Source organism: Canis lupus, chromosome 25, assembly GCF_011100685.1.
Source record: "Canis lupus familiaris isolate Mischka breed German Shepherd chromosome 25, alternate assembly UU_Cfam_GSD_1.0, whole genome shotgun sequence".
In the NCBI taxonomy this organism is placed as follows: Eukaryota; Metazoa; Chordata; class Mammalia; order Carnivora; family Canidae; genus Canis; species Canis lupus.
In genome coordinates this window covers 11,618,954-11,763,132 of record NC_049246.1, presented here as the reverse complement: position 1 = coordinate 11,763,132, position 144,179 = coordinate 11,618,954, and the positions used below count along the sequence as shown (strand labels likewise).

General features: G+C 41.6%; 3 protein-coding genes and 1 pseudogene across 4 annotated transcripts in view; all 4 read right to left on the bottom strand.

Moving 5' to 3' along the window:
• The window catches only part of CDX2 (caudal type homeobox 2), a 7,532-nt gene extending 5,409 nt beyond the window's left edge, over positions 1-2,123 (bottom strand). The window contains exon 1 of one of the 2 annotated variants that reach the window (XM_038573394.1): positions 1,442-2,123. In XM_038573394.1, coding sequence (XP_038429322.1) covers positions 1,442-1,982 — 541 coding nt within the window. In that variant the 5' untranslated portion in view covers positions 1,983-2,123. The remainder of the gene's footprint in view (positions 1-1,441) is intronic. The other variant, XM_038573393.1, reaches the window with a different exon arrangement.
• Positions 2,124-10,078: 7,955 nt separating this feature from the next.
• On the bottom strand, positions 10,079-20,870 carry URAD (ureidoimidazoline (2-oxo-4-hydroxy-4-carboxy-5-) decarboxylase). The gene is made up of 2 exons (XM_038573392.1): positions 20,608-20,870; positions 10,079-11,293 (listed from the first exon to the last, which is right to left on the bottom strand). The coding sequence occupies exons 1-2, from the start codon at positions 20,789-20,791 to the stop codon at positions 10,947-10,949; spliced, it is 531 nt and encodes a 176-aa protein (XP_038429320.1). The 5' UTR covers positions 20,792-20,870; the 3' UTR covers positions 10,079-10,946.
• LOC486026 (dynein light chain roadblock-type 1 pseudogene) lies at positions 29,588-29,878 on the bottom strand (annotated as a pseudogene).
• FLT3 (fms related receptor tyrosine kinase 3) lies at positions 32,910-109,527 on the bottom strand. Its single transcript, NM_001020811.1, is given in 25 exon segments — positions 32,910-33,032; positions 41,245-41,350; positions 41,831-41,930; positions 42,233-42,344; positions 45,421-45,543; positions 49,188-49,315; positions 50,295-50,377; positions 52,255-52,408; positions 53,271-53,381; positions 57,176-57,280; positions 57,370-57,502; positions 57,589-57,695; positions 58,538-58,716; positions 58,995-59,103; positions 59,814-59,917; positions 68,903-69,071; positions 70,079-70,232; positions 70,330-70,469; positions 70,792-70,919; positions 72,464-72,593; positions 77,422-77,537; positions 80,218-80,420; positions 86,296-86,405; positions 86,407-86,418; positions 109,485-109,527. Coding segments are annotated over 25 exon segments (2,982 nt in total).
• Positions 109,528-144,179: the final 34,652 nt, after the last annotated feature.

Below are 144,179 nucleotides of genomic sequence, written 5' to 3'. Positions count from 1 at the left end.
CCGCCCGGCCCGGCCCCGGGGCCACTCTCCCAGGACACACCAAAGGTCTCCCTTAGGGCCCCCGATCGCTGCCAGTTGTACCCCCAGGCAGGCTCCCTACGAGGGAGCCTTTTCTGAGAAAGCGCTCTGCTCAGACGGGAGCGCCTCCTCTTGGGGAAGGGACCTAGAAGAGGTTCGAGGCTGGCCCCGTGGCCTTCTCCCTGGGCTGCGGCATTTCCCACCCGGCCTGTGCCCAGTGACGCAAATACCGATGCCCAGAGACAGCCCCCAATGGCTTCTCTGATTTATATGGTTGTAATTGGCTATAAAAGTCTGAAAAGTGGCCATAACCTGCATGCGGGTCGGGTCGGGCAGGGCCAGAAAGAAGGGAAGAGAAAAAAGCGGAAGTGCAGAGGGCTAGGAAGACTTCAAGGAGTGCAAAAGGGACGCCAGCAGGACTCTCCCACCACACCTATTCGCATTCGCACTTCCTTCCCACTTTGACACACACAACCCCATACCAGGAGGGGCAGACCCGGAACTAAGGAGCCCCCACAATCCGGCAAACCTAGGATGTCTGCAGCAGGGACATCTCCTGAGCAAGCTTCTTGAACGCAGCCGCGCGTGTACACACACACACACACACACACACACACACCCCTGAGACCTGGGAAGGAGGGGTGGGAGAATGGGAGAAATGATCCCTGTCTGGAGCCCAAGCTGAATCCCCTTCCCCCTCCGCGGGGGACTCTCAGGACATCTTGCCCGCGGCCCTCCAGCTTTTGACTCAACTAACTCCTTTGCAAATCCAAGGTTCAATGACGGGGCGCGCTCCCTTCTCCTTGGTTCCTGGGGCCTCTGTTGCAACTTGCAACTCTGTTGCAGCTTGGCCCGGTCTCCCTGCTTGCCAGAGCTCTTGAGATCCCTTGAATTGGCCCGAATGGCCGAACCTGGCCCCACGCACAGCCACCCAGTCCTCCGGGCCACCACTCTTCTTGAGCGCCTTGATGGCGTGGAGGGAAACGCTCTAAAGCCCGGCCCGGTGCAGGGCGAGGCTCCCTTTCGCCCGGGGCTCGAAGCTACGCACCGAGCGCTGGCTGCAGCGAGAGCGGAGGACGCGATCCCGCTCCTGCACCGCGGTGCTCGCCGACGACCCTGGGAGCGTCCCGAGAGTGCTGGGACCGTACGAACGGAGGACCGCTGGAAAGAGGAAGGCTCCCCTCTGCCCTACACTGAACACGGGTTGGGAGCCCAGAGTCCTCGCTCCCGCCCGGCGCCGACCCAGGCGCCGCAGAGAAGCTCCGCAGGCGAGGCCGGCCGAGTGCGTCTCCGCCCGGCGGGGCTCCCTGCCAGCTCCGGACGCCTGCGTCCGCCCCGACGCGCGGCGGGCCCCGCATCCCCCGAGCCCCCGAGCCCCCGAGCCCCCGAGCCCCGCAGCCCCGCAGCCCCCGCCGCCGCCTACCTTGGCTCCCGAGGGACGGCTGCGCGGGCTTCCGCATCCACTCGCACAGGTTCCGCCGCTGGCCGCCGGGGGACAGCTGCTCTGCGGCGGCCGTGGCTGCGGGCCCCGGAGGGCCGGGGTTCAGTGTCTGCAGCAAGCCGGTGGCGCAGGAGGGCGCGGCGGCCGGGTGGTGCGGGTGGTGGTGCGGGTGGTGGTGCGGGTGGTAGTCGGCGGGGCTGCTGTAGCCCATGGCCGAGGCCGGCGAGCCCCCGTTGAGGCCGTGCGCCACGGCGTTGGCTGCGGCCGCGGCGCCCCCCGGCGCGTAGCCGTTCCAGTCCTCTCGCAGCGGGGCCCCGTAGGCGGCGGGCCAGGAGGGCCCCGGGGACTGCGCGCTGTCCAGGTTCGCGGCCGCCGCGGCCGCCGCCGCCACATGGTAGCCGCCGTAGTCCGGGTACTGCGGGGGGCTGACGAAGTTCTGCGGGGCCAGGTTGAGGCCGCCGGAGTGGCGCACGGAGCTGGGGTACATGCTCACGTCCTTGTCCAGGAGGTAGCTCACGTACATGGTGGCGAGGGCCCCCCAGCGAACCTCACCATGCTGCCTGGGGGCCGACGCTGGGGGCTGCCGGGAGGCCGCAGAGGGGAAGGGGCGACGGGGCGACGGGGCGACGGGGCGACGGGGCGACGGGGCGACGGGGCGCGGCGAGCGGCGGCAGCGGGCGCCCCGGCCGGCGGAGTCCCGCGGGCTCCTCGGGCGCCTCTGCCTCTGAGGCGGTCCCTCCCTCGGGCCGGCCTCCTCCCTCCTCCCTTTCTTCCTCCTGTCCTCCCACCTCCTTCCCACTGGGCTGCAGAGGCGGGGAAGACCCGCCACAGGCTGGAGTGCGGAGCCCCGGGCCGGCGGCCTTTCGTGATTAACGAGTGTTTACAAGACTCTATTAGTAATGACACAGACACCAATGGCTGGAGACGTCGAGGCGCAGCGCGCACCCTGCGCACAACCCCCCGAAACACGATTTGCATTTTAAAAGATAAGGAGAGGGGGGAGCACGCGGGACCCGATCACAGCTAAATATTCAAACCTTTATTGTTAAGAGCTTCCTCCTTCCAACCTGGTGCACTTTAACCTCCAATCACAGGTTCAAAGAATGAAATCAAGAGACTTGCAAAAGAGGGGGTGGGGGGGGGGAAGAACTGTCTTGATGGGAACCTGGGCTTGGAGACTAAATAACAGTGTTTATGCACTTGCGGGGTCGGGTGGTGGGCATCAAGAAGCTCCTTCTATACCAAAGAGAAAAGAAAAGGGAAGCCATTACTTTGATGACAACGTTTTGACCAACGGGGGAGATGACGACCGGCGGAACCCTAAGAGATGGGCCCGGTTCCTGCCCTGTTTGAGCTCTCGGCCAGAACGACTGTGACTGCGGGGCCCCAAACAACTGTCACTGCTAACCGGATTTTTTCTTCCCCCAAGGAAACCTCTTGCCTCTCCCACGAGATAAATTATGACCCTAGCTTCAGGTTGCATCTCGGAGTTCATCTCACATTTGGGGTTTCAGTTAAATTAAAGCAATTAATGTTTTAAAGAGCATTTGCATTCAAGAGCCAGCACGGTCAAACCAAGGTGCTGGCAAAGTTCTCATTTTTTGAGCAGGGTGCAGGTGACACAGTATGTTGTCTGCAAAAATTCAGCGAGCCTACACGTAGAGGTTTACTTAAATGAGTGGTTAAAAATTAAGGAAAAGAGAGCCAGAGTTTCTGATAATATGTACGTAGGTACATGTCATAACTTTGTCTTAAAAACACGTTCTGCTTTACAAAGCAAAGCTTTATCCGAAGACAATTGTCTTTCATCTCCAGGAGAGGGGAAGGGAACCTAGGCCATTACCGATTGCTTCTTGAGAGCTCCGAATGGGGAAGAGTTGGGAAAGGATCTTCCTTGGTTTTGATGCACTGTGTCGGGGGCACGGGGCTTGGTGGCGGCTGCTGGGACCTGTGTGGCAGGGCCTGGCTTGTGAACTGCCGCAACTGGAGCGCAAGGCGCCGTGAGCTTCGTCTTAGGCACGCGCCTCTGTTTTAGCCACTGCAGGCAGCAGACCCGCGGGAGCCTTCCAGCCCTTCTCTACTTACGAGCCCGGACTGTGCTGACGGACCAGGATTTGAGAATCGCAGCGGCCCGATCCACGGACTGGGCAAGATGCCTGCGTGTTTTTGAAGGCGCTCTTGGAACCAGCGGGACGCTAGCCACTCATCTCCAGATCTGCACTTGTCGGTTCTCATTGTCAAGCGCTCTCTGGTATTTGTCACTTCACCTTCTCATCTCTGGAGAGCTCCTTCCAGTGCCCTTTATCTGCCTTGATCCTCACATCTCCCTAGATGGGGAACAAAGCTGGTGTTGTCATCTCCGTTTTACAGATGACACCCACCAAAGCTGCATAGTAGAAAGAGGCCAGGCCCAAGTAAGATCTGAACTAACCCAGGGGTGTGGGATCTCCTGCTTGCTGGTCTCCCAAGAAAGAGGGTTAAAAATCAGGGGTGGGGAGGGATGTCAGAGAGCTGAGCACTCAAGAGGTGGGAGACAGGAGCAGGTCCTCCATTGATCTACTGGCCTGGCCCAGGCAGCTGAGTGTCATTGGACCTCTCAGGAAATAAAATAGGAAATAAATTGCAAGCCCCATTACAGAACCCAAATCACTGAGTTGGGGGAGAGGGAGAGAAAGTGGGAGTCTGCAGTCCTGATGGGGTGGGAATGTGGGAGGTTAAGTGGTGGGCACTGCAGACTTTTGATCTACCAAACATCTTCCTCCTCTTCCTGGAGACACAATTCCTCTTTCTGTCCCCCCATTCCCAGCCCCCTCCCAAGCCTTGAGCTCTGGAAGCCGAGGCCCAGGCTCAAGCCTGTGTCTTCGGAATGTGGGCATTCTTTGGAACAATCACTTTATTGGGGACAGCCATTCCCTCCGCCCTGCAGTGGCCGCTTCCTGCGTTTTTATGGCTCGGCCGCGGGCCGCTGACTAATTGTCCCGGTTTTCCAGCTGTGTCTCTGTGCTCTGCCCCTGAGAAAGGGCTCTGGTCTGCCCGCCCAAATGCTTTGGGAGCGACCAGGGTTGCTCTGGCCCCAGGGGCCATGCCAGACCTCAGAGCTGGCTGGACCACAGGTAAACCTGAGGCTCAATTGGGGTGCAAGAGCTGGAAAAAAAGGAAATCGTGGTGAAAAAACAATTGGTTTTCTTCATGGAAAATGGGCCTACATGGCAGTAACAAGCACACCATCCCCTCCTAGGTCCTGGGTCTGGCTATTTGGTGAGAGGAAGGGAGCCTATACTGATTTCTTTGAACAAGCTCCTCAGATTGGGAGTGTCCCTTCATATCCAGTTGCCCTTCATCCAAGAGGCCCATCTGGGTCCCCAAAGGGCAGGGTGCCAGGAGCAGAGAGTAGTAGAAGGTGGCTGATGAGAAAGAAGCTTGGGTGTCTTTTCATCGTGATGATGGCTTAGCCTCTGGCAGGTCTTTATGAGGTGCCTATCCTCTGGAGGCCTGCTCTGGATGGGACCCCATCAGCCTTTGGGTGCAAATGTGTGGCCTGTTGAAGGCAGGTGCCACCTGCATCAGAGCCTCAGGGGTGAGTTTTCTCAGTACCAGACCCAAGGTACTTGGTGGCTTTCTTAGAACTTTTGGCCTGAGCTGAGAACCACCTGGGATGGTCATCCCCAACCTCTCTGCTCAAGGCTCCTTTCCAGCCAGTACCTCTGGTCTCCAACCAGCTGCCCCACCAGAGAAGCCTTCAGCAAATCGCTCTGGAGGAGGCACAGTGGTGGAAAGCTTGGGGCTGGGGTTGAGCTGAGGCTGAATGTGACCCCGTGGAGTCAGAGCTAAAGCAAGCTTTTAAGGGTAGGAGAGGGTGGGAAGAAAGAGAGCCAGGTAAATAAAGCATCAGGAAGACTACAGGGCAGCCACAACTCAGTTATCAAAGGGACGTCTCTTTGTTGCTAACATTGTAAAGGCCATTCAACATTCCTCGGAGAGGGTCAGGGCTTCCAGAATTCCGGCTGGTGGCTAGGGCTGGGGCGCGGTGGGCAGGGCAGGGGGAGCAGCTTGAGGTGCAGGAAGGGGCGGATTGCTCCTCTAGGCAGATGGACACTCCTTGAATCTACAGATCATTGACAGGGCTCTCTCCCTGCTCAAAGGTCCCCAGTGTTTGCTCCAGCTTGGGGAACCCTCCTTTCCCCCATATTTGTGGCTCCTGAAAACTGGGGTGTCTGTGACTCTTATAACCCAGATAGGGCAGGCCATCTCTCTCCATCTTAGCTCGAAAGTCTACTTTCTGAATCCTGTTCAGATCAATGAAATTATCCAAATAGTGAAACACTTCTGTTCTCCCTCTCCTGTTCACAGGAAACCTCACCCTGCATTGACCTGGATTCCCGGGATAATTAAGGAAGAGTGAAAAAAAAAGGGAATGTAGTTTGATAGTTGTTCAGCTTAGCAGTCTACCTCACCGTGGAGAAATGACTCGATCTCTACCTAATTTGGTGTTTGGGGAATTGTTCAGGTATTGCACACAATCAGCAACAGCCATGCACAAAGAAAAAGGTTCAATAACGGGTGGTTTGACCGCAATACCCCTGCACTGCCATGCCACACGGCCCACTCAGCTAACATCTCTGGGAAGTAAATGGATGGCAGTGTCCTTTCTGTGGGGTCTCCCCAGAGTCCATCGCCTGCTCAGCCCCATCAGGCCACAATGGATCCCAACATGTTCATTCTGAACAGCGAGAGGGCCGAAGCTGTCCACAGCTGCCCTGGCTTCACTTACGGGAGCAGATGTGTCCATACCCACATTGGACTCAAGAATATTTCCCTGGCAGCCAACTGAGTGTCTGGTCTTCTCTATCTGAGGCAAAGTTCCCGAATTTGTGGGAAGTCATTATTGGACTACAGTTTTAGCACTCAAGGGGAGAGGGTGCAGGAGAGTGGGGAAATCCATTGCTTTATTCCTCTCATGTTGGCATCACCATGCTTTCTTATCCAAGGCAAGGAATTTACATTTTATACTATGCTTTTCTCTCCAAAATATATTCCTTTTTTTAAAGATTTTTTAAATTTTTTATTTATTTATGATAGTCACAGAGAGAGAGAGAGAGAGAGAGAGGCAGAGACACAGGCAGAGGGAGAAGCAGGCTCCATGCACCGGGAGCCCGATGTGGGATTCGATCCCGGGTCTCCAGGATCACGCCCTGGGCCAAAGGCAGGCGCCAAACCGCTGCGCCACCCAGGGATCCCTCCAAAATATATTCCTAAAGCCAGGAGATTTAGGAAAAGAAAGGGCCTCAAGAGAGGGGGTGATATTTGGGTACAGAAATCTGGTTTTACTCCTTGGGTGAATGTTACGCAAGTAAGTGACAGTGGCCTGTTTTCTTTCTTCTGAAATTAGTCTGAGGTCAACTGTGTAGGTATTGTATAACCCACTCTAATTCCTCGAGATGGATGAGCACTGAGCCCCTTGAGAGAAGGCCTTGGGGTCTCACCCCGGAGGAGAACTCTTGATGCTGAGGAGAATCGGGCTCTGAGGCCAGCAACAGCTAAATGTTATCACTTGCTCTTGAGGTGGAAGGGCCTTCAGTTACCATTTGTTCACTCACCAACGTCTGTGCCTGAAGTGACCTTTGCTTATCATATGAAAATATGTTCCAAGGAAGCCCTACACAGTAGGCTTTATGAGGCTGAGGGAAGGGGCTCAGATAAAGTTCAGTTCTCCTTGAATCACTGGGCCCACTGGGAAGCTTCTCTCCCTGGAGGGGAGTCAGGGGACTTACTGTCTATGTAGCACTTCCACTTTATAGTGGAGAAATCCGAGGTTCAGAGAGGTCAGGTGACTTTCCCAAGGTCACACAGCTAGCTGTTCCAGTCACTAAAACTAAATGAGCTACTATAGGTGCATTCTTTGCAACCTGTAGGACTCTGTACAGATGTTAATTATTACTGAGGCTGCTGGTGCCACCCTGGAAACACAAAACCAACTAGTTGATTCCCGGAATCCAAACTCCCCATTCCCCTCCTCCTCACCCCCCTAAATAGTACCAGAACAATCAGGTTCTGTTATTGCCACAGTTCTGACTACTTTCTGCATCCTATTTATTTCTCTTTTTCGCAGACACCTGCTAACTGCTGTTTATTAGTTTATTGAATGGCGAATTTTCCATAAATTCCATCCCATATTTTTTGCCAGTTACCAAAGAAGGTATCCATCCACTCCTGTCCAACAGTAAATACTTTTTGAAAAGAGCTATTTTTTAAAATTTTTATTTATTTATGATAGTCACACACAGAGAGAGAGAGAGGCAGAGACACAGGCAGAGGGAGAAGCAGGCTCCATGCACCGGGAGCCCGATGTGGGATTCGATCCCGGGTCTCCAGGATCGCGCCCTGGGCCAAAGGCAGGTGCCAAACCGCTGCGCCACCCAGGGATCCCGAAAAGAGCTATTTTTGAATTGGAACTGATATCCTAAGGCTGATCCCTGGAAATGTGTGAAATTTAAGATGAGTAAAGAAATTTATATAAAGAAATTGTGTTGTCTTTGCCCCCCCCTTCCCTTACTTCCCAGGACAGTGTCCGTGTACATCTTTTGGACACCTAGACCAAAAAGCTGGCTTCTTTGGGCAAATAAAAGGAGGCCCCCCATTCAGCTTCTTGATTACACACGTGAATACCAAGCTCGAATTGGGCTCGTGAATTCCTAGCGGGAGCGCTCTCGGGTCTTTTTTGCTCCTTTTTGCTCCGAGCACCAGCTGGGTTGGGCTTGGCCGTTTTAAGAGGGAAGTGAAATGTGGCGAGAGAGTCCCCCCCACCTGGGAAACAGGTGTGCTTGGAAGGCCTGAAGGGCTAGGGAAACTGAATTCAGCTCCCGTCTTTCCACTATTTTTAGTATTGCTATTGTGGGCTGTGTGTGTGTGTGTGTGTGTGTGTGTTTTAACGAATTAGTATGTAAAGTATTAAATTATCCACCTTAGAATCCGTGCCAACCACTTCTGGGACCCCAGATACTTGCTGGGCGCTCGGGCCACCACATTGCCTTGGCCGGTGCACACAGAGGACCCAGACTGTCGCCGCCCGTCTCCGCGGTCCAGGTTTGTCTCCCGCATGCGGCGCACCGGAGCGCGGAAAGGAGAAACATCTCTGCCAGGCCATGGCCAGCAGGAGCCCAGGGCGCGTTGCTGTGTGAGCCAAGATGTGGCCACAGAAAACTGCCCTCCCAGTCCTTGGCAGCCACAGGTGACCCTCCTGCGAAAGAACTGCCTCCGCCTCTTTGCTCCTACTGGAGAAAAAAGCAGGAGCTGCCAGTGGTTTTTGCCAGGGCCTCTAGCCAGCCCGGCGCCCAGGACCCGCGTCCTGCGCCTGCCCGTGAGGCTACAAGAACTCAGGAGCCTTGGGAAGAGGCAGTGCTCGGCCAGTTCTTCCTCCCCTTCCACGTCCCAGCTCCTGTGAGGGGGCGGATCCAGCGCCTTCCCCCACCTTACCTCCTCCTGCAGAAATAAACAATTTTGGACAAGCTTTGAAATGTAACTGTGACTGAGGACACCCAGGTCGTGCCTGAGAGGTCCAGATCTCCTGTACGCTCAGTCTAAAATTACAGCTGGAAGTCTTCCCTGGGAAAGCCTGGCTATCTTAGGTTGAGCACATTTACACGGAGGGTCCAGACTCTGCAATGGGGGCTCATTTAGCTCAGCTGGACTCATCCTAGGGTTGGACAGGGTCGCTTGAATATAGTAGATCAATGTGAGTCTCAGGCCCAGCCTGTGGCACTTGTATCCCAGGCCGGAAAACTGAGTCAAGCAGCGGATTTCTCGTGTGTGTCAGTAAAAGCCCCAAGTTACCCGGGCTAAAGTGAATGGGGGAGTGTCTAGCCCCAGGCCTGATGAGGCCCACCCTGGCCTTGGGGTCTTAGAGCACAGGAACCGAGTCTTCAATGTGCCTTTGTAGTGTGCACCTGGTCTTCTTGCATCCCGAGGAAGCATCTGGCACAGGCCCAGGCAGAGGAGGCCCTGGCATTAGTCTACAGGGATGTTGGTAGCCACAGCTCACTTCCCTGGCACTCCACCTGGCCCTTCACCCGCTTCTGGCCTTCTCCCTTACCACTAGCACAGAATGCCTGTGAGGTGGGAATGGGATGGAGATTCCTTGATTAAAATACCTGGTGTGGCCAGAGTGTGAATCCAGCCTCCAACCCAAGGCATGCTTTTTAGGAAAACAAGGTTTTCTTGCTGCTTGTTGCTGCTGCTACTCTGGATCTGGGTTGGTCACTAATAGAGATTCCAATCTTCAAAATGGCCAGATTCTGCCTTCACCTCTTCCCGTTTTGTATCGAGGAGGATGAATGTGGCTTGTTTCTCCTCTGCCACCAGAAACTTAAGGAGGACCCTTTAGGACCTGAACGATAGACCTTCCAGTGTGGGGGGATGACAGAGAGCGTGTGTGATGAGCTCCTTCTGCATGAGTGGGCATTCTGGCCCTCAGTGCAGACAGCTCTGGAACCCCAGAATGGCCTTAGGCCAGAAGGATTTCAATGTGCGCCATTTCCCCCTATTACCTGCTTTATCAGCGAGGTGGAAGGTGGTTCTCATCTTCACCTGGGGAGGCCAGGATACCCAGCAGTACTCAGTGAGTATTATTAAATTATTATTTATTTCATTTTTAACTTTTTAATGATCTAATGCCCCCCCGGGGGGGGGGGACGACAGCCTGGAGTTCTGACAATCCAACTCTAAAGGCCCGATCTCTGGGAGAGTCCCAAGGTGAGGGGCGACCTGTTGGAGGGTCCCAGAGGCCGCCGGCTCCCGACTTTCAGGCTCGTCCACCTTGGAGACACCCCCACTCCCTACCCTCTCTCAAGAGCGACTAAGGCAGCTACTCCGCCTGCCCCCACGACGCCTCCCCAATGTTGGCCCACCTCGAGGCTCCCTCCCGCCCAGCGACCCCCACCCGCGGCTTCCCCGCCTGGGGAGGATCCAAACCAGTACTTTGCTTTTCTCGCTCGGGCTCCGGCTCCCGTAGGCGCCCCAGAATGAGAAAACTACGTCTTCTCACATGTAAAGGTCGGGCACAGCAAATGAGGTGGGAGAAGAAAAAACAGACAAACCGCAGTGGCATAAAAAGATTCCTTTTCTGAAAAGAAAAAAAAAAAAAGGATTCCTTTTCTGGCCTTTTTTTTTTTTTTTTTTTTTTTTTTTGCTTTGCAGCCGGGCTTAGCAGGAGAGGATGCGGAGCCAGAGAGGCGAGCTGGATGCGGGCTTTGGAATCCACAACGGCTGGTGGCGTCAACGGGCCGCAAAAGGAGTGAAGAATTGAAGCTGGATAAACCGGGGGCAGACACGAACCTGTGTATTTGGCAAAGCGTGTGCATGTGGGTGGATGGACAAAAGGGCACGATGGCCCCAGTCCTCCCCTCCCTTTGTGCGCGTGGGGACGCCGTTCCGGGCCTGCGCCCCTCGCTCCCAGCGCGTGCGACCGGCGCGGGGGCCGGGCCCGCGGCCGCTACAGTCGGGCCGGGTGGGCGCCCAGGAGGTCGGCGAGTCGCAGGTGGCCGATCTTCTTCACCTCGGCCAGGGCGGTGCGCAGCTCCTGCGCGGGCGGACAGCGCAGCCGGCGCGCCAGCTCGCGGGGCACGGCCGCCCGGTGGCTCCGACGCGCGGCGAGCACGAAGGGGAAGCCGAAGCGCGCGCGGTACTGCGCGTTGAGCTCCGCCAGCCGGAGCCGCTCGTCCGCGTCCAGGCTCGTCAGGCCCGCGCCGCTCTGCTCCCGCCGAGACTCGGCGCTGAGCGTGCCCTGCTGCAGCTCGCGGCCCGCCAGGTCCGGGTGGCAGCGCAGGATGCCCTCTCGGCCTGCGGGGAAGCACAGACGGCGGCGGGACTCGTCAGCGCGCCCGGGGAGGGCGCAGGGCCGCGCGCCCTCCCGCCCCGCCCGGGGAGGCCTCCAGGGGGCGGCGGGGGTGCCCACTGCCCTCGCCCTCCGGCCCAGCTTCGGCGGCCTCGGCCTGGACCCAGGGGCGGGGCGGGAAGTGACAAGTTTGTCCTTTGAGACCTTGGGGCAAGAAGAGCGGAGGGGAGAGGCCGCTGGGCCTCGGAATTTACGACTTGCTCGGGAGGGAGCAGGGACGCGATAAGGAGACCGAGCGTTTCGTATCTTTTCAAAGTCCTTTGCTCTCAAGGGGGCTTTGATGTCGGAGAGGGCCGGACGCGAGGGCCTGAAGACTTCCTGCAAAAGCCACGGAATGGGTTTCGTTCTGTTCCGTAGGAGAGGGGCGGGGAGGGGAGGGGAGGGCCGGGGGGCGGGGGGCGGGGGAGAACATCCACGGGGCTTGCCAAATAAATGTCCAGGATTTTGTGATCCTAAGTGTGAGTTTTGCGCTTCTGGAATCAAGCATCCGAAGAGCCGTCCAGATGATTAACTGCAAAGAAACCCATTTCCAGCAGGAATTCCACAGCCCTTTAAAGGAAAGTGGCTTTCCTCCTTTTAGGAAAGAAGCACCCACTCACCACCCACCCTGTCTGAGATTCATTCCCCTGCTCCAACAAGTAGGTTCCAAAGACATCACGGAGAATAACTTGGAGTTTTCCTGGAAGGTAACCTCTCAATCTCCCAGGCCTAAAATTGGAACCCCCTGGTGTGATACCTGAGATTTTAAATCCTAACCCAAGGAGTTTCCCTGAGCCCTGGCCAACCATTTTGCTTAGCTCTCTAAAGAGAGAATTCAAATCCTCAAGACTGGGCAAGATTTCAGATATGGTAAGCAGACTGCCGTAATCTGTACAATGAGGGTAATGACACCTGACTTGCTGAGTAGCTGTGAGGATTAGAGACAATTCATTTCCCTAAAACACAGTGCCTAATGTCAGCAAACATCCAATAAACAGCCATTATTATTAGTCGTTGTAAACATTGTAACTGGACTGTGGTGCAGCTGGGAGCATCCGACTGTGGCCCTGGGAATAGTCAGGAGCTCTGCTGGAAAGGGACATCATTTAAATCTGCTTTAGTTATAACATAAACCTCCCAGCATTCAAACCTTGTAGTTTCTGCCCAATTAAAGGATGTTGGGGATGGTACCATCTAATGCATAGACCGTGGCTGGGGGAGGGGGGTGAACAAGGGGGTAGGGTGGGTGAACATCTAAATTTAAGAGAGTTGGGGAGCCCCCGTGGCTCAGTGGTTTAGCACCACCTTCAGCCGGGGGGTGCATCCTGGAGGTCCGGGATCGAGTCTCATATCGGGCTCCCTGCTTGGAGCCTGCTTCTCCCTCTGCCTGTGTCTCTGCCTCTCTCTCCTTCCATGTGTCTCATGAATAAATAAATAAAATCTTAAAAAAAATAAATTTAAGAGAGCATTCAAGTGGGGCTCCTGGCTGGCTCAGTGATTGAGCGCCTGCGGTTCGGCTCAGGTCTGGATCCCAGGGTCCTGTGTAGAGTCCCACATCAGGCTCCCTACAGGGAGCCTGCTTCTCCCTCTGCCTGTGTCTCTGCCTCTTTCTTTCGGTGTCTCTCATGAATAAATAAATAAGTAAAATCTTTTAAAAAAGAGAGAGTATTCAGTGAAGGTTCGGTTTAGATTAGGTGACCTGCCCAAAGTCACTTAGCTTGTAGCTCAAATGACAGGCAACTTGGGGGAACTGGCTGCTCTTCGAGGGTTAAGGAGTGCTTAGTTAAACGAAACTCGTGTCACCAATTCTTCCACCTGTGTAACACATTATTTTAGATCCCCTCTCATGTGCATGTCCCTGGGGCGTTGGAAACACTAGGTGATTCTTTTCCTGCGGCTGGTCAGGGTGGGTGAAAATGAAGGTGCTGAATTCCCTACCTGCACTCCCCTCCAACCCCTGGCCCTGGAGGCTGGCGGTGCCCCTGGAGCCCCTACCACACCAAATCTATTCCGCACCCACGCGCGCAAGCCCTGGGCCCTCAAACAGCTGGCTGGGGAATGGGGAAACCGAGTCCTGGGCGACTCTACAGGTCTGGACAGAGGGCTCACCTTGGCGCCTCCTCCTTGCATATTCAGGTTTTCAAAGCGATCTGTAGGCAAGGGGGGCTGAGACCGGTCTTCTCAAAGACTCCCTCTCTCTCAGCTTCCCTTCCCCCCTTGTTTCTTATTCTCTAGAGGCCCAGCTTGAGCTTAGGGGAAGTAGTAAGCTATTGGTGGGTGGCGCTGGGGGGGAGGGTTGGGGGGGGTGTCCATCCCCCTAGGGCCCCCAGCAGACTCCTCTAGTTGACTGCAGAGCAGGAAGGCCATGGTGCCCAGCGCTGGTCCCAGGTGTGCCAGACCTGCCTTGTTCCTCCTCGCTTTTGCACCTCACTTCCCACTCCCCTGGGTTCATCTCCCCTCTTGAAAACACCGCCTGGGGTTAATGTTTGCCCAGGATTGAGCCCTCGTTTTACTCTGTTTGTGGGGAGGAGAGAAGGAAGAGGAGAGAAGGGAGGCCCAGAGAAGGGCAGAGCAAAGAAAAGAAGAAAACACACACACACACACACACACACAGCTACAAATAAAAAGAAAAGTGCAGGGAGCCTGTTACAGGATGGTGGCTCAGAAAAAATAGAACCTGATCCCACCTGTCTGGCCAAAAACGCCCTCTTTATTGCCCCACACCACTGACCCCATGAGTATTACCAGGGGTGGCACTGAACCAGCCCCACTCGGGTGCAGCGCTAGCTAGGTCAGTGGAGGGACCTGCGGTTCACAAGACCACTTCAATGCTGTCTATTCTTCAGTCTTTCCTAAAATCCTACTGCCTGTGCCATTGGTATGACACATGTAGGGATGTAGGTGTAGATGCGTATTATTTGCTCTGACGACAAGTCATGAATCTTTGCATCCAGGAGAGTTCCTGGCACAGAGCTGACACTCTATCTCAACAGGAGAACAGGACAGACAACAGTGGCCACTGCAGAGTGGGCGATTGGCAAGAACCCTATTACAGCCCACCAGCCTCTTCTTTTCTTTGCTCAGTAGGAACTAGTGCGTTCTCCCGCATGGCACAATGGATCATCTGTCCCTTCTGTTGTGCTCTTGAAGCCAGCCCCTCTTTTCATCTCAAGACTACAGTTTCAAGCAGCCATTTCTCCCCCTACTCCCTGCACTCCTTTATCCTCATCAACACACAAACATGTCTTAGAATCACTCATCCCGTTGGCAAAATTAACACCCACTTTGATTCCCTCTTTTCTCTACTTTCTCCCTATATCTCTGCTCCTGCTTACAGCAAACTCCTCAAAGGAGTTGTCTACTTGGTGTTGCCTCCTTCCTCACCTCTATTTCAGGTTTGCTCTATCAAGATTTCAGCCCCACCTACCACACCTGTGTGCACTCATCAAAGTCATGGATGATGTTCATCAGATGTCTTGCCCAAGCCCAATGACCAGTGCTCTGTCGTCTTCTTCTTCAACCTCTTGAGAGAATGTCACATGGTTGTTCCTCTCCCCCTCTTAAAAGATGACCATCACTTGCATCCTTTCTCCACTGTTTCTTGCTTTGCCAGATCACTAACACTGAAGTACCCGGGGACTCAGTACTTACAACTCTTCCCTTCTCTATTTACACTGATGCCCAGATGTTCTCATTGGGTCCCATGTCTTTAAATGCCATCAGTTTTTTTTTTGGGGGGGGGGGGTTGCTGGTTTTTAAAGATTTTATCTATTTATTTGATAGAGAGGGACAGAATGAGGGGGGAGGGGCAAACAGAGAGAGAGAGAGAGAGAGAGAGAGAGAGAAGCAGACTCCCCGCTGAGCAGGGAGCCCTGATGCAGGAATGCCGTCAGTTTTTTGTGGACACCAAGATCCAGTTCAGCCTACAGTTTTCCACTGAGTTCCTTTGTTATGGTCCATATGGACACCAATATTTTCTTTTTTTTCTTTTTTCTTTTTTTTAAATTTTTATTTATTTATGATAGTCACAGAGAGAGAGAGAGAGAGAGAGAGGCAGAGACACAGGCAGAGGGAGAAGCAGGCTCCATGCACCGGGAGCCCGACGTGGGACTCGATCCCGGGTCTCCAGGATCGTGCCCTGGGCCAAAGGCAGGCGCTAAACCGCTGCGCCACCCAGGGATCCCATGGACACCAATATTTTCATTGGGTGATTACTAGGCACCTCAGACTTAACAAACTCCCATCTTGTCCTCTCAATTCTAAAGTTTTCCTCATCGTAGAAAATAGCACCACTACCCATCTAGTTACTCAGACTAAAAATTTAGGAGTTACCCTTAATTTTTCTTTGTTTTTGACCTTCCTTCCCCCCAAATCCATCCAAAAAACCTGTTGAGGGGCTCCTAGGCAGTAGACTCTGTTAAGCCTCCAACTCTCCGGGTCATGAGATCCAGCCAGAAGTTAGGCTCTACACTCATCCAGGAGTGTGCTTGAGACTCTTTGCCTCTCTCTTTGCCCTTCCCCCACCTCTCTCTCAAAAATAAATAAATAAATCTCTTTTTTGAAATAAATAAATCTTTTAAAAAAAATCTGTTGAATCTAACTCTAACATGTATTCTGAGAATCCAGTCGCATCTCTCCATCTCTCCTGCTCCAACCTTAGTCCAAATGAGCATCTGCCCTCACTATTACCACTACCACAGTCCCTCTACCTGACCTCTCTTTCCTTATATCTTTATATTTCACTATTCTCTGTGTACCAGGGCTTCCTGGTACAATTCCCAAATGCCAAAAATCTCAGGTTCCTTTTCTTAGATGGCTTTCTTCTAGATCTTAGACTGCTTTCTTCTCATCTTTTGGTTTTAAACGCAAATGTCACTTCCTAAGAAAGACCTCTTTGATTACATATTTTCTTCCAATAGTTTCTAGGACCTGAGATTATCCCATTTATTTATGTTAATCCTGTCTCTTTTGACTAGAATGTAAACTCATTGAAGGTAGGCATTTGTCTTGCTCTTTGCTCTATCCTCAATGCCTGCTACAATTCCTGGGGCATAGTGGACACTTGACCAACACGTCACTCTTAGAAAGGAGTGCTACATGTTTTTTGATTGAACACATTTTAATAGCCTCTTCTAAATACCTTATAGTCTCCAGTTCAGGGAATTATTAGTATTTTTTAAATTTATTCAACAACTATGTTCTGAAACAAGTAGTAAATAGTAAATTATGGCACTATCCAATTCTGAAATGTCACAAGGAGATGCGTGGGGGTTTTTTTTGCTCTTTGATTTTTATTTTATTATTTTTTTAAAAAATATTTTATTTATTTATTCTTGAGAGACACACAGAGAGAGGCAGAGACATAGGCAGAGGGAGAAGCAGGCTCCCTGAGGGGAGACCTATGCGGGACTCCATCCCAGGACCTTGGGATCATGGCATGAGCCCAAGGCAGACGCTCAACCACTGAGCCACCCACGTGCTCCTGCTCTTTGATTTTTAACACAAATCGGTACTGAATTGGTTGATTATTGGCTGTGTGTGTGTGTGTTTGTGTGTGTGTGTCTTCCCTTTACTTTTGCTGAGTTCCTTGCCCGGAAGTCAGAAACCGATTGGGTCAAAAGGGTATTTTGCTAATTAGTGCTGGAGTTGAATATTAATCCTAGACTGCCACCTACTGACCAATAGTCATCATAGCGCAACAGAACTGGATTGTCACCCTTGGTTTACTCTAGAAACAAGATTTTGTTTTTTGCTAATGGTAGAGGGTTTTCTTAGATCATGTATAAAACAAATCCTTGATCAGGTAGGTCACTATCCTGAACTTTTCTTTAAGGTGTCTTTTAGTCTTAGAAATCAGAGACTTCATGACACCCAGTTTGTTACCAACCATGCAAAGATTAAAGCTAGACTATTCAGTGAATCCCATTTTATTTGCTCATTTAAACAACCAAACAGGGATCCCTGGGTGGCGCAGCGGTTTAGCGCCTGCCTTTGGCCCAGGGCGCGATCCTGGAGACCGGGATCGAGTCCCACATCGGGCTCCCGGTGCATGGAGCCTGCTTCTCCTTCTGCCTGTGTCTCTGCCTCTCTCTCTCTCTCTCTCTCTCTCTCTGTGACTATCATAAATAAATTAAAAAATTAAAAAAAATGTTTAAACAACCAAACAAGGCAGCCCCGTGGCTCAGCGGTTTAGCGCCACCTTCAGCCCAGGGCCTGATCCTGGAGACCTGGGATCAAGTCCCACATCCGGCTCCCTGCATGGAGCCTGCTTCTCCCTCTGCCCGTGTCTCTGCCTCTCTCTCTCTCTCATGAATAAATAAATAAAATCTTTCAAAATAAATAAACAAGCAAACATAGGATCTGGGACACCAGGCACTACACTAATTGAGTAAATTAGTGAATGAATAGATGAAACCCCCTAGAAACTGTTTCTAGACTGTTCTGATTCTCTAAAAATGTTTCAAAAGCTGTTGGGTTGACTACCAGGGTTTTGAATCCCAGTTCTGCCACTTTCAAGCTGTGTGCTCTTAATCAAGTCATTTAATCTTTCTGTGCCTCAGTTTTTCATTTGTAAAATAGGTATAATATTTGTTTTATAAGATTATTATAAGGATTAAATGATTTGTCAAATGTAAATTGCTGAAAAAAGTGCCTGAAACACACCAGTAGTAACAGTTAAATACATGTTAGCTATTGCTATTATTAGTGGCATGTGTAACATCATCTTCATCATAGTTGTTGTGTTAGTTTGAAGGGATTAGATATAGTGTAACCACCCATACAGCACTGAAGCTTTGCTCCCAGCTGCCTAAGAGACTGTGGACAGAAAAGTAGGTTCCACCCACAGGGAGGTTCCTGTACGGAACAGTGTCTAGTGCAGAAGCAAACAACCCCTCAACTTTTTGTCCCACTAACCTGCCATTAAAGATACTCCAGGGGGGATCCCTGGGTGGCACAGCGGTTTAGCGCGCCTGCCTTCGGCCCAGGGCGTGATCCTGGAGACCCGGGATCGAATCCCACGTCGGGCTCCCGGTGCATGGAGCCTGCTCCTCCCTCTGCCTGTGTCTCTGCCTCTCTCTCTCTCTCTCTCTGTGACTATCATAAATAAAAAAAATAATAAAGATACTCCAGGTAAAACGTGTGGGGAATAGATACTAGAATCCATCATTTTTCAAAATCATTTTATGATCTCATCTTCTAAATCATTCAATTCTTATTAAGTCCTAGTATCCTATCTACCGAGTGATGTGGGGTTCTGACATGGGCCAGAATACTGAGTTAGGAGAGTTCCCTAACTGAGTTAGGAGAAGGATCAAGCACAAGCCTCAGGATGGAGGTATTGAATGCCAATCCCCAAATCCCACTTTGCTCAGGGTTGTGATGGATTTAACCTTCTTTTAAGATTTATTTATTTATTATGAGAATAAACATGTGAGAGAGGGAGAGACATAGGTAGAAGGGGAAGCAGGATACTTGTGGGGAGCCCAATGTGGAACTCAATCCAGGACCCCAGGATCACACCCTGACCTGAAGGCAGACGCTCAACCACTGAACCACCCAGGCATCCCTGATTAGATTTAACCTCAACTAGACCTTAACTAACCTTCACTAGAACCTCTGCTCAAGCTAATTGGAGTGCCTACTGGTGGGAAAGAAGACAGAAATAGGGAAGTTTTAATTTTGTGATCTAAGTTCCTGGCACAGTGAACCCTAAATAAATGTTGAATAACTGGATAAACCAGTGATGACTAGATTTAAACTATCCATGCAATACCTTCCTTTCCCAGCCCCACCACCCCTCAGCTATTGAGATAGACGACGGGATTCTCCCTTTTTTTTTTAAACTTGATATAGAAAATATGCCATTCATAAGGCATTCATACCCTTTAAAGATCCTTTCCCCTTTGGCCTAGAAAGCTTTCATCTGACCTGCATTTTCCTGGCAGACATTTTGAACATGGGCTCTGGTGGCTCCTTGCTCTTTCCAGCTCACTCTGCAGGCTGAGGCCTACAAGGGGAGCCCCTTTGCTCATCAAGCGGGGCTGACCATTCCTGGGAGTCATCAGTCACAAGGCTGTGCAGCCCCACTATTCCCTAAGCCCAGTGGCAGAGCTCAGAAAGGCCCCAGAAGTAGGCGACTGCCAACACGGTCCCGACATTTCTGTCACTTTGATTTTATAACACTCTGCTCCCTTCTTGCCTAAAATAATTAAAATGAATTCCTTATTTGGGAGACATTCATCTGACAATCAGAAAGAATTCCAAATGTCAAACTCTGGACAGATAAGCAAGAGTCTGTTTGTTGGCCTCGTAATGGAGAAAAGAGTGGCACTTCTTCCCCCCGCAACACACACACCAGATCTCTGTGGAAAGCCCCTCTCTGAAGGCAGCCCTGGCCCCTCACCTCCCTTCAGGCTTTTCTGAAGATATCAGGACAGCCCAGGAAGCAGCTCTGACTCTAACCTTCAGTGTCTGAATCCTTGTGAGGCTGTGAGTCACTTGGGGTTAGACTAAACCTCCAACTCCACCTCTCATCACCCCACACCCACAAGTGTCTCTTTTTCTCTCTCTACCCAGAGGAAATCAGCAATTTCTTTCCCTTTCTCCAGGGGAATTCCTTCAGATTTTTGTCTTTTCCCCTTCACTCCCTCAGGGAGTTGCTGATCTGAAAGTTTACTTTCCTCAGCAGTCCAGTCCTGACTGGCCCTTTCTGGTAAAAATGTCAGCCATTTGCTCTTTCCCTTGGGCTCCTGAGATATTCTGATACCGTGATGTCTCCTCTCTTGCATACGGGACATTCCCAAAGTGAACATACTTGGCTAAGAGAAGGTGGGCCCTTAGCCTGATCCTTGGCTTCTGAGTGGCTGTGAGGCCTGAGGAGACGAGTGCCTGTTTCTCTTTCTTCCTGACTTCATAGCTTTACTATTTAACAGTCACTTTACCTGAGCCACCATATGTCTCTTTAAAAATATATATATATTTTTTTTTAGGTAGGCTCCATACCCAGTGTAGAGCCCAATAAGGAGCTTGAACTCACGACTCTGAGATCAAAGCCTGAGCTGAGACCAACATACGTCTTGAATTCTACTTTTGGCCTAACACCCTGCAAGTGTCTGACTCCCATTAATTACATCTGAGGAAATTAAACCTTACAATAAAAATTTCCAGTTGGTATATCAATGATAAGCAGCTAGGCTAAAATCTTTAAAAGCATTTTGATGAGCATATTTGAAATCCCTTTGGAGAGACTCTCAGCGTCTCATGCTGAAGCCTTCCTTACCTGACTGGGGAAGGGCATCAATGAAGTCAAAAAAATGCTTCTCTAAATCTTCCAAGTTGGAGAATGGACGCTGGGACCAAACAGCAGCCGCGATCAGAGGACATCTCTCAATGACGTTCCCAAACACATCCACAAATTCTCCAAAGTCCATGGAGTTGACCTTCTCAATGTCCATTGCTTGCATTCACCCGGAGGCAGCGGAATGTCAGCTCCCCTCTCGAAAGTGAGCGAAGCTGACTCTACTCACCAGCTTATATTTGCTGAAGGCACAATCTGTTTTCTTTTTTTTTATGCAACATCAGCTTGGCATGTTTTGAATGCCTCTGGCAGAAGTAGGTCCACAATACTTGTGTAATGAGCAAACACAGGCTTAAAGTTCTAATCCAGGGAGTGGAGATGTCTACGTGGGAAATGTTTCCCAACAAACCGTTCCTGCAAAATCGGGACGGACCCTATTTCTCTGTGGGCATTGAAGCCAGAGAGACTTCTGGTGTCATTAACATTTTATGTCAGTGGTATCCCAGGAAGTTTTCTCTGGTAGCTCCAAGACAGGTCACAAGTCCACCCACATGGAATTTGATTTCTCATCTGCTGTTGCTGGAGAGGTGGTCAGGTGGTGTGTTTTGCCCTTTCTCTGTATTGCAGATGCTTAACACAATAGGTACTTCATAAATGCTCATTACACAGGATATGGTGTCTAAGAAATAATTCTACCCTGTTCTCAATTGTCTCCCAAATACCATTATGTGTAATTTTCTTCCTGAATCTATATACACCTATCTGAAGTCACCTTGCTTATTATATTTACGTCTTTGCATATCATCTATCAGCCCTAATTCCATGAGCCTGGAGACCTGTGTCTTGTTTGCTTCTGCGTCCTGGGTGTCTAGAACCGTGCCCACGGTAGGCACCCAATAAACACCATGCAGTGAATTAGTTGACCGAATGACCACATAGATTAAATCTATCACCCTAATACCTTTCATGTACACTCAAAACAAAAAGTATTGTGGAAGATAAAGTCAAAGAAAAGGAAAGGTTAAAATTTTAAAATAAAGAAATCACTGCTGTTTCCCTTTAGAAAAAAAATGCAAACTTATTTCTAAACGCCACACTAGCTACGTGTTTGCCTCCATCTGAGTCAAAACTCAAAGGTAGCACAACCACATTAGCGTTAGTAAGTCAGTTACATTTGTCACTGTGGTTTATGAGAGGCGGGTGACAGCAATGCCCTTGACAATCTATCAGCAAGCACAGATTTTGTCCTACCTCTGTTTGTAGACATTTGCCAGTCAAGGTCCCTTATGACTACCTGGCCCAAAAGGTCATGGTTGACAGAGTGGCCAAGACTTCATCTCTCGAAAAGAAGCTGATAAAACTTGCTTTTCAAGGAAGTCAATCCAATGCCAGAAGTACCACCGTTACTGGATTGTCTTTGCATGTGAAGGAAAATATGTAAGATTAACACGTATATATCATGTACCTATGTAAATGTGAAAGCACATTGAATCTTGTAGTGTGTACACAGTTTGGGACAGTAGAACACAGTGTGAAGAGCACGAACCCTGGTTAGTTCTGATCCTGGCTCTGCCACTATGATCCAACACTTGAAGAAGTATTGAACTTTCTGTTCTTCAGTTTCGTCTCTAAAATGAGGATAATAATGTATTTACCTTGTGGGATTTTGTGAAAGATTAGTAACTCTACAGACATACCTAAAATAGCTCCTTTACAGAGCACTACAGAGGTGTGGGCTAATATTTTCTGTGTCACTCTCAGAACCACAGAACTTTCTCCTTTTTCCTTTCTGCCATTGGAGTCTATTCTTGCCCATGCAGGCTTTACCGGGGATGCAGTTAACAGCCCAATATCCATTTCTTCCCTTCCTCCTAGAGGGCCCCACCACCCTGAGCCTTGACTCACTCTAGTGTGACCTGTGCAGTGTCTGCAACGTCCAAATAAGACTGTGGGTAGACAAGCCTGAGGGAGAGTCTGGCTGGATCCCCACCACTGGTCTGTCCAGGTTCCCCAGGCTTATTACCACCCTCTTCCCCAGACTCTGGGAAAAGAAAGGAGAACAGGAGCCAAGAGGAAGATCATCCTGGGTCCATGGTTCATGTCCCTCACCTCTATAGCATGACCCCTTACTGTTTCCTGCTTTTATCTCTCTCTGCACACTGAGGGTCTCCTACCCCCCACAAAGGAGCTCCTGCCTGGGGCTTGGAGCCTGGAGGTTCTCCATTCCTCTGAGAGCAGCAGGAGATAGACATCTGAATTTCTAAGTAGAGACTCCTTCCGCTCATGGCAATGCTGATACACAAGGGTAGGAAGGACCTCCCTAATGATATTACTACCTTTTTGGCACAGATCAGAGATAGACTCTTTTCTTTTACTATATCTAATGTGTAATAATGGAACTACAAATAACTTACTAACATATGAACCTTCAAGGCACAAAAAAATTGGGGCTCCTGGGTGGCTCAGTGGTTGAGCATCTATCTGCCTTTGGCTCAAGTCATGATCCCGGGGTCCTGGGATCAAGTCCCACACTCCCCCCGCAGGGAGCTTGCTTCTCCCTCTGCCTATGTCTCTGCCTTTCTTTCTGTGTCTCTCATGAATAAATAAATTTTAAAATCTTAAAAAAAAGACACACAAAAATTAAGGAATCATATAGTTGCAGACCTAGAAAAAATATTGATAACAACAACAAAATACAAATTACTAATGTGGAACTCAGCAGCTCATGCCACTAGGCTTAGCTCAGCACTCTGGGCTTCACGTCTGTTGACTCTCACCAATCAAATTAATCGAAGAAGTGACAGATGGTCAGAAGGTAAAGTAATTGTCAGCCAAGCAAAAAACTAATTTATTGAATAGTACACCACATAGAGGAGAGTTGCGGGATACACAAACTATGTATCAATAAAGCATTTTTAAAAGTGAAATGATATAAAGATGTAGCCTTATGATTTGTGTGACCATACCAGATAGAATTCTTATGTTCTGGTTGCTGAATATATTATATTTGATTTTCTTATAATTTTTCTCTTAAGAGACTTTCAGCTGAACACGGGGAATTTTTTTCTTTATGTAGGTAGGCTCCATGCCCAGCGTGGAGCCCAAACATGGGGCTTGAACTCACAACCCTGAGATCAAGATCTGGATGCTTAATCAACTGAGCCACCTAGGTGCCCCAACATAAAGAAAATTCTTCAATTGGCACAAATTTTTTCTTTCTTTCTTTCTTTCTTTCTTTCTTTCTTTCTTTCTTCTTTCTTTCTTTCTTTCTTTCGTTGAAATATTGATACATCTGCTCCTTTCAACTAGGAGCCCTTAACATGTCATGAATGGAGCTTTCATGGGAGTGTTTTCCTAATAAGATGCCAGATAAACAGATTGTTTTCCTTCATATACATTTTTAATATGAGGCTGATTGAGAGTCGGAACTCATATAATCTTGCCGTTACCAGACTACTTTCATTAGCTGAGGACTGAGCAAGAAGCACTGACAGGAGCCCAGACCTTGGGTGTGGCTGTGAGGAGGCCAAGGGTGTGGTTCCAGGCCAGGGCCACACTTAGGACCTGTTTAGTGTGTCTAAAGTGACTTCACCTTCCTAAACCTTGGTTTCATCGCCTGGTCAGACTGCCCAGAACAACCTCCAACTTCACAATGTATTCAATGGGACGATACATGTGAAGCCATTAGCACAGTCTGCAATGCAGTATATTATCAATAAATGTCACCATACAGAGTTTATCAAAGGTTTGTTTTATAAGCTAGTTACAAAATGACCAATACTGGATGATTTTACCCATATGAGGTACCTAGAATAGTCAGATTCATAGAAACTGAAAGTAGAATGTTGGCTGTCAGCGGCGGAGGCAGAGGGAGTAGAGTGAATGTTTTGTTTTGTTTAAGGATTTTATTTATTTATTCATGAGAGATACACACAGAGACACAGAGACATAGGCAGAGGGAGAAACAGGCTTCCTGCGGGGAGCCCACGCAGGACTCGATCCTGGGATCCCAGGATCACGACCCGAGCCAAAGGCAGAAGCTCAACCACTGAGCCACCCAGACCACCTGAGAGTGAGTCTTTAATAGGACAGAGTTTCAGTTTACAAAGATGAAAATTTTCATCTGGAGATGGATGGTGGTGATGGTTGCACAACACTGTGAGTGTATTCAATGCCATTGAGCTGTGCACTTAAAAATGGTTAAAATGGCAAATTGTACCCGCACATATGTTATATACATTTTACCACAAAAAAATTCATCAAGCCTTTTATGCCCCAGTAAGATAATTTGGAATTTAATACATGTTAGACTCCTAGGAGCTATAAAGATGTGTTTTTAGGTGATAACTACCCCCCCCCTCTTTCTTTCTGCCATCAAAGGTACTGGTGGCATAGCAGAAGCAAGTGTGAACACTGATCCATCACTTGTTTTTGACAAAAATGATAGTGGGAGTGGCAGCGGAGTTCGGATACGTGTGTTACTGGGAAAGTCATTCATGAAGAGCTGAGGGGAAAGAAGGAAGATGAGGAAGAAACACAAGTGGCAGAGGGGGTGAAGGAGACACAAGACAGATAATCACAGGCCTGGAACTCTGATAAGAGGTCACCCAGGATATCTTCCTGCTGCAGGCCAAACACCCCTAGCTGTTTTCCTGACTCCAAAAGATCTCTGGGAAACAGACACTTTGTTTTCTTTTCTTAAAGATTTTATTTATTTATTCTAGTGAGAGCATGAGCAGTGGGGGGTGGCGGTAGAGGGAAAGGGAGAGGGAGAAACAGACTTCCCACTGAGCGGGGAGTGGGGGGGTCAGGGGGACTCGATCCTGGGACACCCCTATCATGACTGAACCACAGGTAGATGCTTAACCGACTGAGCCACCCGGGTGCCCCTACTCATTGTTTTCAACAGGAATCCAGTCTAGGCTCATGCAACACTAAGCACAGAAGGTGCTCCCAGAAGAATAAACTCAAAAGTCAATCCCCTATGCAGATAAATGTACTGAGTAGAATCAAATGGTAAAAACCAGGTCCTAAGAAGAGGGCATAGACTGCCCTGTCAATGGTGGGAATGTGATAAATAATGTGCATTAAATGCACAATCTTTATCACAGTCAAGAAATAACTGAATACTAAATAAATAAATGTGAGAGATCTGTGTAGAGGGTTATTCTTCCTTCTGATCAATAGATTGGCCTTTTCTGGGACGCCTGGGTGGCTCAGCAGTTGACTGCCTGCCTTTGGCCCAAGGTGTGATCCTGGAGTCCTAGGATCAAGTCCCACATGGGGCTCCCCGCAGGGAGCCTGCTTCTCCTCCCTCTGCCTGTGTCTCGGCCTCTCTCTGTGTCTTTTGTGAATGAATAAATAAAATATTAAAAAAAAAAAAGATTGGCCTTTTCTTTATTCTGTTAAAACTTGCCTTTTCAGAGGCAGGCTGTAGGAATGAGGTCGCGCCCAATGGACGGGATTAATTAAAATAAAGTCCTAGGGCGCCACCTACTGGTCGGTGGGAGGGGGCTGTGTGCGCAGGAGTAGGAACGTCTCTAAAATCAGGGCTGGTAAATTGTGTTCTTCCAAGTGTTAAAATGTGTAGTTTGGGCTGCCTGGCTGGCTCAGTCAGAAGAGCCTGCAACTCTTGATCTCGGGGTTGTGAATTCAAGCTCCACGTTGAGTGTAGAGGTTACATATAAAAATTACTTCTCCCTACGGTATGCAGTGGAGTGGTACTTCAGTAGAGGGGTTTGCCTTCTAGCCAAGGAGGGTCTTTGACTCAAGCTTGGCTAGTAAACTTCTTGATCTGGAACTTTGTACCTGGACTGGATTCACGCAAGGATGAAAAAGAGAGTGGGAACTCATTAGTCTCACAATACCAGCCTCTGACAAAAGTGACAACCAGTTTCCATTTCCTAGATCCCTGGAGCTGCATTGGCCCTTTTTCTCATGCAAACCTTGGTCTCTGGCCGTTCTGTTAGAACTGTGAACCATCCAGTCTCCTTTCTGTAAATCCTGTTGCTGGGAACCCAAATCTGCCTCCAGTGCTCACAGCCAAGACCCTTGGCACACACACCTGCACTGATTTGCAGTCTCCTCTCCCAAATTGAGTATTTCATCTGCTTTGCCTTCTCTAGAAAATCGTCTCTGTTTTGGTTGAATGATTCATCTTCATTTGTATATTATTCCATTGTGTTAACAGGAACTGAGGAAGTAGAGTCTCAGGCATTTGGTAAGCCCTCTTGAAGTACTTGACCAAAGATATTGGTGATCAGGGACGCCTGGGTGGCTCAGCCATTGAGCGGCTGCCTTTGGCTCAGGGCGGGATTCTGGTCTGGGGGGTTGAGTCCTGCACTGGGCTCCCTGCAGGGAGCCTGCTTTTCCCTCTGCCTATGTCATTGCCTCTCTTTCTGTGTCTCTCATGAGTAAATAAATAAATAAAATCTTAAAAAAAAAAAAAGATGTTGGCGATCATAGGGAGGAGAAGAAAAGCAAGTTAACGTTAATAGGAATGTTCTCCTTTTCCTTCTGCTGAACTCATTTTTGTCAGACCCACATATATTCTGAATGTGACTTCACTGGAGGGAACCAAATAAATTCATTTATACACAGAATCACTGACACAGTACTCCCCTTGCTGATGTAATATCAAAGGAAGCAAAGAATACAATTTCCTTGAAAACCAATATTCTCTTATTCGTGAGCTTTATAAAAGTGGCATCATATTCGGTATAGACTTCCAGTTTCTCCTTTCTTTTAAAATAAAGTCAACATCATGCTTCTAAGATTCACTCATGGTGTTACATGGATTTTAAGTTCTTTCATTTCAATGATGTGTGAGGTGAATATACAATTATTACTATTTACTCATTTTCACACTGACGATATTTAAAGCTTTTTGGGTTGGATCGGATAATGGGTTCCCAGGTGTTCATTAATACTCTTTTACTTTAACATAACTTTTGTAAATGCCAAATGTTATATTTAAAAGGCAATATTCTCTGAGGAAGGAAAGCATTTAAAAACCTTATTGGGGGAAACAAAATTAGACTCTAATTAAGCCCAGCTCTTACCACAGATCCAGTTTTCATTTGGATCAGGTTGTGTCTCTGACATAACTATACTTTTTTTTTTTTTTTTTAAGATTTTATTTTTGGAGCGCCTGGCTGGCTCAGACCCTCCTTGGCTAGAAGACAAACCCCTCTACTGAAGTCCCACTCCACTGCATACCGTAGAAAGAAGTAATGCTTCAAATCACAGTGCTGTTACTGAAAGAAATGGGAATTGATGCTGGATGGCCAAAGAAACACATGATCACTATAACAGAGCCCTTAAAAATAATACAACAAAAATTTAAAAATAGAATTACCATTTGATTTAGCAATCCTACTTCTCTACAAAAGCATACAAAAATATACAAAAAAAAAACTGAAAGCAAGTTCTAAAAAGAGGTATTTGTACCCCCATGTTCATAGCAGCATTATTCACAATAGGCAAGAGGGGGGAGCAAACTAAATGCTCATCAATGGATAAATGAATAAACAATATATATACATACTGTGAAATATTATTCAGCATTTTTTAAAAAAGGGAATATAAATTGTAGCATATCACAACATGGATGAACCATGAGGGCATTATGCTAAGTGAAATAAGTCTCAAAAAGACAAATATTGTATAATTCCACTTACATGAGGTAGTCAAATTGATAGAGATAGTAGGTAGAATGATGGTTACCAGGGCTCAAGGGAGGGACAAAGGGGAGTTATTGTTTGGTGGGGACAAAGTTTCAGATTTACAAGATGAAAAAGCTCTGGAGATTGGTTGCACAACAATGTGAATATCCTGAAGGCTACTGAACTGTACACTTAAAATGGATAAGATGATAAGTTTTGTATGATGTGTTGGGTTTTTTTTTTTTTTACCACAATTAAAAATAAATAAATAAATAAATAAATAAATAAGATAAAATAATAGTTGAACCCAAGAATAACCACAAGATAAATGTTAACAGGGGCTTGGAGACCACAAGTTATATTAAGTTTCAATTTCTCCATAAAAAAATTAATATCTATTACATATTTCTAAAAAATGAATTGAAATTAAAAAATTAATTTTTTAAAAAAAATTAATATCATATTAGTACCTACTTCATAAAGCAGTTGTGAAAATTAAATGAGAGAATACCTATATCATTCTTTTTTTAATAGTTTTTTTTTTTTAATTTTTATTTATTTATGATAGTCACAGAGAGAGAGAGAGAGGCAGAGACACAGGCAGAGGGAGAAGCAGGCTCCATGCACCGGGAGCCTGATGTGGGATTCGATCCCGGGTCTCCAGGATCGCGCCCTGGGCCAAAGGCAGGCGCTAAACCGCTGCGCCACCCAGAGATCCCTACCTATATCATTCTTAACACAATGCTTAACTCACCACAAGTGCCTCATAAACATGTATAGTTGGGAAAGTCCTCACACATGGCTAAGAACAAAAACACATTTGACAATATGGTTAGTGTGTAATCCCACTTATGTAAAAAACAAAGACTTCTGTGTGTGGGGTGCTGTGTTTATGTAAATTCATGTAACATAAGTACTTAAGAATATTTATTTATTTATTTATTTATTTATTTATTTATTTATTAGCATTTTAGTTATTTTTAGTTCAAGAAAAACAGACTTTTCCAAGGGTGACAAAGTGAACTGAAGGTCAGATGGAAGGAAGCAGGGTGTGTGGGCTGCTCAAGGCTCTTGCTCCAAAATCTGGAGGCGAGGAAGAAGGTCCTAAGAATTCAAGAATTCTTAGAATTCTAGGTGACTGGACAACAGAGGGATGACTTTGATGACTTTGGGCACTGGATCAGTCTAAGTAGGCTCTAAGGTGATTTCCACCTGCCAGTTGGTTGACATGATTAATATTATCACTCTTAGGGGCTATTGCATTAAGGAATTCCTACACAGGAAGCCAAGAGAGTGGCTTATTCAGTTGGATCCTGACTCACAATCAGGAAATAGTTTTTATCTGGTGCAATCATAATTTCATTTTTCTTGGAGCGAATTTGAAGGAAAGTGAGGTCATTCTGGGGGTCAATTTCACGTACGGTGCTCCAGGCCTTCAAGATGAAGTTGTGCATGAGGTTGGCATACTGTGTAGTAGTGGGATTGTCCATGGTGCTCTTGATGGGAATGCCTTCTGTGTTCACCACCATGATGACCTGTACTCTCTTCTGGCTCTGAAGTCGCTTCAATGTCTCCTCCACCTCTGCCATTTCCAATCGATCCAGTAGCTCCATGACGCCAGCACTTAGTCCAGGCCTGGGACCTTTCCCAGAATATTTATTTTTTAGAGATTTTATTTATTTATTCATGAGAGACACAGGAGAGAGGCAGAGATTCAGGCAGAGGGAGAAGCAGGCTCCCTGTTGGGAGCCCGATGTAGGACTTGATACCAGAACCCCAGGATCACGCCGAGTCGAAGGCAGATGCTCAACCACTGAGCCATCCAGGTGTCCCACTTAAGTATATTTAAACAAGAAGATAGGAGAAATATACCTGAAACTTTAACAACATTTCCTCTGAAGAAGCAATTTGGGATTTGGGTTGGGTACATAAAGGGGAAATTTCACTTATTACTATAAGTAAAAATTTAAAACTCTTTCAATCTTTTAACACCAAGCATATTTTACACTTTAGCTTGAGTAGGTAAAATAATAATTGAATATATGTATTTTGTGTGTCCTGACTGTATACACAAATAGGAATTAGACTTACAACTTGGAATAAATTGTTATCTATTTACAAATTTCTAAAAATCCGAGTGAAAAGACATAATCCTTAAAATCAGAGGACCAGCCTCAGCTGAGTTCACAATCAGAGGGAGATGTGGCTGCAGAAAAATGACTGGAGAGACGCAACATTGTTGGCTACACAGATGGAAGAAGGGGACCACCAGCCAAGGAATTCTAGCAGCCTCTAGAAGTTGGAACAGGCGAGGAAACAGATTCTCCGCTGGAACCTCCAGAAACGAATGCCACCCTGAATTTTAGCCCAGAAGGACATTTGCTGAACTGCTCGCCTATAGAACTGTGAGATAATACATTTCTGTTGCTTAAAAAAAAAAAATCCAAGTGAAAATAAAGAATGTTTATATTACAAGCCAGCTGGGTGGTATGGACAAGGAGGCTGCAGATTTCAATGGAGGAAGCCAGCACTAGAGGCTGGTGGAGCTAAGAAAGACCTGCAGTGTAAGATAGAGCTCCGGCCACGAAGCAAGGGCTTACTTAAATAGAAAGAAGCATCCCAGGAAGGTGGAGGGTGAAGAAAAGAACCACTGGAGGTGGGGATGCCCAAGACGTACCCACTGAACACCAGTAGACGGTTTTGGCAACAGAGACAGATGGTGTTATGTAGTCTGATGCTGAGAAATGCAGGGGAGCCCAGTCGTGGTGGGCATGGATGCTGGCAAGAGAATTTGGCTTTAGCTGATAGACACCGAGAGTCACCGGATGTGCTCCAGCCAGAAGTGGTATGTCCACAGCAATACTTTAGAAGACAAATCTATCTGTGGCCAGAGAAAACGTTGGATGGCCCAGAGACTGGGAGAAGAGGTTAGGTAAAGAATGGGTTTGTATAATCTAAGTGAGGTTATGGTGCCCTGGTCTCAAGTAAAAGATAAAAACCAGAAAGGGAAGTGCAAATGACAATTTAGGTGACATTTATGGACCAGGCACTGATCTAAGCAATCTGTATGTTTATGTAATATAGATAGACCTTCCTCAATTTGCGATGGGGTTATGTCCCAGTGAGCCCATAGTAGGTTGAAAATATAGGTTGAAATGCGTTTAATATACCAACTCATCGAACATCACGGCTTAGCCTAGCCCACCTCAAATGTGTTCAAAATACGGACGTCAGCCTCCAGTTGGGGCAAAATCATCCAACACAAAGCCTATTTTATAATAAAGTGTTGAATATCTCATGTAATGTATTGAATACTGTACTGAAAGTGAAAAATGGGATAGTTAAATGGGTAAGCCATGGTGGTCAGTGTTTTGGTTTTTCACCCTGTGATCCCATGGCTAACTGGGAGCTGCCACTGCCCAGCATCACCAGGGGCAATCGTACTGCATATTGCTAGCCTGGAAAAGATCTAAATTCAAAATTCAAAGAATGGTTTCTACAGAATGTGTGTCCTTTTTGCACCATCGTGAAGTAGAAAAATCTTAAGTTGAACCACCGTATGTTGGGGACCATCTGTTTCTGTGTATATTTATAACATATATACATATATATAATATGTGGTCCATTTAATTCTTACAACAACCCTGTAAGATAGATGGCACCCATTTATTATTCCTTCTTCCAGAAGAGGAAACTGAGGCCCAAACTAATTCAGTTACTTGCCCAACGTTACACAACTAAACAGTGTTAGAAAGAGAATTCAAATCCAGGCAGACTGGCTTCAGGGCTCTTAACCACGGACCTGGAAGGGAGTGCAAGCAAAGGCAGACCTTCGCCAAGCTCTTCACCAAGAAATGTAAAGATGAGGATAAGTCCAACTTTATAAGCCTGTGGGAGGGAGGGAGCAAAGCTTCAAAGGACGAGGGAGGCTGAATCCAGAGAGTGCTGCAGAGTAGCAAGCAGCCATCAGCTGTTCTGCTCTGGTCTGGAGGCAGGAGACACAGATCCTTTTAAGAAAAAAAAAAAAAAAAAAAAGAATCCGAAGAAAGGATGGACCTCAGTAGGAAAAAAATACACATGCACAAACAAATCATTGCACATAATTTCATTAGGTTCCTGCCCTCCCGTTAAGTCTTGCCCTAAATATATCATGTAAACAATCCAGTGACAAACATTTCTATAGAAGAGATTTTTATTTCCGTTCATAAAATAGATCACTAAATAGCTGAAAAAGTTACATATTATTTTAAAACATAGATTTAAAAAATCATATCAGCTTCTCCTTAGCAAAATGCTTTTGTTTTATATATTTACAAGAATATACTATACCTTAGGTACACAATTTTCACTCAAGCCAGCCTAAGAAGGCCTTTGGATGTAGGTAGATGCTCCAGTAAAGTTAATTATCAGCTCTTCCTGCCTTGTGCAAAGGATGATTTGTTTTTACAAAAGTTCCTTTGAAAACAAGAGTAAATACAGAGAGCTTCTAGAGAAAAGTCCAGCAAAGCAGCAGTTGAGAATATACTTTCTTTTGGTGATGAAATTAATCCTGTTTGGTAATCTATAGCCTGTTTAAAGTGGGAGTGGAAGGGAGGAAGTCCTTCAGACTACATTGTTTCTCTAGGACTCTTCAACATGAGCCTGTGGAGCAAGTAGCCCTGAATCCACCTCTCTGCTGTAAGGTCGCCTGTTTTGGTAGACGGAAGGACGGTCTGAAACATGGCCATCCATGTTCTGATACATCTGAATGCGGGGGGAAAAAGAACACTGATTACAACATACATGTCAAGGGGCTACATTGCAAATTACTTAGTATGCATAAGTCTTAGAAGATCATCTTAGAAGATACTAATTGACAAAGCAAATTTGGCCCATTTATTAATGGAGAAATCAAGTCATAGTCAAACATCTTATTCAATCATTGTTTCTACTCTTGGATATAAAGTCTCAATCTAGAACTCCTAAAGCTGAATAGTAAAACCATACAAGAGAAAGACCACTAAAAGAGGTCTGTTTAGGGGTACCTGGGTGGCTCAGTGGTTGAGCATCTGCCTTTGGCTCAGGTCGTGATCCTGTGGTCCCAGGATCAAGTCCTGCATTGGGCAGGACTCTCCACAGGAAGCCTGCTTCTCCCTCTGCCTATGCCTCTGCCTTTCTCTGTCTCTCATGAATAAATAAATAAATAAATAACATGTTTTTCCAAAATGAAAACAGCACTACTTTTTGTCTGATTAAGTCAACACACATTCATATAGATATCTTAAGTAATATAGGAAGATATATAGAAGTAAAGCTAAAATCATCAGAGGTAGCCACCATTATAGCTTGCTGTGTACACACAATTTCGGGTCAGTAGGTTCAGAGTGTAGACTGTGTTTTAGAACCTTATTTTGATTTACTAATACGTTGTTTGCATTTTACATATTTTCACTACTGACTAAATATAAGTACATTTACCTTTTTTAAAAAACTTATTTGAGAAAGAGCACACGCAAGCAGAGGGAGGGGCAGAGGGGAAGGGATTAAACACACTCCCCGCTGAGCAGGGAGCCAACATGGGGCTCTATCCCAGAACCCTGAGATCATGACCTGAGCCCAAGGCAGACACTTAACGAACTGAGTCACTCAGGTGCCCCTCATCTATTTATTTATTTATTTATTTATTTATTTAATATGTATTATTTTTTATTTTTTTATTTACTCATTTTTTTAATAGTAGCCTAGCATTCCATAGTACTGATGCACCACAACTGACCTTTTGATGAATTGGTTACATAACATGCACTGGAAAGTGCACACTGGCCCTGTCTGTCTCTGGGATGAATGGGGGAAGTGGAATTGCTGGGTCAAAGGGCCTCCACATCTGAATGGTGATGTGCATCACCAGGCTGTCCTGCAGAAAGCTTTACTTATTTCTGCTCCTCTCAGCTGTGTCTGGGAACAACACTCTTTTCTCCAGAGCCTTGCAGTAAGGATGTTGACTATCGCTCACGGCTCTAGCCCTTTGTCCAGAGAAGGTTTTACTTCCTTGCTCGCATGTTTCATGATAAGTAAAGTCAAACATCTTTTTCTATATTGAATGAACATTTGCACTTCATTGTGAATAGTCAGTCTGCTTCTCTCCTTTGCCCTGTTATTTTGGGCTATCCAGGTATTTCTTGTTATTTATGAGACCTCTTCATGATGTAGGGATCATGCATTCTGCATTTTTTTTCCTGAGGATCATGAATTCTTTTTTTTTTTAAGATTTTAAAAATTTATTTATTCATGAGAAACGCAGAGAGGCAGAGACATAGGCAGAGGGAGAAGCAGGCTCTCCGCAGGGAGCCCGATGCGGGACTGGATCCCAGGATCCTGGGTTCACGACCTGAGCCGAAGGCAGACACTCAACCACTGAGTCATCCAGGTGCCCCTCAGAGATCATGAATTCTTTTTCTTTTTTTTTTTTTTTTTGAGATCATGAATTCTTATGTGAGTTTGACAGACTCCTTTCCTCTCCCCACTTCTCATTACTGTGTATTTCTTTGTGTTTGTTTTGACAGTCAGTTATGGTGTTAACTGAATGGACTACCCCCTCCTCTTAATTTTTCTTTCTTTCTGTAAAACGGACACAAATATCCTTTTGAACCTGGTCTTCACAATAACCATCTGCCTCTACCCTTAAGGATGAACAGTAACAATATATCGTTTTTGTAAAGTGGGCCAAGCAGCTGACTATGACCTATTGAACCAAGTGTATATCTCTAGCACTGAATTTCTAATCATCTGAGGAAGCCTGTAACACTTCAAATCCAACAGCTCCACACTTGAGTCCATTCTCTCTGATCTCCAAACCTTCTCTCCTCCCTGTATTTACAGTTTCACTTAGTGCAGTCCTCCAGTCTCACCATCTAGAACTTTCAGAACCATTTCCTTATGCTCGCTGTACTCCCACAGCCAGTCGGAGACTGGGTGCCATTCTGGTACATCACTGCTTTTAATGTCTCCCTGTCCATTTCTTTAAGTGATTCTTATTTATATAAGTAATTAATTAGTTTTACTGACATATAGGTGACACACAATGTTGCACCAGGTTCAGGCGTACAGCATAGTGATGCTACAACTCTGTGCAACTCTGTGCCATGCTCCCCACAAGTGGAGCTCCCACCTGTCACCATACGGTGCTATTACAGTACCACCGACTATATTCCCCTGTTGTGCCTTTCATCCCTGTGACTTTTTCATTCCATAACTGGAAGCCTATACCTCCCAACCATTTTTCCCCTTCAAGCGATTTTTTAAATGAATTTTTAAATTGCACAAGTAATACTCAAGTACATTTTCCTTATAAAAGTTTTGAAACCCTAGTTTTTCAAGTGTATCAATATGAAGAGGTGCATATGATTTTCTTACACTTTTTAAAATGACTTCTCTATCTGTATCTTTTTATTCAGTCATTTGTGCTTCCTCTTTTTTCTTAATTGTTCTCTTCATTTTTATGCATTAGTGGTATATGTGTATGCTGCATTAATATAAATAGTAATATACAGTGTAAGGTAGATCCAGACTATTGTATTCAAATCCTAAGTCTGACACTTACTGTGTTACCTTAGGCAAACCATTGAACCTCTCTGTATGTCAATTTACTAATCTCCAAAAGAGGTAATAATAGAACTTACTTTGTGAGATTGATGTGAGAATTAAATGAGTTATTATGGGTAGTACATCAGTAGTGTGCACAACAAACATTCAAAAAATGTTACCCATTAAATCACTACTATTATTAGCTCAAAAAACAACTTTTGTTTTTCCTGATCATCACTATTACTTTGTTTTGGGGGCTACTCTCGGGTTAATTAATTCTGCCTATATCTCTATTACTTCTTTTTATTTTTATTTTTTTCTTATCTGAGAGAGAGAGAGCAAGAGCGCATGCACAAGCCCAAGCATGGGAGGTTGGGGGAGGGGAAAGAATTTTGGTCAGACTCCACACTCAGCACAGATTCCAAGACCCCAAGACCAGGACCTGAGCTGAAACCAAGAGTCCAATGCTCAACTGACTGAGCCACCCAAGTGCCCCTCTATTAGTTTTCTTCTGCTTTGTTCTTTCTCTTCCTTTTCTTCATTCTTCATTTTTTTCTTAGCTTCTTGAGGTGAAAGTTTAAGTCATTCATTCTTATTCTTTTTTGTCTTCTAATAAATGAATTTAGAGTTATAAATTTGGCTGACTCCTACAGGTTTTAATAAGCAGGGTCTATGTTTATGTCTTTTTCCTTCCTCTTCCTCCTTCTTGTGAACCAAAGACTCCTGTAAGAAGCCTCAGTGTTACTTTCTGATGTAGGATGCTGGGGCTTTTTGGGTGTTACTGGTGATTTCTCATTGCCCCGCACTAAGGTTAGTAAATGTGACTTATGTGATAACAGTCTCATTTATTATGGAATTCTCTTTCTTAAGTGGACTTACTAATCTTGCCATTTTGTACTTTTTTTTCTATTTCCATGAATGCTTTTTGTTTCTCTCTTCCCCGTTTTGTCGGGTTGATGAGGTTTCTCTACAGTCCTTGTTTCTTCTACACTGAACCTGAGATTATAGATTATATTTCTGTTTTCACAGCAGTTATGCTCACATTTTTAACACCTATTTTATTCTTATGTGTAATGGTTAACTGTTATGTCACACGGTTAAGTGTGACTGCTCCCACTGTGGAACTTCTGCAGGATCCCACCAGACTTCTCCCCACCCTTTAGGAAAGCACTTGTCCTTATTCTTTTAAAGAGTCCTCTGTTGTGGGTCTTCCCTCTTCAGTTCTAACTGCTTTCATTGTCTCAGGGGTTTTCCACAGTTTCTGGTCCACAAAGATCTCCTTCTGGCTTTCAAAGGCAGTTATAGCCTCACTTCTTTAAAAAAGTATAATAGGGATCCCTGGGTGGCGCAGCGGTTTGGCGCCTGCCTTTGGCCCAGGGCGCGATCCTGGAGACCCGGGATCGAATCCCACGTCGGGCTCCCGGTGCATGGAGCCTGCTTCTCCCTCGGCCTGTGTCTCTGCCTCTCTCTCTCTCTCTCTGTGACTATCATGAATAAATAAATAAAATCTTTAAAAAAAAAATAAATAAATAAAATAAAATAAAATAAAAAAGTATAATAAAAATATGTATGTGTTTGTATATAGGTATTAGGTATTTATATATATTTATATTATATCTATTTTATATTTGTATTTATTTATAATATATAAATGTATGACTTGTTTATAATACATTTATTATAAGTATATATTTCTTATAATTTGTGGGCACTGATAGGAGAGGAGAGGTGATGTGACTTCAGGCCCCTTCCTTCTGCACATCTCCCCCTGCCCCCGCCACCATCTGGTTCACCCCCTCATCTTTGTTCACTTCTGTTGCCACAGTCACTTCTTAACTGATGTCCTTACTTCCACAGTTTGGTTTTTGCTTTCTCAAATTCACTTTTATACTTCTTTTCCTCTCCTTTCTTTCCTTCAATCCTTCCTTCCTCCCTTCCCTCCTTCCAGAAATACTTGCTTAACACTTTCTATAGGCTAAGAATTATGCCAGCCACCGAGTATGTAACAGTGAACAAAAAACAGATGTGACCTCTGACATACCCTCTCACTGAAAGGCACTCACTCATTCATTATAATAAAGAGCGTCTCCTGCCTGTGGGACTGCATCAGGTGATGTGAAGATGAGCAGTGAACCTCCTTGCCCTCATGAACCAAGTCTAGTGATGGGAAAGACAGACCCATAAAACAAAAGTATCGTACAACATCATTTGAGTCTCACAGTTATAGAGTGTTACAAAGACTCAGAAATCAGACTAGATCTTTGGAGAGGAGAGAATACTTGATCTGGCTCTTTTTTTTTTTAAGATTTTATTTATTTATTTGAGATAGAGAGAGAGGAGAGAGAGAGAGAGAGGGAGCATGAGCAGCAGGGAGGGGCAGAAGGAGAGGGAGAAGCAGGCTCTCTATTGAGCAGGGAGCCTGACATGGGGCTTGATCCCAGAACCCTGGGATCATGACCTGAGCCAAAGTCAGATGCTTAACCGACTGAGCCACCCAGGTGCCTCCCCCATCCCGTTTTTAACTGAGGTATAATGGATATATAACTATATGAGTTTCAGGTGTATGATGTGATTCATGTATGTGTATATATTGCAAAATGATCACCACAATAAGCCTAGTTAATATCTGTCACCATTTGGAGGGATCTGGGTCACCAAGACAAATATTGAAGTATTTTTGTCCATTCTAAAAAATCCTCATTGATTCACCACTGTTTGAACTATGCCTTAGCACGTTATTCAGTGGTCTCCTTGCTCTAACTCCATACCACTGGAGTTGAGTTATATTTAGGAGCATTAACCTATGTTTTCTCTCCTTCTCACTTGTTCCTGGAGAGCCATTTTCCTTCCCTAGCCCATGATGAAGCAAAAACAAAAACTCTTCAAAAAGTATTCACATGCATACCAGGACAGATTACCCCAGGGATGCTGGCAGGGCTGCTTCCCACCCAAGAGACTAGATATGACTGTGCTTAGGAGGTGAGAAGGGAAAGCATGCATGGAGTGGCAACAGAGGAGGACCAAGGGCTTGCTCGTAGTGGGCAGAGTTGTCTGGCATGGTTGCATAGATTCCACCTTGCTCAGAGGTGCCCAGCCAAACAGGCAAGTGGGGACTGAAATCCAATCTCTGCTCTGTTCCCCAGGCCACTAGCCGGGAGCCTACTGCCCCAGCCAGCTAAGGGGGTCCTCTCTTGGTGTATCAATCCCACTGAGAGGATATGCTGTTATCTAACTTACCTGAAAAAGATACAGTTTGCTATCAGTGGCTCTGATACTGGTAGGAAAAAGAACCTTCCATGACAGAGGGTCAGGGAGCAGAGAGGAAGAAAATGGGGGTGTGGGGGAAAGATGGGGGGGTGTTCCTGAGCTCAGGTACCCTCAGCTGAATCATCACCCATGGAGAGCTCACCATTCAACAACTCCTGATACCCAGAAGGCCCCCTGAACAGAGGGATGGGGATCTGGACATCCTGTGGGTGGGAGAACAGGAAAGGAAACTTGTACTCCAAGACAAGGTAGTCCTGGACAAAGCCAAGGAGCTTTTGAGCAGTAACAGATAGTGCACCCTGGTCCACTACCTTTCCAGTCTTGTTTTTCTCCATATTCCTACACCAGCCCTGTTATTTTAGCCACAACATTTATCTTCCATTCGACTTTCTCAACTTTGAACCTTTATCTATATTGCTCATCTAGCCTGGAACACCGACTAACCCTCCACTTACCAAGAGTCAACATACTACTCATTCTTCACAGCTTAGTGCAAATAACACCCCTATGAATCCTCCCCAGCTGCCCAGTGAATAAAAATTACATGGCCCTTTCTCTTTACCTCAACAGTTCATTTCTTGTTTCTCTTTCTAACTCTTTTTTCAGTTAATCTTATAGGGTCATTTTTTTTAAAAGATTTATTTATTCATGAGAGAGAGGCAGAGACATAGGCAGAGAGAGAAGCAGGCTCCTTTCAGGGAACCTAATGTGGGACTCGATCCCTGAACCTGGGATCTTGCCCTGAGCCAAAGGCAGATGCTCAACCGCTGAGACACTCAGGCGTCACTATCTTATAGGGTCATTAACTATGTCCAGGCTATCTGCTCAATAGCCTTGAGGCTTTCCATCTCCCTCGACCTTTTTGGCCTAATTCCCTGAGAATAATTTAGTTTCTGAATGTGATTTTTAAACATCCTACCAGGAGGAAAGGACATATACCATGCACCCAGGTCTCTGGAGAGACTATAGAATTGAAAATGGACTCTTAATAATTTAGAAAAAGAGAACAATCCATTTAAACAATGAGGTTCCTATGTAACTAACATTTATTGGTTAACTACCAAGTGCCTGCTAAGTGCTAAGTCTTTTCACATACACCCTACTCCTTACAACTTTGTAAAGTAAGATTTTTTGTTTTTTAAGATTTTATTTATTTGCATGACAGAGAGAGAGAAAGTGCACAAGTGGGGAGAGGTAGGCAGAGGGAGAGGGAGAAGCAGGCTCCCCACTGAGTGGAGAGTCCGCCATGGGGCTCGATCCCAGAACCCCAGGATCACGACCTGAGCCAAAGGCAGATGCTTAATTGACTAAGCCACCCAGGTGCCCCAAGACTGTTAATTGTTAATCCTACATTTCAGATAAGGAAACTGAGATCCAAAAAAGATTAAGTGACTTAATAGAGGCCTATAAGATGTAAATGATGGAGCCAAGATGTGAACCTGGGTATTGAGGGTTCAAGGTCTTATCCTTTGTCCACTTCCTCTAGGGGATGGCTCCATTCACTACACCAGGTGGTTTACTGAGGGATTAAGAAATTAAATGTTTTTAAGTGTCCAGTGTTTCGGACTAGACAACTAGTCAGCAGAGTGAGCCCAAGTTCCCAGAGCTCAAGGACCACCTACCTTGGCAAACCATTTTACAGGTGTAATACGTAAGAGCCAGAGAGGTAAAATGATTTGCTATAATTCATATAGCGATGAGGAGATAGAATGGTAGAGCTGGGAATTAGACTCTCACGACTCCAAGTCAATGTTCTTTCTACTCTGCTGTACTATATGACTGGGTTGTGTGATTATTCATAATAAAGCTTTTTGTTCAATTAGGAAAGGTCAGTGGGGGTCACGGATTAAGTTTTATTTAGTTGTCTAGTCCGAAGCACTGGACACTTAAAAACATTTAATTTCTTAATTAATCAACTGAAATCTTTGGGAAAAGCTTTCTTCCCCCCTCCCCCAAGAACACCTACCAAGAAATATGTCTCACTCCATACAACTTTCAAAGGGCAACCAAGACAAATTGTGATGAGAAAGATAGTGACACCTTGCTTCTTAGGACATCAGTGTGTGTTGTGAGTCACTGCTTTCCTTTCTAATGATGCTTTACAAAGTATTATGCAGCTACATACCGCTTCTTCTGCATCCGCCAGCTGACATCCTAAAAAGGAAGTTAAGTTGGGGAAGGACGGCCGTTTCCTTGAGTCAAAAGCCCAGCAGGATTGCATTATAAAGTATCTGTAAAAGCAAGAGAAGGAGCGGTAAGATGAGGAAATCTGAATGAAAAAAAAGTTGATCATTTCCCACCATTTCTTCTTGTGGAGCTACTCATGGTCTGTGACATGCTTCTTCTGGGGCAAGTACTCCACAAGATTTTCAACTCACACCAGAAAAGGCAAATTAGGTGATGGACAGAAATGCATTTTTAAAAGTACAATGTGGACCAGAAATCAGGAGATGGAGTCTTATTGCCTTCAGGGATCCTTCCAGGGAAAGAATTGAAGCTCCTAATTCACGATATCTGCAGTTTTGTTCAGAAATCCCCAAAAGGTAAAGGAAGTTTCCTTTCCTTTCCTTTTCTTTTTCTTTTTTTTGTTTTTAAAGAGGAATCATATGGATTTTTGCATCAAAGAGTTTTACGGTTTTGGGGGTCATGCATTCAGAACTAGAGAGACTGTAAACTGATTTCAGCCACTGTACAGTCTGATTTGAACTTACATTTCTTCTGTAGCATAAAATGGCTGATCCATCTTAAATCCACTTTGAATGAGTTTATAGAAGTTAGCATCAACTGGAATACCAGGGTAAGGATTGACACCTGAGGAAAACATTAGGGAGGATAAAATCATTTCATTGGCTTATTAATTCATTCAATTATCTAGCATGACCTGAGAGCTCCCATGGGCCAGGCACTGCTTGGGGTGAGGAAAGTCACGGCTCCTGCTCTGAAGCAGGTATAGGCCTCTGGGGAAGACACCACAAATAAAACAAGAAGGGGCACAGAAGTCAGATTAGTTAGCTCTTGTGAGGATTAGAAGGGCCATATCACACCCTCTTTGATTTAGGAATGGGGAGGGGGTGCAGAGGGATCAAGGGATGGCAGCAAAGTACAAAACGTACCAAGAGAGAATATTTCCCAGAGTAATATTCCATATGACCAGACGTCACTCTTTATGGTGTAGATCCCTTCAAATAAGCTTTCAGGGGCCATCCACTTTACAGGCAGACGGGCCTGTGTAGAGTCCAAAAGGAGACCAAAGGTGATCAGTGGGGAACTGACTGAATGACAAAGAGTATTTCTTTTCTCTTATTAGCTAGGTAATATAACTTATTTTCTTCCAAAAGGCACTCTTAATGCTTAATGTAGAAAATTATCTCTCAAGTGGAAGTTTTCCACTTTCAAATCAAAATTCTAACATAATAGCCTTACAAAAAGATAAAACAAAAACAAAAACCCAACTGGATCTCTCTCTCACTCTCTCTCTATCTCTCTTTAGAGCACATGCAATCCAGGAAATGGACAGAGGGAGAGGAGAATCGTAAATAAGCTCCACATTCAGCTTGGAGTCCCATAAAGGGCTACGTCTCACAACCCCAAGATAATGACCTGAGCTGAAATCAAGAGTCAGATGCCCAATCAACTGAGCCGCCCAGGTGCGCCTCACAGCTGGCTATCTCTTTAAAACTCATCTTGGGGGCAGCCCCAGTGGTTCAGCAGTTTAGCGCCACCTTCAGCCCAGGGCGTGATCCTGGAAATCTGGGATCGAGTCCCATGTCGCACTCCCTGCGTGGAACCTACTTCTCCCTCTGCCTGTGCCTCTGCCTCTCTCTCTCTCTCTCTCTCTGTGTCTCTCATGAATAAATAAATAAAATCTTAAAAAAACAAATAACAAAAAACTCATCTTGAACAGGGCAGCCTGGGTGGCTCAGCGGTTTAGTGCTACCTTCAGCCCAGGGCATGATCCTGGAGACACAAGATAGAGTCCCGTGTCGGGCTCCCTGCATGGAGCCTGCTGCTCCCTCTGCCTGTGTCCCTGCCTCTCTCTCTCTGTGTGTGTCTCTCATAAATAAACAATAAAATATTTAAAAATAAATAAAACTCATCTTGAACAAAGCCTTGTGCTTGGATTGGGTGAATTAAACAATAGATAATTCCCATAAAGGACTAACTAGTCAGTCGCCCAGAGGTAAGTAAATACTAGTGAATTAATGGAATATTTTGTTAAAGCATTTCTTGGAAGAACGTTAGTGGAAATGCCATCTACAAGAATGTGGTGAGGGGAGCATATGTCATCACTTCGAGAAATGACACCAGGCTGGCTTCTGTGGCTTTAATAATTTCCAGTAGCATGAAAGGCAGGTTTTTAGTTAGTACAGCCTCAGATTAGAATCAAGACACAGGAGCAGATAGGTTACTAGGACAGAGAATTTTGTAGTATTTTCTTTTTCATGAGGTAAAGAGCCTTTCACAGTGTATGTTTAATTTGCCAACTAAAACCAGAGCTCAAAGGACACCTGACTGACTCAGTTGGTTGAGAATGTGACTCTGGACCTTGGGGTCGTGAGCTTGAGCCCCACATTGGGTGTAGAGATTACTTAGGAATATAATAAAAAGAAAATTGAAGCTCAAGAAAGAAACTATTTTAAATCCTACACAAACCGATGAGCTGATAGAATCAAACAGGCCAGTCTGGTTAATTTGATTAATTACAAGAATTAATTGAGGTGCCAAAGGGAATTCATCTTCCCACATAAGAGACCACCAGCTCATAAGGTAAAAACTGCACAAACACACATGAGCTTTGATCATATTTATGACTTCAGCTCCAACGAGTGAAGTAGAGATCTAAAATCAGCTGAGATGGTTATTTGATTCTAATGGGAATACAGTTTAATTTGATTTGTAACATTTATTGGCTATTTACACCAGACAGGTGCTTTCATGTTGGTTTTATTGGTTTGTTCCCACAAGACACCAGTGAGGTAAGCATATAATCACGGGAAATGATGCATGTGTCATAGTGGTTACGTACAGACTTGGGGCTCAGACCATTCACTCTCTAGTCCACATGCTGTGGAATCATGGGCGAATTCCATTTCTATGTCTCGGTCTCCCAACCCACAAGTGGGTACTTTGCGGACTAAATGAATCAATATACGTAAAGCACTTAAGAATACTGCTTAGCACCCAGTAAGCGCTATCAGGACTTGCTGCTACTATTATTTAACTCTAGGTGTATGATTCTTACAAGCTGTACTCTTTCCACTACGCAATTTTATCATCTAGTTAGTATTGCCAATAGTTCTTTTTTTTAAGTTTTTTTTTTTTTTTTAAATTCATGAGAGACACAGAGAGGCAGAGACATAGGCAGAGGGAGAAGCAGGCTCCCTGCAGGGAGCCTGATGCAGGACTTGATCCCAGGACTCTGGGATCATGACCTGAGCCAAAGGCAGACGCTCAACCACTAAGCCATCCAGGTGTCCCTCCAATAATTCTTAAATAACACATCTATCCCCCACCCAAAGCAAAAAACAAAAAACAAAAAAACCCACATCTGTCCCTAGTTGGTTTTTTGTTTTTAACAAGTGGTCATGTTTTAGGTCTCCCTGTGTGATAGTAATAAGATGCTGAATATTCATCAGTGAATATTTAATTTAAATATTGTGCCTTTTAAAAATTTACATTTCATCTTTAATTTATATGTTGTACTTTATTTTTTTATATGTTGTACTTTTAAAAAATGCTTTATTGTAGCTACTGCCAAATTCCCATAATTGGAAATATGACCCCGGTTGCTTTATAGCTATGGGAACTGAAGTAAGTTCAAGTTAGGAGATTTTTTAAGTGTGGATTGGACCAAGATCCCTAATTCATCTATTCTGACTATCGCAAGGACAGATGCGATGCTATTTTGCTCAGCTTTTATTATAACTGGAATATTCCCTGAAGCTACAGAATAGCCTTTTTTTTTAAAGATTTATTTATTCATTTATGATAGACATAGAGAGAGAGAGAGAGGCAGAGACACAGGAGGAGGGAGAAGCAGGCTCCATGCCAGGAGCCCGATGCAGGACTCGATCCTGGGACTCCAGGATCGCGCCCTGGGCCAAAGGCAGGCGCCAAACCGCCGAGCCAACCAGGGATCCCCCAGAAAAGGCTTTAAAACATAAGAAAGCCGACTGCAGTGAGGAAGGTTTTGGATGCTGCCATAAATCAAACATGTACTACAGCGGTTGTGGACGTCTACCGTAACAATGACAAAACACACAATAATAGTAAAAAAATATGTGCAAAATAGCGGCCTTACATTGCCCCTGATAACATAGTTGGAGTCGCTCATAATATCTCGAGCCAATCCAAAATCACAGATCTTCACCACTTTCCCATGGGTCACGAGCACATTCCTGGCTGCCAGGTCTCTGTGAACACACTATAAAGAAGGAAATTGGAGTGTTATTTACTGTGATGTAGGTTATCAGAGAGTGCAATCTTGCTTCCAGTTTCAGGTTCAGTAGGAATTCCAGGTGATAGGAAAGCATGGTTCATCAAGGTGTCTTATCTTTACTGGGCCACCACCAGCAGTCATCATGCATGACATGTGGCACACACAGTGAACACAGATGGCCCAATTCTTTACCTGCTGTGGATGCGGTCACTTGTGTTGCTCATGGAACATTCCCAGAGGTCAAGAGGATGGGTTCTTAGAAAGGAGATCAAGCCTGGCTGGGTGTCGCGTATTGCTATAAATAGCACAATACCAGGACCCAGGGTTGAGCTCCCAAAGGGATTTTCAGAGGCTGTCTTCCAGCACTCTTACTGCGGGGTGGAGAAAATAATCTCTTTTTTGATGGGAGAATAGCTTTGGCAATGAAAATACTATCAAAAAAATGTATATATTTCGAAAAAGTGAAAAATAATTTAGGAAGATGGACTAAAATAGAATTAGGAGCCCCTGGGTAGACAGATGACATGACATTAATCTGAATGGTAAGAGAATTAACTCTAAGAAGGAAGATATTCAAAGGCACAGAGCACTAGTAGCAAAGGTCCAAAGAGCTCTCTTCAATCTTGGAAAAACTAAAAGCAAAAACCCAACAGACTAAAATCCATCTAGCTCTCCTTCCTCCTTCTCCAGTTCTCTGAGAGTGATGTCCACTACCTGTAGACCATTTATTCTTCACCCACTTTACTACCAGGCCTGCACCCAGCTTTCCTCCTCCCGGATGTCTGCCCAGCTGCTTGGGTTAAGCCCTGCAGTGAACCACACTGCACCGATCCAGTTGAGATATGATTTGACCTCCTGGCGGCACCTGGTACTGCTGGGCTAGTTCCTCTTCCTTCAGGTCCCTCCTTCTTTGAATTCAGCACGTCGCCGGCCCGTTTTCTTCCAACTGCCTGGTGGAAGCTGCTTCCCTGCTGCGGCTCCAGGCCGGCCTGCTCTCATTCCCCAGGGCTGCGCCCTCTCATTCCACCCCTGAGCCATTGTATCCAAATAGAGAGATGCAACTGCCATCACCAAACCTCTATTTCCAACCCAGACATCTCTCTTGAGCTTCAGCCTGGAATATCCAAGTAACTGCTGGACCAGGCCCTACTCTGTCTGTTGCCCAAGGAGCCACATGCCATACATTTCACTGTGACCTTTCTCAACAGACTTCCTCCTGATTTCATGTTCCCTGATCTATCCCCTGTTCTGGGCTGGTTTTCCTTTTTCCCAGAAATCTCCTCTAACCCAAGCACAAGCTCCTTCCGCAAGCCTTTTCTGCACCCTCTGCTGCCCCGCACTGCTGTCCCCAGTTCTGATATGCCCATGTCTCCCCTGGGTTCCCAGAATTACTGGAACACAAGTATTTCCCATATTACAGTGTCATCTTTGACTTGCATGTCTGCTGTCTCTTTGTCCCCTATCAGTGATAAGCTCTGACTCTATCTCAGCACCTAGCAGAGCGCTCGGCACTAGTTAGTGCCTGGGTAACGCTGGATGGACTCACAGAACCTACGGTGGAAGCGAGGAGCTACCAGAGAAGTAGGGAGAAAAGAGAAACAGGAGACAGTGATGTCATGATGTAGAGAAGAGGGTGTAAAGGGAAAACAAGGTGTAAAGGGTCTCAGAAACTGGGTATTCCTCAAAAAAAAAATCTTATTACAATAAGCGCAGACGGGGGGGGGGGAGGGGAAAGCAGCGCCCCTTGACTTCTGGTTGTGAGTCATTTGTGTATTTATTTTAAAGACAGGCAGCAAACCAGGCCAGATGATGAAGGTCAAGGCCCTCCAAGGTCTATAAAGACACACGAGGGCAGCCCAGGTGGCTCAAGCGGTTTAGCGCCACCTTCAGCCCAGGGCGTGATCCTGGAGAACCAGGATCGAGTCCCACGGCGAGCTCCCTGCATGGAGCCTGCTTCTCCCTCTACCTGTGTCTGTGTCTCTGCCTCTGTGTGTGTGCGTGTGTGTCTCTCATGAATAAATAAATAAAATCTTAAAAAAAAAAAAAGACACAAGAGCACTACCATAGCCGAGCAGGTGAACTATACATAAGCCAACCATAGATACTTAGGAGGAATCTGACAGCAGACAGGGAAGATGAAGAGAATGTGCCTCTGAGAAGAGGGGTGGGAAAATATCATGAGACAGAAATTTGTTTTTTAACTACTGAGCAAAGAGGCCCACATTTGGAAAAAGAAACGCAAAGAAGGTAACATGCACTTTCAAGATCCACAAGGGGGAAAAACGACCCTTGAGATTCTAACTGGAGTTGTGTTAAATACACAGATTAACTTGGACAGAATTGGCTTTCCTAATAATCCCTGAATCTCTCCTATGTGAACATGGTAAAGCGCATTTATTCAGGCCTCTCTTTTGCCATTGAGTAACATTTCGTGCGGATCTAGCATATTTCTTGTGTTTATCTCAAGATGCTTCACAGCTTTGGTTGCTATTGTGACTATCATTTTTTTTCTATTCTTCAAAGCTATTGATTTATTTCATGTCAATCTTTTTTTTTTTTTTAAAGATCTTATTTATTTATTCACGAGAGCACACACACACAGAGAGAGGCAGAGACACAGGCAGAGGGAGAAGCAGGCTCCATGCAGGGAGCCCGACGTGGGACTTGATCCCGGGCCTCCAGGATCACACCCTGGGCCGAAGGCAGGCACCAAATCGCTGAGCCACCCAGGGATCCCCATGTCAATCTTTTTCAAACTGAGACATACCTGACCTATGACAGTATATTAAAGAAATTAATTTTTTTAAAGAAAAAAATACAAGTGAAATTATTCTCTCCAAATTCAGGGAGAACGAGCAGAGAGGAGGCAAAGGGAGGGACATGAAGGAAAGAGGGGGGAAAGAGAAGCAACGATTCAAACGGAAAAATGGAGGGAAGAGTTTGGGAAGTACACAGAAGGTAACAGAACGTTAAGACAGTGAGGATGGAGAGCAGCCCGAGGAATGCCTTACATCTGCTCACAGGCAGCAGACCCTTGAAATGTCTGAGAACAGGGCTGAAAGGCCATTATAGGAAGAATGCAAAACTGAGGTAGAAGCCATAGTCCGAAGAGGGTTCCACGGCCCTCACATCATGGCCCCATGGATCTGGGCTTGGCAGTGGACGGCCAGCAGGTACACAAGGATCCTGCTAGCTCAGCGCACAACCCCACAGAAGAGGCAATGGCCTCTCTTGCAGGAGGCTGGTGGCTGGCCTGGAGTGCAGAGCACAGTGTGTTTGAGCCTCTGTTTATCCAGGGTCACAGCCTGAACAATCCGAACTGACTGGCTAAGGAATGGCTGACACTGTCCCCTAGTTCTAACTTCCTGTCAGGGGACTTTGGACCACCTGGGAGGGCTGTGATAACCAGTATCTAATAAGAGATCTCAGGCCTTCACACCATAATTCATCCAGAGCTGGTGTGATGAACATTCTAGGTCGCTCCAACAGTGAAAGGGGGGTGGCCAGAGGGAAGGGAGAGGAGGGGCGATGGACTTTAAGGGATACCAGTTAAAATAAGAAAAAAGGAAAGCACATCTCATTTCCAAAATTATCTTGTCGCTGTTAGTTTCTCCTTAAAAGGGGCTTACCGACTTAAATTCCAGAAATTCCATTCCTTTGGCAACTTGATATGCGAAGCAAAGAAGGTCTTCAAATGTCAGCACATTTAGGTCCTCCTCTTCCTCCAGCCTTTTTTGGTTTTCATATTCTATTTCATCTGTAAAACAAAACTGGCCTTCATGTTTGCCCAAAGTCTAAGAAGCTGCCCTATTACATCTGCATGGGGAGGTTATTAAAGTCACAGTGGAGCTCCCATTGCATTTTCCCAGTAGCACTGGGGCTAACCCATTCATGCTAAATTTGTGGGGCCTATGAAGGGTCAGCTAGAGATTCCTCTTGGTTAGAACGATAAACTCTTCAGTTGCTTTGGTGACAGACGACCTCCTGATCAGTCAGGAGTTTTCAGATGCTCTTCATTTGTTCGAGGTAGCTTTGAAACGTTGGAAAGAATTAACACTAAGCTACCACATTTCATGAGCTGTATTAGGCACTTTCTGTTCTTCCATTTAATCCTTCTAATGCTACATGACGAGAGTACCATTAGGCCCATTTTACAGATGACAAAATTGTGACGCAGATGGTTACATAAATTGTCCAAAGTCTTCCAGCCAGAAAGTGAAGAAACCCAAGGTTAACCCAACTCCTGTCTGATCCCAGAACTCCTCATTTTCCCACTTATCAGTAATTGGTGGCTCTAATTAATTTATGATTTTAGAAAGAACCACGTGGGACTCCTGGGTGGCTCAGTGGTTGAGCGTCAGCTTTTGGCTCAAGGCATGATCCTAGGGTCCAGGATGGAATCCCACATCAGGCTCCCTGCATGGAGCCTGCTTCTCCCTCTGCCTGTGTCTCTGCCTCTCTCTCTCTCATAAATAAATAAATAAATAAATAACCACCTGACCAAATAAAATAGTCCTCAGTGTTCATTAGTTGCACCCTGACATCAAATGCACAGTATCTAAAGTGTTGGCTTTTCACTACCTTTAAGGCAAGTATGCATTAATAAACCTCATTTGCATTAGCAAAAAAAAAAAAGAAAAACATTCTTTGCATTTACACAGTTTTAAAAAAACAGCTAACAGAATTCCTCTATCTGTTTCTATTTTAAGGTGCTACTCATTAGGATAAAATATTACCTTCAGATTGAAATGAATTCCCATTGAGCCCTGAGATGTGATCCAAGTCCTGTTGTATCTGAACTTCTCTTGAACCAGGCATACTATTAAAAAAATTATTTTGTTATTTATGTTCGTCTTCTAAGTAGACATTTTATTTAAAAAAATACAATTCATCAAAGAAATGAATTCCAGTTATAAATGGGCTTTTAAATTAAAAGCAAGGCATCTACTGGTCCAATTTTGTGTGTGTGTGTGGACATTAAAGACATGTGGCATTGAGTTTGCCAAGTCTAATGAGAAGAGAAGTGATCCCCATTATCTGTACAGGGTCCCACACTTCAAACAGGACCTCAATCAGTCCTTGCCACAACTTGACAAGCTATAAAACACTTGGTGAGATAAATGTGATTCACTGAAATCACGAAGCTAACAAAAAGTATAATGAGGACTCACACTTCTTGTTTCTAAAAGCCTACTTTCCCTACAAAAGGGCCTGTAATACAGATCTTCTCTAAAGACCTGTGTTTTACCATCGTTCTTTTCTCAAGTTGGTCTTTGTAAATAAAGCGCATTTCCTTTCCCGGTGAAACTAATAAATAGTAACAACGAAACTCTCTTTTATGGTGTATGACATAAAATTCTTCACTGAGGAATTCTGTGTGCATTATATACAGACAATTATTCCATTTATTCCAGCATACAAATTCAGCCCAATTTATAATTTCCATATCTTTGGAAAATGGCTTTATGCTTGCAGACCACAAATATTCCTAAATTGCTTCAGTGTATATAATACCCTGGTGACTAGAAGAAATCAAAGACCCTGTTGACCAGCATTGGTTGTTACTAACTAACCACGGAGTGCTGCTCACACTACCTGACTCATTAAGAGCCTCTATCCTAGAATACAGTTGACATTGCAGAATTTTCTGTTTTAGAATATGAATAGAGAAACGAGCATGAAAGACAGGATGGTTGAGACACGTATGAATCGGGAAAAGGCAACCACATAGGAACGGCCATGGGGATCTCCAAGGGGCCTCCCAGCTTTCAGATGTTAGGTCTCTATCTTAGACCTTAGAAGGCCAAAGCACTGAAACCTACACGCTAGAAAAAACAAGGCTGGAATCTCAAATGCACCCTCCAAAAGTCCCTCAGTAAAGACAAAAGTCTCTAAAAACCTGCCTTTAGGATAAAGAATAAGGGGGAGCCTTTCATATGTGTGGAGGGAGATAGAAACACACTATAGATTGAGGAATTAATTATTCTATCAAGAATGCCTGTGAATTCACTTCGAGAAAGGTGTCATACATTGTTCAAGTAATTAGCAAGAAATTTCCATGGATGAGGAGGATGACAAGCATCCCGCCAAACTGCTGCAGCCCTCATTTATACATGCTAAAACAAAATATCCCAACAGGACCAAGAATCACTCAGGCTCCCTACGGATACAGAATATACAACCCAGAGCAGAGAGACAAATGTCACCACTACTTAATTTTATCTCCATCACATTCTGTCAATTGAGCCATTTTAATTTTTGAAAATCCAATTTATGAGGTCAGAGCTCTTTTGCACCAAACTCCCAAGACCTGAACTATTCTCTATGAACATGTCAAGGACTTTGGAAAAAGTGTTCATTCTTTCTACCAGTTCCTATGGGTTATCCAGGAGAGCTGAAAGACTCAAAGACACACTCTTCCCAAAACCGAGTATGCGTCCAGAGTGTGATTCAGGCACAGGTGGATGGAGACAGCTACAGCCCCTGTGCCATAGGAAAGTGAAAATCTCATTGTTCCAAATCAGCAGAGAAACCAACAGGAGCAAAGATAATTGACCTTTCTAGATCCTAGAGCTCAGAGACCATACAATGCTGGATTATGGCCTTCAGAGACAGGCCAGCGCAGGGTGTTTAACCATCATACTGGGTCTGTGTTCTATAATGTTTAATTGTGAAACCTTGCCCCAATTCTCTTACCTGGAATTTGGATGTGATTGGAAAGTGGGGTAAAAACTGAAATTGTGTTCCTTGAAAATTTCCGTCCATGTCCTGTGAAACTTTTCTCTTTTATTTCTTAAATAGTTGAGAAGATCACCATAGCAACAATATTCAAAAATCAAGTAAATTGGTCCTGAAACAGAGTTTTCATTATAGGTATACAAATTCCAAATAATTTTTTCAGATGTCTGTGTGACAGACAGCATAATCTATGAGAGCCTACTTCTCTCCTGATTTTGGGAGAGTACAACTTTTTCTGAGTACAACTCAATTTCAGCTTTTGGCTCTGAGTCCTTTGGAAAGCAGTGTCTTCTGCCTTCCATGTGGGCCCTTGTGGTACCTGCTGCCTCAGCAATAATCACTGGCCACTTGGATTCTCCAGTTTGCAACTGGGAATAATATGCCAGCTGCATTGTGCGCACTTGGCAAATATATGCCAATCTGTTGCTTGAGGGAGGTAGGAGATATAGGTCATGAGTATCTTCTTAGTTCCATTTGTTCTTGTTCTCTACTTTTTTGTCCCAGTGACCCTCCTCCAGCACACCTTTCCCATGTTTCTGGGCAGAAGTGAATCAGAGCACATGCTCCATTGAATACTGGGAAAATGGAGTTTGACATCTCGCCTTCGCTGTGCCTTATTTGAAGCAGCCCAAACCACGCAGCCACCAAACTCTACGGCCATTCTCCCCACTGCATTTGGGCCAATTTGACAGCTGGGGGAGAAGCGTCATCTGGACAGGTAGATGAGATACCACAAAGTGTACCTGCGGTACTGTTGTCGTTTAGTAGGTTAGAGTTATGTGGCACATCCCAATACAGAGATGACACTCTGATGACTATACTGACCCACCTGATTGCAGAGCGCTGGATGTCTACCTCTGCTCAGGTTTGAGGGCCTGTTCTATCACTGAGGAGAGGAAAAACTGAGAACAAATGTCCTCTTTGTCTTCAGATAAAATATTTTTGATGAGATGTTTTTAATACGAATTGATTACCTGACAGCGTGCATGCCCCCAGTAGATTCACGATATTCTCGTGGTTTCCCAGGTGAGTCATCATTTTGAGTTCAGACATGAGAGCCTCTCTTTCAGAACTGTCTGCCTTTTCTGTCAGTGAAAGAGCATAAAAAATATAGAACTAAAGCAAAATAGATATTTTAGATATTTTAATAAAACTTTCTTCAGTGCAGAGGAGATTTGCATGAAAATTTAAAAATGCATAAAATAATACATGAATTTTGAATAATAATATCTTGAATTTAAGACATAATTTTCAAGATCACAGTATAAAAGTTGAGTCCAATAATGTGCCTTTCTACTGAACATTCCCCTATGTATCAAAATAAGAATCTTTATAGTTGACCCTCAGAAAACAAACTAACACATGATTTTCCTCCACAATGGAAGTTAATAAATATACTGACGGGAGAAACATAACTTTTTTTTGACTCTTGGATTTGTTGGGCACAGAGAGACAAGATAAGAGTGTCAGCAAGATTGGTTCCAGCTTGTGGTCCTCAGGTCTAAAACCTTAAATTTGTCCATGGAGCCAATGGTGAGAAGGTCAAAGAGACCAATTCCCATTAACCAAGTTCTCAAGAGATTCATTAATTGATCATGAGAAACATAACTGCCAAATAGTCTAGAATGTATCTGTTGGCCAATGCATTCTCTCCCTGAAGATAAGTTCAGATAGCTTGGCAAATTGTATTCACAATCTTGCTTAGAAGCATAGCATGAGGGTATTTTTTTTTTAAGATTCATTTATTAATTCATGAGAGACACAGAGAGAGAGAGAGAGAGAGAGAGAAAGACAGGCAGGGGGAGAAGCAGGCTCCTCACAAGGAACCCGATGCAGGACCTGATCCCAGATCCTGGGATCACACTCTGAGCCGAAGGCAGATGCTCAACCACTGAGCCACCCAGGCATCCCAGCATGAGGGTAGTTATTGATAAACTCAAAGGTCTCATGTCACTGAGGTTGAGGTGCCCAAGTGATTCAAGAGTCCCTGCCCAGGAGGGTGCTATAACCCTAGAGGTAAGGGCAGGGTCTTTGGGTTTCCCTCTCCAGGCACCAGGCACCTACTCCTCTTTTAATGTATTTATTTCTTATAGACACAATAACTTTTCTTTACATTCAGTGAAGATTTGATTGAATATTTCCAAATACCATTATTTTGTCTTGGAAGACATCCTCGCCTTTATGCTAGCTTTTCCAGATCACTGATGCCATTGAATTTGATTTAGTGAGGGTATCCTTGGGGGTATCTTTACTCCAACATTTTGGCATGGGAGTGAGATTCTTCATGTGAGCGCTATGACTCACTAGTATGAGTCATGTCTTCTGCTGTTTCATGTTTTATAGGGATCCATGCTTTTCAAATGTCCATGTCTTGTTCCTCACAACCAAAATATTATATTTTATGGTGTGCTTAACTTTTCCAAAGCACTTTCATCACCTGACTTTCAGATACCTTTTATTCATTCTTACCCATTAATTCACTCATTCATTCACTGAACAAATATTTATTGAATGCCTACAGTATGTGAGGCAATGTGCCAAGCAATGGGGGAATGAATTATAGACAAGACACATCCCCTGTCTTCCTGGAATTTAGAGTCTCCTGGAAAAGGAAAACAAGGAAATAAACAATTACAACATAGTGTAATACACACAAAGTGGCAAATGAATGTTGGGATGCTGTGAGGTCACACAAGAGGGACACTTAACCTAGCGGTGGAAAGGTGTGGAAGGGGACACCAAAATACCTGTGCTGAGACCTGAGGAAAAATAAGAGTTAAACAGTGGGAAGGGAGAGAGAATATTCCATACTGAAGTAATAGATTGGGCAAAGATCAAAATACAAGAAAACACAAGACCGATACAACCCTTGCTCTCATGAGGCTTACAGGCTAATGTGGAAGATGAGACACTAATGGAATAATTAAGAAAATAGGTCATTACAACTGTAATGAACTGCATAGGAAAGAAGACTATGGAGAGATAACGGAGCATACAGCAAGGAAGTTGATGTCCTTTGTGGTGTGAGAGAAGGCTTCCCTGAGGAAGTGATATTTCTGCTGAGATCTAAAGGAGGAGTGAGAGAGAACCATATGAAAGGGGAAGGGTGAGCAGAGGGATCGTCCTGTACAAAGGCCCAGGGGTGGGATGCAGCCCTGTGCTCTGGAGGAACTGAAAGAAGATCAGTGTTCTGCTATGCTGAGTGTGGGGTAGGGAGGTGGGCAGCCAGATAGCATAGAACTGTGCAGACTACTTCGGGAGTTATCAAAAGCATCTGGAAATTAAGTAGTAAAATGATCTGCTTTGCATTTCATAACTGTCACTTGGGCTTTAATATCAAGAATCCAAAAAGAGGGACGCCTGGGTGGCTCACTGGTTGAGCATCTGCCTCTGTCTCAGGTTGTGATCTAGGAGTCCCAGGATCTAGTTTCATATCAGGCTCTCCACAGGGAGCCTGCTTCTCCCTCTGCCTGTGTCTCTGACTCTCTCTGTGTCTCTCATGAATAAATACATAAAATCTTAAAAAAAAAAATCTAAAAGGAGGTAAGGGTTCCTATAGGGTGCCTAAAGGGTCCCTGCCTGGAAGGTTACTGCAGCTGTTCAGGAGAGATAGATTCGGACTAGGGTGGTGTAATAGAGAGAAGGAGAGGATGGATTCAAGGAACACCAAGCAGGAAACCTGATAGGGATGGCTTGTAGGGTGCTAGAATGAAGATGGTTTCAAGGATGAGTCCTAGGTCCTGGTCTGCCCAACTCTGGGGAATGTAGCTAGTCACTGGTACTCATAACCAATCACAGAGAGGGAGCCTTGATGGAGGGCCAGGGTTGGAGGAGTTCAGTCTGAAGTAGAGAAACTTTTGAGACACCCAAGCATTTGGACAAAACTGGAGGCTCAAAAGGGAGATGCAATTGTGAGAACCTTTTGTACATGGGATGAAGTCATGGGTGTCATTGACATAGCCTGTGGCGAGCGTGTGGAGTGAAAGGGAGGGTGGTTGAGGAGCAAGCCTTCAGGAACCCCACATAAAAAGCTGGGCCCAGGAGCCCACAAAGGACCATGAAGCAGGCAGAGAGGGAGGAGAAAAAAAACAAAGAAATATGATGACAAGGAAACCAGAGGGAGAGAGTGTTTAAAGGAGAGAACAGCTAGTTGTGCCAATTTATGCTGAAAATTCAAGTAACATATAGGCTGAAAGATGCTCATTAGATTTAGTTTGTTGGAGGTCGCTGATCACCTCAGCAAAAGCCAACTGGGGTGCTCTTGCTGAGTGAGTGGTGCTCAGGGGAGGGACGACAGTGGAGAGCAGGTGGGAGGGCATGAAGCCACGAGTGGGAAGTGAGAATACAGAGGGCTTCAATTTGTTTTTCTACCCAGAGTCTGTATCAAAATGTGAGAAACAACATCTGCCTGGAGTAACAGTACTCCCTTATATTGAAGCCGAAAGTACTCAACAAAGCCTGAAGAAGAATAGGTGGAGTTTGGCATTCATGACTTGTATTTTATATTCACAACTTTGGGCAGCCCTGGTGGCCCAGTGGTTTAGCGCCCGCTTTCAGCCCAAGGCTGATACTGGAGACCCGGGATCGGGTCCCGCGTCCTGCATCGGGCTCCCTCCCTGGAGCCTGCTTCTCCCTCTGCCTGTGTTTCTGCTTCTCTGTGTGTGTGTGTGTCTCTTATGAATAAATAAATAAAATCTTAAAAAAATAAAAAATATATTCACGACTTGGTTGACCCTAACCCCACCTCAGGCCTCTTTCCGCCTTGAAACATGGCAAGCAATAAGCATAAGAATGATGGAAACAAATAGACGAAGAGGAGGCGGGAGACCATGCCTCCCATTTTGTGCATCTTTGTGGACACCATCCCACTTTACTGTACCTTTCAGCATTTTGACTGCCACCTGGATGGAGACTCCTGTTTTACTAATTCCATAAGCTGTTGCATTCATCACTTTTCCAAAAGCACCTGATCCTAGTACCTTCCCTGCAAGATAAATGGTGAGTGAGTGTACCTTAGAGATTTCCCAACAGAAAGGAAATACTCTAGAAACATTGGGACCATTCGAGTCTTACCAAATTCTAAATTTTCTCTGGGAAACTCCCATTTGAGATCATATTCATATTCTCTGAAATCAATGTAGAAGTACTCATTATCCAAAGAGCCCGTCACCTGTACCATCTGCAGCTGGCTTTCATACCTAAATTGCTTCAGAAGTGAAATAATGGGTCCATTAGCAACAGGCAGTCCCTCAGAAATGGGAAATGGGGATGAATTTTTACTTTTGCTTTTACCTTTTTGTACTTGTGACAAATAAGCATGGTTAGAATTGCAATGAAGGGAAGACAGAGCCCAACTGTTGCATAGAACGAGACGTTGTCTTGGATGAAAGGGAAGGGCCCTGCAAGGGAAGAGTGTCATCGAGCAATGAATCTGTGTTCCTGGTTGATGGAGTAGAATCTCAGTATAATCTCCCACCTCCTATTTGAGAAATCATCCTTTGCAGTCCTTACAAGCACCTACTCATCTCCCCATGGAAAATCAGGCAATTTTCATATAAAAGACAAGTTCCCTTCCTAAGAATATTTTGAATGATTTTGACCCCATTTTAAAAAAGAAAATCACTGGCTAGGGTTATACCAATTACATCTAGTTAAACCCACAGGATATATAAATTAAAAAAAAAGTTCGCGCTCTCCCATTGAAGGTATCGTATGAATGGGAAGTTAGTTTTGGGGATGCAGTGATTCCAAACACCAAACTTGGTGGGCAGGTTTCAGACTTGTTTAAGTTGGGAGGGATCTAAAAAACAAACCAGAAAAAATAATAATAATAAAATAAATTTAAAAAAATAAAAAACAAACCAGAAATTATAGAACCGCAGGCTTAAAGGCACAGAAGGAGATTAACCTAAAGAGAAAATGGTAGAGACCCGAAATTACTAAATCAGTTTCTCTTGCATTGGATCTTTTGGTAAATCCTTCCTATTCTGGGGGTTTATGGTTCTACTTCCATCACTGTAACTCGTGAGTCATACTAATGGAAGTAGAAGTCACTCTGGTCTTGAATTACAAAATGGCATATGTTCAGTGGGGATTCTTGCTTGACTCAAAAAGCCTTCTTGGCTCACACACTGAACCTCTATGCACTTGTAAAATTCCCCAAATAAAAACCAACGACAGGAATGGCCTTCTAGTGGGGAATTCCTGAAGGTGGCACATTACAATAGCAACTGCTGTATACCTGGTGAGTTTAAAAGGATTGTTTCACAAGATGTGCCAAGGGAATTGTATGCACAGCACTTCACCAGGAATCCTTTTACAGCTTCACTCATGTTAAGAGTACTGCTCGATGTCCACTGTCCAAATACTTTTCTGTTAGCCTTTTTATTCCAAATTCCTTCTGTGATTTCCTCCGTGCAGCTGAAAGGAAATGGCAGACAGAGAAGTTAGGCCAGTGGGTGGGGCTGTCATCAGATTAGAAGTGAGGGTTTGTCTAGGGAGCTCTAGAAGAGATTTCCCTGTTATAAGTTAGCAGAAGCAATCTGTGACCCTTTAGAATTATGGCTGACTCAGAAGGTAAACACTCTAAATACTTCATCATTTCTTCTTCAACTGTATTCATGAGAAAGAGTCAATATGTCAGAGAGAGTGTGAGTTTTATGTTCTTCCGACACAAGAGACACCAATATCCTCCTTACTTGGGAGACTTGTCTGAACATTTCTTCCAGGTCCAAGATGGTAATGGGTATCCATCAGAGGAGCAAGAAGCCTGACTTGCTGATGTGTTGGCTTGCACCTGAGGTTTCCCTGTAGAGAATGACACGTAAAATAAGTTCATGTGGTATGGTACTTTCCAGAAATGGCTTCAGGGTTTGCATCATCTAGCCTTCCCATCTACTCCAAACAGTTGTGCCTCTGTGAGGGTATCTCATATGCAGGATGACTCAAGACCTCTGGTTATTCCCTTTTTGCCCCTTGTATGGAGTTTTCTGGACAGGCAGCCCTACCACCAATTTGCAAAACACCATTTTCCCACTACCAGTCCCCTCCTGTAGAGAGCTGAGGTGTGCAACTCTATCTCCAAGAATCAAAATGATTCTCAGCTTCAGGAGAACATGGACAAAAAGTCCAAAAAAATGTACTTTCATCTTTTTATAGGCCAAATAAACAAAAAGTACTAAGACAAATGGCAGGTAATATGACTTTCTGCTGATCCTTAACATGACCTTTCAAAGTACCAAAGTCAATGAGACACTACGCCAAAGCATGTTCAGAGAGGACATGGAAGAAGTATCTTAGCTTTAAAGGATGAACACATAAAGAGACACATAGATATCTATATAGATCTATATATAAACAAAGCTGGTAGATGTCAAGTAAAATTTCAACATACTTCAGCATATAAAAATAGCTTAGAGTATCCCTTCTAAGCCATTACTTAGCTCTTTCTGGTCATGGTTAATAGATAATTAAGGAATTATAAGATTAACACGAAATTTCTTGATAATTTAACTTACTTCTTATGTTCAGTGTGAACATTTTTGTGAATTCGGCATCATCATTTTCTGCATGGAATATATATTCTCCTGGCTGGTGTTTATGGTTGCAAAACTTAGATATGCTGTTTGAAAAAGAATGAAAGATATGCTTAGCCAGATTCTTATAGGAGATGCTGAAATGGATGTCAGCATGCATGAGGGTCTTCCTTGAGAGTCTGACTCCCTGAAGTCCAGCGGACAAAGCGTTGTCTATATGGTAGGCCCTTGCTAATCTAAGTGTGGTGTAGTCCACAATCAGGTAACATCAGCATTGGTATTATCCAGGAGGTGGTTTGAAATACAAAATTTCAGCACCTGCTCCAAACCTACTGATTGAGAGTCTGCATTTTAAGATGATCTCCGTGTGATTCATATGCACGTTAAAGGTTGAGAAGCACTCAATTGGGCAGGTGTTCCTAAGAAAGACAAGGAAGTTCTTGTCCCCACTCTTCTATATATTCTGGACTAGTCTGACTTCCCAGAAATATGGAAGAACCTCCATAGGTATAGGAGCCCATAACCCCTCTGCTTCCTAAAAGGATGGCTCTCTGGCATTGGTCCAAGGCAGGACCTCTAACCAACCCTTGACTTTCATAGCAATTAACAGTGATGAGGGATCAAATCCACTGTGTTTCTACAGAAATCTTCAGGTGGTTTCAACAGGTTCTAGTATCTACTTGGCGTGCTCATTAACTATTCAATACATTTTGATAACGGGTAACTTGATATTGGGGATTAGCCACCATGCCTACCTGGTATATAGGATGCTGAATGTTACGGTGGGATGTTAGATAGCGTAGAGGAGATAAGGGATCAAAGAGCTGTTGAATAGGCTTTTATACATTGAAGAAATAGGGAAAAAAATCCCTTATGACAGAATAAGAAAATCTCAGGCTTGTTCAGAAGATATTTAATCAGGCTACCTCCATGCAGCCTACTAACAGAAAAAATTTAAAAAATAAAAAAATCATATATTGACAGGGTAAAAGTGTAAATAGGAGAACACAGGGCATGGAAACTATACTTAAACTAGGAGCTATGTAGAATGCAAAGATCTATAAAATTTGGATCCTGTCCTCAAAAATATCATAATCAAGGTGGGTGGACAAAACCTCCATAGGCTGAATTAAACAAAAGGCCCATAGAAGATTAAAGAAGGCAGAGGCCAATATAGATGAGAAAAGTTCAGAGGTCTGCACAGCAGCGGCACTTGAGCCAGATCTTTGCAGATGAGTTGGTTTTAAGGAGAGGGCAAAAGAATGGCATCCAAGGGGGAGGCAACAGCATTCCTGAAGACATGAGACAGCAACCAGCCCAGCCACAGGGAAGGGGTGGGGAAGCCCAAGTTGAGGTTGGGTGATCAGGGACTATGAAAAACAAGCCTCATTATTTGAACCTCATGGAGAAATCAGGAACAATCTACAGATTCCTGAGCAGGAAAGGAGCTCCATGAACAGTAGTGTAGTTTAGACTGATGGCAAGAGGAAAAGTGTGCTGGAGAGAAGTCTGGAGGCAGTTGCAATAACACAGTAATTCATTCATTCATTCACTCACTCACTCACTCATTCATTCTACTATCAATGGTAGAATCTACTTATTGGAAGAATCGGGGATGCAACGGTGAGGTACAAGAGGTAAGTTTCTGTTCTCACCGAATTTTCACTTTGGTGGTGAAGGTAGATGAGCATTTCCAGTATAGTGTGGGAAGTCCAACGAGAGCAGAAGTAAAAGTTCAGATTTGAGAATTCAGAGCACACAAAAACAAGTGTTGTCTAAGGTAAGGGAAAAGGGGAAAGGAGAGGAGAGAGGAAACCCAAGAGGCACCAGGAAAAAAGAAATAGTAGGTGCTGCGCTCGACATGGAAGTTGAAGGAGAAAACAGAATCCCTGTCGATCCCTGAGATTCAACACACACTCCTAGCAACTACCTGACAGAGCAGCTTCCAAGCTCCTGTTTATCTGACACCAGCCCTCTGTGCCCTTCGCTCCAAAGCTAAAGGGGAATTCTGACTTTGTATAGAGATGAGGGAACTTATTTCTCTGGCCTATCAAATTGAGCATTAAAAAAAAAAAAAGATTTTATTTATTTGGAAGAGAGAGCACAAGTTGGGGGTGGGGAGGGGCAGAGGAAGAGGGAGAAGCATGTTCCTGCCTGACTGGGGCCTCCATCCCAGGACCCTGGGATCATGACCCCAGCCAAAGGCAGATGCTTAACGGACTGAGCTTCCCAGGCGCCCCTCAAAGTGAGCATTTAACAAGTTTTTTGTTTGCCCTGGGTTTTTTGTTGGTGGTGATTTGTTTGTTTGCTTTGTTAACAAGAAGGCTGAAGTGGAAAGTGGAATTTCTTATCCTGACCTACTTCCGGACAAGGAAGTGGCTGGTGAAGTGGAAGTGATGGAAAGATGGGGGAAGGCCCAATTATAACACCAGGGAGAAAAGTAAATGTAGCTACTTTAGGAAGGCAGAGTTGAAGTGGCCCAAATAGGGAAAGATACGTGCTTCTAAAAGGGAAAACATTAATTCCCACTGGACAATAGTCAAAGACCCTATAAAGGAAGAAGAAAGGAGATTAAAAAAAAGGCGGGCCAGGCACCCCACCAAAAGCACCAATGAACTGGATAGAAAAAGAAATTACCAATAAGTGATTATCATGCAAACCGAAGCAAAATATTTTGTAGACTTCTTCCCTCCTAAATCTTTTGTTCTGTCATAATAAAGTATGATCTGCCCTGCGATAGATGTGAGAGCATCTGAAATGTTCTCACTCTTCCAGGTAGGAAATTGGTCACAATAAGCAGCCTGAACACAAAACCAAATATCCAGGTCATTTTAAACTGCCTGTCCCCGCCTCCCACCCCTTCTAGGACAGTTAACCCTAGCAATAGCAACAACCGTGTCCCTGAACCTCCTCTGGGAATTCCAAGGGGACTAACCAACTAGGTGACCTGGAGATTCAAAGCTTCCTCTTTCCTCTAGAGTTTTTCTCAAAATGGCCAGCCAGCATGAGACGGGAGATCAGGAAATTGGAGTTTACAGTGAAATCATATCTTGATGACTAGATGTATTCTCATTAAAACCATGAAAAGGATTTTCTCCTCTGTACAATCAAAACGCAGGGCATTTTTACTTTCCGTTTAGTGCCTAGAGGGGAGGGGCTGAGGGAGGGCAGGCTCTTTCCAGGGGCTCAGGGAACAATTTTGCTATAAAGTGAAGAATGCTTTATTCAGAGAGCAAGGGATTATCAAAGTGAAATCAGCATGCAGAGAATAATAAAGCATGTATTGGGGAAGCTCAGAGCTTCTGAAAGTGGAGAGCAAGGAGCTGACAGGTGGCTTTACACAGCTCAGAAAGCCACCCATCAGGAAGCCAGAGATTCTATCTGCCTCAGACTGTAGTTTCGGCAGGGCTGAAGTTGAATCAGATCTGTTCAAACTTCTGCCTCGAGTCAGATAAAGACAGTCAGGAGGTGGGAGGAAGGTGTTAATCATTTCATATTACTCTATACAACACCATGCTCGTTTTTATTTTATTTCAAGGGAGTCAGCAAGCCTGGGGCAATATAACCATTAAAAACTGAATAGCAAAGCATGGCACATCTCATAAGGAGGCATACTTTATTTCTAAATGACCAAAGAAAACGCTTGCATTTTTGTTTTCTTACACACTGGGTTTGGGACTTTACACTTTTGAAATGAGTTGGTGTCCAGAGCCAGTACAGTGATATGCATAAAAATACAGGCTCTGAAGTCAACTGTTTTTGCTGGAATTCCCAACTCTGTCATTGGCCAGTGGTGTGGCCTTGGGCAAATCATTTAACTTCTCTGTACCTCCTTGTCTATAAAATTAAGACAGTATATAGTATTGACCTCCTATGGTTGTGGAAGGGAGGTCTTTAATTTTTTTAAAAGATTTTATTTATCTATTCATGAGAGACACAGAGAAGCAGACTCCCTGTAGGGAGCCTGATGTGGGAATCGATCCCAGGACCCTGGGATCACACCCTGAGCCAAAGGCAGATGCTCAACCGCTGAGCCACCCAGGTGACCCTATGTTAAATTTTTATTAAGTAGTTTTGTATAAAGTGTCTGTAATAGTGCCCAGCTCATATATTGAACACAATATATGTGTTAGATTATCATTACCATGATGCTTATTAAGCCCAGTAACCATTTTGAATATAAAGGAAATTTAGAAACTTTACTGTGGCATATACTGTGAGAAAATCACATTAAAACAAAAAGAAAGATGCAAAGAAAAAAACTAAAGCAAAAGATCATCAACAAGAGTCAATTAAAATAAAATGGTCTAAAAAGTAGAATAGAATACTATGCAGCCATTAAGATGATAAGGTAAATAAGGTAAATGCTTAGTACAATAGAGAGATGTTCACAATATATTTTAAATAAAAAATCAGGTTACAAATAGCAAAATTAATGCCATATTTGTATAAAAACCTGTATTTATATGTTGCTATCATGTGGTTACATAGAAGGAGTTGAAATATAACCTCTAGAAGTAGAGATATTGGTGTTTTTTCTGTTTTTCTTTATTTTAAGGCAATTTCAGAAAACAGGAGTAAAGGAGGAGTACTGACTTTGCCTCCCGTGGGCAAGTAACAGGCTGCTCCTGTCTTTCATAAATTGGAATTATGGGTATTAAACAAGATAATCCAGGGAAAGGATATGCACAATGTCTGGCATGTGGTCAGAGTTTAAAGAAGTTTCTTTCACTCTCAATGAATGGGGTCTTTGGGAGAAAAGGAACAGCTCTACTGCCCCAAACAGCAGCAGGGAAGGGAGGCAGTGTTTTCTGGGGACTCTCAGTACTTCACTGAACCCACAGGATTATTACCTCCATTCTGTATGTGTTCAAGGCCCATCTCCTTCCAGAAGAAAAAAAATCATCCCAAAGAGGCTCCATACACTTCTGCAATTACATGTCATTTATTGAAATGAGAACTTGCTTTTTTGTTAGTCTGGGTTTTTTTTTTTCTTCTTTTTAAGATTTTATTTATTTATTCATGAGAGAAATAGAGAGAGGCAGAGACATAAGCAGAGGAAGAAGCAGGGAGCCTGATATGGGACTTGATCCCAGGACTCTTGGATCACACGACCTGAGCCAAAGGCAGATGCTCAACCACTGAGCCACTAAGGCATCCCTGTTAGTCTATTCTTGAGCAGGACAGCATCTCACCGCCCAAAATTCACATGTCACCACACTACTGCTTCTTGCAAGTCCTCAGTTAATACCTGATGTGAGCAGAACTCAAGGCCACTAGAGTAGGAAAATGAAATACTCCAGAGGAAAGAAAAACACGGGGATTGGGGAAGCTAAGGAGAGCCTTTCAGAAAGAATCACTAAATAATTATAACATCTTAAGGTTTGGGTTTTTATTTTATATTTTTTAACCATGAAACTGGGAAAAACTAAGGTAGATTTGGCATTTATAAGTAAGTCTATAGAGATAGGAAATTATGTGAACCGACACATGACTATCCTAGGACCTCTTCTCAAGATCAAGATATCAGGACTGCTAGAAAATTACAGTTGAATAAAATGTAAACACAGAAAGGCAAGCCCTCACACTTGGAGTGTAATATTTGAGGAAGTAAATAGGAGAAATGAAGCTATGGAGGTGGGGAAGCTGCTGGACTTCTGGCACACACATTATGACCACACCATTGCCTTTTTTTTCACAAGGAGTGTTCCTACAGACGCCTTTCAGTTACATCTAAAAAACCTCATGGCAGTCTGCTTATAAAGTCATCTGTTGCAACATGCTTAAAATACTGTACTTCGCAAACAAATTTCAGTTTGAACTGTTGAATGTAAGTGGTAAAGTAAAGGACTCTCACTGTACTATTCTTTCAACTCATTAGTAAATTGGAAACTTTTTATGACAAAAAATGGAAAAGAACTCAGATTATAATTGAGTCTGCGACCTGCTATCTCAACACAGAACCTCGTGTGTAGAGCAAAAGACATTTAGGGCACTCTTTCGAAGCTACATTCAGATTTTTCATTGTCCATTTTTTGTTCAATATTTTGAGCATCTTTTTCACGAAGAAGGAACCTCCATCTTTTCTCTGTGTTGTGTGTTAAGTGGTGCATATGGTGATGCATGATATCCAGTGTAGTGTCATTATCATCAACAAACACCGTGGCCCTTCAAGAACTTTTTATTATTTTTTAAAGATTTTATTTATTTATTCATGAGAGACACAGGGAGAGAGAGGCAGAGACACAGGCAGAGGGAGAAGCAGGCTCCATGCAGGGAGCCCGACGTGGGACTCGATCCCAGGTCTCTAGGATCACACCCTGGGCTGAAGGCAGCGCTAAACCGCTGAGCCACGTGGGCTGCCCAAGAACTTTTTAAATAAAATAAACTCTGAGTGTTGGGTGTTGTGGTGAGTGTCGTGTGTGTGATCCTTGCAGTGCAAAGAGGAGGCCATTGATTCATTCTGGCCCAGGCTATGCATCACCACTTCCAGGGGTCATGACGAATTCATTCATTTATTAAACATACGTTGCCTCAACAAGATATTGTATAAAGATAGAGAAGTGACAGAGTTCTCCTCCTATGGAGCAGTGTCTAAACTCACTGGTGAGATTCAATACACAAAGAGGGGAACTATATTACTGGACAATTATGAATGAGAGAGACAGAACACTCTAAGAATCGGGATCTGTCTTGATTTACTCATTTGGCTACCTCTACAGGATAACTACTTGGGGTCAGGGGTGCAGATTGTGACCATGGAATGAAACAGAATTAACTAGCCCATTAGATTGGCCTGTGATCTATGTATCAGAGGCACGGTCCTCTAATCAGTGACTCTGTAAAATCTCAAGAGCTTGTGCCAGAAGTCAGCAGCACAGGAGCAATAAATGATCTCCCAGGTGCCTCTTGCCTTTGAATGTGCCTGTCTAATTTGGGGAGGGGAGAGAAAGAGACATTACCTTATTCATTCTTGTAGACCCTCACAGCATCAAGCCCATCAAGAAGATATTTAAGGAATATCTGTTGAACTAAATTGAGTTGATCCTCTAACTCTTTGGATCAGGTTCAAAAGAGAATCCCACAGCACTAAGAGCTTCTTTGACACTGGATCACAATACAAAGAAGGGAGTGGATGTTGATATCATTTTGAACATAGTGGTCAATTCAACTAGGAAGACAGGAGCTGACTCCCTGGTCACCTACTTGCAAAAGTTTGATAATTCCAAATAAAAGCTTATAGACAACAGAATGATCCCTCTGAGTCAGTGGTTCTCAACCCAGAAATTTTTCCAAACCAAGAACATTTGGCAATGTCCAGAGATGCTTTTGGTTGTCACAACTGGGGGTAGGGTTGCTACTGACATCAGTGGGTGGAGGCCAGAGATGCTGCTAAACATCCTACATTGCACAGGACAACCCCCAGAACAAAGAATTATCCAGCCCAAGATGTCGATAGTCTGCTTTCGAGAAACCCTGAGTCAGGGAGGTGGGGATCAGTCAGCTCACAGGTCAAAGGCTGTGCTCTTAATTAACTGAGAAATGAATGCTCTGAACATTAAGAGGTTAGGGCAAGAGAGGACAGAAGGTTCCATGCAAACTCTGCATTACAGCTCTTTTTCAAAACGCAAACAAGGATCAGTTATAAATCATTTTGGGGAATGAAGAAAAGCGCATTAATTGTGAAACAGAGAAGAATCAAGGTTAAAAAAACAACTCTTTCTTTTCACCTGGACTGATGCTATCCAATAGAAACATAATCCAAGCCAGTTAGCTATAAAAAAGAAAAATAAGTAAAAAGTAACCACTGGTTTTACTTAACACAATATATCCAAAATACTATCATTTAACATATAATCAGTATAAAAATTGAGATATTTTACATTCTTTTTCACACTAAGTCTTCAAAACCTAGTGTGTGTTTTATAGTTATGGCACATCTTAATCAGGACTGGGCGATTTCAAGTACTCAATAGCCACATGATTCTGGTAGCTATTGTATTGCACCACACATGTCTAACTAAACCTGTGATAGAAATCATCGGAGGTGACGAAAAATGTGGAATCTGGGCATTTTGCCCCAATTATTCAGCATGACTAGACTGGGAGCCAGGAATACACATTTTTAACATTTGCCCAGATGATTCCTATAGAAGTGGTTTATGGGTCCCATGTGGAGAAACAATTTATTCTAGACCACTGACCTACTTGAGAGATGACAAGTACATTCAGGCACTCAGAGTCTACCATGGAATCATGTTACATACGTTTAAGAGATAAGGGGTATAAATAAAATCTTTTAAAAAGGAAGGCACCTAGGTGGCTCAGTGGTTGTCATGACCTGCCTGCTCAGGTCGTGATCTTGGAGTCCTGGGATTGAGCCCCATGTCAGGTTTCCTGCAGGAAGCCTGTCCCTCCCTCTGCCTGTTTCTGCCTCTCTCTGTGTCTCCCATGAATAAATAAATGAAAATCTTTAAACAACAACAACAAAGAGATAAGAGGTGTCATAACTATAGAAAATACAAGAAAAAAAACTTGTTTTCTGTTTTCCAAAAAGGAAACGAAGAGTTTCTCCCATAAGACAATCCTGAATTCGATTGTATAAATCTCCAAGAAAATGAAATTTTCCTTTAGCATGTATTCTTAGGCTATTTCTGTGTTTATTTTTTTGAAAATTTAAATCAATACACTTATAGGTAATGTTTTGCTGTTTTTAAGAAGTTTTACTTCCTCAATCATCTGCATACGTGCAGAGGGAGATTCGGTACACTACAGCACAGTACTCTCAAATAGGAAGTAACAATCTAGTGACTCAGAAAATGCCACAGAACCATACTCAAACTAATAGGATTCTTTCTGGGGTTTTTTTTTTGTGTGTGTATGTGCAGTGGGTTACACTATTTGAACTGATTATAAGACTGTTATGATGTCCTCACCTCTGCTTTTTCTTTTCTCATCTTCAGCCTCAACTCAATAATATCTAAACACGTAATACCAAACTGCTGTTCTGGGGGCAAGAAGAGGAGGGTTGCGCTAAGCCTGGTGGGCCCCTGAGCTCTTTGCTGGCTCACCTGTACCCATCATCGAGGCCACTTTGTTCACAAGGAAACGATTTTCGAGAGAAGGTCCATGTACATCTGATCTGTGGGTATGCTTTAAACCTGACAGAAAAACAAAACTCTTCATACTGGTCAATCTCATAATCCTCACTTGATTTGGAAGCATTTATAAATCCCTTTTCTGTTAAAAAAAAAAAAGTACATTTATAAATTAGATGGCATTCAGATGGAAATACATTGAAAAGATACAATACATTTTTATTCATCAGTTTAATGTAAGAAAACTCAAATGTGGGCCTGCTGCAGAATTAATAGTCAGATAAGAAATACAGGAGTCCCGGCCATAGTTATGAGCCCAAGTTCTTCACCTTCTACAGTCAAGATTTCTCTAAGAATTGCATGGAAATAATTGACCCTCTTCCCAAAAGAAATGTATATAAATCAATCTCCAGATTTTGTGAATAATTTCAAGGGATCGAAGGGCTCCCCTAGCCCAGCCAATCACGCCCATGCGAGGGATGGACTGCCAGAATTTGGAAGCCCTCTACTGAGTTAGAAGGGCTCTTTCAGTGAGTGAGGCATCCCACGTAAAATAATCTTGGGCACAAATAAAACAATCTAGCCAGCAGTATTCACCAGGTTTCTTCGTGGAGCTCTTCTGTATTAGTTTGATACAAGAATCACTTCATTTCCTAGCATTTTCAGTATGGCTGGAGGCTGCCACCTGATCTGAGATTACTTAAGCGTGGCGATTTTCAAATCCTATTCAGTCCACCCCATTTCAATGCATCTACGGGCTTGTCCCTTCGCTCTGTCCTTGCTCATCACCCTTGGTTCTCAGAACAAGAATTTATTAAGTGCCTATTTCTTGGCAGGTGCTCTGCCAGGTTTTGGACCACAAGGATAGAAGGGTCCTTAGTAAACTTAGTCCGTTGGTAGACAAACATCCCCCAACAGATGGTCACATTACAATGACAGCGCAAAGACAGTGGCATTCAAGCGAGCCCAGTTTAAGTGGCAAAGGAAGGGGATAAGCAGCTTCTATTTACAAAACTATTCTAATTCAGTTTCGTTCTCAGCTTTTTGATACCAAGGTATACTGAAATCAGAATCTGCGGTACATACCTCACATTCCACACTAAAGCAACTAAAAAGATCAATAAAGATTGTGTGAGCGGCCTGCATTACCTAGGATGGTAACCAAAGCTGATTTACTGGGATGTTCTGAAGAGGAACAAGTGTAATAGCCAGTGTCGTTTCTTCCCACTGATGATACAAAAGCAAACAGAATCCGTATCATAGTTCTGTTTGTGGAATAGGTACTCATCTCAAAGTAGCTGCCCTAGATTTTAATAAAACAGAGTTTGAATTTAATGATTTCAACCTGTACTATTTGTTCATTGTTTCTGCAGTGTCAGAATGCAAACTTGTCATATTACCTCCTCCAGGGCTTTATTTTCTAGCTCCCATGTGAGTCCGAATCCGTGGTTTATGTGAACAGCTTTGCACCTTATCCATAAGGGCTCCCCTACCTTAAGAAATAATTGTGGCGGGGTGGTCTGAGGAGTTTGATTTAGATCTGGAAGGACAAAAACATCCTGAGTCAGAAAACCAGGTGAGTTTTTGTTTCCTCACTGCAAAATACATCCCGAACATTCTGAAGAACAAAGATGTTTCCTATCATCTCAAATGTTACGAGCTGCCTGGATAGAAGGATCCTTTAGAGACTGTTCACCCTTTCATAAAGAAATCAGCAGCTCCAGAATTCATAATATTCTAAATGGCATAAGGAACCATGGCAGCTCGGGTGGTAAATGATTACCTAAGCAGTCACCGTCAGTCTCGGGTTTTTCCTAAAGAATAGTTACTGAAAAGAGAAGTACCCAGTCTCATGGTCCTACCTATTGTGAACAGCTTGGTACACTCCCTGCCCAGCTCATTTCTTGCACAGCACCTTATGTCTGTTCCAAACAGTTCATGAAGTACGCTTTCCTCCTTTGTAACAACAGCTGGACTTTCCCCTTTACAGCTGCAATTAGAAAATAATAGCCATCTGACCAAACACCTTTTAAAGTTATAAATGCATGTGCAGGAGAAAAACAAAGTGAAAGGTTCTAGAGCTGTTTAAGAAAAAGGAGCGGGTCAAAAGGTAAGCAAAACCAAATCTAAAGTTTCTAGTTAGTTACTCATTACTTAAACCAATTAGAATAACACTAAAAAAAAAAAAAATAGAATAACACTGGACAGAATTATGTACTTTTTTTTTTTTTTAAGTGAGTTCTATACCCAGTCTGGGGCTTGAACTCACCATAAGAGATTAAGAGTCCCATACTTTACCAACTGAGCCAGCCAGGTGCCCTGAATTACTCACATTTTTATGCAAGTTTAAATTTAGGGGGGTTTGGTGACCTCTTTTGTTGTTGTTGTTGTTTAGAGAAAGAAAGAATGGAGAAAGAAGACAGAAAGAAGGGAAAAAAGACAAGAGAAAAGGAAAAGCATGATTAGGTTTCAATACAGCTTAACAAGGTGGGTATCTTTCCTTTGAAGCCCAGAAGAGGACAGCGAGGGGAGAGGAAGAGAAGAAACTTGCAGAAGTCATCCCAGTCAGTAGAGCTCATGGAGAAGAGGTGAGGTGTGGCGCAGGAGGGAAGTCAGGAGGTCTCAGGACCTGACACAGTACCCCCTCACCACCACCACCACCTCTTCCCTCTCAACTCCACACCCTCACCACCACCACCCGCCCCCCAACACTTCCTCAGCCTCCCATCCCCCACCCTCCCCCCTTCATCCCCAACCCCATGCTCCCCACCCACTCAGCCCTCTACCTTCACCCCTTGGTTCCCCATCTTCCCCCAGCATAAAACAGACTCGGATTCCTCCTGAGAGTTTCCTTAACCACTGCCTTTCAGAAAGCAAGGATTGCTTTTGAGCCTATGTATGATTACTTCCCCATATCACTTTAGTCAAGTGTATTCTTTCTTTTGTTGACATATCATTTCTTCAGGATATTGTTTTTCTTATTATAAGACAACAATAACTGGGCTCATTGTAGAGATTTTGGAAGATACAGAAAAATCCAAAGAAAACAATTTCAATTGTTTATATTCCTACCACTCTGAGAGAACAACTGTTATTATTTTGGTGTGTAGATTTCCTATCTTTTTTTCCCTATGTGAATGTTACGTATGTATCTACAAATAATCTCTTCTTTTAAAATTTGGGATCACATTCATATCACCCAGTAACCTAATTTTTTATTCTTTTCCCTCCTACTTAGTCCCATTTTTCGCAAAAATTGTTTAGTAAGTTTGTATTAGCTCAGACTGCATGAATTCTCACTTTGTGGGAACTTAGCTATGGCCCATATGAAAAATGAAAGTAAACATTCACATAGCACTGTCAGCCGCCCTTCTATGTGGCTCGCATGTATCAATCACTGTAGCATAAGGTAAGTACTTTCCCATCCCCACTCTTCTGATAAGCCAACTTATACATACAATGTGATGTCAACTATGCTAGAAAAAGACTAAAAAAGTAAAGCGATAATAGCAATTACCTCTATAGATGTCATACCTTTCACTCTGTGAATCGCAGAACACCCATTCCACAGTCGGTTCTGGAATGCTCTCGGATATGCAGACTAGGGCATCCTGATTTTCCATTTTTCTAAAGTAAGGTCTCCTTAATGTGTAAAGCAGTGTATCTAGATCATCATAAATTATTGACATTTTAATATTTTAAGACTAATTGTCTTAGCAGTCCCCTCAAAAAAAGAATCCTGCATCATTAAGAAAAGTTAATATTTTCTACAGCAGTGTCCTCTGCTCCCTTCCAAATACGTATGATAATATATCCCCTCCTCACCAATATGTTAAGTTCAACTTTGGCTGAAATGCCAACTTTAGCACTTATCCTTTTAGCTAATTTCTTGGGGTATTTCATAAATCTGCAAACAACTGAAGTTAAGTGGGGTGAAGCTGTGTAAAAATACAAATGGTGATTAGCACAGGAAAAAGAAAAGTAGAAATAACATAAAGTTTAAAACCCATACTTGTACATGTAAGACCCAACTTTCTTCCCCTGACTTTATCTAGAAGTAGGCAGAAATATACTGATTTAAAAATGCAGAAATACAGCAAGATAGTTAGAATTGGAACAGAATTGAGACATTCAGTTCGGTTTCCCATTCGCTTTGGACCATCACATCTTGCCCCTCCTCCTATCTCCGCTCCCCACAGTGCTTAGCACACAAACTTTCCACTCTGTGTGGACCCCTCTAGCATGAGGTCTTCACTACCTCTCAAGGCAGATCATTCCATTTTTCAACAAACTTTTTCCTTTAAAAGAAAGGTTTCCTGTTCTAAATTCCAATCCCTGGCCTTATAATAAAATATTATGTAATATATATATATATTTATACATACACAGAAGAATATATGAAGTGTAAATTTCAAAGCATAATAATAAACACAAATGCCAATAGATCCATATCCAACTTAATAACTGGAATATTAATAGATATCTTTGAATCTACTTTTATGCTTCTCACCATCTCAACCCTAGGTAACCTTTATCCTGAATTTGTGTTTATCATTCCTGTGCTTTTAAAAATATTTTCACCACATAGATATGTGTCCCCAAACAATATATTAGTTTATTTTGTTTCTGACCTTCAAGTTATGGTATCCCTCAATATGTAGTCTTCTGTAACTTCATTTTCTTATCCAACCTTATGTAAGATTTGTCTGTGATTTTGCATGTAGCTATACTACATCATTTTTATTTCTTTGCTGCTACAGAGTATTCCATTGGTGAATATATTACCATCTATTATTCCATTTTCTTGCAATGGACATTTAGCTTGTTAACAGGTTGCTGTTTTTACCAACAGTGGTGCTAAGAATATTCTGTACATTTCTACTGAGGCAGGTGTATAAGTTTCTTTAATAATATACCTAAGAGGGGAACTGTTTTCCAAAGTGGTTGTACTAATTTAACTTACGCAGCAGGACATGAGATTTCCCCTTGTTCTGTATACTCACTAAGCATATAAGATTTAATTTTCAACAATTTAGAGGAGATAAAATGATATCTCAATGTGGTCTTTATTTGAATTTCTCAGTTATTATTTTAACATATTTATTGACTACTTAGGTTTCACGTTCTGAAAGTGAAATGCCTAGTTAGGGCTTTTGTTCATTTTTCTACTGTGTTTTTTTTTTTTTTCCTTCTTGATTTATAGAAGCTATTTACCTATTTTGATTATTAGTCCTTTGTTGATTATGTGAATTGCAGATATCTTTTTTTTTTTTTTTCAGATATCTTTTTACACTATGTGGTGGCTTTTACTCTTTCCTGCAATTTCTAACCATTGGTTCCAATTCTACGCTCGAGAGCAATTTTATTGTTATGTGTATCTTTACTTTCACATGAAAATCTTTCAGATATTGAAAATCAGAAACAAAGGTCAAGGGAGATAATTACCATCTAAGGTATTTTGTTTTTATTATTATCTTTTAAAGATTTTATTTATTTATCTATTGGAGAGAGAGAGAGAGAGAGAGAGAGAGGGAGAGAGTGCAAGCAAGGGGAGGGGGAGAGATAAGCAGATTCTGAGCTGAGCATGGAGTTGGATGCAGGCCTAATCTGATGACCCCGAGATTGTGAATCAAGCTGAAACCAAGAGTCAGTCACCCAAATGGCTGAGCCACTCAGGCGCTCCCTCCCCACCCAAGGTATTTTAACTAGTTAACTAGTTAGGCCAGGTTCCCTGACTCCTAAGCCAGAAAAGTTTCCTTTACATTACTTGGCATCAGTCTCCTATCTTCAAAATATTTCCTTCTCTGTGCTAAACATTCTCAATTCCTTCAGCTTAGGAAATTCCAAGTTCTTCACTATCTGGTTGCTCTGTTTTGTCAATATCCATCTGAGAAGAATAATCATCCATTCATTTCCTGAATCTAGACATTTCATTTTCATGAATGCTGCCAGAGTCAGCTTTCCTTTCTTTCCTTCCTTTTTCTTTTCCTTTTTTAGCAACCAAGCCTTAACTGCTGGTTACTCCTAAACCTGTGGTTCGCTGGTAAACCCTTTCCTCTTTTTCACACTGACTATTGCCAAGTCTTCCCCATCTGATTTTTTTTAAACCTCACCACCCAGCAGAATGCTAAAATGTTATAATTTACTTGAATAGTTGTCATATTTCTACGCTGTAAACCTTAAGTGAAAAGAAGATACCATACTTATAATAGAGACACAGCAGATACCACTTATCCAACACAAATTCAACTCTAAACACTTGGCAAAAAAAGAAAAAGAGTGAGACAGCAAACAAGGAATCTCTGATTGTCTTCCAGCCTGAAGCACACAGACCCACTGTCCCACAGAGGGGGTCAGGGACTCAGGAGGGGACAGGGAACAAGACCGAAATCAAAGAGAAACCAAAGGTACCTCTTGATTTAGGAGCTTCTAGGCCTCTGGTCCTATAAATTTTGGAGTAAACTGAAGGGCTTTTCAGAAATTTTGACAAATTTGACTTTACCAGATTTTGCCTTAAAGGCTAATTTTAGAAAACTACTGCCCCACCTCTTGCTCCAGTTAAGATGACACTTCTGGGTATCTAAATGGCCAGAAGTGCTCCTTCTGTTAGCAGCTATGATCACAAGACAAGTGCAGCGTGGTGCAGACAAGTATAGACCTGGTCTCTAGCTGTGCCCATCACCACACTTGCCACTGCATCCGGTTTCTCACCCATGTGAAGGCGGAATTGCTGTGAGGACATGGGATGGTACATGTGGAACCCCCTCAGTGAAGACGGTGTGTGCAGAACATGGTCTGTGGGGATCCCTGGGTGGCGTAGCGGTTTAGCGCCTGCCTTTGGCCCAGGGTGCGATCCTGGAGACCCGGGATCGAATCCCATGTCGGGCTCCCAGTGCATGGAGCCTGCTTCTCCCTCTGCCTGTGTCTCTGCCTCTCTCTCTCTCTGTGTGACTATCATAAATAAATAAAAATTTTTAAAAAATTAAAAAAGAACATGGTCTGTGGTCATCTCTGAGCCAGGACACCTCCTGGGCTGGATGCTCATGTGCCACACCTTGGCTTTCTGTGCCTTCGAGTCACTGACAAGGAAGAGAGGGCCTAGTACTGAGGTGTGTCCAGGGAACCTAATTTAAAATGGCACAGGAGCATCTGGGTGGCTCAGTGGTTGAGTGCCTCCCTTCAGCCCAGGGCGTGATCCTAGAGTCCCGGGATTTTAGTCCTATGTTGGCTTCCCTGCATGGAGCCTGCTTCTTCCTCTGCCTGTGTCTCTACCACTCTCTCTCTCTCTCTCTCTCTCTCTCTCTGTGTGTGTGTGTATGAGTCTCTCATGAATAAATAAATAAAATCTCTTTTAAAAAAATGCCATAGGCCAGAGTTTTGGGAGCACTGCCTCGGCCCCTAAAGGCAGTGAAACCTATATGAAGGCACCTGCCTCTAGTCCCTGCACATCATGTGAGGTGAAGTGTTCGGTGTATACAGTGCTGAGTCTGTGCATAACTGGGAGGAAACAAGAAGCCAGAAGGCCCATGCAGGTGCTGATTCTGCCAACTGCACAGTGGCCTCCGTGGGTAAGCACATTTGGATTGTTCCTGATGGTTTGCATAGACATCTAGCATTTGTTGGGTTTGTTTTGTTTTGTTTTTAAAGATTTTATTTGGTTATTTGAGAGAGAGACAGAGATAGTGTCTGAAATAGCACAAGCAGGGAGGAGAGGGAGAAGCAGGCTCCCCACTGAGCAGGGAGCCTGACTCTGAGCCCAAGGAGTCATGACCTGAAATCTGGAATCATGACCTGAGCCCAAGGCAGACGCTTAAGAGCCACCCAGGTACCCTGTGATCTAGTGTTTGTGTAAATCAAGTAGCCACCAACTCCATGTGGTTATTTAAGTTCCATTTTTAACTTATTAACATGAATAAAATTAACACCTTGGTCCTCAGTCACAGTCACACTAGCCACATTTCAAGTATTCAGTAGCAACATGTGGCCAGTGCCCACCTTGTTAGAGCAGGCACAGACATTTTCACATCTCAGAGAGCTCTACTGGATGATGTGAAGATCTTATAATCCTTGGAGGTTCGTATTTTTATCCCCTTTTTACAGATAAGAAATTTGATGTTCAGAGAGATTAAGTGACCTGCCAAATGGTGGTAGTAACAGATCCAGAATAAGAGTCCAGGACTTTTGCCTGCAAGGTCAAGGTCAAAATGTTTTCCATTTCTTCCCTGGCAGTCATGTGTCACTGAAAAAAACAGGGGTAGGTGGAGACCAGAATAGAGAATGTCCTGGGTTTTCAAGAGTGCTCATTCTGATAGCCCACAGGTCATGTCAGAGAGTCTGCATGGGTTATATGGATGGTGGAAGTGAATTCAATCCATTCAACTACATATCAAAGGACACCTGAATATTGTGTCCAGAACAGCTGGTAAAAAGTTCATAGGTTCTAAACCACTCCTTTGGAATATTGTGAATACAGAGTAGCAAGGAGCACTTACTTCTTATACTCACTGTAAACAATATTGTGTAATTGGTAGCTCCACTCTGAATGAAGAGTAGATATTCTCCAGCTTGGGTTTCTGTCATTTTCAAAATGACCATGGAAACAACTCCTCTGAAAAAAAAAAAAAAGAAAAAGAAAAAGAAAGAGAGAACTGGTTATTTTGGAAAACGTGTGAAAGTAAAACATAAGATTTCATCCTGAGTCAGCAGGCGGTTCGGTGGCACCCACATTCCATCTCTGACTGTGACCTGGGGGCTGGCTGGCTGCTCTGTAGAGAGCACAGCTTCTCATTCCGCCTGAGCCCTGGTAGGTTGCCTTTGACTTTTATCCAGTCCCTCCCGTCGGAGGGAGTGACCTCTGTTCCAGCACCTTTGCCTTGTGCTGCTCAAGCCTCTTGGGGGGAAAGCGTGTTCCCAAATGCATAGGCTTGGGGGTACGCTCCAACCGACAGCCGCAGACCGTTCCCTTCAATGATGAGCACCCCCGCCGTCACATTGCTCAATCACCTGGCCACCAGTCTCGGTTCCCCACTTGCAGACCCAGATGAGTGTACAAGCAGGGTGCACAGATAAAGAACATTCTGTTTAGTGTGTCCGTGTAGATGAAAGAATTCCAGCAAAATCTAACACGAGGCATTATCCTCTGTGAAGGAAAAAAATCACATATGTAAGGAGAAAGATGCCTCAGTGTTTGCACTTTTAACTTTTTAGATACTTGTTAGAGATACATTCGGCTGGGAGCAATCTCTTCAAAGAAACAACTTCGATGTGTTCAGTGAGACCGGCTCTCGTGAAAGCTTACAATATTCTCGAGTAGTTTGTTGAGTGATGTTGGGTTTAAATGTACACTCTCTGACCTTTAAATCATAACCTCTCAAAGTGTAGAATTTCCCAAACGGTGTTAGCCTCCCCTGGGAGTTGACACACACTGCAGCTCTCAGGCCCCGCCCAGACCTATTGAATCAGGATCTGCATTTGAACAAGGTCCCCAGGCAATCCAGATGCCCTATCTCAGAGACGCTCCCCTTTCAGCAGAGCTCTGAGCTGCTTGGTTCTAGAATACTTGTGCTTGCATCATATTGACAGTAAATTAGTAGGATACATATTTGACTTGTGCCTGCAGATATTCCGGTGATGTGCTCTCTTTCGCCAAATCATTCATTCGCCTGGTAGCATTTGTGAACTCTTATGTGTATCATCCAAAACTGCAAGACAGTGATCAAAGCCTAGATGTTCAAGCTTTCTGGCCATGAGTCCAGAGAGAAGTTTCTATAATTCTCTACTGTGGAAAAGTTGCTGAATAGTTTTGGTACTAAGTTAATTAATCCACATAAGACCTATGATGAAGACTAACAGATGGGACTGTTGGCCTAAATCAAAAAAGGCAACCTCTCATGGAATGAAAAGAACCACCATTTGCTTTTTGGTGTCAATTCAGTAAAAACTGTTGTGGCATAAAGTCTTAATGCAATTTCCAGAACATTTCTTTAAGCCAAAAATTTTAATAGAAGTGCGCTTTGGTTTAACCCCAAGGTACAGATAACAAAAAAACAGAAGTGAGCAATACTTTCTCAAAAGAGGAAAGGAAAACGAATGTGTCCTAAGATTTAGAAGCAAACTTCAGATTCACAGCCACTATGTCCTAAAAAATTATAAGTTTATTTGACCTTCAAGAAACAAATGCAAACACTTGGTACAAGTCAGTCACAGAGCTGTTTCCCCAAACCTGGGGCAAGCAGGATACCCCCTGTAGGCCATTTGGGTACCGCCTACTTCACTGTTCCCGGAAAGACAGTGCTCTTCTACACCATGGCACACCAGAAAAGCCCCAAGAATTAGAGAGAAGAGTAGCCTTAGAATGATTGAGTGGGCATTTGAACGACTTGTGCCTCTTTCTTCCTGCCCCTACCTGGTCTTAGCCAGAAGGACCTGGACAGCAGGGGGCAGCAATCAGCACAGAATTAGGTACAGACTTGGCTGTTAAACCACAGTTTTGGGCTAAGATATTTTTCTGCATCGTGAGACTAATGTTCCTCCTATGCAAGATCGATTTCTTACTAAAATACTTTGTGGCTATCACCGGCAATTCTGCTCATCATACTGTGAAACAAAATAGATTAAAACCAAATGTTCTTTCCCAAGCGTTTCCCAGAAAGAAGCTTCTGAAGGCTAGAAGTTGAATGTAATGCAAAGTTGCTAACTTTTTATCTTTAAGACAGGATCCAATTAAAGAAAGAAGACACCATAAAAATCCCAAATATTCTTTCACTATTTGTTTTACATTTTTTCCAGCCACTCACTGCCTTCATAGGCCCTGACTCCATCTATCTATCTATCTATCTATCTATCTATCTATCTATCTATCTATAATTTTTTAAGTGAACAGGCTTTATTTTTTAGAGTAATTTTAGGTTTACAGAAAACTGAATGGAAAGTACAGAGAGATCCCACATATGTTTCCCCTGCACACACAGTTTTCCCTATTATTAACATCTTGCCTGGGTATGGTATATTTGTTACAATCAGTGAACCGATACTCGTGCTAACTCAAGTCCGTAGTTTACATTAGAGTTCACTTTTTGTGTTATACATTCTATACGTTTGATAAATACATAATGCCATGCATTCATGCCAGGACTATATTTTTTAGTTCATATTTCACTGGAGTTAAGAGTCACAATGGATATGGATAGAAATTAAAAAAAAAAAAAAACTCCATATGAACTACATTCTATGACAAGGAAGTTTCTCTCCAAAAATCCTTGTGGGTGCACCCGCTCTCCCCCACTTACCTGTTTTGTAAATCAAAGTGGGGCTGGCAATTCAGGGAACTGTGTTTAAAGACCCAGAGACAGGAAATGTTCCCCGGGGTGTTGACCAGTACTTGCAGTGTGATGGATGCAGACATGTCCACTTCCACAGTGGCTGCTCCATACACTGCCTCTGTGCTCTCAGGCTTCAGGGCACACCCGAGGTCTTCTGGGGGTTCTGATGCCTACATGGAAACAATGTGAATTTACTACTGGTGCATGTTTTTACATCCTCTTCTTAGCTGAGACCCTTATCAAATAGATTCATGTTGACATACTACCCACAACACTGGAGAGCATATAAGTGACAGAAAATTCTATTATTTACAACTTTCTAAAGAGAAGATAGATAACTTTAGGCATTGCTAATATGTTTTACATACTGTTGTGGGTTGAATTGTGTCCCCCTGAAATTCGTGTGTTGAATCCTAACCGCCACCACCTCAGAATGTGACCTTATTTAGACATAAGGCCTTTTCACAGGTAGTCAAATTAAAATTAGGCTGTTAGGGTGGGTTCTTAATAAGAAGAAGAAATGTGAAGAAGACAGGCACAAAGAAGAGTCCCATATGAATATGAAAATGAACCTCTACAAGCCAAGGAGAGAGGCCTGGAGAGATTGCTCCCTCACAGCCTTCAGAAGGGACCAGCCCTGACGACATCAAGATTTCAGACTTCTAGCTTCCAGAACTATGAGACAATTAAAATTTGTTGTTTAAGTCACCCAGTGTGTGATACTCTGTTACAGCAGCTCTAACAAACTAATATATATATAAACAATAGTCATAAAATTCATAATACATAGGTGACTGCTTTTGTGATGATTGGTATGTGGATATGAATTACATCATAATGGTAAATGAGTATCTGTGTTAGAGGGAATTTAAAAACCAAAATATTTTCTGGGCAGATACCCTCATAGGCTCATTGCCATCAGCAATGTTTCATGTCTGCTTTAAGTAATTGAGATATATTGAAAGGAGGGTGTGGTGGCAACTTCTGCCTCTGGATCCTTCACTTCCTACCTGCCAAACATGTAGCATAGCATGCCTACATACACGTGTGCACGCATGCACACAAATACACACATACAAGCTTCTTCAGGTGAAGAGCAGGGTAAATCTTCTGCTACTGACCATAAGCCATACTTCTGGTTTTATTTGTCCATTTATTCAGTAAGTAACTGATAAGTTCATTTATTGAATATCTGATAAGTGCTAACCATCTACTGGGCACTATGGGACTTGTGATATTGATCTTGTCCTTACAGAGTTTTAAGTCTAGTAGGAAGGAATAACTAAAATACCAGATGAAATATGATGTGCCCCATAAAAAGATACCAACTACTTTGAAAGATAAAGTTAAATGCTCTGGAACTTCAGAGAAGGGAGAAGTAACTTCCAAACTGGGATGGTGGTGGGGGGGAGGCTTCATTGAAGTCTAGAAATTGAGCTGGATATTAAAAGATAGGCACAGAATAAAGCAAAATAAAGCGAAAACAAAACAAAATTAAAAACCCAACATACTAGAAGAAAATATTTGCCACATATATTACAAATAAAATACTCCTAATATATAAAGAATTTTTTAACAGTGAAGGACGCAGAACCAAAACACAGTAGGAAAATGGGGAAAATAACTGAATAGACAATTTACCAAGGAAAGACATAAAGAATAGCCTTTTTTGTTGTTGTTTTTTATAATAAATTTATTTTTTATTGGTGTTCAATTTACCAACATACAGAATAACACCCAGTGCTCATCCCGTCAAGTGCCCCCTCAGTGCCTGTCACCCACTCACCCCCACCCCCTGCCCTCCTCCCCTTCCACCACCCCTAGTTCGTTTCCCAGAGTTAGGAGTCTTTATGTTCTGTCTCCCTTTCTGATATTAGAATAGCCTTTGAACATATGAGAAAAATGCTCAAACTCAGTTATAATTAGAAAACATAAATTGAAACAACACTGAGATATCACTTCTCATCTATCAATCTGCCCCCAATTTTTAAGTATGACAACACATTTTGTTTCTGAGGTTGTAAAGAAACAGCTATTCTCATTTATTTCTGGAGGAATGCAAGCCAGTGTGGCCCTTCTGGAGGAGCATTTGGCAATAGCTAGTAGAACTACATATGCATTCATCCTCCGAGCCAGCAATCCCACTTTGAGTACTACACCTATAAACCTACACATATAAAATAGTAATTGCAAAATACTGAAAACCACCTAAATGCTCATACACAGAAGAGTAGTTGAATAAACCACGGTACCTCTCCATAATGGAGTGCTATGCAGCTATAAAGAAGTGTGACAACAATCTCCATGAACTGATTTGGAGTGATCTCCTGGATATACTGTTGAGTGAAGAAAAATGAAAAAAAGTACCTACTTTCATGTATACTACACCTCATGTAAGAAAGAAGGGGACTGAGAAAATACACATGTATCTCCTAATTTGTGCACAAGAAATCTAGAAATAAAAGAAAAATATCTAAAGTGGGGGCACCTGGGTGATTCAGTCAGGTAAAGGTCCAACTCTTGATTTTGGTTTAGGTCATGATCTCAGGGTCATGGGACCAAGCTCTTCATCATGCTCCATGGGCACAGAGCCTGCTTGGGATTCTCTCTCTCCTTCTACTCTTCCCCCCACCCCCTGCTTGCATGCACTCTCTCTCTCTCTGAAAAAATAAAAAATAAAAAAATCTAAAGGGATTGGCTACCTAGAGAAGGTAGGTGGGAAAACGATGGAAACCTGGTTTTAGGTATGAAGAGGGAGTAATACTTCTTTGAGTATATCTTTTTATACAGCTTTGGCTTTTAGGACCATAATTACATTTCACACACTCAAAAAATTAAACAATTAAAACCAACCAGGATTTTGGGGAACTCAAAATAGAATACCAAAAGAATTTTAATTATATTACAGATGAATAATGTAACCATGGTGAAGGGGGTGGGAAAGAAAAGTACTAACATAAGTAATTGAAAAATATTAACATTGAGTAATATTTGTTAAAGACAAAAAGAGTTATACGCAAAGACTGTATTCTAGTTAGTAAATCTGTTTCTCACTGGGATGTGGGTTAGCAATGCTGAAATTAGTTTATGTATATAGTAGGTTTACATAAGTCAGTTATAGATAATGAGAATTAGGTTTCTTACTATCGGAGAGAGAAGTATAAATATGAAAAAAGGAAAAAGGTAGAATAAACGTTTTGATGCTGAATTGAAATTAGATTTATCAGCATGAATTTATGATGATATACAGATAGGTAAATAGATAGATATAGAGATGATAGATAAATAGAGTGTTGTGTGTGTTGGGGGGGTGTAAAATACATACATACATTTCCTAGAGGGCCCAGAGGCAAGGACATCCCAATAGCAATGAGCACATCCAGCTCTCAGACCATGGGTTCTAAATACTATTATCCAAAAAACCAGTGCTTCTTTGGAGAAATGGCTAATTCCAGAGCTAAGGCAGGAAAAATACAAGATGAGCCTGAACTATATTGGAAAAGGAAAGTAAGGAAGTGCTTCAGAAATTATGCACACACGTTTAAAGGACACATAAGTCAACCTGAAGTAGCTCCCAATGGCCAAAACTGGACAAATCTGAGTGACAAAATAAAACTAATAGTCTTGGGTCATAAGTCATAGAGTAAAATAAATATCTCCGAGTCCATATCGATATAAATAAAATGGAAAGAAAAGATAGTTCTTCCCCCACAGAATTCCAATTTAGAAATGCAGAGGGAATGAGAGAAAAAGAAAATCACCATTAGGCAAGCATCACAGTAATAACTGTTGTAGGCAAGGTCCACCAAAGGGTGCTAAAATTGGCAGGTGGAAATTGGAGGACAAATAGGATATTTGCATCTTCCCCCAAATACTTGCTAATTACAATGAAAAAAAAAAAAAAGTAACTTGGCAGTAGAGAAAACCAGCATACCCCATGGTCATCTTCAAACAGAAATGATAAGTGGTAAAAACATTGGAATTTTAAACAACAATTGAGTGGATTGTAGGAACAGTAAAATCGTCTTATTTTGGTTCCAGGTTATATTGGTCATACAGCTAAGGATGCAGTTGCGTATTTATCAGAGTTACATTGGCAGGTTTTGTCTACTAGAATGTTTGGTTATTCAAAGCACTCCTGAGCTATAAGATTTTCAGAAAGATGTCCCATCTGAGCAATGTGAACTGTGGAGGAAATCAAGACTGTTTTTTAAAGAGCACAGCTACCCTAACAACATACTCCCCACCAAAGTGGGAAATTGCCCAAAGGGAACAGCTTTAATTTCAGGAAGATGAAAGCACATTACAGACTGCTCATCTTTGCATCATCTAGGAGTTGTAGGATTGTCGTTTAATGTTGTTTGAGAACTACTAGGTCTTAATACAATCCTGAATATTGCATAAGAATATAATTTATACTACATTAATGTAAGTAATGCAGGACTTAATACTAGGAATCAAGACCAATTATTAACTTTTTTCTTAAGATCATGTTTTATAACAAAACACTTAAATGTGTGCAGCTATTTTCTTAAGTTGAAAAGACACTGAAATTTTAAAATATCATAGCAAATAATATTCACCTTTTTTTGTCCACACTGAAATACTGTGTATGCAAAATATCTTAATTATTTATAAGCAATATGTTATGATGCCAATATCTGTTAAAAAAATTAAAACCAACCATGCTTCTAGCATAAAAAAAAAATCATGTGTTAAATCAGGAGTTTTCCATTCATGTAGAATATAATGGATACCTATTTCACACTATGTTTTAAATTTGAGTATATTTTTAATATATCTGATTTTAGGGGGGGTGGGGAGTGAAGGCCAGGTATCATGTTATATATATTATGTGTTTATGTATTACATCTACTATGTGAAAGAAAACAGAGTGACTATATATTGGTAAGAATTCTCAAAAAAAAAAAAAAGAAGAATTCTCAACTGGAAATGTTCATGGAATTGGCTAATTCATATGTCTAATATTTCCAGTTTTCTATTATTTAAGCTTCCTTCGAGTAAATACCTAAGCTGTTAGATGAATTGCCTGAAGGAGGAGGGTAATGAAAAACAAATTTGGAACCTAAAGGAGCCAGAGTCAGATGATGGAGCAATCTGCATGTCCATTTAATGCGAAGTCACTGAAGATTCTAAGGCCAGCAGTAAAGGACGCATCTGTGCTTCAGAAAGAATAGTCCGGCAGCCCTATCAGAGATGAACTGTAGAAGGAAGAAGTGACTTATGATATTACTGTGATTATGAGGGAGTGAATGAGGGCTTGAATTAGGGAAGTGGCTGTGAAACCAGAGAATATGAGGTGATTATCTGAGAAATATCAAAGAAAGGAAATTGATAAGACTTGGTAACTGAGCAAATGTGAAGGTAAGGGAGAGGAAGTAGCCCGAAATAATGCTGACCTTTAGAGCCTGGGAACTAGACAGGCCCATAAACAGAAAAAAGTTAATACAAGTACAAGAGCAGGTTTGGGGAAATAGAAATGAAATAAATTATATAGGTGGGCTTTAATGAGCAAATGAAAAACCTATTTTATCTATCTAGGAGGCAGGTGGAAATCAGGGACTCAGATTTGAAAGAGAAGCATAGATTCTCCTTAAGGAAAAAGGGTAATTCCTGGGATCCCTGGGTGGCTCAGTGGTTTGGTGCCTGCCTTTGGCCCAGGGCGTGATCTTGGAGTCCTGGGATCAGGTCCCGCGTTGGGTTCCCTGCATGGAGCCTGCTTCTCCCTCTGCCTGTGTCTCTGCCTCTCTCTCTCTGTGTCTCTCATGAATAAATAAATAAATTGAAAAAAAAAAAAAAGGAGAAAGGGTAATTCCTGTTACTTATTCATGCTGAGTATCTGTGTCTTTCCTGAATCCAAACCAGGAGAGAACATGAATATGGACGGAATGGAGTGGGTATGAATACATGACATATTTAAATACACAACAAGAAAAACCCATATAGCTATGGTAGACTTCAATAGCTTACAAAGCATGGCCTCTAGAGAAAATAGCTAACGTTAGAATGTTAATATTACTTTACCGTGGGATAAGATGATGATAATCCCAGTGATGAATCATTGTTCTTATGATTGATTAAAACACACTTGATCACAGGCAGATCTTGATTTGTAATAGCCTCAAATATCATTGCCTGAAAAAACAACTGTAAAACAAAATAAAGACAATGATGTTGATACATGCACACCTTGAAAAGAAAATATGTATTCATTTCACAACAACAAAACAAAATGTAATCAGGCATGGGTGGCCTACAGGAAAGTATGTATGATATATTAATTTCATAAAAGGCAAGTCTTACTATAAATCAGGAATGGAGGTACTTGGAGTAGTGCTATCCAATAGAAGGTTCTGCACTGAAAGAAATAGTCTCTGTGTTGTCCAATGTGCTACTGAGTATTTGAAATAAGGGTGGTGCAAATAAGGAATGATTATTTGCATACAAGCAATTTATCCTTCTTTATGGATGTTTGTGAAACTTTTTGGGTGCACTAAAATTTTTAAAATTTTGTGCCATATTGAGAATCTATTTTCATCCATTGTGCTAGATGCTCTCTAGGTCTTTTCAATCCAGAAATTCATATTCTCTTTGGAAGAATTTTCTTGAATTATTTCTTTGATTCTTTCACTCTCTGTTATTTTCTGTTCTCCAATCATTTGGAATGTTTCCCCCAAATGACTCATGACTCTTGACAGTATGCTCATATATAAGAATGAAGTCCAAAGTGTTCATCATAAGCTCTGTGGACATGGTTTGACCTGCTGTTCCATTTTCTCTGTGTGATTATCTTTAGGTTTTCTCATGAGCTAATCAGATTCCCCAGAGAAGATTTCTGTCTCACATTGGCTACCCAAATTCTGGGAGATGGTGCTGGCAATTTATACTCTTCTGAGGATCCTATAATGGAAATCAGGTTGCCTTTCAGCTTTTTCATCCTGCACCTTTTGATTCAGCTTTCTTCATGTGCTGTAAATCTCTCTACATTTTATTTTCTGCCTCTCCAGTGTTTTTGTCCTTGTAAGTTTATGTCTTTAAAAAAATTTTGTCATTTGAGCAGCCTCTTAGTAGAAGGTAAATGTATGTGTTTAATCATCTTTGTATCTTGTTATTTGATTTAAATCTCAGTATTGCAGCTATGAGAACTACATTTTAAGACACATCCACTGGTTTGTTTTAGTCGGTCTTTATTACTATTTATTAAAGAAGTCATATTATTCCAACCCAAGTGGAACCATAAGTGAAAATTCACCCTAAATCCTGACTTTTTTTTTTTTTTTAGGATTTTATTTCTTTATTCATGAGAGACACAGAGAGAGAGGCAGAGACATAGGCAGAGGGAGAAGCAGGCTCTCCAGGGGGAGCCTGAGGCAGGACTTGATCCCAGGACCCTGGCATCATGGACCTGAGCTGAAGGCAGATCCTCAACCACTGAGCCACTTGGGTGCTCCTGACATCTTAACAAATAAACCATTTTCATTTCTCTAGAATCTTTTCCATCTGTATACATAGTTTTTAACTAATTATATTAGCAGAGTAGAAATCACTTCATATTGATTTTGAAAATAATATATCATAAGCATATCTTACGACACTGTATACAGTTGATCTGCTTTTCTTTGGTGGCATTAACAAAAATGACCTAATCATTCCCTTGCTATTATACATTTTAGGGTGGTTTTTTGACTCTCTGCCATTTAAAATACTTCACTAAAGGACTCCTACATGGCTTTGTCAATTAAGTGTCAGACTCTTGATCTTGTCCCAGGTCATTAGATGGAGCCTTGCATCAGGCTCTGTGTTCAGCAGGAGTCTGCTTGGGATTCTCTCTCCCCACCTCCCATTCCTTTTGCCTCTCCCCCCATTCATACATGCTCTCTCTCTCAAGTAAATAAATAAATAAATCTTTGAAAAGATGAAATAAAATAAAATATTATACTAAGCTTTGTACTTTTTAAATCTAAGCTTTCACTTTTAAAATATTATTTCCTTATTATAAATTTTTGGAAGTGGAACTAGTGGATTAAAAGATTTAAAAATATATAAAGGATATATTCAAATGGTTCTTGATATTTGTTGCCATTTGGTTTTCCAAAGGTACTATACCAATTTATATAGCCACACGTAAGACGAAAATGTAATAGTTTTACTGCAATCTCATAAGCATTTAGTCATTATGTATTTCTTATATTCCTTAATACAGCTCCTTTTTTTCTTTTCTTTTTTATTTTAAGCAATCTTCACACCTCAAATGGGGCTCAAACTCATGACCCTGAGTACAAGAGCTGCATGCCCTTGAGAGTCTGCTTGAGAATGTCTCCCTCTCTCTTTGCCCTTCCCCCTATTCACACGCTCACTCTCTCTCTCTCTCAAATAAATAAATAAACCTTTAAATAAAGTGGACACCTGGTAGCTCCTCAGTTGAGCATCTGGCTGAGCTCATGATCTCAGGGTTGTGAGATCGAGCCCCTGTCAGGCTCCATGCTCGGTGTGGAGTCTGCTTGAGATTCTCGCCCTCTCTTTCTTCCTCTGCCCTTCCCTCCACTTTTGTGCGTGCTCTCTCTCTCTCTCAAATAAATAAATACATCTAAAAAACAAAAAGGGTTGCACACTTTCATCTGAGCCAGTCAGATGCCCAGACCTTAGTCTTTTAAAAGAAAAAAAAAAAAAAAAAGAGAGAAATCAAATAAATACAACTCCAAAGGATAGGGGGAAAAAAGATTAAAGAGAGTTTAAGAACCTTCCCTGCCCTATTCCCTAGTGTTTTTTTCTCTCTATTCTTTTTTCAAATAATTTTATTCAGTATAATTAATATACAATAAGTTGAACATATTTAAAGTGTATACTTTGGTGAGTTTTTTTTTAATTTGGTGAGTTTTGACACATACAAATCTATCTGTAAAACCATCATCATAGTCAAGATAGTGAACTTATTTACCCCAAAAGCTTCCACATACCCCTTGATAATCCGACCCTCCTACTCACCCCATAACCACATGCCTAGTAACCTCTGATCTCTTTTCTGTCACTATAGATTAGCTTGAATTTTCCAGAATTTCATGTAAATGGAATCATGTAGTATGAAATTTCTTTTTTTGTCTGGCTTCTTTCACTTGCATTATTTTTAGATTCATCCCTGTTGTAGTATATATTAGTAGTCTGTTCTTTTTAACTCACAAGTAGTAGTCTATTATATAGATACAACACAATATTTTAATTCATTTACCTGTTAATAGAATTTGGATTGTTTCCACTTTTAGCCTCTTACAAATAAAGTTGCTATGAATATTTAGATAAAAGTCTTGGTGTAGACATATGCTTTTACTTTTCTTGACTAAATACCAAAGATTGGAATACCCAGATCATAGAGGAAGTATATATGCAAATTTCTAAGTACGAAACTCCTCTCCAAAGAGGTTGTATTCTTTTATATTCCTATTGTCATTGTATGGGAATTCCAGTTGTGGAAGTCACATCCTTACCAACACTTGGTATGATAGGAATTTTTAATTTTAGCCATTATGCTAGGTATATAATAAATCATTGTGATTTCAGTATCTAGTTTCCTACTAATGATATTGAACAAGCTTTCAGATGCTTATACAACATACTGTAACTTCTTCAGCAGTGTGTCTATTCGCATAGTTTGCCCACATCAAATCTTTTAAAACTGGAGTGCTTATTTTCTTATTAAGTTTTGACAGTTTTTTTCTCCTAGTTTTATTGTGATACTGTCAGCATATAACATTGTATAAGGTTAAGGTATACAACACAACAGTTTAATATATGTATACATTACAACATGATTACCACAATAAGTTTAGTTAACACCCATCACTTCAAATAAGAACAGTTTTTTTTCTTGTGCTGAGAAGTTTTAAGATCTACCCTCTTAGCAACTTATAAGTATGTAACAGAGTATTGGTAATTATAGTCACTATGTTGTATATTACATCACCAGAATTTATTTATTTTGTAATTGGAAGTTTGTACTTTTGACCACCTTCACCCACTTCTCCCACCCCCTACCCATGCCTCTGGCAATCACTAATCAGTTCTCTCTTTCTGAGAGTTTGGTTTTTTAGATTATTCATATAAGTGAGATCTTGAAGTATTTGTCTTACCCTCTCTAATTTATTTCACTTAGCATAATGCCTTCAATGGATTCAACATGAATCCATTCATGTTGTCAAAAATTGCAGGATTTCATTCTTTCTTTAAGGTGTAATAGTATTCATGGATAGATAGATGATAGATAGATAGATAGATAGATAGATAGATAGATAGATAGATACCTATCTCAATAGCAATAAAAAGGAAAAAGAAATCTGATTGGAAAATATGAAGAAGAAATGAACAGACATTTTTTCCAAGGATGGCAGCATCACTAATCATTAGGGAAATGCAAATCAAAACCACAATGAAATATTATCTAACACCTGTTAGAATGGCTGTCATTAAAAAGACAGATGACAAGTGTTGGTGAGGAGGTGGACAAAAGAGGACCTTGTGTGCTATTGGAGGGAATGCAAAGTGGTATGGTTACTATGTAAAACGGTATATATAGTAGATGTATATCTATCTACGTATCTCACATTTTCTTTATCCATTCATCCATTGATGGACATTGAAGTTGTTTCCAAGTCTTGGCTACTGTAAAAAAAGTGCTGCAATTGAACATGGGGTGCAGATATATCTTTGAGATAGTGATTTTGTTTCCTTTAGATATATACCCTGAAGTAGAATTGTTGGATCATATGGTGGTTCTATTATTAATTTTTTTAAGTAACGTATATACTGTTTTCCATAGTAGCCGTACCACTCTGCATTCCCTCCAATAGTGCACAAGGGTCCTCTTTCGTCCTTGTCCTCACCAACACTTGTCATCTTCCGTCTCTTTAATGACAGCTATTCTAACAGGTGTTAGATAATATTTCATTGTGGTTTCGATTTTCATTTCCCTAATGATTAGTGATGCTGTCCTTTTTGGGAAAAGTGTCTATTCATTTCTTCTGTGCATTTTCCAACCAGATTTCTTTTTCTTCTTTCTTTCTTTCTTTCTTTCTTTCTTTCTTTCTTTCTTTCTTTCTTTCTTTCTTTCTTTCTTCTTTCTTTCTTTTTGTTGCTATTTAGTTGTATGAGTTCTTTTCATATTTTGGATATTAATGCCTTATCAGATACATAGTTTGCAAATGTTTTCTTACATTCCATAAGTTACCTTTTCATATTGTTGATGGTTTCTTTTTCTATGAAAAAGCTTTTTAGTTTGATGTCACCCCTTTCATTTATTCTTGCTTTTGTTGCCTTTTACTTTTGTTGTCAAATCCAAAAAACCTAATCTTGCTAAGACTCATGTCAAGAAGATTACCCCTTATGTTTTCTTCTATGAGATTTATAATTTTAGGTTTTACATTCAGGTCTTTAATTCACTTTGAGATTTTTGCATATGCTATAAGATAGTGGTCCAGTTTCATTGTTTTACATGTGGCTATCCAGTTTTCCCAACATCTTTTATTGAAGAGATTATCTTTCTCTGATTGTATACACTTGGTTCCTTTGTCATAAATTAACCATATATGCATGAGTTTATTTCTGGGCTCTCTATTCTGTTCTATTGATCTATGTGTCTGTTTTTATGCCAATACTGTCCTGTTTTGAATACTGTAGTCTGGTAATAATGTTTGAAATCAAAAAGCGTGATGCCTTTCACTTTGTTCCTTCTCAAGATTGCTTTAGTTATTTGGAGTCTTTTGTGGTTCCATACAAATTTTAGGTTTTTTTTTCTATTTTTATGAAAAATGCCATTGGAATTTTGATAGAGATTGCATTGAATCTGGAGATGGCTTGAAATAGTATGGAAATTTTAACAGTATTTATTCTTCCAATCTATGCGCATGGCAATTCTTTCCATTTATTTGTCTAAGTCAATTTCTTTGATCAGTATCTATACTTTTCAGTGTATAGATTTTCAACTTCCTTGGTTATATTTATTTCTAGGTATTTTATTCTTTGTGATGCAATTGTAAATGGAATTGCTTTCTTAATATTCTTCCTGATAGTTTATTGTGAGTGTATACAATAAGAACTGATTTTTATATATTTCTTTTGTATCCTACAAGTTTACTGAATTTGTTAATTACTTCTAACAGTTTTTGGATGGATTCTTTAGAGTTTTAAATACATAATATCATGCCACTTGCAAACAGAATCAGTTTTACTTCTTTCTTTCTGATTTGGATGGCTTTTATTTCCCTTTTTGCCTAATTGCTCTGACAAGAAATTTCTGTACTGGGGCGCCAGTGTCGCTCAGCAGTTGAGGGTCTGCCTTTGGCTTAGGGCATGATCCTGGAGTTCTGGGTTGAAGTCTCACATAGGGTTGGAGTCCCACATAGTGTTCCCAGCAGGGAGCCTGCTTCTCCTCTCCCTATGTCTCTGCCTCTGTGTGTGTGTGTCTCTCATGAATAAATAAATAAGATCTTTTAAAAAAATAAATTTCAGTACTATGTTGAACAAAAGTGGGAAGATTAGGCATTTATGTCTTCTTCTCAATGAGAGAGGAAAAGCTTTTAGCTTTAATAACGGAATATGATATTAGCTATGGGCTTGTCACATATGGCCTTTATTACGGTGAGTTATATTCCATCTATACTCACTTTTTTTTTTTAAAGATTTATTTGTTTATTCATGAGAAACACAGAGAGAGGCAGAGACACAGGCAGAGAGAGAGAAGCAGGCTCCCCTGCAGGGAGCCCGATGTAGGACTCAATCCTGGATCCTGGGATCATGCCCTGAGCTGAAGGCAGACACTCAACCGCTTCCCCATCTATACTCACTTTGTTGAAACTTTTTATCATGAATGGATGCTAAATTTTTAAAAAAGCTTCTTCTGTATCTATTGAGATGATCATATGATTTTTATCCTTCATTTTTTTTTAAGCTTTTTTTTTTTTAAGAATTTATTTATTCATGAAAGACATAGAGAGAGAGGCAGAGACACAGGCAGAGGGAGAAGCAGGCTCCATGCAGGGAGCCCGACGTGGGACTCGATCCCAGGTCTCCAGGATCAGGCCCTGGGCTGAAGGCAGATGCTTAACCGCTGAGCCACCCAGGATGCCCCCTTCATTTTGTTAATGCAGTGTATTACACTGATTGATTTGCAGATGTCGAAAAATCCTGGCATCCCTGGAATAAATCTTACTGGGTATGGCACATGATCTTTTTGATGTATTGTTGAATTTGGATTGCCAATATTTTGTTGAGATTTTTGCATCTATTTTCATCAGGGATATTGAACTGTAATTTTCATTTCTTCTAATGTCTTTGCTTGGTTTTGGTATCAGAGTTATGCTGGTCTCATAAAATGAGTTTGTAAGTGTTTTCTTCTGTTGTTTTTATGGAAGAATTTGAAAAAGATTGGTATTCATTCTTTCTTAAATGTTTGGCAGAATTCACCAATGAAGCCATCTGGTTCTGGATTTTCTTTGCTGGTAGGGTTTCCAGTACTGATTCAATCTCCTTACTGTTCAAATTTTCTGTTTCTTCATGATTCAGTCTTTAGTAGGTTGTATGTTTTTAGAAGTTTATCCATTTCTGCTGGATTGTCCAATTTGTTGGCATATAAGTGTCCATAGTAGTCTAATGATCTTTTGTGTTTCTGTGGAGTTTTTATGACCATTCTTTTGAACTCTTTATAGATAAACCATTTATCTTTGTTTCACTAAGGTTTTTTTCTGGAGTTTTATTCTTTTGTTTAGAACATATTTCTTTTCATTTTCCTTTACTCTCTGTCTTGGTTTCTGTGCATTAGATAAAACAGTCATCTCTCCCAATCTTCACAGAATGGTGGTCTCATGTAGAAGATGAACCTTATCATTCCATCCAGGCTGAGGTCTTCATTGCCTCTCAAACCTTTGTTGATTGTCCAAGCCACTTTTTATGTTCTTACAGGCGCCTAATAGTGAAGGTATGCCAAGACTTGTCAGTGTCTCAAAGGGGAGGATCGAGGATCTCAGTCAGCACTGAGATGAAACATGATTGGAAGCCAGAATCTCAGATAGTAGTTTTTAAAGTGTGCAAACAGACCTCTTTCAGGAAAAGACAAAGAGCTGGAAGTTTCTATCTGATCCTTTTGCACTGAGCCCTGGAGTATAGTCATTTAGGAACTGTTTGTTTGCTAGTCTTTGGGGACCCATAAATGCAAGCCCTGTTAACCACCAGTGCCAGACAATTAAGGGATGAGTCCTCTGGGTGGCACCTACAAAATCTAGGCCTCCACAAACAAGTGCATATGCTCCTTTCAGAGAGATAACAGAGGAAAAATGTGGAAATGGTGCCAGCCTCCCCAGTCTTGGACAGGATCACAGTCATTTCCTAGATGTATGTTAGATTGCGAGCCTGACCCTCAGGCTGCAAACAAGTGTCTTTATGGGAAAGACTGGGAGACACCCCTTTGTGTCTATTGCTATAGCATCGAGCCCTAGGGGTATAGCCACAGGGGGTCCTCCCAAGCCCAAAGAACTGTTTCTTTTCTTGCTACAATCTGACAGGTCTCCGTCTCACAGATGCAAGTCCCATAGGTTTTCAGAGCCTTGTGTTTTGGCAGTCTGTCCCGCAAGTGGAAGCATTAATGATAGGAATGCTGGATGTTGGGTCCAAACCCCTCATTCCTCAGAGAGAAGCTGAGTTGTGAGTTTCCGCCTGACAGTATATTGTTATGTCAAGAATTGGGTTCTGGTGAGATTGACATGTGTCTCTGCCTTTTCTATGTGAGTTTTCACATAGAAAAGAGTTTTCTATGTGAGTTTTTCCCTCATTTGTGTGATGTGTAGGAATCATTCAGCTAGTTTCTGGATTTATTTCAGAGAAAATTGTTCCACGTGTAGCTGTGGATTTGGTGTATCCATGGGAGAAAGTGAGTTCAGGAGCCTCTTATATGGCCATATTCAAGTTTTGAGAGTTTTTTTAAAAATATATTTTGGATAGAAGTCCTTATCAAATATGTAATTGACAGATATTTTCTGTTGATCTCTGGCTTGTCTTTTGAAGACTAGAAATTCTTAATCTTAAAGATGTCCAATTTATTATTCTTTCTTTTATGGATCATGCTTTTGGTTTTGTATCTAAAAAATCTTTGTTCCTGGGATGCCTGATAGGCTCAGTGGTTGAGCGTCTGCCTTCTGCTCAGGGTGTGATCCCCGTCTGCAGATCGAGTCCCACATCGGCCTTCCCGCAGGGAGCCTGCTTCTCCCTCTCCCTGTGTCTCTGCCTCTCTCTCTCTGTGTGTCTCTCGTGAATAAATAAAGAAATATAAAAATAAAAAAATCTTTGTTCCTGGAAAGCTTGGATGGCTCAGTCATTAAGCGTCTGCCTTGGGCTCAGGTCATGATCTCAGAGTCCTGGGATCCAACCCCACATCAAGCTCCCTGCTCAGCAGAGAATCTGCTTCTCCCTCTGCTCTTCCTCCTGCTCATTCTCTCTCACTCGCTGTCTCTTGCTCACTCTCTCAAATAAAATCTTTTTAAAAAAATCTTTGTTCCATCTAAGGTTAAAGGTTTTCTCTTAGTTTTATAGTTTCAGGTTTTAAATGTACATTTTAGTTTTACATTTAAGTCTATGATCCATTCTGAGTAGACTTTTTAAATGGTATATGACTATGGATCAAAACTTTCATGTAATTATATTTACATGTGAATATTCAATTTTTTCAGCACCATTCATTGAAAGAGTATGATTTCTCCACTGAATTACTTCTACACTTTCATCAAAAATAAATTGCATATTTAATTTCCGAAGTCCTTATACTTTCCCATTGATCTTACCTATCTATCTGGATGCCAATTCCACATTGTCTCGATTATTGTTGCTTTATAATAAGTCTTGAAATCAAGAATTACAAGTTTTCCAACTTTGTTCTTTTCAAAGTTGTTTTGGATATTGTAGATCTCTTTCATTCTCATATATTAAATTTAGAATCAGCCTGTCAAAATCCACAAAAAGGTCTGCAGGGATTTTGATAGAAATTGTATTGAATCACTGGATCACCTTAGTAAAACTGACATTTTAACAATACTGAGTCTTACAATGCATACATATGGTACATCTCTATTTAGGTCTCCTTTAATTTCTTTTAGCAGAAAAGAAATTAGTTTTCAAATTAGTTTTCATTTAGTTTTCAATGCACAGATCTTGCCTTTCTTTATCCCTATTTCAACTTTCTGGATATATTTACTTCGATTTCTGATTGTTAGTTATAGAAACATAATTGAATTTCTTTTTTTTAATATTTTATTTATTTATTCATGAGAGACACAGAGAGAGAGGCAGAGACATAGGCAGAGGGAGAAGCAGGCCCCACGCAGGGAGCCCGATGTGGGACTCGATCCCGGGACCCCAGGATCACACCCAGGGCTGAAGGCAGGCACTAAATCTCTGAGCCACCCAGGGATCCCCCATAATTGAATTTCTACACTGATCTTCTGTCCTACAAACATAGAATTTATTAGTTGTAATGACTTCTTTGTAAGTTCCATAGGATTTTATACATACATGATCATGTTGCTTGCACATAAATACAATTTTACTTCTTCTTTTCCAATCTGGATGCCCTTAATTTCTTTTTCTTGCCTTATTATGCTGGCTAGAGTCTCCGGTACAAATTGAAGAGAAGTAGTGAGAATGGATACCCTTGCCTTATTTCTGATCTTAGTACAAACTATTCAGCCATTTGATATTAAAAGTATATGATGTTTGCTAACGGTTTTTCATAGATGCTGTTACTTAAGTGAAGGAGGATCACTTCTATTCCCAGTTTGCTAGGAAATTTTATTAGGAATAGATGTTTTTGGTCAAATGCATTTTTTTGTATTTGTTGAGATATCATATATGTTTGTGCTTTTGTAATTTTAGTGGCTTTTCTTTTTTATTCTGTGTGTATGGTGAACTATGACTCATTTGCAAGTGTTATTTTTTTTTGCAAGTGTTAACCAACCTTGCCTTCCTGAAATAAATCAGTTAGATGATGTATTATTTTTTATATATATATATTATTGAATTCAGCTTTGTTAAAGTATTGCTAAGATTTTTTGCATTTATGTTCATGGTAATTATTGGTCTTTAGGTTTACTTTTGTTTTTTCCTTCTAATATCTTTGGTTTTAGTATCAGAGTAGAGCTGGCCTCATAGAATGAGGTGAGAAGCATTATCTTCTCTTAAATTTTCTGGAAAAATTTGTACAGAGTTGGTGTCATTTTCTTTTTAAAGATTTGGTGGATTCCCCAGTATAGCCATCTGCCCAAGTAGTTTTCACTGTGGGAATATTTTTAACTACAAATTCAATTTCTTTAACAGATATGGTATTGTTTAGGTTGTCAATTTTCCTTGAATGAACTTTCTTTTTTTTTTTTTTTTTAAAGATTTTATTTATTTATTCATGATAGTCACAGAGAGAGAGAGAGAGAGGCAGAGACACAGGCAGAGGGAGAAGCAGGCTCCATGCACCGGGAGCCCGATGTGGGACTCGATCCCGGGTCTCCAGGATCGCGTCCTGGGCCAAAGGCAGGCGCCAAACCGCTGCGCCACCCAGGGATCCCTTGAATGAACTTTCATAGTATGTATTCTCCAAGGAATTTTTTGTTTTAAAGATACTATTTTATTCATGAGAGACACACACAAACAGAGAGAGAGAGAGAGAGAGAGAGGCAGAGACACAGGCAGAGGGAGGTGAAGCAGGCTCCATGCAGGAAGCCCAATGCGGGACTTGATCCCGGTACTCCAGGATCACGCCATGAGCTGAATGAAGGCAGACACTCAACCACTGAGCCACCCAGGCATCCCAGTATGGGCATGAAACTGTTAATAATATTTCTATAGATTCTGTAGTGATGTTGCCTCTCTTATTCTTGATGTTGGAAATCTGTTTCTTCTCTCTTTTTTCCTGGTCAGTTTGGCTAGTAATCTAGCAATATTACTGATCTTTTATTGTTCTTGGTTGCATTGATTTTCTCCTTTTTAACCTATTTCATTGGTTTTCACTTTCATCATGCTTATTTCCTTTCTTTTGTCTACACGAGGTTTAATTTGTTATTTTTCCTTCTTGCTTATCCTTGAATTCAAGTTCATTAGTTTCAATTTGTAGCAGTATAATTTAAGGCCACTAAACATTTAATAATTAATAATTTAATGCTATAAATTTCTTCTTAAGTACTGCCTTAGGAACATCCCACAAATTCCAATATATTGTATTTCACTTTTACTCAATTCAATATACATTCTCATTTATCTTCTGGTTACTTCATTGACCCATGGATTATTTAGAAATGTGTTCTTTGGTTTCCAAATATTTGAGGATTTTCCATATATCTTTCTGTTATTAATTTCTAATTTAATTATCACTGTAGTCAGATATATTTTCTCTGTCTTGAATCTTTTAAAATTTACTGAAACTTGTCTGATGGTCCAGAATATGGCCTAGCTTGATAAGTATATCGTGTGCACTTGAAACAAAATGTACATACAGCTCTTGTTGAGTGGAATATTCAATAAACATAAATTAGTTCAAGTTGGTTGATATTATTCAAGTCTTCTATAAAGTACTGATTTCTTTTTTTCTATCAATTATTGAAGTAGTGTTGAACTCTTTGAATATAATTGTGAATCCTCCATTTCTCTTGGCAGTTCAATCAGATTTTGACCCATGTATTTTCAAGTTCTGTTATTAGATGCATAAATGTTTATGATTTTTATGTCCTTTAGATGATCCAAGCCTTTTAGCATTATGACATGACTTTCTGCCCCTATTCTTTGCTTTGAAATATACTCTGTTATTTAGCCTCTCCAGCATTTGATTAGTGTTGGCATGGGATTTTTCTCTCCCACATCCTTTTACTTTTAACCTACCTCTGTCTTCATGCCCAAGGTTGACTTTATTTATGTTCCATATAGTTGGGTCTTGCCTTTGATTTTTTTTAACCAAATTGGACAACCTCAGCCTTTTAATTGTGATATGTAAATCATTTAAATTTAATAAAATTGTTGATATGGTTAGGTTTAAATTTATCATATTATCATATTATTCTTTGTTTTCTATTTGTTCTGTCTGTTTTTCCCCTTTTCCTCTTTTCCTGCTTCCTTGGGAATAAGTATTTTATGCTTCTTTCTTGGATTATTAGCCATAATGCTTTGCTTTGTCATTTTAGCACTTGCTTTAAGGTTTGTAGTATACACGTTTACCTTAATGCAGTCTTTTAAGAGCTGTTATACCACCTCATGTATAATATAAGGATCTTATAATAGTATGTTTCAATTTCATACCTCCCAGGTTTTGTATTATTGCTATCATACATTGCATTTCTACACGTTATAAATCCAACAAGTTACTATTATTATTTTACCCTAAACAGTCAATTATTTTTCAAAGGAGTTTAGACAATAAAAAAGTCTTATATTACACTCACTTTTGGAGCTCAAATATACATGTCATTGTAAAGAATGGGGAAAAGAAGGTCAGAAAAATAGCAGATGAAATAATGAAGAAAATGTCCAAATCTGATGTAAATGATAAACCCACAGATCTAAGAAGCCCAAGAAAACCCAAACACATACTCAGGAAGAAAACTACAAAAGATAAATTATAATCAAATTATTTTAAGCCAATGATAAAGAGAAACTCTTAAAAGCATCCAGAAAAAAAGGATACATTTTGATAGCAGACTTACATGTACATTTGACCAACTGAAGTTCTCACTAATTGTCTTTTCTCTCTGTTTATTTTGGATGGTTTCTATTGCTGTCTTCAAGTTCACTAATCTTTTCTTCTGTAATCTGCTGTCAATCCTTTCCAGTATAATTGCAATTTTCATCTCTAGAAGTTCAGTTTGTGTGATTTTTTCTTTTATATTTAGTATGTCCAGCTTAACATATATAATCTTTCCTCTAGCTTCAGAACTATGTGGAAAATAATATAACAACTATTTTAATGTTCTTTTCTATGAATTTTATATTCTACATCATTTCTGGGTCCCTTTTTGGATGACTGATTTTACTCTACAGGTTGAATTTTTAGTCCTTTGTCTATTAATTTGTAACTGGAAGCCAGGCGTTGTGAATTTCACCTGGTGCCAGATGTTCCTGTATTTGGTTACATATTTTTGAATATTTTTATGGGATGTAGTTAGGTTCATTGTAAACACTTTGTTCCTTTCAGGTCTCCCTTTAAGCTTGGTTAGTTACATAGAACCAGAGCAGTGTTTAGGGCCAAATTTTTTGACTAATGGATTTCATCAAAATTAGTAATTTCTGCTTCTTAAAATATGCTCTCTTAAAAAAATAAAAAGAGAAGCCCTAGACTGGAAAAAAATATTGTCAAAACTTGATTTAAAAAAAAAAAAAAAGGCAAAAGATTCTAGGAAACACTTCACCAAACATTATATAGGATGACAATTAAGCATGCAGAAAGATGACCAACATCATTAGTCATTTGGGAAATGCAAATTAAAGCCACCAAGACATATTGTTACACTCCTATGAGAAAGGTTAAAAAATAAAGACAAAAAATTGACTATACCAAGTGATGGCAATGACGCTGAACAATAATGACATACTACTCAGCAATAGGAAGGGAAAAAAGTATTGTCAAAAAGAAAACCAGGGACGCCTGGGTGGCTCAGCGGTTGAGTCTACCTTTGGCTCAGGGCCTGATCCCAGGATCCAGGATCGAGTTCCACATCAGGCTCCCTATGGGGAGCTTGCTTCTCCTTCTACCTCTCTCTCTGTGTCTCTCATGAATAAATAAATAAATTGAAAAAAGAAAAGAAAAGAAGAAAAAAGAAAAGAAAAAAGAAAAAGAAAAGAAAAGAAAAGAAAAGAAAAGAAAAGAAAAAAAACCACAGGCCCAAAACAGTTATTCATGCTAGGCTAAGTCACCAAACGAGGGTTTAATCCATAACCTAACTGTAATTTCAACCTTCCCTAGAAATGTAGCCTTAACTACCCAGTCAGAAAATTTTCTGGTCAGCTCCAATGAGTTAATCTGTCACAAAACCCTCTCCATCCCCAAAGGAAGATCAAGTAATCCACCTAACAAGACACCAGTATATCTCCCTAAGGGAAGGTGACTTTGTCTGAAACAATCCTTTCTTTTCTTTTGCTAACTGTCCCACCCTATGTCTGTCTGTGAAATCCTTCTGTTTAGAACATCTGCTGGCGCCCCCCTCTATTTGCTAGATGGGGCACTGTCCAATTCATTAAGAACTTAAAAAAGGTAACTAGATCTTCAAAGGTACTTGACCATTTTGGTTTTTGAGTACTGACATATATAACAACATGGATAAATCTCAAATAATTATACTGTGTGAAAGAAACGGACTCAAAAGTCTACATATTATAAAATTCCAGTTACATAACATTCTGGAAAGGGAAAAATTATAGGAACAGAAGACTTTAAGAGGCTTGAGTTCCAAGTGCCTCTTCTGAGAGTCACCCACTTGGATGACTTCTAATTTCAGTAAGTCCTTTAACCTTTCTGGACCCCATTTCCCTCACTTGATAAAAGAGGGCAGTGGACCGGACTGGTGTGGTATAATAAATATATTTGGTTAGTTCTGGTTCCTGACACAAAACTCCTAAAATCCTTGGAATTTCCTGAGTGATAGGAGTATCTTGTTATCCATGGTGGGTCTCTTTGGAGCACACTGCACTTGATGCTAATGAAGTGATTTAGGGTGGGGTCCCTGGATGGCCTCAGGATGGGGCTGATAACCAGAAAGACCAAGTAATCAGAGGGAGGGAGCTTTCAGCCCCACCCATTGGCCTCTGGGAAGAAGGGGAGCTGCTGGTTAAACTCCATAAATATTCTTGGACCAGGAGGTTTGAGGAGCTTCCAGGTTGGAGAGCACATGGAGATACCTGGAGAGGGTGTGGAAGCCCTACCCCCTTCCTCACACACCTTTCTCTGTGCATCTCTTCCATCTCACTGCTCCTGAGTTAGATCCTTTTATAACAACCTGGTGATCTAGTAAGTAAAATGTTTTCCTGAGTTCTGTGAGTTGCTGCTGCAAATTAACCAAACCAGGCGGCGGGGGTATGGGGGTGTGGGGGGGGGGGGTTGGGGTGTATGAAACTTCTGATTTCCAGTCTGTGGTCAGAAGTCCAGGTGACAGCCCAGACTTGGGATTGGGATTGACGTCTGAAGTGGCAAGAGGAAGGATCTGAACCCCTCACCTGTGGGGTCTGATGCTGTCTCCAGGTAGATAGTGTCAGAATTGGAGTGAAATCATAGAACATCAACTGGTGTCTGAGAATTACTTGGTGAGAGGAACACCCCCTGCAACACACACACACACACACACACACACACACACACGTGCATACGCACATACTTTTGGTGGCCAGAAATGTTGAGTGCTGTTACTGGAGAGGAGGAGACATACAGGAGTGTTTTCCTTAGAAGTGGGTAGCTTTGAGGTCTCATCCCTTCTACTCATTCTATGCTCTTTGTAAATTCTCATGATTTTTTTTTTTTTAATTTATGAGAGACACAGAGAAAGAGGGAGGCATAGGCAGAGGGACTCTCCCCGTGGGGGAACCGGATGTGGGACTCAATCCCAGACCCCGATCACAACCTGAGCCAAAGGCAGACACTCAACCACTGAGCCACCCAGGTGCCCAATTCTCATGATTTACCATCTGTTCGCTCCCGAGTTTCCAATTTGTCCCTCCAGTGTGTACAGCTACACATCTGGGCAGCCTCAGGAACCCTAAACTCAGATTGAACTCCTCATTTGCCTTCCTAAACTTACTCCCTCTTTTCTCTTCCTTCTCCGTTTGTGGCAACAAGGCCACTGTCACTGAAGCCAGGAACCCAGAAGCCATCTTTGACTCCTCCCCTGCCTTCACTTCCCATCAGCCAGGCAGTTGCCAAGCCTTGACATTTTAACCTTTTGGTAATTCCCAAATCTGTGTGCAGCTCTACATCTCTATTACAGTTGCCTAATTCAAGCTCTAGTTGTCTCTGGCCTGGCCGACTGCCCCCAACTTCCTAGCTGGCCTCCCTGAATGCAGACCTGTCAGCCTGACATCCATCCTCTATACACAGATGTCTTCCTAAAATATGCATCATGGCATGTCACTCCTCTGCTTAAAACCCCTCAACAACCTACAGCAATGATGTTTACTCTTCTTAAGTCACAGATCTCTGAATATCTGATAAATGCAATTAACCCTCTATCTAAAACACACACACATACACACATATCCTGAGGAGTACAATGGATAACTGAATTCCATCCAGAGACTCTTGGTCTACATGATAAAGTTCAAGCCCCTCATCACATCACCAAAACACTCCTTACACATTACACACTGAACCTCTGGCAACCCTGAATCTTTTTTTGAAAGCTAGCCACAGAAGGATCTTCAGACAGTTTTCTGAATTGCGACTTTTCAAAAAGATAGTTACTCTCTCCTGGAAGCCTTGTACATTGTGTCCCAGCAACCCAGAATGGAGCTATACTTTTCCATCTACTGCATGTTTCTTACCTCTATACCTCTTCTTTGCTGTCCTGTTTGCCTGGAATGTCCTTATCCTTCCTTTTCCCTGTCAAATGTTCCTTATCTTTCTAGTCCTGGCTCTAGCATGACTTCCATTTGGAAACCCTGCTTTACTTTCTTAGTCCGGGTTATAGGTTCAGTCTCTGTGCATATTTCCAAATTTCTCCTTTATATGCCCGATCTTTTCCTGCCAACACCCCCAACATTAGACTGTGAGTTCTTTGAGGGCAGGAACCAGTACTATGGGGGACTTACAGAAGTCCTAGATATAGGCAGTGTTCAAAAGTGTCTAAGAAGGAAAGGAGGAAAATCCTGTGACTCTAAATCCTAATGATTTCTGCAGACTTTATATACCTCATTTTCTGCAAAGCACCTGCCTAACAAGGAATGCAGCTGTACTTTACAGGAATTATCTGATGGAGGAGTAAGATACTGCTTATCTCCTTTTTACAAATGAGGAACTTAAGTGCAGAGAAATTCCCTGCCAGAGGAAAGAACACATGTTTCCTAACTGTCTTGTTAGTCCTAATATATCTATCTTCATTGACTCCAAGAACAGAATCCCTAACATTAGGAAAACCCTAACTCAAGTAGCTAAGCATCTGAAGACAGAATTCACTGGGTATCTTCTAATAAAACATAACAGTTTATATAAATAATGACAATATCCTGTTTTAGTGTAGACTGTAAATAATTTTTTGGAGGACTCTTGGCTACCATGTGACTTATAATGACAGCAGTGAAAAAAAATTTTACTGTTTAAACCTAAAAAATAACAATAGTTCCTCTTTTAGGATCTTATGCAATTCCTCTAGCCACAAAAGAACAGTGTGTATACTTTATATTATTTTTAAATTTCCTCCACATGTATTGGTACCCATAGAACAGGACAGCATGATTCAAATTAACGGCTATCAGTGAGTTCTACAAAAGCTTTTATCACTTGAGGACCATTGATGGTAGAGCCATAGACGGTATCAAGCAAAAGTAATTAAGTCACCTCATAGAGGCACCTGGATGGCTCAGTGGTTGAGCATCTGCCTTTAGCTCATGTTGTGATCCTGGAGTCCTGGGATCAAGTTCCGCATCGGTCTCCTCTCAGGGAGCCTGCTTCTCCCTCTGCCTATGTCTCTGCCTCTTTCTGTGCATCTCTTATGAAGAAATAAATAAAATCTTAAAAAAAAAAAAAAGTCACTTCATATAGTGCTCATAGACTACCTACGCCCCCCACCCCAAAAGACAGAAAAACCTTCGGCCACATGACTATGGCTACTTAACTACAAACTGGCTAAGGCTCTTTTGGAAGTCATGGAAAAAAATCTTAAGGTCATAATATCATCTCTATTTCCATCTGAAGAAAACCAAAAAGCTCTACTGGGACAAGCCAGCTACAGTGAAATTCACAAGAATCTGTTATTTTGGAGTGAATGAAGGATAGAGCATGGGGACAAGACCAAGCTAAGCAAATTACAAAGTAAGCTAAGCTAATTTTCAATCCCTCATATCTCCCCTCTCCAAATTCTTACTCCTGTTCTCCGAGAGGTTCCTTTCACCGCTGAGAAAAATGAAACAATACAATACTTTTGAGATTATTTGCTTTTTGTCAAATCAAAATCTTTACCCAAAGATGAAGGCAATAGCTGGTAGGTGTCTGGGGAGTCTGCATGCTTGTAATCTTGAACGTTGAATGTTAAGGACTGTTGTCACACTGCTCGTTTAGTTTCACTGAAGAGTGACAAGATGACAGGAACAAAAAGAACTGTGGAGAAAGTGCTGGCACTGAGCCTTTCTGTGGGCTTTGCAAGGGAGCAGAGATGCTCTCTGGGACTAAAGAGAGGTCGATAAGCTTTCTTCAAAGAACCATTTAGAAAATGTCTTCTTCCCAAGACCTAAGAGATGGCCAGTCCATTTGTTTTAGTCTCAATGGAAGGGCAGCTTCTTTCCCACAACCATTAAGTACAGTCTATATACGTTAAAGTAGTTTTAGGGGATAAAAAACCCTAGGATTCCCATTGTGACCTGGTTGAAGCTTCCTTCATTGAATCATACTATTTTTCAACTATAGATACTTAGTGTCTGTAGCAACTGTGTTGGAAAGTTTTACTAACTGAAAGTCAGCTTTGTACATTTCTTGGGGAGAGGCATCCACCATGTGTTTCTTAAAGAGAACAGAATTAGCTATTATATCTAAATTCACTCATCCTCAGTCTCTTTCATCCTTGTACCCCTCCTCCCCAGCACAGAAATATAGGTTCAATAAAATTTTATCAGGTAACAAATGTTTCTCTTTCTCATGCATGCTTCCTGTTCAACTTTTTTTTTTTTTTTAAGATTTTATTTATTTATTAGAGACACACAGAGAGAGAGAGAAAGAGAGAGAGAGACAGAGGGAGAAACAGCTCCATGCAGGGAGCCCAATGTGGGACTCCATCCCGGGGCTCCAGGATCATGCCCCAGGCCAAAGGCTGCACCAAACGGCTAAGCCAACCGGGGCTGCCCTATCTCTTCAACTTTTCTTTTTTTTTTTTTTTTCTCTTCAACTTTTCTTATCTGAAATCCTCTCTGGAACATAAATCAAGTCTTCCTCCTCTACATTTAATATCCTTTAAAATTTATTTATTTATTTATTTATTTATTTATTTATTTATTTATTTATTTATGACATAGACAAAGAGAGGCAGAGACATAGGTAGAGGAAGGAGAAGCAGGCTCCATGCAAGGAGTCCGATGCGGGACTCGATCCTGGGACTCTGGGATCACGCCCTGAGCCAAAGGCAGACGCTCAACCACTGAGCCACCCAGGAGCCCCAACCACATTTAATATCTGATTGTTTTGCAATTACACAACCAGAAAATTCAAAAAGAATGACAAAATCTTGATTAATAACTAAGAGTTCCCGAAAGTGCCTTTTTAGTTATAAAAAGTAGAGCCGCTCTTTAATGGAAGGCAAAGAGCTCACAACTCAACCTCAGGGATAATCGACTATGGGTTGATGTGAAGTACCTAAGAAGAAATGAACAGCCGGTCTAAACTTCTATGACAGCAACAATTAGAACTAGACTTTTAGATCAAAGGTGGACCTGGACATCAGGCCACCGGGGCTGGTGTCCCATCTAATCCAAAAGTATGGTTGCCTAGCATTCCTTCCCTCCACCTCCTCTTGAATCCCCCCCCTCCCCCAACACAAGAAGGCAAATAAAGCAAGAAAAGCCAACAAGGCCAAAGGATGACAATAAAATGTGTCATTCAAGGCTCTGACTATGAATTTTCTGACATGAAAAAGGAGATAGCATCATGCTTATTTAAATATTGAAATCTCCCCTTCTCCTTTATTAGCACATAATGCAGTTAAGATCAAGAACACATTTCCATTCTTTAAATCCTACTTAGAAAGCTTCACTATCATTCACAAGAGCTAGAACTTACAATGTAAGGGAAATGGGGGATCATATCTTACGATTTAAGGAACTGAAAGCTTTTAAATATTTTGAAGTCCTCATTTTAGGTTTCTCACTTTCTGCTCCTTTGTTCAAGAAAATCTATAATATCAGCTATTGGATAAAGATGTGAGGAACTGGAACTCCCATAAGTTGCCAGAGGGAATGTAAATCCATAGGGCTGCTTTGGAAAACTGACAGTATCTACCAAAACTGACTTAATATGCCTTCCCTTATGATCTGGGAATTCAACTGGTGGGAATAATCCTAAGAGAGATGAGTGTTTATGCCCATCAGAAACTTGTAAAAGACTGTTCACAGCAGTGTCATTCCTAATTATACAAAATTGGAAAAAACCTAAATGTTCTTCAACAACAGAATGGATAAATAAATTGTATAGTATATTCGTATTTAGGAATAGCACTCAGCAAATTCAAAAAAAAAAAAAAAACATTGCTACTGAGAACAAGGCTGAAACTCTTAATCATAATGTTGAGTAAAAGAAGCTGGACATGAAAGAGTATATGGGATGACTTGGTTTACATGAAGTTCAAAAACAGGCAAAGGGATGGTATTAAAAGTCTAAATGGTGGCTACCTTTGGGGGATATTGCCTGGGAGTACGTGGGGTTAGAACTGCTCTTTCTATATCCAAGGTTGGGTGGGTGCATGCACTTATAAAAACTAATGGAATTGTACTGTTAAGATGGGTGCATATTTGCTGTATGCAAATTATACCTCATTTAGAAAAATCTGGAAAGAGATGTAGAGATTTCTGAGATTGTTCCTAAATATAAAGGAATTCAGTGCAGGTTAAATATAGTTGCAAGCACAAATCTTTGTAAGCCTCTGTATGCTATTGAAAAATTCACTTACTACTTAATGTCATACCTAACAGAGAGCCAGCTTTTTGTATTAATAGACTGAAAAACATATTGTACGATATATTTCAAATGTACATATTTACCAATTAGCAAAGATAAATGTTTAAGAAATGCAAAATGTCTGTTTTCCCACTCTTTCCCCCCTTATGTTTCATTTCCTACTCTCTAATTCTGAATTATTTTTAACAGAAGCTATTGGAAATAATTCCTGCACGTCTGTAATGAAGAGTTTCTCCGTGTACCACAGAGACTTCAAGTTAGAATGCTAGAATTTTGGAGCTGGCGGAGATACAGCAGGGCACCCCCTCACTGGACGGAGACCCAGGAGGACGCCGGGGCGGGGGCGGTGAGTGCGGGTCCCAAGGTTGCAGGACTAGACAGGGACCCAAGGCTCCCAGGCTCCTCCGGCTCCCACAAACGTCTCCTTCACCCTAAAAACGAATCAACCCTCTTATCTTTCCAAATCGATGAGCTGGATCTAAAGGGGATTTTTTCCCCTCGTTGCCAACTGTGCCATCCAGTAGATTATTTGGGAACAGTCAGCTGAGTCCTTGAAAACCCCCTTGGGGTTTAATGCCAGGACAGAAATCGAGTATAGGAGGAGGGGGCAGCTAGTATTTTCGTATGTAAATCCTGTTTGCATAACATTTCCAAAGTAGCTATCCGTTGATCCCCCCGAAATTCGGCGGGGGCGGGGGGTCGTTATTTGGGATGACTAGCTCTGGGGGAAACGCGGGCGCATCTGCCCCTTAAAGTTCCTTCCATAGGATCAGAACCTCCAAAGAAGGGTCCAAGACGCCACCCGGGAGTCTCCGGTCTCCGGGGCCGGTCCCGTAGCGGTCCGGAGTCCCCTGGGGCCCCCTCGGGGCCGCGGCCTCGGGCGGGCCGCCCAGCACCCAGCGCGGGGCCCGAGCGGGCGGCGGCGCGGGCGCGGGGGGCAAGGCGGCCGGCGCGGCCCCGGCTGCGGCCCCGGCTGCGGGTGCGGCCCCGGCCCCCGGCCCCGGCCCCGCCCCGCCCCGGCCCCCGCCCCCGCCCCCGCCCCGGCCAGCGCGTCCGGAGGCCACCCGCGGAGTCCGGGCCGCCGTTCGGGACGCGGGCCGGACCAGAGCGGCAGCGCTCAGAGAGAGCGAGGACGCCGCGGGGTGGGCGGGCGAGGGCCGCGGGCAAGTTCGGGGCGAGCCAGGAGGGCGCGGAAGAGGGGAGGGGCGCGGGAGCGAGGGAAGAGCCGGCGCGGGGAGGAGCGAGGCGGCGGGGCCCGGGAGGCGCGCGCCCCGGTGCGGCGCGCGGGGTGGGGGCGAGGGCCGCGCCGGGGGCCGCGGGGGCTGCGAGCGGGCGTGCGGGGCCTTACCGAGCAGCGGCAGCCGGCCGCCGCGGCGCGCCCACGCCGGCATGGCCTCCGGAGCCCGGGGTCCCCAGGCCGCGCCGGCCCAGCCCTGAGATGCCGCCCGGAGCGGCGCGCCCCGCGCTGCAGGTGGCTCGCTTAAGGATGCGCGTCACCGACCGCAAATTCCCTCGGACTGGTGCAAAGTGGAAGGGGGGAGGATCCCTCTCCCCACCGGCTGGGGCCGAGGCGGGAGCCGAGAGGTTGGGCCGAGCCGGGGAGCCGGTGCCTGGCGCAGCGCTGCGGCCGAGCCCACGTGCCCGTCGTGGTCCGCAGCCCGCGCTCCGCGGCGCCCGGGGCTCCCGGCCGGTGACGGGGGAGATGGGGCGCCGTTCCGCCGCGAGGTGGTTCGGGCTCGGCCGCCCCGGCTGGAGAGGAGGCGCAGCGAGAGCAGCCCTGCCCCCGGGAGCCCCTGAACCCTCGCGTTTGGATGCCAGAGCCTGGGGACAGCCGAGGGCCAGAAGCCGCGCTCCCCGCGCGCGGGGTCTCCGAGGCCCGGGGACGGCAGCCCAATCCGCGGCACACGCGGGCAGCCCTGGGGAGCGCGGAAGAGCGGAGGGGCGCGTTCCGAGCCTGGTGGGTCCTAATTGCCGACTGGCTTTCTTTGTCTTCCCCTCCGTGGCCGAGGATGCCCAGGACCCAGTCGGCCAGTCGCGGCTGGGTTTCCATGTCAGCCAAGGCAGTTAGGGAGGCGAAAAACCAGCCAGAGAAACAAAAGCAGAACACACAGAGAGTACATCCCAGAGGACGTTTGGAGTTATCCATTCCATAATTCTTGTTCTTCATCGCATATATATCTCAGGTTGAAAATTGTCTTTGCAGTAAGTCGAAGCTTGGAAAGCCCTGGATGCCAGTTCTGAGTCTACCCTTGACTAGCTCTTTGACCTTCACAAGCCGCTGGCCCTCTCAGAGTCCCCGTTTACTCACCTGTAGATGAGCGGAGCGGACCAAATGGTTTGCAAGGTGAATTCCAGTTCTAGGAATTCTATGCTTTTAACTATGTAAATACTTTTCTAATAAAACATGATAATTGGCAGTGTACATTTTTGGTCATACAATCCTTTTTCTTAGCTGTAGTCGATAGCACAATAATTTTTACCCCATAGGGTATGACAGAAACAAAAGCCTCTACCATGGTGCAGCCACTGTGGAAAACAGTATGGCAGTGTCTGAAAAAATTAAAAATAGAATTACCATATGATCCAGCAGTTCCACTTCTGGGTATATATTCGAAAGAATTGAAAGAGGGTCATGGAGGGATATTTGTACACTATAGCAGTGTTATTCACAATAGCCAAAAGGTGGAAGCGACCCAGATACCCATCCGTAGATTAATGGACAAACAAAATGTGGTATATACATAAAATGAACTATTATTCAGACTTAAAAAAAATAAGGAAATTCTAACACATGCGACAACATGGATGAACCTTGAGGGCATGCTAAGTGAAATAAGCCAGTCACAAAAAGACAAAGACTGCATGGTTCTACCTACGTGAGGTACCTAGAATAGTCAAACTCATAGAGACAGGAAATAGAACGGTGATTGCCATGGGGAGGGGGCAAGGATGGAGAGTTGGTGTTTATTTTGTTTTTTTTTTTTTTAATTTATTTATTTATTTATTTATGATAGTCACAGAGAGAGAGAGAGGCAGAGACACAGGCAGAGGGAGAAGCAGGCTCCACGCACCGGGAGCCCGACGTGGGACTCGATCCCGGGTCTCCAGGATCGCGCCCCGGGCCAAAGGCAGGCGCCAAAGCGCTGCGCCACCCAGGGATCCCGAGAGTTGGTGTTTAATGGGTACAGAGTTTCAGTTTTGCAAGATGAAAGGCTTTTGAACATTGGTTGCACAACCACGTGCATGTATTTAATGCTACTGAACTGTACACTTAAAAATGGTTAAGATGGCCAATATCATCTCTGTGCATTTTGTCACAATTAAAGATTTTTTTTTAATGTTAAGTTTCTACTTTGGGCCCAACACAAAATTAGAAGAAGAGGCATGAAAGGTATGAGATATGAAAAGATAAAGGCAATGAAGCAGGCTAGTAAAATTGAGGGGGGGGGAATGGGCTAGTAAGCCTTTTAACTGCCAAGATCGAATGCTTTAGCTTTTATTTATAGCCTGATTACCGCAAGCTTTAAAAGAAACTGATGATTACACGTTTGCAGAGTATCAGCTTGGGTGGAGTTGGGTTCAAGAACACAAAATTGTGAAGATATGATGCTTCTTCAAAGAATCTTGGGCACAAGGCAGAAATCTCTGTGAGAAGTGGTAAGAGGGGAGGATATTAGCTAAAAATGAGTGAAATAGGTAGAGAAAGAAAAATACCATATGATTTCACTCATATGTGGAATTTAAGAAACAAAATAAGCAAACAAAGAAACAAACAAACAAAAAAAGACTCTTAAGTACAGAGAACTAGTGGTCACCAAAGATAGGAAATATGTGGGATGGTGGAACATGGCAAAAAAGGGCACTAGGATACAATCAGAAAATCCCAGACCCTAGCAAACTTTATAGAACAAATAACCTATTTCCTTCAAAAAAAATTTTGTAAAGAAAAATAAAATTGGAGACAGAACCTATAGATGAAAAGAAAACTAACAGATATATCAAGCAATTGCAATGTGTAATGTAAGGACTTTATTTGGATCCTAATTCAAGCAAACTGAAAATATAGAATAGTCAAGAAAATGTGACCAAAATTTTCTTTGATATTGAATAATTATTGTTTAAAAAAGCTTACACGTGATAATATTGTTATGTATTTTAAAAATAGTTCCCACCTTTCTGGATGTGCACAGGAAATATTTAAAGATAAAATGGGGAGCTGAAGAGAAGAATAGAGAAGGACAGCTAATGAGTACAGAGATTCTTTGATGATGATGAAAATGTTCTAAAATAGATTGTGGTGCTTGATGGTTGTACAATTCTGTAAATATACTAAAAACCATTGAGTTGTACATGAAAGAGGTGAACTATATGTCATGTCAATTCGATCTCAATGAAACTGATATAAAGTCTGAGATGTTCTTCAAAATAATTTGATGTGGGAGGGTTTGAGTGGGGAAATTAAAATTGACTATGTATAGCTAATATTGAACCTCAGCAATACTTAAATAAGCTCATTCTATTTTTTTTTTAAGATTTTATTTATTCATGAGAGACACACAGAGAGAGGCAGAGACACAAGCAGAGGGAGAAGCAGGCTCCCTGCAGGGAGCCCAACGTGGGACCCAATCCCAGGACCCCAGGATCACATCCTGAGCAGAAGGCAGATGCTCAGCCACTGAGCCACCCAGGCGTCCTGGCTGCCTCATTCTATTTTTCTTAGAAATTTTCTGTAATAAAAAGATTTGGGGGGGCAGATTTAGAAATAATGGGGTAGTTAAGTCATCTGGAAAGTGTAAAAGATAACTGTCCTCCCTTAGACATCACCAGCTGCTCTTTATTATCATTTTACTACCCACCTAAATGAGATGAACTATAGCACAACCCTGGAAACTGTTTTCAAGATGCTAACTTGGTGGCACACAGGTGAACCACAGACTCCCATGGCAGGATTGTGTGATAACTGACAGTTCTCTGTTTATGTCTAAGATGAGTTCAAAATAATCATCTCCTTAGAATTCTTGGCAGCAGATAATGCCTTAGTTGGTTAAGGCTGCTGTAACAAGGTACCACAAACTGAGTGGCTTAAATAAGAGAAATTTATTGTCCCATGGTTCTGGAAGCTAGAAATTCAAGATTGATGTTAGGTATGAGTTGGTTCCTTCTGAGAGCTCTGTAGGAGAATCTGTCCCATGCCTCACTCCAAGTTTCTCCTGGTTTGCTGGCAATCTTTGACATTCCTTAGCTTCTGCTCCATCACCTCGGTCTCTTTCTTCATCTTCACATGGCATTTCCCTATGTGTGTTTGTGTGTGTCTGTCTGCTCTGTGTTCAAATTACCCCTTCTTATGAGGACACCAGTCATTTTGGATTAAAGCCCACCAGAAAGACCACAGTGCAACATGAGTACCTATGTAACTGACCCTATCTTCCTATAAGGGTGTGATCTGAAGTACAGGGATTAAGGAATCCAAAGTATCTTTTTAGGGAAGAAGGGGAGGCACAATTCCACCCATAATACATAGGTTTCAAAATCAGTACCTAGAAATTAATCCATATGATTCTTCCACAGCTTAGTTATCAATTATTACATTAAACAGATTGCGATTTAATATTTTGTTTTTACAAAGAAATAGACTGAGTTATATTTAACTCATTTTAACACAAAATCAAGAGGCATTAAAAATTATTCCTCTAAAGAGTTCCATTAGAAAGGATAGAAAATTGGGGCACCTGCGTGGCTCAGTGAGTTGAGCATCTATCTGACTCTTGGCTTTGTCTGGGGTTGTGATCTCAGGGTTGTGGGATCTAGCTCTGGATTGGGCTCCAGGCTTAGCAGGGAGCCTGCTTGAGTTTCTCTCTCTCCATCTGCTCCACCCCTCACCCTGTAGCCCCCACCGGCTCATGCTATAAATAAATAAATAAATAAGTGAGTAAGTCTTAAAAGAAAGGATGCAACAAGATGAAAACATGTATTATGTTTTTAAAAATTATGTATATACCAAAATGCCTGGAAGGTGGTACACCAAAATGCAAACTGGTTATCCCTGACTTATGGCCTTAGGAGTGCTATGGAACCAGTTTCTCCAATTAGAAATCTGAGGCTCAGAAATCTGACTAGCTCAGTTGGTAGAGCATGTGACTCTTGATCTTAGGGTTATGAGTCTGGGCCCCACAGTGGGTATGGAGATTACTTAAAAATAAAATCTTTAAAACAAACAAAAAAAGAAATCCAAGGCTCAGATCTGTTAGGTGGCATACCCAAGGTCTGTCAGCTAATATAAGGCTACTGGAATTCGGAATGGCTTTAATCCATAGCTCTGCTTTTAACTATCGTGTCTCTGTATAATTGCCAAACACTGTACTAATCACTTTACAACTGTTATTTTATTTAATTCTAATAGCAATCCCATAGTTAAGTATCATTATTCCTACTCTAAAGACGTCTATTAAGAGCATAAACTCTGGAGCAGGGAGAGATGAGTAATTCCAGAGGCCAAAGGAAGGGGGTTATGAAAAGAAGATAAGAACTGAAGATGGTGGCATCTGTTATAATGACTCTGTGGCCCACCTCTAAGTGTCAGAAACTACTAAGGATGTAGAAGACTCAAACAATATAATTAACAAGATATTTACATCCTACAAGCAGAGAAAATATCTCCTTTTTGGACTTCTTTGGCATTATAAAAATCTTGATCATATACCAGGTCTCATAAATAAACCTCAAAAGCAAAGTTGTATTCTCTGATCACTGTATAGCAAAGCCAAAAACTCATAATATAAGTTGGATTCTAAAATCTTGGAAGTTCATAAATACTCTGCTAAGCAATATTGGGCTCAAGGGGAACAGCATGGATTCAATTACCAGCAGCATATAAAATAATGGAACTAAAAAGAAAATGGAGGGGAAAGGGAAGAATTTTAGCAAATCAAGAAAGTCAACATCCAGCTAGTTAACATACTTCAGACAAATGGAATAGAAAAGAGTGGGTCTGGGAGAAGAGGGACTTGGGCCCATTTACATTTCAAGGAAAATTACAAGGGACTCTGCTATCTTTGGTATTCAGGAAAGGAGAAAGGACTTTGAAGAACCACATCCTTTGGGAGCAAGGGATGGAAGGAGATTCATTGGTGGGGGAAGGTAGGACAGCATCCTAGCCGCCTCTCTCCTAGGGAGCTGAGGAAGGGGACTTCAGGAAGGGTGAAGCTAGGTATGCCAGGCCAGTGCAGATTGGCTCAAAGCGTAGGAGTGGAATTTTTAGGCACTGAAAGAGAACTGGCTTTTCCTATCCACAGGGCTGCAAAGTCCACAGGGCTGGTAAAACATAGAAGGGCAGTTTAGTTGGGGCCTATACCCCATCTACAGAGAAAAGCAGAAAGTACGGATCAAAAAAAAGGTGAGAATCAAAAAGACAGGTAAGTGTCTGAAGATGTAGAGAAATCAGAATCCTCCTACACTCCCGGTTAGGCATATCATATGGTGCAACTGCCCTGGGAAATATTCTGACAGTTTCTCACAAGGTTAAACATATAGTTACCTTATGACCCAGCAATTTCACTCCTAGGTACATACCCACGAGAAATGAAAACATATGTCCAGGGGTGCCTGGGTGGCTCAGTGGTTGAGCATCTGCCTTTGGCTCAGGTCATGATCCCAGGGTCCTGGGATTGAGTCCTGCATCAGGCTCCCAGCAGGGAGCCTGCTTCTCCTTTGCCTATGTCTCTCTCTCTGTGTCTCTCATGAATAAATAAATAAAATCTTAAAAAAAAAACATGTCCACACAAAGATGCATACATGAATGTTCTTAGTGACTTTATTCATAGTAGCCAGAAAGTGAAAACAACCCAAGTGTCCATCAACTGATGAATAGTAAAACAAAATGTGGTGTATCCATTCAATGGAATATTATTTGGCCATGAAAAGGAACGGTAGATGGTACAACATGGTACCTTAACAGCATTATACTAAGTGAAAGAAGTCAGTCAGAAAAGACTACGTATGACATAATTCCATTTACAGGAACTGTCCAGTATAGGCAAATCAGTAGAGATAGAAAGTAGAGTAGTGGTTTCACGAGGCTGGGGGAAACGAGGGTGCAAACGGGGAGTGACTGCTAATGGGTCTGAGGTTTCTTTTTGGGGTCATAAAATTTTCTTCACATACATTGTGGTGATTGTTGCCCAACTCTGTGCATACACTGAAACCACTGAATTATACATTTTAAATGACTGACTTGGGTGTCATGTGATTTATATCTCAATAAATGTTTTTTAAACAAAAAACAAAAAAAGGAAGAAAGAAACTGAAAGTTGTATGCTTGCCAAGAGCCAACAGGAGAAATAACCTTGCATTTAAAAAAGGAATCATTTGATTTGGGGACCCAAGCTAACTATGGAAACTACCGCAGGTGTCTCCAAGCATCCTCAGAGAAGGGGGTGGAGAGCAGTCCTAGAGTCATTTACACCTTAAGGAAAACAGTAACTAACAAACCACTCTAGTACTATTTTTTCAGAGTTCCTGTGACTTTTAAAAATTTTTTTTATTTATTTATGATAGGCACACAGTGAGAGAGAGAGAGGCAGAGACACAGGCAGAGGGAGAAGCAGGCTCCATGCACCGGGAGCCCGATGTGGGATTCGATCCCGGGTCTCCAGGATCGCGCCCTGGGCCAAAGGCAGGCGCCAAACCGCTGCGCCACCCAGGGATCCCCCAGTTCCTGTGACTTTTATTCATTTTGTTCCCTTTATTTCTCTTGTAGTTTCTTTAAGTAAAACACTTAAAAATTAAAATGTATTTGTGTTTGGTGACAAGATAATAGAAGTGGTAATATTTTCTCTTGCTCCGTAGGCCTGGCTGGTGAGTAGGGAGAGAAGACAAGAAGGCAAGACAAGAAATACTCTTAGGGCCTATGGAAGATTAAGAATAGAGCCAGTCTGCTCAGGACCAAGAAGCTGATGGAGGAAAAGGGAATTATTAGCTATAGGTTTCACATTCTTCCTACACAAACCTGTTCATTTAGGGTATGCGTGCTGCTCCTTGACCATGGGGGACTTTTCAGATTTACATTTTCTTACTCCCTGTTCCCCCCCCCTCCAATTCAGTGCACAGCTGTGAAGTCTCCTGTTTAATTCCTTCAGATTTCTCTTAGGCAGTAGGCAGCTAATCTGCTAATGTCTATTAACTGCAACCATCCTCTCCTGGTTATCCTCCCACCTTTCCGATCATACCTTCTCAATCTTGCTGGTCTACCACCTCTTTCCCTCCTCCAAACACTGCCATTCCCCTGAGCTAAATCCCTTCTCTTCCCTCCTCCAGCCTTCCCAGTGACTCATCTACTCCCAGCACCATCTCGACACCAAAGATTCCAAGGTCTGTATCTTCAGTTTATACTGTTTATACTACACAGTCCTTTTCTTTCTTTCTTTTTTTTTTTTAAAGATTTTATTTATTTATTCATGAGAGACACAGAAGAGAGGCAGAGACATAGACAGAAGGAGAAGCAGGCTCTCTGTAGGGAGCCCAATGTGGGACTCCATCCCAGGACCCCAGGATCATGCCCCAAGCTGAAGGCAGGCACTCAACCACTGAGCCACCCAGGCGTCCCTACACACCCATTCTCAAAAAACCCCAACTGTGCTCCCTCTGAAGCACACTATTCCAGTCACTATTTACCCTTTTATTAACCTCTTCTTTTAAATCTCCACATTCAGTTCATCATAGGGTCTAGATTGGGAGCTGTAACCTAAATATCTTTTAATATGTTCCCTCCATCCTTTCTACTCTTTCCTATCCTCAGTCTTCACATGATCCTGCCTAGATGATCACAGTTACCCTACAACCACCATCGCCCTCTTCCCATTGAGATTCTCTAAAACACAATCGGATCACAACACTTTGTTTCAGTAAAGCCGGGATGATGCCACATGTCATTATATAAAGAATGGAATATTGGTGCAGTCTCGGAACGTCTCCTTACAAAATACAAATCAATTACAAAGTGGAAAAAGGATAGCTCCAGAGTAAAGAAACCTAGCATGTCCCAACTCAGCCAGGTGATCAAGGTGACCATCACTTACAGGATGGGTCAACATGGAATATCTCTTGATGGGATTCTCCAAGGAGAATGACGAGCGTCATTTCTGTGGTATTCCTTCCAAGAATCCATTACCAAGTCTGAATGAGGAAACATGAGACAGACCAAAGTTGAGGGTCATTCTGAGTAATGAAAGGCCTGTACTCTTAACTGTCAAGGACACAAAAATTAAGGAACTGTTCCACAACTAAAGAGTCTGCAAGAAATAGAACAACAAAATGTAGCACATATTCTTGAATAGGATCCTGAACCAGAAGGGGAGAGAGACATAGTTGGAGACAAAATCTGAATGACATCCGTGAACTATGTACTAATGTTGACTTTCTGACTTGAAGGGTTTGTATCCTACTTATAGAGGAGAGTGACTTTGTGTGGGGAAAACAGAAATCAGAGTGTTTAGGGACATGCCTCTTCCTATATGCATACATAAATAGAGCATGAATACAAGAGAATAAATGCAATAAAATGTTAATTGGAGAATCTAGGTGAAGAAGATACAGCAATTAATTCCTCTTATTGGTTAGAAATTTTCTCTCTTTCTTTTTAAAAGATTTTTATTTATTTATTTGACAAGGAGAAAGAGAGTGTACAAGCAGGGGGATTGGCAGGCAGAGGAGAAGCGGATTCCCTGCTGAGCAGGAAGCCTGACGTGGGACTTTATCCCAGGACCCTGGGATCATGACCTGAGCTAAAGGCAGATGCTTTACTGACTGAGCCACCCAGGCATCCCTGAGTTAAACAGTTTTCCTGTAGATTTGAAATTATTTCAAAACAAATTGTTTTTTAAAAGAAATTTCTTGCTTTCCATGTCTGCTTTTTCTTTTCCTTGAGCAGGAACGTGAGCATGACAGTCTTTCTGTTTTGATGATGCAGACAAGGACAACATCCTAGGGTATGGTGAAGACTCAAATGAGCAACCCTGAAAGCCTGGACTACCCACATACCTCTGACTGCTACTTGAGAGAAATCAACTTTGATTGTAGTTAATCCACGTATCTTGACGTCTCTTTGTAACAGCAGCTTAGCCTGTACCCGGACTATTTTTATTCCTGCCACTCCTCCATATATACCTGAAGTTAGAGTCATAGTGAACTAGAATTCCAAACTCACAAGTTCTACCTGCTTTCCATGTCTTAATCCTTGATACTGTTCCTGTCTGGAATGACCTCCTCACCCTTCTCACCCTTCTCACCATTTTCCCCCATCCCTTCTGGTCTGCCTTGTAAATCAGTCCTGGTCCACTCTGCCCGCCTACGACTGCACCCCAACTGTGAGTTAGGTATATCCTCTCCTTTCTCTCATCTGTATGTTGCATTGGATGTTTGTTCCACTCTTACAGCCCACCGACACCTCTAACTTTTATTCACACATGTATTACTAGAGTCTAACACAGTGACTGGCCTACAGTATACTCTCATAAATCATTAAATATTTGATGCATGACTTGTTGAATTTTTTGACATGCTTCTAAGACATTTTTAATACATACTTTAAAAAAAAGATTTTATTTATTAATTCATGACAGACCTCGAGAGAGGCAGAGACATAGGCAGAGGGAGAAGCAGACTCCCTGCGAAGATCCAATGAGGAACTGGATCCCAGAACCCCAGGATCATGCCCTGAGCCAAAGGTATTTACAGACATTTTCAAATATACATAAAAGTAGAGGTAACAATGTAATGATACATGCATTCATCACTCAGTTTCGACAACCATGATCATTTTGTCAGTCCTTGTGAATGGATAGAGTTCAAGAGCAGGGCCTTGGAGATAATGCTTTAACTAAAAAGTTTACTTCAATGCAGGGAATTTCAATTACTGGGGCAAACTGGCAAGGAGCTATTTTAGAGCAGATAGGTTTTTTGGATAGGGAGTTTTCAAACCAGAGTCTACATTTTCAAGCAGAGGCAAGAAAAGAAATGAAAAGTTATTCTTCATTCCCTCTTTCAAGCAATATTTATTAAATGCCATCTATGTGCTAAGCACTGGGGTTACATAGGTGAGGAAGACCATTCCTACATTTAAAGAGGCATGCAATTTTTTAAAAAATATATTTTATTTATTTGAGAGAGAGCACAAGTAGAGGAGCAGCAAGCAAAGGGAGAGGGAGAAGCAGACTCCCCACTGAGCCGGGAGCCCGACATGGGGTTTGATCCCAGGATCCTGAGATCATGACTTAAGCCGAAGGCAGCTGCTTAACCAACTGAGCCACCCAGATGCCCCAAGAGGCATGCAATCTAATATGGGTTGACAGTCATATAAAAAAATACTTGACTCAGGTGCCCCTGGCTGGCTCAATTGGTAGAGCAGGCAACTTGATCTTGGGGTTGAAAGTTTGGGCCCCATTTTGGATGTAGAGATTACTTAAAAATAAAGTCTTTTAAACCCCTGCCGCAAAACCCACATTTGCACCAAAGTGTGATTAGGGTTTGATGGAAACATGCATAACAGAGTCACAGAGAAAAAAGTGTAGTCAGTTCTCTACAAAACATTCTCTCCACCTCTGGACCTGGAAACCTGGCTTCCCTCAGGAAAACTACTTCCTTTGTTGCTCTCTCAAATGCTATTTATTTCCCCCAGTTTCATATACGATGAAGCCTGGAATGTGGACATTCTTCTAGCTCTCCATTGCTTCTCCCATACCATTGCCTCTTTTTATTTTTTTCTCTTTTGAAAAGAATATTCTGAATTTCTAGAAGCAGTATACATGTTCAAGGCAAAAAGACAGTGCAAAGTAAATAGTCAAACACAAATATTAACTAGTAATAACAATTTGATGTTAGTCCATCCATATTTTTCTCTATGCATGTATGTATAGATTTTTTTTTTTTTTTATTAAGTGAACTCCACCCCCAATGTGAGGCCCAGACTCATGACTCTGAGGGGGCACCTGGGTGGCTCAGTGGGTTAAAGTGTGCCTTCGGTTCAGGTCATGATCCCAGGGTCCTGGGATAGAGCCCCACGTGGAGCTCCCTGCTCAGTGGGCAGTCTACTTCTCCCACTCCCTCTGCCTGCAGCAACCTCTGCTGTGCTCTCTCTCTCTCTCTCTGTCAAATAAGTAAGTAAGATCTTTAAAAAGACCAAACAACCAACTCATGACCCTGAGATCAACAATCACATGCTCTACTGAATGAGCCAGCCAGGCACCTTTGTATACATGGATTTTTAAAAAAATATTTTTTAAAATAGGATAATCTTGGGGCACCTGACTAGCTCAGTTAGTGGAGCATATGACAACCTAGGAGTTGTTAGTTCAAACCCCACATTGGGTGTAGAGATTACTTAAAATCTTTTATAAAAATAGGATTCTTATTTTTTAAGATTTACCAAATTTCTTTTTTTTTTTTAAGATTTACCAAATTTCTAAATAATTGCACATTTAGGAAATCTATTCTTCTTTACCTAATTAAGTCTAATCTAACTTCCTCAGCATTTAAGGAGTATTTGCATGAATAATAAGGGGAAACTTGTAGGTTTAATAATTGGATTCCCTTAAATTTTGATTAGAAACTTAGTCAAGTATTTCCAAGCATTTGACTTAAAAACATAAATCTAATGTGTCAAGTTCTCTTAAACATGTCAAGTATCTCAAATCATGAAGAAAATATAGTAACTGTAACAATGATTACAAACATTATAATACCTGTACAAAAATATTAAGCATTATTTAGCATCATTTTTTGGTACCATTTAAAATTTTATTTTTAGACCTTCCCAGCATTGCAAGTTTACTTCTCTAAGAGAAGCTCGGTCTGGCTGTGATATACAGTTAGGGTCACAGGTTATAAATTTGGCATCAGGAGGTGAGAACCTGGGTACACATTCCAGAATACTTCACAGGCCAGTCTGTATTTGGCTGATTACTTCTGTATTTGGCTGATTACTTCTTCAAATCAGGTTTAGTTTTTTAAAATGAAAATCCAGGATATCATGTATCCCTCTTGGTCACTGTCACCCATTTTTAACTGCAACCTCTTGTACAGCTTTCTCTTTCCTGAGTCAAGTTGAGTGGATGTTGCACTCGCCCCCCAATCTAGTGACTCTCCTTCAATTTACACCCCTTGGCCCAACCATTATCCTGAGAACATAACACCCATCCAACTCTCCGCCCTCCAAGAACATAAACACCCTTGCTCCCAATAACTTTGATTACAATTTGTCAGCCCATTTCCATGGTTACCCCTTGAAAATCCTATACCTCTGAAATCTTAAATGTCAGTACACTGGTCTAATAGCAGCTCCCCACTCCACTGTGGTTCACATCTTAATTCAAGTCTAATTAAATTGGTGTGATTAGAAATCTGCTGGGGTTCTTCTGGAAGGTGAGCTTCAGCAGATTTTTTTCTTTTCTTTTTTTTTTAAAAAGGAGAGGGAAGAACGTGGTTTAACAGGAAGAAATACGACTGACCTGTTATCATTCAGGATGATGGCTATATGATGGCCCTGTGGGGAGAAATCAGTGGATGAGTCAAGTCGCAATGGAAAACTCCTGTCAGGGTGTAGTGAGAGATGAGTTAGGTAAATGAAAGGAGGGGGATCCATTTCATGAAAGGGCTTTAATTTGAAATGGGAATTGAGTGCTACTTTCAGAGCAGCCCATGTTTTCATGCCATGGAAAAGCATGAGGAATGCTTCAAGCTCCACAGTACCATGGAAGTCTTTAGGAAGGATTAACCATGGCTTGCCTGTGAACAAAACCACACCAGAGCACTTCTGATTATGGATTTTTAAAAATATAAGCTTCTGAGAATTTTAATGATTCTACTACAATTTTAGAGGATGGGCTGTATTTCACATTTTTTTTGGGGGGGGGTTCCCTCATAAATCATGAACAAAATCCTAACAATTCTAGTATTCCAGCAAACAGTAACCAAATATCTTCAGTCAGGACTATTACCTATATATTTTAAAAATGTTTGATTACATTTCTAGATTTATTTATTTATTTATTTATTTTTTTAATTTTTATTTATTTATGATAGTCACACACAGAGAGAGAGAGAGAGAGAGGCAGAGACATAGGCAGAAGGAGAAGCAGGCTCCATGCACCGGGAGCCCGACGTGGGATTCGATCCCGGGTCTCCAGGATCGGGCCCTGGGCCAAAGGCAGGCGCCAAACCGCTGCGCCACCCAGGGATCCCTACATTTCTAGATTTATGGTTAACAATTTAAAGAGTCACTTTAAAGACTTTCTTTGCTTGAATCAGTCTCAATTATACAAAAAATCACTAACTGATTTCAGATGGTTTGGGGATCCCACCTCCTGGTATTCATGCTTTGATGTTATAACCTCTCCTAAGTGGAGGCTGGACCTAATGACTCACTTCTAAATACAGAAAGTGGCAAAAATGATAGGATGCCATTTTTCGATATTAAGTCCTAAAAAGATTGAGGTTTCTATCTTGCTTGTTCTCAATATTCTCTTGCTCAATCACTCTAAAGGAAATCTCTTGCCATACTGTGAGTTTCCTCATGGAGAGGTCCTTGTGGCAAAAATCTAATGTCTCTGGACAATAGCTAGTGAGGATATGAGGCCCGACATTAGCCACAAATGAATTTAGAAGGCGATCCTTCCCAGTCAAGCCTTGAGATGCCTGCAGCCCTGGCTTTGATTACAGCCCATGGAAGACTGAGCCAAAGGAAGCTATGTAAGCCGTGCCCAGATTCCTGACTCATAGAAACTGTGAGATAACAATTGTTCATTGTGTTAAGCTGCTGAATTTTGGGGTAATCTGTTAAGCAGCAGCAGATAACTAATATATTCTCCTTTAGTTAGCCTATATTCAAACATTAATAGATGAATTGGGGAACGTATGGAAATTTGGTCAAGCAGGAAATCATGAAATTCTATGAAAGGAGAAGTTAGAGTGTGTTGAAAATAAAGAATGATGAGAATTGATTAATAATAATATGTAAAACATATATTGTTTTTTCTACCATCCATATAAAATTTCCTCCGGGTTGACATTTTTTAGTGGGAGGAATGTATTTGTGTTGATTCATCCACACTTTGATCTTTAGGCTCAATGGCACATATTTGTACATTGGTTGAGATGTGTGGTGGGAGATGGTGAGAGCAAGCAGCTCAGACTAATTGAAATTGAAGTCATAGCCTTCTTGAAACCAAGGATAGATGAAATCATTTTTTACTCTACCTCTAGTCCATAGGTCAAAGCTGTCCACTAGAAATATAATGCAAGCCACATATGAAATTTGCAATTTTCCAGTAGCCACATTTTAAAAAGATAAAACAAAATAGGTAAAATTAATTTTAATAATATATTTTATTTAACTCCAAATATTACCACTTCAGTATGGAATAAATAGTAAAAAATTACAAAATATTTTAGTGTTTTTTTGCACCATGTCTTCAAAAATCTTGTGTGTATTTTATACTTACAATACACCTCAATATGGATGCTAAATTTTCATTTTAAGTGTTAGGAACTGCATTTGCATTTCATAAAATTTAGGGTTGAAAAGATAGGTTTGCTTATCCAAATTGTTCCAAACATACTGCAGTTTTCCGATAACTGATTTGTGAGTCATGCTTATACTTAACTAAGTTAAAAATGCAGCACTAGCTATCTCTCTAGTGTTCAATAGCAACAGGTGGCTGGTGGCTATTGTACCGCATGGTGCAGCTCTAGTACAGAGTCAGAATTCAATAAATGGTTACTGGATGAATTAATTTCACAGCATTATTTCACCAGTTAAATTAGCCATGAATTGGGGTGCCTGGCTGGATCAGCTGTAGAGCATGCAACTCTTGATCCTGGGGTCATGAGGATGCCAGATGTTGAGTGTAGAGATCACTTAAAAAAAAAAAAAGGTCATGAATTAAACCAAAAGCTGCCTGACATTTCTTCCAGAAAAAAGAAATGTTAGTAATGATTATTTATGAGTAGCCACCAGAGTATCTTCAGTATTAGATGGTTTTACTTATACTCCTACCTTGAAGCCTGACAGGTGGAATTCTGAGCCATCAGGAAATCCATCTGAACTGTCCAAATTCTTTGAAAATACTCATTTATTTGTATTTTTCACTCACAGGATAACCTGGGGATTTAAAATTCTCCATCAATAAATATGGGAATGAAAATCAAAATGACTAATGAATCATGAAGAGAATAAACTCATTTTTCAAGAGTTGAAATGAAAAAAAAAAGTTGAAAAGGTGAGTGACTTTTCAAAGACATTTCAACCAACATTACTTTCCTATCACAACATTGCTACATCGCTTTTGCATATTTCTAAAACAACACAGACTCTTTCCCTGTACATCCATATATTCAATCTTTCATGGTTCTAGGTTTACATTTTAGCTGGAGGGTGCAGTTGCAAACCTTAAACGTGTTATTTCTAGATATTTAACAGAGAGGTACAATAAGAAAGTATAGAATGTTCACCTTATCACCTAAATTACTTTCCTGAAGTTAAAGCTATTTCTGTCCTTTTGCTAATAGGGGAAAGGACTGCACAAGTATTGATAGGATCTCAACAGGCTTAGGCTGAGTTTCCAAATCATAGCACAGGATTAAAAGCTTAGAAATGTAGAGAGTCTTTGCTTTCCCTTGCTTTTCTTTCTTCTTTTTTCTCTCTTCCTTTCTTCTTTTCCCCTCCCTTTCTTCCTTCTCTTCCTAACTCCCTCTCTCCCTCCCTTCCTTCTTTCCTTTCTACTGATTAAAAACCAACCATCTAGAGCTGAAGTGACCCTGAAAGTAGAGTGTGTGTGTGTGTGTGTGTGTGTGTGTGTAGTCATAGTATCATTACCAGCTCCAAACTTTCTCCCTTCCAATGATAGAAACTCCCTAACTATTCTCTAGTCACTTCCTGGAGAATTATGCAGGTTTTGTCTTTGACTTTCTAATTTTGTTTAGCTAAACAGATAAATTCCCTCAGCTTTCAGCAGGTAATTTATTTACTTTCTGAGAACAATGTTTGTTGATTTATTGGTTGGGGGTTCATATTAAATAAGCAGAGAAAATATTTTTCTTTTAAAAATCTACATTCCCAGAGTGTTTTTTTAGAAGTGCTATGTGGAAAAACCAGACATTGACAATTCTGAGTCAGAGAGTGATTCAGAAGAGCTGGGCTCTGAAGGTGAAGAAATCACATTTATTTTTTAAAACATTTTATTTATTTATCTGACAGAGAGAGAGAGAGAGAGAGAGCACAAGCAGAGGGAGTGACAGGCAGAGGGAGAGGGAGAAGCAGATTCCCAACTGAGCAGGGAACCTGATGCAGGGCTCCATCCTATGACAGAGATCATGACCTGAGCCAAAGGCTAACACTTAACCAACTGAATTACTCAGGTGCCCTGAAAGTGAAGAAATTTTAGGGAAAATTAGCTAATAAATTTTGCTTGTATTTTCCTTTTGTTTTTTTTTTAAATATTTTATTTATTTATTCATGAGTCACACAGAGAAAGAGACAGAAACACAGAAGGAGAAGCAGGCTTCTCACAGGGAGCCTGATGCGGGACTCAATCCCCTGATCTGGGATCATGCCCTGAGCTGAAGGCAGACGCTCAACCACCGAGCCACTCAGGCATCCCTACTTTTTAATTTTTTTTTAATTTAGATTTTATTTATTTATTCATGAGAGATACAGAGAGAGGCAGAGCCATAAGCAGAGGGAGAAGCAGGGTCTCTCCAGGAAGCCTGATGTGGGACTTGATCCCAGGACCCCAGAATCACGACCTGAGCCAAAGGCAGATGCTCAATCACTGAGTCACCCAGGTGCCCCCTGTATTTTCCTTTTTATGGATGCCAAGAATATATGTAATTTTTTAAAAAAAACCCTATGTCTAAATAAGTCTAAAACAGCTCTTTCAATAAATATAAAATAAAAATTCTAATTGGTAAGAAGACATTTTTCCCTGGTATTATGTAAGATAACAGTGTATCTTACTTCTATTTGATGGACAACAATAATCCAAACTACATAGTAATTTTTGAATATAGAAATGTTCTAAAATATGTGAAGTTGTTATTGTCCCTATAGGTAGTTTTATTTTTAAATTTTTTATTATTTTTTAAAAGATTTTATTTATTTATTCATGAGAGACATACAGAGAGAGAGAGAGAGGCAGAGAGACAGGCAGAGGGAGAAGCAGGCTCCTTGCAGGGAGCCCAACGTGGGACCTGATCCCAGATCCCCAGGATCATGCCCTGGGCCAAAGGTGGCACTAAACCGCTGAGCCACTGGGGCTGCCCAGTATAGGCAGTTTTAAAGTAATAAAATTTTCATTTATTACAGAATGATATCTGAAAAGCTTTGTCTTTGAAAAGCCAATGTTACTAAACAGACTTGAATGTATATGAAATATTGTGGGAGTAATAACTGCAAATATCCTAAAATATTTTTATTAATTTACTTAGCATTTTAATTCCCTACTCTCTCCCATCTCCTGCAGCTCACTGCTACCTTCTAGGGGAAAAAAATCACCGACATGGCAGTTTTTAGACGATCTGGTGTCCTAACCTAGCTGTGCCATCCACAAGCTGTACAACCTTGGTAGACCACAACTTCTCTCTTTCTTCATCAATAAGGCTACTTCCAGCTCTAAAAATGTTTTTAACTTTAAAAAGTCTACAATTCAACCAACAGTCAATATTATTAGTCTGAGAAAAGGCAAATATTTGGCATTCAGATGCCCCACAAACATTATTGGCATGAAAACCATACCACAAAATAGATTATTTTCTTCTAATCCTGTATCATAATTTTAGTAGGCTTGCTCTAACTTTAACTAGGTATTGTATTATTTACTCAGTTAACAACAAGTATTTATTGAAACTTTTGTGAATCTAGCCTTGAGATGAATAGAAACAGTGTTCACCCTCATGAGGCTTATAGTCAGTAGGACGGACAGGCATTAAATAACTTCTAATCACAAATTATGATATATCCTAAAAGGGGGAAGTGTCGATGGCTGATGAGAAACTAAATAATGGAGACTAAGTTTAAATTGGATGGTAAGGGGAGGGGCCTCCCTGAGGAGACTTAAACTGAGAACTATAGCAGGATTTGTATAAAGTATGTGTGTTGGGGTGGGATTTTAGGCCTGTATTCCAGGTAGAGAAAATTGTATGTACAAAGACTTTGAAGTGGAAGAGTCTGGTGTGTCAAGAAACTCAAATAATGCCATTGGAGGGCAAGAGTTGAGGTACAGATGAGGTAGAGAGGCATTCATGGAGGGCTTTGAAGGTCATGCCAAGGAGTTTGGATTTATATTGATTCAGTGGGAAATGAATAAAGCTTTTAATGGGGGGGGATGTGGTGGGGTGTGGTTTGATCAGCTAGTTTATTTTATGTATTTCCTCAGCCTTATTGCGATATAATTGACATATAACATGTAAGTTTAAGGCATACAACGTGATGATTTGATACATGTATATATTGTGAAGTGATTACCACAATAAGATTAGTGAACACATCCATCAGCTCACGTAATGACAGTTTTGTGTGTGGTGAGAACATTTAACATCTCCTTTCTCTACAATTTTCAAATATGTGATCTAGTACTGTTAACTATAGTTACCACAATGAGTATTAGATTCCCAGAACTTATTCATCTTACAACTTGAAGCATGTACCCTTTGACGATATATATTTTAAAAATGTTGATTGGTTGCTTTTTGGAAAATGGATTACATAGGAGGCTAACATAATCATCTAGAAGAGAAGTGACAATCATATGAACAAGGGTCATGGCACAGGAGGGGAAGAGAGTGGATCTATTTTAAAGGTAGGGTAAAGAGAGTTTGGGAGTGCTCAGGATGACCTTCAGTTTTCTGCTTTAAGAAACTGGATCTTTGGAGTTTTCCTTTTCCAAGATGGGAAAGGCTGGCAGAGAAGTTTGTCGAAATAGTGAGATTGCAGTTTTAGACATGGTACAGTTGAGATATTTGTGAAAATTCAAGTGAAAATGTCAGGTAAGCATTTATAAACAAGTCAGGAGGTCAGAAGAGGAGTCTGGGTTGGAGACATAAATTTGAGAGTCTCTGGTCTACAGATGGTATTTAAGCCATGAGTCAGCTCGGTGGGACAAGGAATATAGTACAGGAGGAAGAGCAGACAGGGCGCAGAACATACGATGCCCAAGTCTATTTGCATACTCTAAAAGATACTAGAGTTCTGAATTTGGGGCTACAGCAGTGAGCAGGCTTCTGTTTCCATTAGTACATTATTCTATTCATTCATTTATTCTGCTACGTATATATATATCTACTTTCTAAGTAAATCCTAAACTGATGATTCTGGGGTACTGTTTCCTTTGTTGTTAGAGCCAAAGGGAGGGTCCAAGTTTTCGGGGGACTTGAATCATATAAAATGTGGGGATTTAAAAAAGGAATGCAACTTGATAAACATAAAATCAGGCATAAAAGTACATATTTATTTAGAATTGAAAAAGATACCATAACGAATTACTGATTTTTATGTTTTTATTTAATTCCAGTATAATTGATGTACAGTGTTGTATTAGCTGCAGGCGTTCAATATAGAGATTCAACAATTCTATACATTGCTCAGTGCTCATCATGATAGGAGTTCTCTTAATCCCATTCACCTACTTTACCCATCGTAGTCACCCACTTCCCTTCTGGTAATCACCAGTTCATTCTCTATATTTAAGAGTCTGGTTTTTTCATGTCTCTTTTTATCTTTGTTTTGTTTCTTAAATTTCACATATGAGTGAAATTATATGGTATTTGTCTTTCTCTGACATTTCACTTAGAATTATACTTTCTAGAACCATCTATATTGTCACAAATGGCAAGATTTCATTACTTTATATGGCTGGGTAATATTCCATTGTATATATATATACATATATAATACGTCTATTGTGGATAGTTGGGCTGCTCCATATCTTGGCTATTGTAAATAATGCTGCAATAAACACAGGGTGCATATATCTTTTCATTTTCTTTGGGTCAATACGCAGTAGGGTCATATGGCTGGGTTATATGGTAATTCTATTTTTACTTTTTTTTTTTTTGAAAGATTTTATTTATGTATCTGAGAAAGACAGAGCATGAACAGTGGGGAAGGAGGCAGAGTGAGAGGGAGAAGCAGACTCTTTGCTGAACAGGGAGCCTGACTCAGGGCTCAATTCCAGGACCCCAGGATCATGACTGGAGCTAAAGGCAGACACTCAACTGACTAGCCACGTAGGCATCCTATTTTTATTTTTTTGAGGAACCTCCATACTGTTTCCCACAGTGGCTCCACCAGTTTGCATTCCCATGAACAGTGCACAAGGGTTCATTTTTCATTTTTCTCTACATCCTTTCTAACACTTGTTGCTTGTGTTTTTGATTTGAGCCATTCTGACAGGTGTGAGGTGATATCTCACTGTGGTTTTGATTTGCGCTTCCTGGATGATGAGTGATGTTGAGTGTCTTTTCATGTGTCTGTTGGCCATCGGTATGTCTTTGGAGAAATGTCTGTTCATGTCTTTTGCCCATTTCTAATTGGATTACTTATTTTGGGGGAAATTAGAGATTTTTAAAAGCTGACAAATACCAGAGATGTCATGAAATTAAAACAAATAATTTTATTTCTACATTTGTTATTTTAATTAATTAATTAATAATTAACTGTCTGATGTATCTGTATATTACTTTTTTCCTACCTTTTCTGGCTGCATAAAGTTTCATTGCCTCTTCTTAAGTCATTGCTTTTAGAAAATCTTATTCTCTAGAGAGAATAGAAAGATAATTGAGCCTTTTCTAAAGCATGGCCAATCAAGATTTTTCATTGTTATTAATAGTTTAAAATTTCTGCATTGCAATTCATGACTGGTTATGCCACGTCAATTTTTATTTATTATTATTATTTATTTTATTTTTTATTTTTTAAAAGATTTTATTTATTCATGAGAAAGAGAGAGAGAGAGAGAGGCAGAGGGAGAAGCAGGCTCCATGCAGGGAGCCCGACATGGGACTCGAACCCGGGTCTCCAGGACCATACCCTGGGCCAAAGGTGGTGTTAAACCGCCGAGCCACCTGGGCTGCCCGCCACGTCAATTTTTAGAACTGCTATTACATCTGGGAAATTCTCGATTAAATTTCTTTCACATATGAGTGGTAAGATTTCAGGGTCATTTCACTGTCTTGGTGCCAGCTTTGTATGCCATCTTATCTAGAACCACCAAAATTTGTCAGGACAAGAATCACTAGATATGTTAAAACTCAATCCAATCATAGAAGCATAAAATATAACTTCATCCAAAGACATACTTGCTATCAGTAATACTGCTACAGGCTTTGCCTCCAAAACACAGGAATTCTGGCAAATTTTATTTTGTGCCATTCTCATTTAAAAAAAATGAATTGTTCATTTATACTTGTGTACATTGCATTACTGACCACATTCCTGACAGGTGAGGTATTGATGAAGTATTTTAACTAGGTATTGATGAGACTCAAATCCTCCAGCTTACAATTTCACTTATTATCCATTGGAATTGATTGGAAGAATTTTCTACAGACTAGGCTACAGGCTTGGCTTTAGTCCTAGATCTCTGTGTTATGGTTCATGATGAGTTGGGTACAGGAGGAAGGAGCACTCTTGGAAGCTATGCCTGTTATAGAACCTGGATAACTCTTAATGACTTACACATATACTTAGAAGTGACTATGAATCCCATAACTATATTCCACTAAACTAAGTAAACCTATCCGAAACATAACCCAACACAAGGTAAAGTCTGAGTGGAAAAAAACAACAGTTTTAATTAGCTGTGGTTAAAATGTATTACTTTTGAAAACTTTACAAATAAATATGACTAGGAGGACACATTTCTAGGGCTCCTCCCAAAGCCTTTGCAGGGCCATATGCAAGTCCAGCTTCATTACTTTCATAGTAAATTGACCTCTAGTCATTAAACCTTCAAATATAGAGGTGTCAACTCTCCTCCAATGTATATTATTTTATCATCTCCTTGCAGGTAGAACAATATTCCTTCTCCCACTTTCCTGTTAGTCAATTTTGGAGGGGGGTAAATCTCAAGGTGATGGTTTGAATTGCTGCTCTGGGGACACCGCTGGCTAGTATAAATTTCTTTTTTCCTTTTTTCTCCTTCTGTTCTTTCTTCTTGTTTTTTCTTGTTCTTTTCTTTTTTTCTTCTTTCCACTGAGGGCTAGACTATTTATTTATTTATTTATTTATTTATTTATTTATTTATTTATTTATTTGACTCTTTATTTTGGCTCAGGTCCCGATCTCAGGGTTGTGAGATGGAGCCCCAGTTCTAGCTCCTTGCTCAGCAGAGAGTCTGCTTCTCTCCCTTTTCCTCTCCCCCACTACTCTCCTGCTCACATGCATGTGCACACACGCTCTCTCTAAAAATAAATAAATAAAATCTTTAAAAAACTGGCAGGCTCAAGGAAACTTACCATATACATTTGATTGATTCAAATCCAGGGGGAAATAAAAATCTACAACTTACTATTCTTCCAATAGTAGTTATTACAACTATGTCTCTGCTTTGGTGATTCTTTTCCTTTGAAAACTATGATCTAATTTTAATTTGGATTTTTAGCACGTATATAACTTGTGAGGGATTAAAAATATATGTAATATACTCCACTTTCCTTAACACACTATGAATATTTGGCCTTAACACAATTTGCTTAATTATACACCTGTCCAGAGAACAATTAACCCCACCTGGGAGGGAGAGAACAGAGAAGGGAAAACAGAAGTAGGTAGGAGGGGTATTTTGGGGGAAAAGGAATAACAACATTGATTCTACTGGAGGTATTGAAAAAAGCATAGCTCTTAAATTTAGATGGTCTAGGTTGAAACATGGCTGTCTTTACTCACTTAGCTATATGATCTTAGGTAATTTACTTAACCTTTCTTAGCTTCGTTTTCTTTTGAAAATAAGGGAAATAATATTTGAGAGAATTCTTGGTGAATCTGACAACAGTAGGAAATAATCATTAATACTTCAAGATTTTATCATCATCACATACACAGCTTTTTTTTTTTTAATCTTAGTGTTCATTTTTTTTTTTAAGTAGGCTCCACACCCATTGTGAAACTCAACACAGAGCTTGAACTCATGATCCCAAGATCAAGACCTGAGCTGAGATCCAGTCAGACACTTATGACTGAGCCACCCAGACACCCCTTAGTGTTTTTTTTTATCAAAGTTATCCATGAGGGATCCCTGGGTGGCGCAGCGGTTTGGCGCCTGCCTTTGGCCCAGGGCGCGATCCTGGAGACCCGGGATCGAATCCCACGTCGGGCTCCCGGTGCATGGAGCCTGCTTCTCCCTCTGCCTATGTCTCTGCCTCTCTCTCTGTGTGACTATCATAAATAAATTAAAAAAAAAAAAAGTTATCCATGAGCATTATTTAAAGCTTTTAATAAAAAACAATTCAAAATCTGGAAGGTATGCCCACCATATTTTCATGCTGTCTTCCCCTCATTATTCAATGTTAGGATTTCTTTCTCTCTTTACTTCAACTCAGTTTCATTTTCTGGATCTCATTTCTCTTTTGCTTACTGGGTTTCCAGTATTGTTTAAGGCTTGGTACACAATATTATATACACATTCTCCTAAATTTTTTTTAAAGATTTTATTTATTTATTCGTGAGAGAAAGAGAGAGAGAGAGAGAGAGAGAGAGAGAGAGGCAGAGACACAGGCAGAGGGAGAAGCAGGCTCCATGCAGAGAGCCTGACGTGGGACTCGATCCTGGGTCTGCAGGATCAGGCCCTGGGCTGAAGGCGGCACTAAACTGCTGAGCCACCCGGGCTGCCCTCTCCTAAATTTTCTTATTTTTTTATATTCCATTTGGACTTTATTTTTATGTACTAGATCATCTAGAGTTTTCATATACTGTATTGTTTTCTAAAATAGAAAATTATAGCAACAACAGTTATTTTTAAAAATTCCTTTTCTCATAGAATTAAAACACTTTTGCCATAGATTCTGTTTCACAAAGCCTAGATGTATTTTTCTTCTACTATTAGTTATCTGTTCCTATGCCAGTACTGTACTCTTGTAACTTCAGGAGCTTCATAACAAAGTTTTAATATCTAATAAAGCAGGTCTTCCCTCATTTCCATATTTATTTGTTCTTATGACTATTAAATTATTTGTTTCAAGTACCAAACAAAAATATCACAAACAATGAAGGAAACAAAACTCCCAGCAGCCCATCCTCTTGTAAGGATTTTGATTTATGTATATAATTTTGAAGGATTTAGAGTTTAATGATGTGACATCTTCCCACACAGGCATTTATGTTTATTTATTCAGATACTTTTTCTTGTCAATAAATTACTAATACTTTTCTTCATATAAGTCCTGCAGCTTTCTAGTTAGATTCATTTTTAAGTAGTTTACAGTTTTATCACCAACACAAGTAGAAATATCTTTAGTTCCATTTCTAATTGGTTCATAAGGAGAGAACTTTATTTATTTTTATATATTTATCTAATATTCAGCAACCTTAAAATTGTTTCTTAATTTATTTTGATATTCAGTGCTGTCCAATAGAAATGTAATGCAAGCCACATATAAAATTTAAAAATTTCTAGTAGCTGTATTATAAAAATAAAAGGAAAACAGGTGAAAAAATTTTATTAGTATATTTTATTTAACCCAATATATTAAAAACATTATCATTTCAACATGGAATATACAAAATTATTAATGAGATGTTTTATTTTTTTTTTTTTTGTTCATTCACACCAAGTCTTTAAAATCCAGTATTTATCTCATACTTGTAGCACAGCTTGGACCAGCCACATTTCAAGTGCTCAGTAGATACATGTGGTTAGTGGCTACCATATTGGATAGAATAGCTTTCGGATTTTCTGTATATACAATCCATGCAATCAAATCATTTATAAATATAGTACTGTCTCTTTCAAAACCATGATTTGATTTGATTTTCTGACGATCGGGAAAAATCTCTCTAGAAACACTAACAAATAATAGTGATAGCAAACATCTTTGTCTTCTTCCTTATTTTAATAAACATGGCTTTAATTAAATGCTTAATTTTTAAATAAATATTGTCTTTAAATAGTTTACTTTTGTTTCCATTTTACTTAAAGCTTATATTAAGAACAAATGAGGAATTTTAATTGCTTATTGTCATCCATTGATATGTTTTTTAATCCATGGATAGAATTTATTCTCTTAAGAGATTTCCTAATCCAGAACAACCTTTTTGTTTCTATGACAACCATTCTTGGGCATGATTTATTATTCTTTTACATTAAACTTGCTCATATTTTCAATTATTTTAGATGCTTATAGATTCAGCTTGCAAATATTTTATTTAGGCTATTTATGTCCATATTCTGCAGTGAAATTAGCCAATAAATTTATTTATTTTGGCAATATCTTTCTAAGGTTTGGGTATTAAGGTTATCTTAGCTTCATAAAATGAACCAGGATATTCTTTTTTTCTAGTATCAAGAATAGTCCTTGAGAATTTTCTGTTCTTAGAAGTTTATATAAAATTCAGAGGCAAGGCCATTTGGATTTGGTACATATTTTAAAAGTTATATTTCATATTCATGTTTTAATTCTATTGCTATTGATCTTCTGGGTTTTCAACCTTTTACTGGGTCAATTTTGAAGATTTAAATTTTGCTGTCAGAGCCCATTTCCTCAATTTTCAATTTCGCTGTCATATCATTGCAAACAACATCCCTTTAAAAATACTTTTGAAATTTTCAGAAAAGGGAAATCTATAGGAAATCTATAGAGCTAGAGAGTACAAAAATATTTGTTAAAGGCTAGGGAAGACAGAGGGGAATGAAAAGTAAAGGGTATAGGGTTTCACTTAGATAGAGGTGATGGAACTCTCTAAAACTGACTGTGATGATGCACAAATCTGTGAATATACTAAGAACGATTATACACCTGAAATGGGTGAATTGTATAATACATGAATTGTAGCTCAATAAAGATGCTTAAAAATTAGGAAAATATACTTTAAATCTCCAGACCACAAGGAGGTATCATCTCACACGTATTAGGATGATTATTACATTAAAAAAAAAAGTATCAGGGAGGATGCAGGGAAGTTGGAACTCTTGGTTCCAAAGTTAGTTCCAATAGTTGGTAGGATTATAAAATGGTGCAGTATGGAAGTTGCTCAAAAAATTAAGAATAGTAGTACTATATGATACAGCAATCTCACTTCTGGGTATAGATCTAAAAGAAAAGCAAGGTTTGTTTTGAAGACATATTTGCTCACCTATGTTCACAGTAGCACTAGCTGGGAGGCAGAAACAATCCAGATAGTCATCATTGAATGAATGGATAAGCAAAATGTGGTACATATATATAATGGAATACTATTCAGCCGTAAAAAGAAAAGAAATTCTGGATAAACCTTGAGGCATTATGCTAAGTGAAAGATGCCAGGGACAAAAAGACTATGATTCCACTAACATGTGGTATCTAAAATAGTCAAATTAATAGAAACAGAAAGTAGAATGGTGGTTAACAGGGGCTGGGGGCAGGAGAAAAGAATTGTTTGGAATTTAGACAGTTCTGCAAGGTGAAAAGACTGGAGATCTGTTTTGCAACAAGGTGAATATAATTAATGCTACTGAATGACACATTTACAAGTGGTTAAGATGGCAATTTTTTTTTTTTTAAAGATTTATTTATTTATTCATGAGAGAGAGAGAGAGAGAGAGGCAGAGACACAGGAGGAGGGAGAAGCAGGCTCCATGCCGGGACCCCGACATGGGATTCGATCCCAGGACTCCAGGATCGCACCCTGGGCCAAAGGCAGGCACTAAACCGCTGCGCCACCCAGGGATCCCCAAGATGGCAAATTTTATGTTATGTTTCTACCATACATAAAAAGCTTTTAATCTCTTCCATATTTATTGTCATAGCACTTTTTTTTAATTTATTTTTTTAAATTTTTTTTTAATTTATGATAGTCACACACACAGAGAGAGAGAGAGGGGCACAGAGACATAGGCAGAGGGAGAAGCAGGCTCCATGCACCGGGAGCCCGACGTGGGATTCGATCCCAGGTCTCCAGGATCGCGACCTGGGCCAAAGGCAGGCGCCAAAACTGTCATAGCACTTTTTAAATTCCTAATGTTGTCTATTATATCATTTACCAAAAAAACTTTAAAATTTTTTTCAGAAGGGTTACTGATCAATGAATTATCACATAGTGAACCCATATAACCCCTACCAAGTCAAAAAATAAAACATCGCTATTATCTCACAAGTCTTCTTCACATCCCCCCCCAAATGCCTTTCTCTCCTTCATAAATACAGACAATATTCTGACTTTTAACAACATAGATTAGTTGTACATTTCAAACTTCTATATAAGTGGAATTACATAGAAGATGCTTTTTTTTTTAAGATTTTATTTATTCATGAGAGAGAGAGAGAGAGAGAGAGAGACAGAGACAGAGAGACAGAGACACAGGCAGAGGGAGAAGCAGGCTCAGTGGAGAGAACCTGATGTGGGACTTGATCTGGGGACTCCAGGATCACGCCCTGGGTCGAAGGCAGGTGCCAAACCGCTGAGTCACCCAGGGATCCCCCTAAGTGCTCTTTTGAATGTACTTTAGTGTCTTTCTCTTGACATGTTTATAAGCTTCATCCATGTTGCTGCATTTAGCAATAGTTAATGCATGCTTTTTTAAGAGAGGGAGTATATGTGTGTGGGTGTAGAGTGGGATGGGGGTAGGGGCAGAGGGAGAGGGAGAGAGTGTAGGACCTGACACTGGGCTTGATCTCTCAACCCTGAGATCATGACCTGAGCTGAAATCAAGAGTTGGTCATTTAACTCCCTGAGCCACCCAGGTACCCCAATACTTAATATATTTTTATTGGTCTATAGTATTCTACTGCATGAACATATTCCATAATTATTTATCCATTTTATGGTTTATAGGAATTTGCATTTTTCCAATATTGACCTATAATAAATTATATTTTAAGGAATAATGTATGCTCTTGGCACACATTTGATGCAAAGAAATATACGCATTTCTGTTGGGAATTCACTTAGGAGTTAAATAGCTGTGTTTGCATTTATTTAATTTTAATAAATAAAGCCCATGTTCGTAGCAGCAACTGTTTCCCAATGTAGTTGTACCAATTTTAGCTACCAATGGCAATATATAAAGATTCTGACTATTACATATTTTTGCCAGCACTTCGTATTATCACTCTTTAAATTTTAGCCATTTTGTCAGCTGTGTAGTATTTTAATTTTCATTCTGATTACTAATATGGTTGAAAATCTTTTCATACTTATTGACTATTTGTATATCATCTTTTTAGAAGTGCCTGTTCAAGTCTCTTACTAATTTTTCAATTGGGTTGTTCATCATTTTCTTATTGATTAGAGGGAATTCTTTATGTATTATGGTTACAAATCCTTTACCTGTTTCATGTGTTGTAAATATTTTATCCCACTTCCACTTTTCGCTGTTTTTTGTTAGGTTTTTTTTTTTTTTAGAAAGAAAATACAAGCAGCGGTGAGGGGCAGAGGGAGAGGGAGAGAGAGAATCTTAAGCTGGCTCCATGCTAGGCATGGAGCCAAACGTGGGGCTCAATCTCATGACCTGAGCTGAAATCACGATTTGGACACTTAACTGACTGAGCCGCCCAGGTACTCCCATACTTTTCACTTTAAGGATTAAAATGTTAGTTTTAGTGTATTTTTCACTCTTTCCTCTTTTTAAAAATATCTTTATATCCCATTCATGAAATCTTTGCTACCTTGAGTCACAAAGATACTCTACTATGTTATTTTTAAGAAGTCTTATTTTACTTTCAAATTTAAATTTATAATCTACTGTAAGGATACCCATATGTATATTTAATTGAGCCAGCAACATTTTTAATTTTTTATTTTCTTTAAATATTTTATTTATTCATGAGAGACACAGGCGGAGGAGAAGCAGGCTCTGTGCAGGGAGCCTGATGTGGGACTCAATCCCGGGTCTCCAGGATCATGCCCTGGGCAGAAGGCAGGCGCTAAACCGCTGAGCCACCCAGGGATCCCGCCAGCAACATTTATTGAAAAAAACAACACTTTTGGGGCATCTTGGATGGCTCAGTTGGTTAGTGTCTGACTTTGACGGCTCATATCATGCTCTCAGGGTCCTGGAATCGAGCCCCACATGGGGCTCTGTGCTCAGGAGGGAGTCTACTTCTCTCCCTCTCTCTCTCTGCCCCACTCCCACTCATGCTCTCTCAAATAAATAACATCTTAAAAAGACAACACTTTCTTCATTGATCTGTAGTACACACTCATACACATACACAAATCCCACTTGGATTTGATTAAAATTGTACCAAATCTAGTATCAATTTGGGGAGAATTGGCATCTTTATAATATTTCCAATCTGTGAACTTGCTATTATTTATTTAGGTCTTCTTAATGATCATTCATATTTTTACCTTTTGTTAGTAAAGGTACATTAGGATTGTTTTAGGTATGAGTTTAAATGGTATCACTTAAACATTTTCCAGTTTTCTAATTTTTGCTGATATATAGAAATACAAATGAATTGTGTATGTTGACTCTGTATCCAGCCACAATATACAAACATATTTTCTAAGGGTGTTTACTTTCACTTCTTCCTTTTCAATCTCTCATTCTTTGTCTTTTCTCCATTTTTATACTGGTTAGGGCTTCTGGTACCATGTTAGTGTACATGGTGATAATGAACATGTCTCGATTTCAGATGGTAACTATGAACAATTTATCATTAAATATGCTGTTTACTATTGTTTTTTTTATAGATACCATTTATAGATTAAACATGCTCCTTTTCAGTCCCAGTTTGGTATTGATTTTTAAAAATATCATGAGTGTTAAGTTTTGTGTGTCTGTGTTTTTTTTTAAAGATTTTATTTATTCATGACAGACACACACAGAGAGAGAGGCAGAGACACAGGCAGAGGGAGAAGCAGGCTCCATGCAGGGAGCCCAACGCTGCATTCCATCCCAGGTCTCCAGGATCACACCCCAGGCCGAAGGCAGCGCTAAACCGCTGGGCCACTCGGGCTGCCCATGAGTATTAAATTTTATCGAATGTCCACCAACTGTGTAAGATCTATAATAAATATCTTATTCTTTATTAGTTACAGTGATTGTGCTTCTGTGATTGAACCCTGGTAGTTTTCTTCTTAATCCAACCCAAAAGTTCAAAAGTCTTTATTTTCTATCAAACTTATTTCCACTTTCTGTTTAAGTCTGTGGAAGGGGATCCCTGGGTGGCGCAGCGGTTTGGCGCCTGCCTTTGGCCCCAGGGTGCGATCCTGGAGACCCAGGATCGAATCCCACGTGGGGCTCCCGGTGCATGGAGCCTGCTTCTCCCTCTGCCTGTGTCTCTGCCTCTCTCTCTCTCTCTCTCTGTGACTATCATAAATAAATAAAAATTAAAAAAAAAAAAAAAGAGTCTGTGGAAGAACAGACTCTGAACAGTTCCTACCCCTCAGTGGCCTGAGCAGTGGAAGCTGCAGACTAGCCTTCAGTGGTAGGCTGAACACTTCGGGCTGCAGTAGGGAACTATTAGACAGGCAGAAGAGGGCACCTGTGCCATCGGACTAGCCCATGACCTTGGGTTCAGCAGCAGTAAGCCCGGGAGTTGAAACAGTCCATTCACCCTGAAATTCCTCCTTGATCCTGCCCTTCTCAGCAGCAGCCTATTCTTCCTTCTCAATCTCTTCAGGATCTCTGTAGAACTAGACATCAAGCAATGACCACCCATGGGTGTTCAAAGGAGACAGTGCATGCATGCACTAAACCTCCCTGGCCAGCACTTACCACATCAGAGCTGAGTGAGCTCCCTTGATGTCACATGAGATGGCAATGTCTGCATAGCAGAGGGGAGTCCACATCATACAGAGCAATGGGAGGCAGGTTAACATAAGGCACCTGTGTTGAGAGCTGGAGGAGAGCCCTGGGATCAGTAGCCACCAGAAATCTCAGCTCCTCAAAGCTGAGAGGAGAGATTCCTAGTCGGTGAGGGTTCCAGGAGTGCAGTGGCTAGCAGTAGGAGCAGATCCCGTGACAGCAGCAAAGTTCAGCACGGCCTGCTGACCAGTATTCCTGGAGGATGTGACAACTGACATCAGCTGGGTTTTGAACGGCAACAGTGGCTCAAGCTGGGAACAGAAAATTCTCCCAGGTTCTCTTCAGATTTATGATGTAGATGCCATCACTTTTCCTTTTGTAGATGTACTGTTCCATTTTTTTTTTTTTTTTTTTTTTTTTTTTTTTGTACTGTTCCATTTGAAAGTCAAGGTTGGTGCCACCTAAGTGGTCTCCTGCTGCAAGGAATTTAAAGACATCCTCCTCTTTCATTGCAGAACACCAAGTGATCCGGACATTTTGAAAGCTTCCCTCTAACTTACCACAAGAACCCAGGACATTGTGCAAGATTCCCTTTTAAGTTACTACTGGGAACCCAGAACAATGTCATATGGACTCCTCCACAAATAGCTGGGAAAGGCTGAAAGCCTTTGTCTTTTAATTGGAGCTCAGTGGTTTACATTTAATATATTCTAGATTTAAAGTTATCATTCTGATTTCCCTTTGTTCTGCCTATTCTATGTTCAATTTTCTCTCTTGATTCCTTCTGGATCAAATACTTTATTATTCCATTCCTCCTTGTATTAAGTTGTTACATATTTTTGCTTTATGTTCAGTAGTTATCCTAGAGGTTACAATATGCACCTCTGACTTACTGAAGTCTAAGACAAATTACTACTTTTATTCTGTGAAAACGCAAGGAATTTAAGGTCTTTCACTTGTATCCTTTATGATTTATGTGTTGTTTTCATGTCTTTTAATTCCACATCTATTTAAAACCCCACAAGGTATTGCTATTGTTTTATGCGTTCCATGTTCATTGGGTTTTACCAGTGTATTTCACCTTATTGCTATTCATTCTTTCCATTGAAATCCTTAGTGTGGGTCTGCTAGTGACAAATTTTCTGATTTTTGTCTCAACTCTTCATCTTCACTTTTAAAGATTGATTGATTGATTGATGAGAGACGTGGAGAGAGAGGTAGAGACACAAGCAGAGGGAGAAACAGGTTCCCTGCAAGAAGCCCAATGTGGGACTCGATCCCAGGACCCCGGGATCATGACCTGAGCTAAAGGCAGACGCTCAACAATGAAGCCACTCATCTTGATTTTTATTTTTATTTTTTAAAAGATTTTATTTATTTATTCAGAGAGAGAGGAGAGAGAGAGAGAGAGAAAGAAGCAGAGACACAGGCAGAGGGAGAAGCAGGCTCCATGCAGGGAGCCAGATGTGGGACTTGATCCTGGGTCTCCAGGATCACACCCCAGGCTGCAGGAGGTGCTAAACCGCTGCGCCACCGGAGCTGCCCTCATCTTGATTTTTAAAGAATATTTTCATTGGACATTGTATTGTAGATTGGTAGTTATTTTCTGTTTTGAAGATAATAATGATGTATATTTTTCTTTCTTCTTGCTATCATCAGATTGCCAGGAGTATATCTGTTTAAACCTTTTGATGTTTTCTATTTCCTTAGTTTTTCCTTTATTACACATTCCCTTTTCCTCCTGTCACTCAGTTCATTTTGTCCTTGTGTTGTTTGCTACATTACTTAAAAAAAAAAAAAAAATTATTCCTTTGAGAGAGAGAGAGAGAGAGAAACAGACTCCCTGCTGAACACGGAGCCCAACTCAGGGCTTGATCCCATGAAGCAGAGATCATGACTTAAGCAGAAACAAGAGTCCGACCCTCAACTGAGTGAGCCACACAGGAGCCCCTCATTCTTTTTTAAATAATAAAAGTAGTTAAAACTATGTATACTTTTCTTCTTAGTATAACAGTGTAGTCAAGGTTTTAAGACACGGTATGTACTCCTTTACATTGACTTATGGATGTTTGTAATTTCAGTTTTATTTTCTCGTTGGTCCTGGAAATATTTAGAAAGACATTTCTTAGTGTTCAAATAGGTGGGCTTTATTTCCCTCTTTTTAGCATTGATTTCTAGTTATATTGGATTATAATCAGAAAATATAGCCTATAAAATCTATATCTTTTGAAATGTATTATGACTTATATTATGGCCAAGGGTATGTTTAATTTTTGTAGATCTTCAATGGTTATATGAAAAGCATATATAGGGATGCCTGGGTGGCTCAGCGGTTAAGCGCCTGCCTTCAGCTCAGGGTGTGATCCTGGAATCCCAGGATAGGGTCCCATGTTGGGCTCCCTGCATGGAGTCTGCTTCTCCTTCTGCCTGTGTCTCTGCTTCTCTCTCTCTGTGTCTCCCATGAATAAATAAATTAAAAAATATATATATATAATTTGGCAGTAGGGTACAAAGTTCTATGTTCGGCTGAAAGGTAAGCCAGTTGATTACATTATTAATATATTAACATCCTTACTTTTTTGTCTGTTAAATTCTGAAAGAGGTTCATTAAGCTCTACCTTTATATGTGTGTGTGACTTTGTGTGTGATTCAAACCAAGTTCTGTATTGCTAGGTGTTCTTGCATTTTGGCATTTAGTAATATTTGGTGCATAAAGGTTTATTATTATTTTGTGGTGCTGACCTTTTATCTTTTTGTAATGTTCCTCTTTTTTTCACACGTTTTGGCCTCCAGTTTTCTTTACCTAATGTTAATATTTTCGCTCTTGTTTTTTGTTTTCAGTTAGGCAAATCAAAAATCCTAAACAAACTGTAGTACCTAGATCCTTGCTCTATACTAGGTTATATGAGGGGTTTGAACAGATTTGTGCAATATACAAAGTTTCTTGCTTCGAGGGGCTTCATTTTAATTTTACTAATGGTATATCCTATTAAGATTCTTGTTTTGGGATGCCTGGGTGGCTCAGTGGTTGAATGTCTGCCTTTGGCTCAGGGCGTGATCCCAGAGTCCTGGGATTGAGTCCCACATCAGGCTTCCTACATGGAGCCTGCTTCTCC

Bases quoted from the DNA above. Each gene is read 5' to 3' on its own strand.
- URAD (XM_038573392.1), bottom strand. From the start codon at position 20,791: ATGCAAGCAATGGACATTGAGAAGGTCAACTCCATGGACTTTGGAGAA. The intron at 11,294-20,607 runs GTAAGGAAGGCT...GCTTCCCCGCAG, and splicing joins TGATGCCCTTCCCCAGTCAG to GCCGAGAGGGCATCCTGCGC.